Consider the following 144179-nt stretch of genomic DNA (forward strand, 5'->3'; position numbering starts at 1 on the left):
AGCCTGTATAGCCAGCAAAAACCAAAAATTTACTATCTGTTCCTTTAAGAAAAAGTTGGTGAATCCCCGATCTAAGCAACTAGAAGAGGTGAAATCTTTTTCTTCTGCTTGTATAGGTGAACAAACAGAAGTTCAGAGAGTTTGGGTAAATTGCTCAAAGTCACACAGCTAATAAGGGACCCAGTAGAAATTTGAAGCTGGGTCTATGTGATTCCAAAATCTGTAGGCTTTTCATTTGACCACGGGATATAGTTGGCTATTGCTAATATTTGTTGATAGCGAGGTTGTCATCTACATCCTATCCCTTGTATTTTTTTTTTTTTTTTTTTACATTTTTGCAGGAAGTAATCCAGTGGCTAGAATTAACTGAGATTTTCCCAGCACATGTCAAATCCCTCTGAATGACCATGTTGCTATAATTTTAGAAGACATTCTGTGTAACGTCACTCCACAGCAGTTATGACATGCTACACTAATGACCTCCAGAAGGGCATGGCTACCTTGAGAGCAAGTGCTCTGTCTAGTATTCTCTTATACCCCTGAGCCTCCAGCATAGTCCTGGCATATAATAAACCTCCAACATATATATGTGCAGAATACTAGTTGTGGGAATGACTGTTATTTTGAGAGAGAGAAATTATTTTCACGACTACCAGATTTCAGTAGGAATTAAATGGGAAAGTTCCCACTATGGAGTCACAGACCACCTGGATTAAAATGCTGGTAGCATCACTTACCAGGGATGTTATCTCAGGCAAGTTGCCTAATTTGTACACACTTTGCTGTTTTTTCCATAAAACAGGAATAATGTTGTTATTTTGATATAATGAAATAAGACAAGTAAAGCACTTACAGCAATTCCTGGTACACAGTAAACAATCAACAAACGTAAGTTATTATTGGCTTAAGTAATTGCATCAAAGCTTAGAAAGGTGAGTTCATTTTCAAGAGCCATAAAATCACATAAAGTGGGAAAAGCAGAAAAACAAACAATAAGCAAGCAGAGGAAGAAGGAGACAACAGAAAGAGGATGAAGAAGGCAAGAAAGTCCCTCCTTTGCTTCATCTCTGCAAAAGCTTTCCAGAAAACATTCTTTATCAATAAATAAATGCACTTGTGTTCTCAGGAATACATCCTGCTCTACCAATGAAAACGAGAGGAAGGAAACTTTGACCAACAACAGTTTCAGAAGACAAGCCCCAAATATTAGTAGAGAGAGGGGAATAAAAGAGCATGGAAAGCAGCACACTTAATCATATTAATTAATGCACATAATAGTCAGCAAATCCAAAATTGGCCCCTCACCGAGATTCGCATCATTACCCTAAAGTAATTAAACTGCTGCCAAGATCCCACATCACGCAAATCTGTTCTACCTGAAATAGCTATTAAAGTTGTAATCATGCCCCATTTGAAGTCTTGACTTCATGAATATGATTGAGAGCTTGTTGAATGAGGTAAAATTTGTCTAAGCCTTCGAGGGAGGAAAGAAAGAGACGTGCTGCTGATGGCAGGCATCAATCACTGGATTACAAGCTCCAGTCCTTTCAGAAATCCAATACAGAATGAGTCCCTTATGGATTCCTGGACTATTTTAGAAAAGCTTGCATTAAGATGTGATTCCCATTGATTTCCTGTTCTCTTTCTGCTTTGTTTAGGTTCAACTATAGAAGTTCATACTCTACCTAAAGTGTTGTTTAAAAGATGAAAAGAAAGGATGGTGGGGACAACTTCTCTGACTCTGGATTTCTTTTTCCTATAGGTTTTCTTTTTCCCCTGGAATATCAAATTAACCTTTCTGCTCATGTTTTACCCATTAGTAACTTGGTTTTATATATATTTGAAATGATTTCCAATGACTTAAAAACAGAAGTTCATGTTTTATCCAGTTTTATAAAATTCAACTCTTAGAGTTGGGAAGCTCATTTATTCTCTAAAATGGATCAGGAATATTTTGGAGAAGGCTACCAGCAAAAGGAAATGAGATTTGCCAATATGGCCGCTACTCTGCTGGTGTGATATGAGTCTGCACAACAGATCTCGGGGAGCCCCAGAGGGAGGGCAGAGGTGTGGTGCCTGGCTGCCCACGTGCTCTTCCTCAGAAATTGCTCCCACGGGTTTCTTCTAGATAAGTCACTGTCTTTGTATAGTGAGACTCTACTTCCCTAAGCACCCCAGATTGGACCTAGTATGGGTGCTTCAGTCAAAGACAGACAGAAGCAGGTTAGACCTAAGGAAGGCTTGTGGCCCATGAGGTACCTGTCCTTAGAACTCTTATCAGTAATAAGGGTGTTCCATGTTGGATGTTGGATGTCAACCAATAGATGTTAGGAAGAAAAGCAAAAACACTACGGCTCAGAAACATAGATTCAGAATTAACAGACACCTTGGCATGAGCAAGGATAGCTCCCTCAGAGACAGATAGGAGTCAATGTAAAGAATGCAAGAGTCCCTGGAGTCAAGAGGAATGGTTCTCATGAGATCATGTTCTTTACTGTAACTATTGTTTGAAATATACTTCAAAATGCCTCCCTGCTCCCTGGAGTAGTTTTCTTAGTAGGTTGTGGGGGTGTTTGATGGTAGTGGTGAGAGGCTGTGCACTTTACTAAGAATTAAAGCAATTTCTGTGAAAGTGCCTGGTACTTGTTCTGGTCAACTGTCCATAACCAATGTACAAAGACAAGTTCATAGAATTTGAAGGAACCACAGCACTTCCCTTTCATTTCTGATCAGCTTGGCTAGTCTCTTAGCGTAATCCTGAAGAAATGGTGCCAAATTGGTGGACAGTTTGAAGGGACAACCATGTTGAAAAGTCCTGTGCATCAATTTCAGTAAGGAAAATCAGGAAAGGTGGGACATAGTGGGTTTCCCGGGCAGCATGTCCTTGGAACCTGGGGGGTAAGATGATGTTATAGACTGAATGTGCTCTAACCTCATGCAGTTTAGAATGTGACTATATTTAAAGGCAGGGCCTTTAAAGTGGTGATTAAGTTAAAATGAAGCCATTAAAGAGGGTCCTAATCCAATATGTGTCCTTCTAAGGAGAGGAAATTTGGACAAAGAGAAACAAGGAATGCACACACACAGAGGATATGGCAGCTACTTGCAAGCCAAGGAGAGAGGTCTCAGAAGAAACCAAACCTTGGACTTCCAACCTCCAGAATTATAAGAAATAAACTTCTGTTGTTTAAGCCACCCAGTGTGTGGTATTTTGTTACAGCAGCCCTGGCTGACTAATACAGATGGCATACAGAAAGACTCATTCTCTAAGGAGTTTGGTGTGTATAAGATCCAACTGCAGTGAACTTGTGTCATTTAGACACATGTTAGGGCATGGTGGGAGGGGAGGGTGTTTGCATTTGAGTACCTAGTGCCTGCAGGCGGTGAGGTGGACACTATATACACTCAAATTCAACCCTCACAACAGGCTGGTGAAGTGACTTACCCTCCCTTTGTAGATGAAGAAACTGAGGCTTAGCAGGGAATCGTGCCTGAGTTTGCCAGAGAGTGGTCAGGAGTTTCTGGCTCCAAGGCAGACACCAAGTAGTCTTTCAGGAGTCCCCTGACAGGAAGGAAGAGTCTGGTCAAAGTCAGATTCCAGATGGCTGGTGCAGAGGCCTATGCAGAATTACCAAGGCCAAGAAATATCAAAGGCTGGTTAGTGCAACAAAGCAAAATGGTTTGGTCCCTGAACTTTGGAATATAATCATGGCTCTGCCACCTACCAGCTGGAAGACCTTGGGTGCCATATCTCATTAAGCCTCTATTCCTTTACCTGTGAAATAGTAACACCTCTTAAAGTACCATGTTCGGACTTCATAGGATTGTTGAGAAAATTAGATGTATCAATACATTTAAAATACTCCTCGCACTGTGTATTTAGTCAGTGTTCTTCAGAGATACAGAACCAATAGGCTGCATATCTGTATAGAAAGAGATTTATTTTAAGGAATTGGCTCATGTGATTGTGGATGCCTGGTAAGTACAAAATCTCATAGACGAAGCCAGCAGGCTGGAGACTCGAGAAAGAGCTGTAGTCAAGTCCAGGAACAGTTTACTGCAGAACCAGGAAGAGCTGATGCTGCGGATGAAGTCTGAAGGCAGTCTGTTGGAGAATCCTTCTTGCTCAAGAAAGATCTGCTTTTTGTTCTTTTCAGGCTTTCAACTGATTGGATGAGGACACCCACATTATGGAGAATGATCTGCTTTATTCAAAATCGAAAGATTTAAGTGTAAATTTCATCCAAGAGCCCCCTCACAAAAACATCCAGAATAATGTTTGACCATATATTTGTGGACAGTGGCCCAGCCAAAGTAACACATAAAATTAACCATCACACAATGTGTGGCACTTAGTAAGATCTCAGTAAATGCTCACTTCATCATTTCTATCAAAGTATCAAATGATTACATTATCATTCTTTTTTTTTTTTACTTTAAGTTCTGGGATACATGTGCAGAACTTGCAGGTTTGTTACATAGGTATACATGTGCCGTGGTTTGCAGCACTGATCAACCCATCACTTAGGTTTTAAGCCCTGCATGCATTAGGTGTTTGTCCTAACGCTCTCCCTCTCCTTACCCCCCAACCCCTGATAGGCTCCAGTGTATGATGTTCCCCTCTCCGTGCCCATGTGTTCTCATTGTTCAGCTCCCGCTTATGAGTGAGAACATGTGGTGTTTGGTTTTCAGCTCCTGTGTTAGTTTGCTGAGAATGATGGCATCCTGCTTCATCCATGTCCCTCCAGAGGACATGAACTCTTCTTTTTTATGGCTGCATAGTATTCCATGGTGTATAGGTACCACATTTTCTTTATCCAGTCTATCATTGATGGGCATTTGAGTTGGTTGCAAGTCTTTGCTATTGTAAATAGTGCTGCAATAAACATATGTGTGCATGTGTCTTTATAGTGGAATGATTTATAATCCTTTTGGTATATACCCAGTAATAGGATTGCTGGGTCAAATGGTATTTCTGGTTCTAGATCCTTGAGGAATCACCACACTGTCTTTCACAATGGTTGAACTAATTTATACTCCCACCAACAATGTAAAAGAGTTTCTATTTCTCCACATCCTTGCCAGCATCTGCTGTTTCCTGACTTTTTAATGATTACCATTCTAACTGTTGTGAGATGGTATCTCATTGTGGTTTTGATTTGCATTTCTCTAATGACCAGTGATGATGAGCTTTTTTTCATGTGTTTGTTGTCCTCATAAATGTCTTCTTTAGAGAAGTGTCTGTTCATATCCTTTGCCCACTTTTTGATGGGGTTTTTTTTTTCTTGTAAATTTGTTTAAGTTCCTTGTAGATTCTGGATATTAGATCTTTGTCAGATAGGTAGATTGCAAAAATTTTCTCCCATTCTGTAGGTTGCCTGTTCACTCTGATAGTTTCTTTTGCTGTGCAGAAGCTATTTAGCTTGATTAGATCCCATTTTCAATTCTGGCCTTTGTTGCAATTGCTTTTTGTGTTTTAGTCATGAAGTCTTTGCCCATGCCTATGTCCTGAGTGGTATTGCCTAGGTTTTCTTCTAGGGTTTTTATGGTTTTGGGTTTTACATGTCAGTCTTTAATCCATCTTGAGTTAATTTTTACATAAGATGTAAGGAAGGGGTCAAGTTTCTGTTTTCTGCATATGGCTAGCCAGTTTTCCCAGCACCATTTATTAGATAGGGAATCCTTTCCCTATTGCTTGTTTTTGTCAGTTTTGTCGACGACTAGATGGTTGTAGATGTGTGGTGTTATTTCTGAGGCCTCTATTCTGTTCCATTGGTCTATATATCTGTTTTGGTACCAGTACCATGCTGTTTTGGTTACTGTAGCCTTGTAGTATAGTTTGAAGTCAGGTAGCATGATGCCTCCAGCTTTGTTCTGTTTGCTTAGTATTGTCTTGGATATTCAGGCTCATTTTTGGTTCCAAATGAAATTTAAAGTAGTTTTTTTCTAATTCTGCAAAGAAAGTCAATGGTAGCTTGATGGGGATAGCCTTGAATCTATAAATTACTTTGGGCAGTATGGCCATTTTCACAATATTGATTCTTCCTATCCATGAGCATGGAATTTTTTCCCATTTGTTTGTGTCCTCTCTTATTTCCTTGAGCAGTGGTTTGTAGTTATCCTTGAAGGCGTCCTTCACGTTCCTTGCAAGTTGTATTCTTAGGTATTTTATTCTCTTTGTGGCAAGTGTGAATGGGAGCTCACTCATGATTTGGCTCTATGCTTGTCTATTGTTGGTGTATAGGAACACTTGTGATTTTTGCACATTGATTTTGTATCCGGAGGTTTTGCTGAAGTTGCTTATCAGCTTAAGGAGTTTTTGGGCTGAGATGATGGGGTTTTCTAAATATACAATCATGTTGTCTGCAAACAGAGACAATTTGACTTCTTCTCCTCCTATTTGAATATACTTTATTTTTTCCTCTTGCCTGATTGCCCTGGCCAGAACTTCCAATCCAATGTTGAATAGGAGTGGTGAGAAAGGCATACTTGTCATATGCTGGTTTTCAAAGGGAATGCTTCTAGCTTTTGCCCATTCAATATGATATTGGCTATGGGTTTGTCATAAATAGCTCTTATTATTCTGAGATATGTTCCATCAATACCTAGTTTATTAAGAGTTTTTAGCATGAAGGGATGTTGAATTTTATTGAAGGCCTTTTCTGTATCTATTGAGATAATCAGGTGGTTTTTGTCATTGGTTCTGTTTATGTGATGGATTACGTTTATTGATTTGTGTATATTGAACCAGCCTTGCATCCCAGGGATGAAACCAACTGGATCGTGGTGGATAAGCTTTTTGATGTGCTGCTGTATTCAGTTTGCCAGTATTTTATTGAGGATTTTTGCATTGATGTTCATGAGGGATATTGGCCTGAAATTTTCTTTCTTTGTTGTGCCTCTGCCAGGCTTTGGTATCAGGAGGATGCTGGCCTCATAAAATGAGTTAGGGAGGATTCCTTCTTTTTCTATTGTTTGGAATAGTTTCAGAAGGAATGGAACCAGCTCCAATTTGTACCTCTGGTAGAATTCGGCTGTGAATCCATCTGGTCCTGGGCTTTTTTTGGTTGGTAGGCTATTAATTACTGCCTCAATGTCAGAACTTCTTATTTGTCTATTTGGGGGTTCAATTTCTTCCTGGTTTAGTCTTGGAAGGGTGTATGTGTCCAGGAATTTATCCATTTCTTCTAGATTTTCTAGTGTATTTGTGTAGAGGTGTTTATAGTATTATCTGGTGGTAGTTTGTATTTCTGTGGCATCAGTGGTGATATCCCCTTTATCATTTTTTATTGTGTCTATTTGATTCTTCTCTCTTTTCTTCTTTATTAGTCTAGCTAGCGGTCTACCTATTTTGTTAATCTTTTCAAAAAACCAGCTCCTGGATTCATTGAGTTTTTGAAGGTTTTTCATGCCTCTATCTCCTTCATTTCTGCTCTGATCTTAGTTATTTCTTGTCTTCTGCTGGCTTTTGATTGAATTTGTTTGCTCTTGCTTCTCTAGTTATTTTAACTGTGATGTTAGGGCGTTGATTTTAGATCTTTCTAGCTTTCTGATGTGGGCATTTAGTGTCATAAATTTCCCTTTGCACACTGATTTAGCTGTGTCCCAGAGATTCTGGTACATCATCTCTTTGTTCTCATTGGTTTCAAACAACTTCTTTATTTCTGCCTTAATTTCATTATTTACCCAGTAGTCACTCAGGAGCAGGTTGTTCAATTTCCATGTAGTTGTGCAGTTTTGAGTGAGTTTCTTAATCCTGAGCTCTAATTTGATTGCACTGTGGTCTGAGAGACTGTTTGTTATGATTTCTGTTCTTTTGCATTTGCTGAGGAGTGTTTTACTTCCAATTATGTGGTTGATTTTAGAATGATTGCTATGTGGCACTGAGAAGAATGTACATTCTCTTGATTTGGGATGGAGAGTTCTGTAGATGTCTATTAGGTCCGCTTGGTCCAGAGCTGAGTTCAAGTCCTGAATACCCTTGTTAATATTCTGTCTCATTGATCCGTCTAACATTGACAGTGAGGTGTTAAAGTCTCCCACTATTATTGAGTGGGAGTCTAAGTGTCTTTGTAGGTCTCTAATAACTTGTTTTATGAATCTGGGTGCTCCTGTATTGGGTGCATATATATTTAAGATAGTTAGCTCTTCTTGTTGCGTGGATCCCTTTACCATTATGTAATGCCCTTCTTTTTTTTTTTTTTGATCATTGTTGGTTTAAAGTCTGTCTTATCAGAGACTAGGATTGCAATCCCTGATTATTTTTCTTTCCATTTGCTTGATAAATATTCCTCCATCCCTTTATTTTGAGGCTATGTGTGTCTTTGCACATGAGATGGGTCTCCTGAAAACAGCACACCAATGGGTCTTGACTCTTTATCCAATTTGCAAGTCTGTGTTCTTTAATTGGGGCATTGAATCCATTTACATTTAAGGTTAATATTGTTATGTGTGAATTTGATCCTGTCATCATGATGCTGGCTGGTTATTTTGCACATTAGTTGATGCAGTTTCTTCACAGTGTCATTGGTCTTTATATTTTGGTGTGTTTTTTCAGTGGCTGGTACCAGTTGTTCCTTTCTATATTTAGTATTTCCTTCAGGAGCCCTTGTAAGGCAGATCTGGTGGTGACAAAATCCCTCAATATTTGCTTGTCTGTAAAGAATTTTATTTCTTCTTCACTTATGAAGCTTAGTTTGCCTGGATATGAAATTCTGGGTCGAAAATTCTTTTCTTTAAGAATGTTGAATATTGGCACCTCACTCTCTTTTGGCTTGTAGAGTTTCTGCAGAGAGATCCACTGTTAGTCTGATGGGTTTCCCTTTGTAGGTAACCTGACCTTTCTCTCTGGCTGCCCTTAACATTTTTTCCTTCATTTCAACCTTGGAGAATCTGATGATTATGTGTCTTGGGGTTGCTTTTCTCAAGGAGTATCTTAGTGGTGTTCTCTATATTTCCTGAATTTGAATATTGGCCTGTCTTGCTAGGTTGAAGAAGTTCTCCTGGATAATATCCTAAAGTGTGTTTTCCAGCTTGGTTCCATTCTCCCTGTCACTTTCAGGTACACCAATCAATCACAGGTTAGGTCTTTTTACATAGTTCCATATTTCTTGGAGGCTTTTTTCATGCCTTTTCATTCTTTTTTCTCTAATCTTGTCTTCACGGCTTATTTCAGTAAGTTGATCTTCAATTTCTGATAACCTTTCTTCCACTTGATCAATTCAGCTATTGATACTTTTATATGCTTCGTGAAGTTCTCATGCTGTGTTTTTCAGCTCTATCAGGTCATTTATGTTCTTCTCTAAACTGGTTATTCTAGTTAGCAGTTCCTGTAACTTTTTATCGGCGTTCTTAGCTTCCTTGCTTTGGGTTAGAACATGCTCCTTTAGTTCAGAGGAGTTTATTATTACCCACCTTCTGAAGTCTATTTCTGTCAATTCATCAATCTCATTCTCTGTCCAGTTTTGTGTCCTTGCTGGAGAGGAGTTGCGATCATTTGGAGGAGAAAAGGCATTCTGGGTTTTGAAATTTTCAGCATTTTTGCACTAGTTTTTCCTTATCTTCATGGATTTATCTATCTTTGATATTTGAGGCTGATGACTTTTGGATGGGGTTTTTGTGGGGGGGGTCCTTTATATTGATGTTGATGTTGTTGCTTTCTGTTTGTTAGTTTTTCTTCTAATGGTCAGACCCCTCTTCTGCATGTCTGCTGCAATTTTCTGGAGGTCCACTCCAGATACTGTTCACCTGGGTATCACTGTGGAGGCAGTAGAACAGCAAAGATTGCACCTTCTTCTTCCTCTGGAAGCTTCATCGCAGAGGGCCACTGGCCTGATGTCACCCAGAGCTCTCCTACATGAGGTGTCTGTCAACCCCTGTTGGGAGGTTTCCCCCAGTCAAAAGGCACGGGGGTCAGGGACCCACTTGAGGAGGCAGTCTGTCCATTAGCAGAGCTGGTGTGCTGTGCTGGGAGAATCTCTCTTGTCAGGATCAGCTGCTCCCTTCAGAGCCAGCAGGCAGGAAGGATGAAATCCTCTGAAGCTACGCCCACAGCCACCCTTTCCCACAGGTGCTCTGTCCCAACAAGATGGGGGTTTTCTCTGTAAGCCCCTGACGGGAGCTGTTACCTTTCCTTCAGAGATGCCTTGACCAGTGAGGAGGAATCTAGAGAAAGAGTCTGGCCACAGTGGCTTTGCTGCACTGTGGTGGGTTCCGCCCAGTCCAGACCTTCTGGCATCCTTAGCACTGACAGGAGAAAACCACCTACTAAAGCCTCAGTAATGGTGGACACCCCTCCCCCCACCAAGCTCGATCATCCCAGGTTGACTTCAGACTGTTGTGCTAGTAGCAGGAATTTCAAGCCAGTGGTTCTTAGCTTGCTGGGCTCCATGGGAGAGGGATATGCTGGGTGAGACCACTTGGCTGCCTGGCTTTAGCCCCCTTTCCAGGGGAGTGAATGGTTCTGTCTTGCCGGGGTTCCAGGCACCACTGTGGTATGAAAAAAACTCCTGCAGCTAGCTCAGTGACTGCCCAAACAGCTGCCCAGTTTTATGCTTGAAACCCAGGTCCCTGGTGGTGTAGGCACACGAGGGAATCTCCTGATCTGCAGATTGCAAACACCGTGGAAAAAGCATAGTAACCTGCTGAGTAGCACAGTCCCTCATGGCTTCCCTTGGCTAGGGGAGGGAGGTCCTTAGGCTCCTTGCACTTTCTGGGTGAAGTGACGCCCCACCCTGCTTCTGCTTGCCCTCCATTGGTCAGGCTCACTTCCTAACCAGTCTTAATGAGATGAACTGGGTATCTCAGTTGGAAATGCAGAAGTCACCTGCCTTCTGCATTGGTCTCACTGGGAGCTGCAGACTGGAACTGTTCCTATTCAGCCATCTTGGCCCCTCCTCTGATTGAAATGTTTCTATCATTCTTATGTATATGAAAAAAACAGCATGGCTTCTCCTGTTGCCTCAAGTGTGGTCAAACACAGTTGGGATGCTAAGGGTTAAAGGGAGGGAAAAAAATACATGGAGACAGAAAGACCAAATTGTTATTAAACCAAACCATTATTTAAAACCCTTTCTTTCTCAAAAAGTGAAAAGGAAAATGGGCTGGTATGTTTGTATAAATAGTAGCTGTGTTATACTCCATCTGGGAAAAAGATTATCAATGTTATAATTACATATTTCAGTTGAAAAGAACCTAACTTCCCTTTTTATTGCAAATGCGTCCACTTTTTCTCAGATGACTAAGATGTGGTCAAACCTTCACCTCAACTCCTGGCTCTAATGGGATCATTTGGGCAAAAACTTCCTATTCATAGCCCTCAATTATTCCCACTGCAACTAAAAGTTTATAGAATTTCAGAGTTGGAACAAGTAAGAGTCATCTACCCAAGAAAATGTGGGTGGGGACACGACAGTAGGTCTAAGATGGAGCCAAGTATGTAGGATCTGAGCCCCAACTTTTTTCAAACAAGGAACTGCCTCATTTTTCTTCTCTATGTATTTGTCTTCCACCTAAGATTTCATTCATTTGTAGAAAGAGTTTTATGGGTTAAAAAAGACAAAAGCAAATAAACAAGTTTGAAAGCCACTGATTTGGTCCAACATCTCATCCAATGCTACCGTATCCCTGCCAAGCATTTATTTAGTCTATGCTGCAGGATCCCTGGGAAGGAGACCTCCCTATCTTATGAAACAGATTATTCTATTGAATCTTTAGAGAACAGAAACTGTCAGAAAGCCCTTTCTTCTATTGAGGCCAGGGGCATCTTATACACTCTTATACATGGTGGTACCAAACTATTATCACCTATTCTTAGAGAAAATAGAGGAGGATAAAAAAGAAAGAGGTGCAAGAAAAAGAGAATAAGAAAGAAGGTTGTGAAAATTATAAGAAATAGAACAATTTCATGATGTGTTTGCAAAATTTAGTCATTCCACCCTCATAATTTTTGCCATATTAAGCTATATTCATATTTTCTTAACAGCTTCATTGAGGTATAATTGATATTCAGTAAGCTGAACATGTTTAAAGTATAGAGGTTGATGAGTTTTGACATGCATATACACTCATTACCACAATCAAAATGCTGAACATATTAACCAATCCAAAAAATTTATTTGTACCACTCTGTAGTCTCTCCCACACACTTCTCTCTGACTTTCATCTACAGACAATAACGGATCTTCTTTCTATCATTACAGATTAGTTTGCATTTTCCAGATTTTTATATTAATGGACACATTCAATATACACTCCATTTTCATCTTTTTTTATTCTTCTGGTTTCATTAACTCAGTATGATTATTTTGAAATCCATCCATGTTGTTGTGTGTATCAGTAATGTATTTCCTTTTGTGACTGAGAAGTTTGCCATTGTATGGGTATATCACAATTTGTTTATCCATTTGCCTTGATGGACATTTGAGTTGTTTTCAATATTTGGCTGTTATACATAAAGCTTATATGAATATCTGTACCAGTCTTTATATGAACACATGCTTTCATTTCTCCTGCATATCTAACAGTGAAAGGGCTGAATCATTGCATAGTTGTATATTTAACTTTTTAGGAAACTGGAAAACTGTTTTTCAAGTGGACTTACCATAGTTTCTTCCTACATGCAATGTGTGAGAGTTCCAGTTGCTCCATACACTTGTCAACGCTTGCTATGGTGAGTCTTTTTAATTTTAGCCATTCTAAATGGTGTTTAGTGTTATCTCATTAGGGTTTCAATATCATTTCTCTAATAACTAATGGTGTTGAGCATATTTTCATAAGTTTATTTACTAACCACAAATCTTTTTTGGTAAAATGTCTCCTCAAATCTTTTGTCCAGTATTGAGTTGTTGGTTTTCTTAGTGGTGAGTTTTTTATTTATTGTGAAGACAAGTCATTTAGCAGATAAGAGATTTTCAACTATTTTACCCAGTTTGTGACTTAAAAAGAAATTCTTCTAAGAGCATCTTTCTAAGAGCAAAAGTTCTTTTGATAAAGCTCAATTTATTTTTTATCTTTTATGAGTTGTGCTTTTTGTGTTGTGTCTAAAAAGTCTTTGTCTAACCCAGAGCTACAAAGGAGAATCACTTGAATGTATGTTTTCTTCTAGAAATTTTACAGTTTTATGTTTTACATTTAGGTCTTTGATCCATTCTGGATGAACTTTTGTATCTAGGATGAGATCTAGATCAAAGGGTTTGTACGTTTGTGCTCACAGATAGTAGGGTTTCCAGCACCATTTGTTGAAAAAAAAAAACAAAACTATAGTTTCCAGGGCGTGTTCCCTCTAATCTTTTCAGCTGCTCCTTTCTCAGCCTGTGATCATTTCCTCCCATGAATCACTGGTCAGGCTCCTCTCTATACAGTCAGTTATCTGGAACACTGTCTGTGTGGGTCTTTTCTCTCTTAGTCTGCCCTGTGAACTCCAGCTATCTTGGCTTCCCTGGGCTCCCAAATGTGGATCTGGAATCAGGAAAACTACCACTCAGCTCTGCCTGAATTCCCCAACACTGCATCATGATCTAGAAATGTTCTCCAGGTAATAAGAGCTCAGGGGTTACAGGGTTCACATCATTCGTTTCTCATCAATTAGGGATCCTTATTCTTCATTGCCTGGTACCCAAAATCTTGAGTACTGTTGCTTCATATGTATATTCACATTTTTGACTCTTTCAGGTAGGAGGCTAAATTTGGACCTTGTTACTCAATCTTGACTGGAAGGTGAAGTCCCCTATAGTCATTTAACCTAACATTTCCATTTTTAAAAGACTAATGTTTCCTTTACTCACCCTAAGCATTTATAATAATGTTATAATAATAATCACAGATTTGAGACATTGGTATTAAATTTTTATTCTTTTTTTTCTCTTACAATTGTGTATTTATTCACACATTCATTATTTATTTATTTATTTTATTATACTTTAAGTTTTAGGGTACATGTGCACAACGTGCAGGTTTGTTACATATGTATACATGTGCCATGTTGGTGTGCTGCATCCATTAACTCTTCATTTAACATTAGGTATATCTCCTAATGCTATCCCTTCCCCCTCCCCCCACCCCACAACAGGCCCAGGTGTGTGATGTTCCCCTTCCTGTGTCCGTGTGTTCTCATTGTTCAATTCTCACCTATGAGTGAGAAGATGCAGTGTTTGGTTTTTTCTCCTTGCAATAGTTTGCTGAGAATGATGGTTTCCAGCTTCATCCATGTCCCTACAAAGGACATGAACTCATCATTTTTTATGGCTGCATAGTATTCCATGGTGTATATGTGCGACATTTTCTTAATCCAGTCTATCATTGTTGGACATTTGGGTTGGTTCCAAGTCTTTGCTGTTGTGAATAGTGCCGCAATAAACATACATGTGCATGTGTCTTTATAGCAGCATGTTTTATAATCTTTTGGGTATATACCCAGTAATGGGTTGGCTGGGTCAAATGGTGTTTCTAGTTCTAGATCCCTGAGGAATCGCCACACTGACTTCCACAATGGTTGAACTAGTTTACAGTCCCACCAACAGTGTAAAAGTGTTCCTATTTCTCCACATCCTCTCCAGCACCTGTTGTTTCCTGACATTTTAATGATTGCCATTCTAACTGGTGTGAGATGGTATCTCATTGTGGTTTTGATTTGCATTTCTCTGATGGCCAGTGATGATGAGCATTTTTTCCTGTGTCTTTTGGCTGTATAAATATCTTCTTTTGAGAAGTGTCTGTTCATATCCTTCACCCACTTTTGATGGGGTTGTTTGTTTTTTTCTTGTAAATTTGTTTGAGTTCTTTGTAGATTCTGGATATTAGCCCTTTGTCAGATGAGTAGATTGCAAAAATTTTCTCCCATTCTGTAGGTTCCCTGTTCACTCTGATGGTAGTTTCTTTGCTGTGCAGAAGCTCTTTAGTTTCATTATATCCCATTTGTCAATTTTGGCTTTTATTGCCATTGCTTTTGGTATTTTAGACCTGAAGTCCTTGCCCATGCCTACGTCCTGAATGGTATTGCCTAGGTTTTCTTCTAGGGTTTTTATGGTTTTAGGTCTAACATTTAAGTCTTTAAGTCTTTAATCCATCTTGAATTAATTTTTGTATAAGGTGTAAGGAAGGGATCCAGTTTCAGCTTTCTACATATGGCTAGCCAGTTTTCCCAGCACCATTTATTAAATAGGGAATCCTTTCCACATTTCTTGTTTTTGTCAGGTTTGTCAAAGATCAGATAGTTGTAGATATGCGGCATTATTTCTGAGGGCTCTGCTCTGTTCCATTGGTCTATATCTCTGTTTTGGTACCAGTACCATGCTGTTTTGGTTACTGTAGCCTTGTAGTATAGTTTGAAGTCAGGTAGCATGATGCCTCCAGCTTTGTTTTTTTGGCTTAGGACTGAGTTGGCAATGCAGGCTCTTTTTTGGTTCCATATGAACTTTAAAGTAGTTTTTTCCAATTCTGTGAAGAAAGCCATTGGTAGCTTGATGGGGATAGCCTTGAATCTATAAATTACCTTGGGCAGTGTGGCCGTTTTCATGATCTTGATTCTTCCTATCCATGAGCATGGAATTTTTTTCCATTTGTTTGTGTCCTCTCTTATTTCCTTGAGCAGTGGTTTGTAGTTCTCCTTGAAGGGGTCCTTCACGTTCCTTGCAAGTTGTATTCCTAGGTATTTTATTCTCTTTGTAGCAAGTGTGAATGGGAGCTCACTCATGATTTGGCTCTATGCTTGTCTATTGTTGGTGTATAGGAATGCTTGTGATTTTTGCACATTGATTTTGTATCCTGAGACTTTGCTGAAGTTGCTTATCAGCTTAAGGAGATTTTGGGCTGAGGCAATGGGGTTTTCTAGATATACAATCATGTCATCTGCAAACAGGAACAATTTGACTTCCTCTTTTCCTAATTGAATACCCTTGATTTCCTTCTCCTGCCTGATTGCCCTGGCCAGAACTTCCAACACTATGTTGAATAGGAGTGGTGAGAGAGGACATCCCTGTCTTGTGCCAGTTTTCAAAGGGAATGCTTCCAGTTTTTGCCCATTCAGTATGATATTGGCTGTGGGTTTGTCATAGATAGCTCTTATTATTTTGAGATACGTCCCATCAATACCTAATTTATTGAGATTTTTTAGCATGAAGGGCTGTTGAATTTTGTCAAAGGCCTTTTCTGCATCTATTGAGATAATCATGTGGTTTTTGTCATTGGTTCTGTTTATATGCTGGATTACGTTTATTGATTTGAGTATGTTGAACCAGCCTTGCATCCCAGGGATGCAGCCCACTTGATCATGGTGGAGAAGCTTTTTGATGTGTTGCTGGATTCAGTTTGCCAGTATTTTATTAAGGATTTTTACATTGATGTTCATCAGGGATATTGGTCTAAAATTCTCTTTTTTGGTTGTGTCTCTGCCAGGCTTTGGTATCAGGATGATGTTGGCCTCATAAAATGAGTTAGGGAGGATTCCATCTTTCTTCCTTGATTGAAATAGTTTCAGAAGGAATGGTACCAGCTCCTCCTTGTACCTCTGGTAGAATTCAGCTGTGAATCCGTCTGGTCCTGGATTTTTTTTGGTTGGTAAGCTATTAATTATTGCCTCAATTTCAGAGCCTGTTATTGGTCTATTCAGAGATTCAACTTCTTCCTGGTTTAGTCTTGGGAGGGTGTATGTGTCAAGGAATTTATGCATTTCTTCTAGATTTTCTAGTTTATTTGTGTAGAGGTGTTTATAGTATTCTCTGATGGTAGTTTGTATTTCTGTGGGATCGGTGGTGATATCCCCTTTATCGTTTTTTATTGCTTCTATTTGATTCTTCTCTCTTTTCTTCTTTATTAGTCTTGCTAGCGGTCTATCAATTTTGTTGATCGTTTCAAAAAACCAGCTCCTAGATTCATTGATTTTTTGAAGGGTTTTTTGTGTCTCTGTTTCTTTCAGTTCTGCTCTGATCTTAGTTATTTCTTGCCTTCTGCTAGCTTTTGAATGTGTTTGCTCTTACTTCTCTAGTTCTTTTAATTGTGATGTTAGAGTGTCAGTTTTAGATCTTTCCTGCTTTCTCTTGTGGGCATTTAGTGCTATAAATTTCCCTCTACACACTGCTTTGAATGTGTCCCAGAGATTCTGGTATGTTGTGTCTTTGTTCTCACTGGTTTCAAAGAACATCTTTATTTCTGCCTTCATTTCGTTATGTACCCAGTAGTCATTCAGGAGCAGGTTGTTCAGTTTCCATGTAGTTGAGCAGTTTTGAGTGAGTTTCTTAATCCTGAGTTCTAGTTTGATTGCACTGTGGTCTGAGAGACAGTTTGTTATAATTTCTGTCCTTTTACGTTTGCTGAGGAGAGCTTTACTTCCAACTGTGTGGTCAATTTTGGAATAGGTGTGTTGTGGTGCTGAAAAGAATGTATATTCTGTTGATTTGAAGTGGAGAGTTCTGTAGATGTCTATTAGGTCCGCTTGGTGCAGAGCTGAGTTCAGTTCCTGGATATCCTTGTTAGCTTTCTGTCTCGTTGATCTGTCTAATGTTGACAGTGGGGTGTTGAAGTCTCCCATTATTATTGTGTGGGAGTCTAAGTCTCTTTGTAGGTCTCTAAGGACTTGCTTTATGAATCTGGGTGCTCCTGTATTGGGTGCATATATATTTAGGATAGTTATTTCTTCTTGTTGAATTGACCCCTTTACCATTATGTAATGGTCTTCTTTGTCTCTTTTGATCTTTGTTGGTTTAAAGTCTGTTTTATCAGAGACTAGGATTGCAACCCCTGCCTTTTTTTGTTTTCCATTTGCTTGGTAGATCTTCCTCCATCTCTTTATTTTGAGCCTATGTGTGTCTCTGCATGTGAGATGGGTTTCCTGAATACAGCACACTGATGGGTCTTGAGTCTTTATCCAATTTGCCAGTCTGTGTCTTTTAATTGGAGCATTTAGCCCATTTACATTTAAGGTTAATATTGTCATGTGTGAATTTGATCCTGTCATTCTGATGTTAGCTGGTTATTTTGCTCGTCAGTTGATGCAGTTTCTTTCTAGCTTCAATGGTCTTTACAATTTGGCATGTTTTTGCAGTGGCTGGTACCGGTTGTTCCTTCCCATGTTGAGTGCTTCCTTCAGGAGCTCTTTTAGGGCAGGCCTGGTGGTCGCAAAATCTCTCAGCATTTGCTTGTCTGAAAAGTATTTTATTTCTCCTTCACTTATGAAGCTTAATTTGGCTGGATATGAAATTCTGGGTTGAAAATTCTTTTCTTTAAGAATGTTGAATATTGGCCCCCACTCTCTTCTGGCTTGTAGAGTTTCTGCTGAGATATCAGCTGTTAGTCTGATGGGCTTCCCTTTGTGGGTAACCCGACCTTTCTTTTTGGCTGCCCTTAACATTTTTTTCTTCATTTCAGCTTTGGTGAATCTGACAGTTACGTGTCTTGGAGTTGCTCTTCTCGAGGAGTATCTTTGTGGCATTCTCTGTATTTCCTGAATTTGCATGTTGGCCTGCCTTGCTAGATTGGGGAAGTTCTCCTGGATCATATCCTGCAGAGTGTTTTCCAACTTGGTTCCATTCTCCCCGTCACTTTCAGGTACACCAATCAGACGTAGATTTGGTCTTTTCACATAGTCCTATATTTCTTGGAGGCTTTGTTCATTTCTTTTTATTCTTTTTTCTCTAAACATCTCTTCTCACTTCATTTCAATCATTTGATCTTCCATCACTGATACCCTTTCTTCCAGTTGATCGAATCGGCTACTGAGGCTTCTGCATTCATCATGTAGTTCTTGTGTGGTGGTTTTCAGCTCCATCAGGTTCTTTAAGGACTTCTCTGTGTTGGTCATTCTAGTTAGCCATTCATCTAATCTTTTTTCAAGGTTTTTAACTTCTTTGCAATGGTTTCGAACTTCCTCCTTTAGCTCAGAGTAGTTTGATCATCTGAAGCCTTCTTCTCTCAACTCGTCAAAGTCATTCTCCATCCAGCTTTGTTCCCTTGCTGGTGAGGAGCTGCGTTCCTTTGGAGGAGGAGAGGCGCTCTGATTTTTAGAGTTTCCAGTTTTTCTGCTCTGTTTTTTCTCCATCTTTGTGGTTTTATCTTCCTTTGGTCTTTGATGATGGTGACGTGTAGATGGGGTTTTGGTGTGGATGTCCTTTCTGTTTGTTAGTTTTCCTTCTAACAGTCAGGAACCTCAACTGCAGGTCTGTTGGATTTTGCTGGAGGTCCACTCCAGACCCTGTTTGCCTGGGTATCAGCAGCAGAGGCTGCAGGACAGTGGATATTGGTGAATAGCAAATGTTGCTGCCTGATCGTTCCTCTGGAAGTTTTGTCTCAGAGGAGTACCTGGCCGTATGAGGTGTCAGTCTGCCCCTACTGGGGGGTGCCTCCCAGTTAGGCTACTCGGGGGTCAGGAACCCACTTGAGGAGGCAGTCTGTCCATTCTCAGGTCTCCAGTTGCATGCTGGGAGAACCACTACTCTCTTCAAAGCTGTCAGACAGGGATATTAAAGTCTGCAGAGTTTTCTGCTGCCTTTTGTTTGGCTATGCCCTGCTCCCAGAGATGGAGTCTACAGAGGCTGGCAGGCCTCCTTGAGCTGTGGTGGGCTCCACCCAGTTCGAGCTTCCTGGCTGCTTTGTTTACCTACTCAAGCCTCAGCAATGGCGGGCACCCCTCCCCCAGCCTTGCTGCCACCTTGCAGTTTGATCTCAGACTGCTGTGCTAGCAATGAGTGAGGCTCCATGGGCACAGGACCCTCTGAGCCAGGCGCGGGATATAATCTCCTGGTGTGCCATTTGCTAAGACCATTGGAAAAGTGCAGTATTAGGGTGGGAGTGACCCGATTTTCCAGGTGCCGTCTGTCACTCCTTTCTTTGACTAGAAAAGGGAATTCCCTGACCCCTTGCACTTCCCAAGTGAGGCGATGCCTCACCCTGCTTCAGCTCATGCTCGGTGCACTGCACTCACTGTCCTGCACCCACTGTCTGACACTCCCCAGTGAGATGAACCTGGTACCTCAGTTGAAAATGCAGAAATCACCCGTCTTCTGCGCCACTCACGCTGGGAGCTGTAGACTGGAGCTGTTCCTACTAGACCATCTTGGCTCCACCCCCCTTAAATTTTTATTCTAATGCACATTAACGTAAATATCACACTATTTTTTATGTCTATTTATATTCACATATTTTGGCATGAAAGGTAAAATTACATTGAAAAATATCTTTTTTTTTTCTCTTTTAGTATTAAACTTTTAAGTTCAGGGGTACATGTGCAGGTTTGTTTCAATAAACTTGTGTCATGGGGGTTTGTTGTACAGATTTTTTTTTTTTTTTCTTTTTTGGAGATGGAGCCTCACTCTGTCACCCAGGCTGGAGTGCAGTGGTGTGATCTCAGCTCACTGCAACCTCCACCTCCCAGGTTCATGCAATTCTCTCCTGCCTCAACCTCCTGAGTAGCTGGGATTACAGGCACATGCCACCACACCTGGCTAATTTTTGTATTTTTACTAGAGACGGGGTTTTGCCATGTTGGCCAGGCTGGTCTCAAACTCCTGACTTCAAGTGATCTGCCTGCCTCAGTGTCCCAAAGTGCTGGGATTCCAGGCATGAGCCACCATGCCTGGCCTGTTGTGCAGATTATTTTATCGCCCAGATGTTAAGCCTAGTGTACATTAATTATGTTTCCCAATCCTCTCCCTCCTTGACCTTCCACCCTCTGCTGGGCCCCAGTGTCTGTTGTTCCCCTCTATGTTTCCATGTGTAAACATCACACTATTAACATTTGTAAATGTATATCTGTGTATCACCTCCAAATTATCATGCTTACTTTGAGTACCCATACCACCGATTGGGCAAAACCAGCTTTAAGTACTCAGCTCGGCTGCCCTGCCTCAGTCACCTCCCTCCACCAGTGCATACCATGAGCATAAAAAAGTTTCTGGGAGGTCAGTGATTCACTTGGTATTTACTTGTTTTCTAGACTTTAGAAAAAAGGAAATCTTTCTATATGAAAATCATGCACACATCTACAGAAAACCTCATCTTTGTTGTGTTCCAGAGCTTTAAAAGCAAGCAGCACATCTGCTGCAACATCCTCTCATGCCTGCATCAGAGCCTGGAGCCCACTTGGACTGGCGCCCACACCTGGCAGGAAAGGTGCCTCCTCCTCCTCTGCTCTGCTGGTCACCAGCTGGTGGGTGAGTCAGCTGGACCTGCACAACATTGAGGAGGCTGGTGGTGACCACTGCAGCTCTGCGTAGTTGGGGATTTGGGGATGTGGAAGGAAATTGTTTAACTCTCTGGTGGAATCAAACCAATCAATATCGCTATTTGGGCTTTCAATTAAAAACAGAACAATAAATCCTATCCTCCTTTTTCACAAAGCTTCACTTATGTCCTACATTTGTGTTACTGACAGGAAGTTGGGGGCTGCAGAGAGTAAATTTTTGTATGCTAGGTATATGCCCCTACAAGGAAGATCAGTGCTCAATAATAATGGGAAGACTTCCTGGCTCTTCTTGCCAACTCCCAGGAAGGGTTTACTGCCTTGCAAAGAGTTCTAACTTCTTCAAAACAAGCTCTCAGGAAAGGACCGGAAAGTAGCTCTTTGTTAATCATTGATTTTACCGCAGTGATTCCAGGGCCACAGGTGCAAATAGCCTGTAGGACCAGCTTTAGAAAAGGCCATGTCACAAAGACACATGGTATTTGGTGTGCACATCAGCATTAGAGATCAAAAGGGACTCTGGGTCTGTAGGACTGGAGAAGGTATGACCTGTCTAAGGCAGACCCCCTAGTGCCAGGTGTTGGTTTGTTTGTGTGTGTGTTTGTTTGTTTGTTTGTTTTGAGATGGAGTCTGGCTCTGTTACCCAGGCTGGAGTGCAGTGGCACGATTGCAGCTCACTGAAACCTTGGCCTCCAGGGTTCAAGTGATTCTTCTGCCTCAGCCTCCTGAGTAGCTGGGACTACAGGCATGCGCCACCAAGCCCAGCTAATTTTTGTATTTTTAGCAACAGGGTTTCGCCATGTTGACCAGGCTGGTCTCGAACTCCTGACCTCAGGTGATCCACCCACCTTGGCCTCCCAAAGTGCTGGTATTACAGACATAAGCCACTGTGCTGGGCCGCCAGCTGGTTTTGATATACATGTTCTAGTCTTCTGATTTGTAAAATAATCCGAAGATACAGATTTTTTTTTCCCATGAGAAATTTCCTAGTAGTTTGTAACTTTAGAAACAGATAAAAGAAGGACACTGAAGAATCTAAAAACCAAAAATCAGTGGACTGAACCATAAGTCACCATTGGACAAACTTTTGGCATTACCTTTTATCACAGGACTCCATATTGTAGAACTTCTCTGCCATTGTTGTATAAAACAGTTGATTCCTCTTTATCAGTTGGATAGGGTTATGGAGAAGTCAAGAGAGTGAGAGATGGAAGAAATAGATTAGATTGTGTTAAAGTTCTGCTTTTTTAGTAAAAATAAAACTGGTTCAATATCTGCAGTTTCAAAAAGTTTAGCCTAGGTTCCTCGAAAAATTAAAAATAGAATTGCCATATGATCCAGCAATTCTACTTCTGAGTATACAACAAAAAGAATGGAAAACAGGATCTCAAATAAATATTTGTACATCCATGTTTATGGCAGCATAGTTCATTGTATTAGGCTGTTCTTGCATTGCTATAAAGAAATACCTAAGACTCAGTAATTTGTAAGAAAAGAGGTTTAATCGGATCATGGTTCTGTAGGCTGTGCAGGAAGCATAGCAGCATCTGCTTCCAGGGAGGTCTCAAGAAGCTTCCAGTCATGGTGGAAGGCAAACAGGGAGCAGCCACATTTCATGGCAAAAAAATAGGAGCAAGGAGCGGGGGAGGTGCCAAACACTTTTAAATGATCAGATCTCACAAAAACGTACTCACTATCACAAGGACAGTACCAAGGGGGATGGTGATAAATCATCCATGAGAAATCCACCCCCATGATCCAATCACCTCCCACCAAGCCCCACTTCCAATATTGAGGATTACATTTCCGTATGAGATTTGGGTGGGGACACACACCCAAACTCTATCATTCATAATAGCTAACATATAGAAGCAACCCAAGTGTCCACTGATGAATGAACGGATAAGCAAAATGTGGTACACACATACAATAGAATATTATTCAGCTGTAAAAAGTAAGGAAATTCTGACACATGGATGAACCTTGAGGACAGTATTCTAAGTGAAATAAGCCAACAACAAAAAAAGACAAATAGTGCATGATTCCACTTATATGAGGTACTTAGAATAATCAAAACCATAGAAACAGAAAGTAGAGTGGTGGTTGCCAGAGGCTGGTGCGGAGGAGGGAATGGAGTTACTGTTTAATGGGCACAGAGTTTCAGTTTTACAAGATGAAAAGAGTTCTGGAGGTGGATGGTGGTGATGAACATATAGCACTACAAATGTATGTAATACCACTGAACTGTATACTTAACATGGGTAAGACGGTAAATTTTATGTTATGTGTATTTTACCACAATTTTAAATAACTGAGGAATAAAAAGTTCAGCCTGTTAGAGTTGTTGACAAACATAATGACTATTCACATAGTCCTGTGATCTAAAGTTACAATTCTTGCTATTTAGTAGCAGGGGATAAAGAGCATTAAGTAAGGAAAGCTAACTGCTGTTACATGTAAAATGGCTCAAGCATAGCAAGAGTTTATGTCTCACTCACTTACACAGTCCAGGGCAGTTCCAGATTACCACGGGATCTGTTCAACATGTTGTTCAGGGACCAAGGCTGAAAGACAGGTTCTGCCATCTTCAATACTCAGCTTTCAAAGTCATCCCCTGTGTCAACATCCAGCAGCAGCAGAAGAAAGAATATGGGAGGTTTCTATGGGCCGGTCTGGGAGTGGCTGGCATCATTTTTGCTCACATTTCACTTGAAGGGAAGCTAGAAAATGTATTTTCATGATGTGCTAAGAAGGAAAGAAAATGGTTTGGTGACCAGCTGGGAATCTCTGACACATAAAGGAGGGCCCAAAGTAAACTGGCTATGAGGTTAAAATTTGGGAGATTATGCACACCAATTTCAGGAAATGTCGCTGGCTCTGATACTTCAGAATTCAAGGAAAGATTTAGGAAACACAGTTTTCTAGGGGACTCATCAAATTCAGATTTGGGGGAAATTTTCAGGCCATTTTGTAAATTAGCTTTACCAGTGGTCGGTAGAAAGAACCTGGACCCTGCTACTAACTGGGTCTGTGATCCTGGAGAAGTTTTAACTGGTCTAAGATTAATATTTCCTTTCTATCAAATGGAAATTAAAATATATAATTATCAGCATTGTTCTAAGAATTTGAGGCAATTTATGTAACATACCTGTATGACACACAGTTGTTACAAATCCAGCCAAATGATTATCCAGGCTCTGTTAAAAGCATCTCCATGAGCAGAGAACTCAGTGCCTCCAATGTCTATGCAGACCTGACAGCCAGAAATCTTTCTCTTCAGCAAAATCAGTTTTCCCATTGAACCATACTTCTATCTACTGAAACTACACAGAACAAAGTGAATCATTCTTTCACAGGCCAGTTCCTCAGACATTTGAAAGTGGCACTCCTACTTACTCTAAATCTGCTCTTCCAGTTTCTTCAACTTTGAATTTCTCACCAATCACGTTGCTCTTATCTGAACACCTCTACTTTGTCTTTAGGCCCCTTGAAATGTGATTCGCCGATGAGAATACTACACCCCAAGTAAGACTGGACCAGCACAGAGTATGATAGTAGCATTCCTCCTTTTGTTTAAGAAATGTATTTGTCAGGGCTAGCATATCAGTTATGCTGCTGTAACAAAAAGACTTGAAAATGCAATTGTTCAAATAAGAGAGAAATCTCTTTTTCTCTCATGTAACAGTTCAGCGATAGGCAGGTGGTCCAGGACAAATGTGTGGTTTATTCAAACACAAAAGTTTCTTTTACTTTTAAGCTTTTCTGTCCTGTAGGATATTGTTGTCTGTATGGTGACATCTGGTCTGCCAATGCCACATCCAAGTTCCAGCCTACCCTATAGGGAGGAAGAAGGAGAGAAAGTGGAATGACGTTCTTTTATGGCAGTGAACACAAGCTATGCCCATCACTCTTCAATTCTGCTGACCTTCTGTTAGTGAGAGCTTAGTCACATGGTCATAGCCAGCTGCAAGGGAGACTAAGGGGTGTCAATTCTATTTCAGAGGTTAGGAGGACAGTGGAACAATGTATTTTGCTAAAACTGGCAGTGGGTTCTGTTTCTAGGGACAAGTGGAAAATGGACACAGGACAATTGATTAAGCATCTCTGCCATGAGAAACTATGCAAAACAAAGGAAAGAAGTCCCTCCAATTAAAAGGCATTAGGAATAATTAGCAAGGATAGGAAAAACTGCTAAGATGAAATGAGGGAAAAGAATAAGTAGGATATCTATAGCTTGGCTACATAGCAAGCTAGAAGGTAACATGACACATGATTAAACCAATTCAATTGCTATAGTTGTTGCCCGGAAAATAAATGACTAAATTTGGTGGATGATTTAACAAGAAATTGTAGTTACAAGTTGTAATTGTTTAAAGTACTATGTATTACAATGATGACCCAATATAGTGGAAATAGCCTTTCCTAGAAAAAAAAAAAAAGTGAGAAACCTCTGTGAAATGAGAAGTATTACTCTCTTTCCTGTTCTGCGAGGAAGAGTGGGATTGACTGAACTAAACAGGACTTTCCAAGCTCTAGGTTCAGTTATCCTATCCTCAGAGGAACAGGCAATTTAATGTGGCCAATAAATGAAATAAATGCCAATAAATGAAAAAGCAAACAAATCGGGGAAAACAAACATTTTCAACATGGAGTGGGGTAGAAATAATTACCGTGAAATACGCTAAATGCCTAGCTTGGTTTCTGGTGGTTTCTTGGGGTTTTAAGATTTCATTTGCATGATTCATTGGCCACAAATCATTGAAAATACCAAGAAGTAAAATATGCTTTTGACTAAATGCATACATGCCCCTCAGCTTTTAGTACGACTCAAATATTGACATTTGGAAGGAGGAATTTTTTTTCCTACATGCTAACAACAATCATCCCCAATATCACTGTTGAAAAACACAACCATACGCCCTGCGGAATATTAGTCAATTAGGCAGCACTGTCATTTCATTAAAAAGAATGCTATGCTCACTTATTTCATTGCTATTATAGAAGAGAAATCAATGCTAAAGTGACCGCATTTTACCTTCTCTATTGTGAAATGATAGTTGATGGTTAGTACACTCTCAAGAAGCGATGTCTGAGAATGTGGAGTGTGCTAGGCTGAAAGACAGAGCTAAAATGGGTTCTACCAAGCAGCCTAACATGCTGCTAAAATTTCCCTGGGTCAACTTTCTGTTAGAATCACTGTCAGCAAAGAATAGAGGTTTTTCGAATGTGAAATCATACTGTGGAATGGGAAAGTCCCCATTCTTGAGCAAGAAGATCTCAAGAAAAAGATTTTGAAATTTTAAAATGAATGCAAAGGCAACCGCTCAAGGAGAGTTTAGTTTGCTTCTCTCGGCATCTGTTTTGTGGGATTTCTTTCTTTCTTCCCCAGAGGTAATTCTCAATAACCTCCTTCTAGAACGAGGCTTTGAAGTCCTCTGCACACCTGTGTAGATTATAAAGCAGAGAGGCCGGTCTTCCACACCCAAACTCTAAATTCACAATGCAACATGACAGTTAAAACATGCCCTCTAGCATCTAGTTTAAAAGTTAAACCCAAGCTTGATATAATCTCCTGAAGTGGTTAACCCTTGCCCAGATTGAGCACATACTTCCCATGCTGAAGAAAGAGAATAGACTCTCTTTATGTATAACTCTTTCTTCAGAAGTTTACACATCATCTGGGTAAATAGGCTGATGTCTCAGAACACTAGAGAGATTTTTTTGGCTGTCCCTTGCTCTTTGCTCAGGGGCTAAAAGTGACAAAATCTGTACCTCTGATAGGTTTCTCCACCTCTTTGGCTTCTTAGATTTTGAATTAACATGTTATTGACACTACTAGGGAATGAATGAAGGGGTGACTTCTTTTTCTAACATTGCCTGAGTCATGGCCTTGATCCCATTCTCTTCCTTCAGCATTGGAGACTGGCCATGTTTCCTGATGTGGGGATGGGACTGCAGGGTTACAGGGAGAGTGCAAGAGGCTGGCACTGGAGAAGTCAAGACAAAATGTGAGGGCCTGGACTGGGTTGGGGTCAGGAGTATGAGAAGCAGGTGGTCCAAGAGATGGCCATACTGGCAAGGCACAGACACGAGAAGAATAGCAAGGGGAACTTGATTCTGAGCCACATGTTTGCCCATGGGCAGGAAGCTCCTGCTTGCTTCCAAGTGGGGTGGGACCAAACTCTGAGCCCCGCCAGCCCAGGCTGTGCAGGTGCAGGCAGGGAAGTGGCTGCACCTGGCTCAGGTGGGTGTGTAGGTGGAAACTACAGGCAGGCACCTGGTTTCTGGCTACAGATTTGGGTTCTGATCCAATGCCACTCCCTGACCTCATGAATGATGAACTCCCTGGCTCCCTCCTTGGAGTCCAAGGATCCTTCTTCCCAGCCCACTTTTCAGTCTGACCTTGACCTTGTGGCTTCAGCTTGGCCAAGGTTCCTAGACTGGTTCTAACTTCACCCTGTGTCTAAGATCAATCCTCCTGGTCCTGATAGGGCTATTAAGGACCCTATCCCCTTCTTGGCTACAGAAGAAGTAGAGTTCTTTCCTCTTTGGGACCCAGTCCTGCTATTTTCAACCTCTAGTTGAAATGAATCTCTAGGCAACCAATATTACGTTGTTACTAAGAATTTTATTTTATTTTTTAAAAATCTTTCTTCCAGTCCATTCTTTCAATCCCTGGTTCTGGCCTTGATGCATAGGAAGAAATCATGATATGCAGGAGATTTGGTCAGGATCCTCAATCTTGGAATCTCCAATTAACTCAGACCACAAAAGATCCCCAGGGGACACCTTTCTCTTTGTCCCTTGTACTTCTCTGGCCTCCTCCCTGTTAGTTGGATTGGACACAGATAAGCCTGCTGACTCTCACATGGAGGCAGCCTAAGAGGCTTCTCTAAGTTTCCTTCTTCCTGATTCCCAGGTTGAAGGAGCAAATCCCCTCCCCCACACCAGGCCGCTCACCAAGTGGGAGGTTGCTGCCAGCCTGTCTCACTGCATCTACCCCAAGACATGGACTCAAACAAGAACAAGTGAGGAGACAACCAAATTATGTCACATACTATTTTTGCTTATAAATTCTATTCCCTCTAACCATTATATGTTTTTTCCCTAAATACTAAAATCTTACAGAATCCATTCTTTCTCATGCTCATTTCAGAGCTTCCCAACTTTGTGAGCACAATTTCTCTTCCCAGAAAAAAAAATGCATATACACAAACAACTTGCAAACAGTTTCAGCATGCTCATGGAGCCCTGACGCCCCTCCATGAACTCCACTCTGCCCCTGAGGTTAGTTGTGCCTTCTGACTTTGAGGAATTGACTTTCAGACACTTTCACCAGGCCTTTTTGGATCATTTATTTTGATTCAAAACAATTTTCCAACACGTTCTCTTGGCTGTGTGCAGCTCCTCTTTCCATTCTCTCTCCATCCAGTCACACCTACGTTATCATCATCAAGATTATCCTCATTATTAACATCACCCCTCCTCGGCTCCATCTTCTACCCTAGACTTTTCCTAGGAGACACAGTAGTAGGGGAAATCCCAGTTTTATTGTGTGAAAATATCTTACAAGTACTAATACTACATATATAGTATTAGTAACTAATACTATATATGTAGTATTAGTTCATTCTCACACTGCTATCAAGATACTGCCCAAGACTGGGTAATTTGTAAAGGAAAGAGTTTTAATTGACTCACAGTTCCACATGGCTGGGGAGGCCTCAGGAAACTTACGATCATGGCAGAAGGCAAAGGGGAAACAAGGACCTTTTTTATTTGGTGGCAAGAGAGAAAAGTGCAAGCAGAGGATATGCCAGATGCTTATAAAACCATCAGATCTTGTGAGAACTCACTCACTATCACGAGAACAGCATGGGGGAACCACCCCCATGATCTAATCACCTCCCTCCCTCAACACGTGGAGATTACAGGTCCCTCCTTCAACATGTGGGGATTACAATTCAAGATGAAATTTGGGTGGGGACACAGAACCAAACCATATCATACATATATGATCAAATGTGCCTGGAAGACCCCTACCACAGCCTTGGAAAGACCTAAATAAGTGAGGGGCCCAAAGCTCCAGCTTCATTCACTCCACGACAAGCCCATCTCTGTATGTGAGCCTGGAAGAGGTAATCCCAACTGGCCCACCAGAAGGATTTCCTGCTCAGAGATTCACCATCTATTTAGATATATTTTTGCACACAGCTCAGAGCTCCTTAGCTTCTTTTTCTCAGAAAACCTGCACCTTGCTGGTGAGTACAACAGCAAAAGCTTATGATTAATTAGATTTTTAATTAATGCCTCACCACATAATTAAGAAGAAGCCCTTGGAGTAAAACCCTAACTAAATATTCTTCCTTTCATTAATTCCCTCTGCCTAATAGCAGAGGAAAAGATGAAACAAGGAGTGTGGTATGTGTTAGTTTTTATTCTCCCAAGAAGTTATAAAGAAAATGTCAGAATGGCGGAATTGGTTACAGTGTCTCCCTATAAAAAGTTCTCTTTTTGGTTCCCTTTCTCTGGGATTCTTTCTCATTTTAATTATTCAATTCATTTTAATCCAGCAACATTTACTGAGCAGCTACTATATGCTGGGCACTGTTATAGGCACTCTGGAGACTCAGAGGGTAACTACCTGTTTCTGCCCAACAGGGAATCCAAATCTTAGAGGGGCAGCAAGGTGCAAAGATAATTGGTACAAAAAGAGATAATGGAGGATAATGAAGAAATGACCATCAGTGCAGCTTGAAATGGACTCTGGTGACAGTTCCCCAGTAAGGATCCCAAAGCTGATTTGAATACTCACATGTCATCAGGGACCAGGCATGGTGGTAGAGATGTTACATTATCTTTAATTCTCACAATTTAGGGTAGAGGTCAATGAAGAGATGAGGACCTTGTCCATGATGCCTCCATCTAGCTCAATCCCCTCACAACATCCTTTTATAGCACCCATTATTTGCCTGTCATTGTATGCATTCTAGGCATAATAATTGTTCAATGCCTTCCCCAGGGTAGTCTCCATCAGAAAAGGGATTGTGTGTCTGCCTTGTTCACCACTGTATCACAGCACTTAGCACAGACTAGTATGAAGTAGAAATTCACTAACTATTTGGTGAATGAATGGAGGGAGGAGAGAGGGAGAAAGGGAGAAAGGGAGGGAGCAAAAAGGAGAAGGAAGGAAGCAAGGGAAGGAGGGAGGGATTATAAACACATCAAAGCCACGATTCTACCCTAGGTCTGACTCCCTTAAAAGTCCATAAGGTTTCTCCTCTACCACACTAACCTTCAGGATATTAGAGTGTGTGCACAAGCCTCAAGATGACTTCTGGGAAGGAAAATGCTCACCCATGTGTGATCTGTTTGGGAATGTTGAAAACCATTCTTCTTCCATGATTGTTGCCCCTTGTATATGCCAGTGGGAGCAAGCTGTCCAGGCCAGACAGAGCAGCACTCATAGCCTCTAGGGTTCCCACACTATCCATCCAGCCACTCCGATCTCCCAGTGCTAGGGGTGATTCAGTACCCGTCTTCCCCTGCACGTGGCCTCCAGAGAGACACTGAGGCCCTGTATACCCAGCTGAATGTGGAAAAAAATCCTTGTCCTTTTTGTCTGGCCAAATCAAGATTGGCAATCCTCTGAAGAAACTTTTACTAATCAAACTAAGAAAGGAAACAAAAAAACAGTTTCCCAGGAGACTAAATGCTGATGAGCTCACTGAGAATATATGTTGCTAAGCCATACTTACCTGAACTGAGATTAATAGCACACCTTACAAGGTAAACTCCCAAATTTTCTCCCTTTACCCTGCCTATTTGGGATGGATGCTAAGGTAAAATATTCAGGTTTTTTTCCTCCAAAGTAGATGTGGTTTGATACATCTTTCCTATCCGGTGAGAGACCAAGTCTCTCTCAGAACCACTCCCTGGTCCCCCTGTTCACCCTAAACTCTCTTCTCTGGCCCTGAGCTAAGTCCCCTCATTTGCAACCAGGGCCAGCTTCATGGGCATTTGACCAGTGCAGTTGCAGAGAGCCCCATGCTCAGAAGGGCCTGGAGCTTGGGGTTTAATGCTCTATAGTCACTATATGAAAATTCTTAAAAATGCTATCTTTGAATTTTTATTGTGAAACTTAAGTTTAATGGGACAATGAAGAATACAAGAAAGAGGGTGGCTCAGAGGATTTGTTCACAAACCATCCAGCTTCCCAATGCCCCACCACCTCCCAGAGATGGGTGCCCGGCCACCTACTTCCTCTGGTACCCTGGGTCCCACCTGGACCAGAAGAGCAACAGCTGAATCTGGCCTCCGTATGGCTGCACCCACTCAGTGACCACTGTTGTCTTCTGGCCCAGCAGGAGTCTGGGCATTGATGTGGGAATGGTTGGGGGTCTGCCTGTGTGCCCTGCGAAGTCTTGGGGCTGAGCATTGCAGTAGCCATCCCTGCCCCAGGTTGGCAGCATTACAATACATGCGTTGGGCAGGTGATTCTGCAGGATGAGCCTCTCACCTAGCCCTGATCCACGTTCCTACCATACATCTCATGTGGAGGTTGCAATACCCTTGGGGATCAACCTATCCACCGTGGGTGGAGGTGGCAGATCTGTGGGAAGGGGAGATGTCTGCCTCAACCTGCCTGTTCCTGGCCAGGGATGATGTGTTAGTCTGGTGGTGGCTGGGAGGGAGAACCTGGGCCAAGTGTTCCGAGTCAGGGGACAGGTAACTGACATTCAGTAACTGCCCTAATAGAAGTGTCCCTGTGCACAACACAATATTAAATGACAAAAAACAGAAACAAAAACATTACGACAGGTTGACAGAGAGACCTTGGAAGAAAAATGTCTTATATTTTAATACCTTTAACACATCTTTCATCCTGCTCTTTGAACAAGAGCATTTTTAGTTTGCACTGGATCCTACAAATTATGTAGCTGGTCCTGCCTGTAACACCCTTCCTGTCATGATACTTGATCCTTGGGGTGAAAAAACACCGCCCTATCTTGTCTCCAAGAAGTCTTCCCTATTGAGCTCCAGGCCAGTGTTTAGTGACCACGCGGCAGCCTCCATGACCCATCACACTTTGTGAGCTCTATGATGCTAAATTAACTCTAGGCATTGACCTTGTCCATGACAAGTCCACGGCTTGTTTTTCTCTTGTCTGTTGGATTTACCAGAACAAATGTCCTGGCCTGAAATGGTTATTAATTTAATTTCTACTCTTCAGAGAGAGGTAGCTTTTTCCCATATTCTTCTAAGCTGGAATCTTGGTTTGGTCATTCACGTGGCAGCACAGGCTTGTTTTGACTGACATCTATGTTCCGGAACCTGATTGCAATACATCGTCCCCTCTGTCTGCCAGAGGACTTTCCACCTCTTCATTTTTAAAGTCTCCTTTCCAGGATCTGCTCCCTGTCTTTTCTGAAAGAAGCCTCTAATGAGCTGCTCATTGGCAGAGCAGACATGATTGGCATTCCTTCAACCAATGAATGGCCAAGGCCTTCCTGTCTGGCTTAGCAGCTCCACCCCCTTCTCCAGCATCCTTTCCATCACTTCTTATCCTGGATTCCCTTCTCAGATCCCATCACCATAGGATTTAATAGTAAAGACATGGCTGGGCACAGTGGCTCATGCCTGTAACCCCAGCACTTTGGGAGGCCAAGGCAGGTGGATCACCTGAGGTCAGGAGTTTGAGACCAGCCTGATCAACATGGGGAAACCCCGTCTCTACTAAAAATACAAAAATTAGCTGAGTGTGGTGGAGGGTGCCTGTAATCCCAGCTACTCGGGAGGCTGAGGCAGGAGAATCACTTGAACCCGGGAAGCAAGGTTGCAGTGAGCTGAGATCGCACCACTGCACACCAGCCTGGGCCATGGAGCAAGACTCTGTCTCAAAAAAAAAAAAAAAAAAAAAAAAAAAAATAGTAAAGACACTTCAATATGTGTTAACTATTATAGTTCTAATTTTCATGAAGAATAAGGAAATAAGATCACAACTAAATTAGAAGTAAAATTTAATTTCTTACACTGTTCTACAAATTACATGCATGTATATATTATACATATATAAATGTTATATACACATACATATAAAACATTTCTTATGCTATTATTATACCATGTATATACTGATTTAATCATTATAACAATTCTATGAAGTAGGTAGTATAATTCCCATTTTTCATAAGAGAAAAGTGGAGGCACAGAGCAATAAAATCACTTGTTTGAGGTCATAGAACTGGTAAATGGTAGAGCTAGGATTCAAACCCAGATCTAGTCATGCCCTTAATCGATACACTTTGAAGTAGAAGAGTTCAGAGGAGAAACAACAGAGCTAGCACAGGCAGGGAAGATGTCCTGGAAGGGGAGTGACCCAAACAAGACAGGGTAATAGATAGGCTTTAGAAAGAAGAGAGAGAGAATGCACAAGCTACTGAATCAAAAACTCTGGAGGTGGCCCAGCCATCTGTGTTTTAACAAGCCTTGATTCTGATGCATACTCAAGTTTGAGAGCCACTGAATTATTTGATGCCTGGCACATACTAACTGCTCTATCAGTGTTAAATATTATTATTAGCTGTAGGGCCTACAGATCTGCATCTGTGATCTGACCCCACCCAGGTCCTGCCCTGCTCTCCTGAGACCCTTAGGGGTCTCCACCCTGACAGTGTGGACTGTCTGCTCTGAAGCACTTCTCTTCAGGCCTTCTGCAATCTCCCCTGACCAGTTTGCCCTGCACAGGGAGATTCTGACCCAGCTGCCTGCTAGGCCTGAAGTCCGCCCTGAAGCATCGCCTACTGGGTGAGGCCCACACCCTTCTCAGGTCTTGTCTTGGCAGAAGACGCCCTTCCTTGGAGCGAAGCTGGTGCTTGCCTAAGGCTTTGCGTGTGAAAATGCCTCTGGGTGCCTTAAACCATCCTCCCAGCCCTACAGAAGAACTCAGAGCCAGGACCACTGCCCCCAAAACTGTTCCTTCTTTATGCACCCAAAGAGGTTTTGCATAAACTAAATATAATAAGTGGATGTGTATTTTATTCTTTTAGCTATAGTAATCTCTCCTTATCTTTGGGGGATAAGTTCCAAGATTTCCAGTGGTTGCCTGAAACCACAGATAATACTGAACCCTATATATACTGTTTTTTTCCTATACATACATACATACAATAAAGTTAGTTTATAAATTAGGTACAGAAAGAGATTAACAACAATAGCTGATAATAAAATAGAAAAATTACAACATGTCAGCGTCACTACTCTTGTGCTTTGGGGCCATTGTTAAGTTAAATAAGGGTTACTTGAACACAGGCCCTCTCACACCAGGGTAGTTGATCTGATAACTGAGATGGCTGCTAATTGACTAACAGGTGGGTAGCATAGACAGCATGGATATGCTGGACAAAGCAATGACTCATTTCCCAGGCAGGAGGGAGAAGGATGGAGAGATATTTCAACATACTACTCAGAGCAGTGTGCAATTTAAAACTTAAGATGTTTATTTCCAGAATTTTCTATTTAATATTTTTGGACTGTGGTTGGTTGCAGGTAAATGGCCAACTTAATGTCTCCCCAAAACTTAATGTCTTCCCACATCTTCAGAAAACGAAACCACAAATAAAGGAGGACTACTGTATTGGGGAAGAGATTAAGTTGGGCCATTTTATCTACAGAGTCCATTGAGTTAGATATTGCTGACTACTTGAAACAGAAACTTTATTAACTGTTTCCGTTTAAAACGTGTGCAGCATCACTTTTCTGCAGGTGTGATTATGGCAACATTTTTTGGGCCTCATTTTTTGGGCCGCAGGCAACTAGGACCAATAGGAACTTGGCAATATCTAGAGACCCACTTCCTGAACCCTCCTGCTGGGGGCGGGGGGGCATCCCGAATGGGGTTTATTTAGAGCTTTCCAGAGACAAAATGCTGGAAGAACATACTAACCAACTTCAATCAGGGCTAGATGCAAGACCACCTTCACAGTCACCATTTTGAAACATTTAATCATTTTTGAACAAGGAGTGCTGCATTTTTAGCTCACAGGGCTCCACAAGTTACGTAGCTAAGATGGTCCTGCTAAAACATTGAGTTGGAGGTGGGGGAACAAAAGAATAAAGAAACGGAAATCAGAGTTGCTAGTCAAGATCTCCATCAGCTTCTTCTAGGTCCTGAATTCTCAACTTTAACCTCAATGACCTTGCCTGGAGAGCACAGCCTTAATAGACCATGCTGCCATCTTGTAGTAGTTAAGAGTGCAAACTCAGGCTGGTTCGGTTCAAAAAGACTGACTGATCTGGTTCAAAACCTAAGTCTACAATGGATCAGCCCTGGCGACTCTGTCCAAGTTCCCCAACTGCTTTATGCCTCTATTTGCTCATCTATAAAGTGGCAAAACAAATCATGGGCACCTCTTCCCAAGCCCCAGAGGGATACTGTGAAACTTAATGAGGAAATGAGAACGGAGTGCTCAGCAGAGTGCACTCATGTAGTGAGTGCTTGTGAATATCAGCTTTAAATGTAAGGTTACACGTTTTACCATAAGGCCTTTGAATAGAGAGATTATGACAAGAACAGAAAACTTGGGTCACATTGTGAAAAAAGGCAGATGCTGATGACTTTCACTTTTTCATCCCAGAGAAGGACCTATGAGGAGTGACCTACTTCTTCTGACCTCCTATTGTTGCTGCTGGTTTAAATGTTTTGTTGCTGTTGCTGTTTTTTATTGTAAATCTGTAGTAATAGGTTCCTGAGTTTTTTATCTTACATTCAAAGGAAGCAGAATTTATACAAAAAAGGATGAGGATGGGTGGGGCTGTGGGGACAAGCTTTATAAAGGGAGCCAGAGGAGCCAGGCCCTGTCCAGACTTAGCTGTGCTTGTAAACAGGATCTGGTTCTTGCAAATGTGTCAATCTTGATAGTTTGCTTTTTTTTTTTTTTTTTTTCTGTTCTAGAGAGTTGGAGAGAGGTTGGAGTGTTTATCTTTGTTTGCATCGCACATTTTCCAGGGGATAAGGATTTGCCTTCCCTGGACCAAGACGGCTGAGAGATCAGAGGGAGCAGAGCAGTTAGGGAAAATGGTGGGAGATTCTCATCTTCTCTCCCTATCACCACCAACCACCACCACCTCCTCCTCTGCGGCTGAAAGGAGAGAGAGATAGTCAGCCAGAAACGCACCTGAGGTCTTCTCTCTAGGGAGAAATTTCCTTAGCCCATTAAAGAAATATATATATTCACTGCCAGGCATAGTGGCTCACGCCTGTAATCCCAGCACTTTGGGAGGCCAAGGCGGGCAGATCACCTGAGGTCAGGAGTTTGAGACCAGTCTGGCCAACATGGTGAAACCCCACTTTTACTAAAAATACAAAATTAGCAGGGCATGGTGCCACATGCCTGTAATCCCAGCTACCTGGGAGGCTGAGGCAGGAGAATTGCTGGGCCCAGGAGGTGGAGGCTGCAGTGAGCCGAGATCACGCCACTGCACTCCAGCATGGGCAACAGAGGGAGACTCTGTCTCAAAAAAAAGAAAGAAAGAGAGAGAGAAAGAAAGAAAGAAAAAGAAAGAAAGAAAGAAAGAAAGAAAGGAAGGAAGGAAGGAAGGAAGGAAGGAAGAAAGAAAGAAATTCTAAATAAAATTGTAAAATCCTTTAACTGTAGGTGGGAGGGAGGGATGAATTAGCAGATCACAGAGGACATTTAGGGCAGTGGAACTTTCTGTATGATACTGTAATTGTGGGTACATGCTATTACACATTAGTCAAAACCCATAGAATGTACTCCATCAAGAGTGGACCCCTGAAGAAAACTACGAACTGTGGGTGATAATGTGCCAATCTGGACTGATCAAGTGTAACAAATGTACCACTGTGATATGAAATGTCTGTATTTGGGGAGGTGGTTTACATGTGGGAACAAGGGTATATGAGAAATCTCTGTACTTTTTGCTCTACTTTACTGTGAATCTAAAATTGCTCTAAAAAAAGAAATTTTATTAATTAAAAAAATAATAATCTTTCCACTTTCCCCCATATTAGGTCCTACTATTGGCCGAAAAAACACTTGGGTCAAGAGGCCATCTTGAAGGGTGTTGATGCTGCTCTCTCCCAGGAAGTCACCTAAAGAGTCAGGCTGATGAAGCTCCCAATGGGCTGGGCGGCCACACATTATGCTCCTTAATCACGTTATTCACGGTGAGACTCCAAGGATATTCATGTGGATGACATACTTAGTGCTGATACAATCTTGAGTGTTTTGGTGAGAACATTTTAAAAGGCACTGTAAAACTTTTTAGACATAAACATAGCCAGTTTCTTACGGCACCTAAACTGCTAAGTAGTACCTTGATAGTAGAGATTTCAAAAGTATTCACATTAAAACATCCAGGTGAACATTAATTGGTGCTAAAGGGAAAACAACCAGCTAACACCCTGATGCTGACAGCTAGAAATGTTGGTAATGCTGGGTGCTATCTATAGAAGATAAGTGACTCAGCGCCTGCCCGGCCAAATCCTGATTCATGACCCTCCTTCTCCAACTCCACCCTGTGGCCCCCAAAAGAAAAAAACTCAGAATTTCCCTGAGCAGTCCAACCAAGTAGGCCAACCCTTGGGGAAAAAAACATATCAATTCTGTCTCTAGCTGCCATAGCTGAACTTCCACTTCTTGAGGCAACCAGCCCCACTGGAGGTAATGGGTCTCCCCCATGAACCTAGACAGTTCCCTGAAACTGTGTGAAAGAAGGACCCAGCGAACACAAAGTCAGTTGAAGACATCTGAGCCAAGTAGGAGAAAAAATGCATACAGGACCACACAGGCTCAGTTCCATGTTGAGAGTTGCATCTCTCATCAGCTTCCTTGATCCTTAACCCAAATCAGTGAACCTTACCAGGTTCATATTTTTTGCCTTATTTCATATTTTAATAACCACCATTGTATGAATACAGCACATACCTTATATATATGTCACAAACTTTATTTTCCATTTCTCAGCAATTAAAATCTCTGGCCTATGGCATTATATTGAGTGATGGACTTGGTAGCTTAGATGGTCATGGTATATGACAGACCTGAGTTCAAAACGTGGCTCTGCCATTTACCACCTATAATGACATTGGACAAACTCTTTATTTCTCTGACCTAAATTTGTACATCTTCCACTAACCAATGCCTCATATTGATTTTGTGGAAATTACATGAGGAAATGAATAAAAAGTGATGAACCCACTTAATATAGAGCATCAAAATACACAAAGCAAGAACTGATAGAACTAAAGATAAAGTAGACAAACCTGCTATTAGAGTTGGAAACTTCAACATTCCTCTGTCAGTAATTGATGATCCAGCCTGCAGAAAATCAGTAAGGACAGAATTGACCTGAACAGTACTATCAATCAACTTGATCTAATTAACATTTACAGAATATTCTGTCCAACAGCAGCAGGATACATATTCTTCTCAAGCTTACATGGAGCATGCAGTAAGATAGACCACATTCTGGGCCATAAAGAGATGAACATGATGCCCATCACATAGTAAGTGCTTGAAAACTTTTGGCTCGAAACATACTCACTCAAATTAGAAATGATACTAACCATTTCTCAAAATCCATTGAGACTGTTCTTGGCACTTGACTTGCATTAGCTCTGATCAGTGCTTACAAGGTAAATATTATTGTACCCATTTTCCCAAATTCAATGTTAATGAGTTAGCAATATCTATAAAGTAGTAGACTGTGGCACTGTTTCAATAAGCTTTATTTGGTAATGATAATATTAATAAGATTATTATTAAAATAAATACCTAAGACTTATTTACCATTTATCATGTGCCAGCCACTATTTTAAAGATACACAAATTAGTCATTTAATCTTCACAATAACTTTATAAATTTGGTGCTATTTTTATCCCTGATCTTACCAATGAGGAAACTGAGGCTCAGAGGGATTAATTAGCTAGTAATTGGCAGTGCTGGATTCCATTCCAGGCAATCTGGCTCCGGAGTCTGTGCACTTAATCTGACTAGAGGAAAACCAGAAGCATTATTTTGTTTCCTTTCATCACAGTACTGCTTTACTGGATGAAGATTTTATTCACAGGTTGGGGAAGAACAGATCTTTCCCTGGCCTTTTTGCTTCTGAAAGCCAAGATTCCTCAAGGACAGTTTCTCTTTATTTATTCTCAGACAGCTTTCTAACGTTTTCATTATTGCTTTTGAGCCAGTGTGTGGGTGTGTGTGTGTGTGTACTGCTATAGTGTGTGTGTGTACTGCTATAGAAAAAGTGGAAACTTAGAAAAATATAAAGAATAAGCCTATTACTTTATATCCCACTCATAATCACCTAATACTTTGGTGTGTCTCCTCCTTCTATGCATGTTTTTTTTTTCCAAAAGCGGGGGTCACGTACAGTATCACGTACTTTTAAAGCCAGACCTGCAATCCTGTGCCCATTCCTGATATACGTCCATATTCACAGCATTTTGCTTACAGACACTTGCTTAGTTGGCATGGAGAACATTAGGAGTGAGTGAGGTTCCATTAGACCAACCCAAATTTTCCTACTCGTCTCCCTCCCTTTTCAACTGAGAGTGATTTCTATTTTTGCTCACTGTTAGCAGTGACATGTTTAATGGGAGCTGAATGACTGTGTCTTACAATCCAGAGGCAGAGCAAGCAGAATCCATCTAGAAAGTAACAGCAAAAAGGAAATCTGTTTAAGTCCAACCTCCCAACACTCATGGTACCCTCCTCCCCACCGCCTCTCCTTCAGAGCTTGGCACACATTGTGAACCTGTTTGCTAAAGTCTCACACTCCATTTCCTCTGATTTCCTACTTTGCCCCAGGTCCTTGGCTACACTAGAGCAAAGTTTACATTTACCAAGAGACAGGTTATAAAATGAAGAGCTCTTATATTTCATTTTGGGCATTTGTTTGGCATGGGATTACCTCCAAACCTTGTTTTTCCACAAACACCTAATGGAATCACTAATTAATTACCCCACTGAAGCAAGAACAATGTAAGAAAGGTGTATTTAGATTCAGCAGATAATCAAATCAGATCAGATTAATTTTGCTTAGATTTCTTTTCATATAGCACTTAAGAGTCTAATTCTGGCCTCAAAGCAAGCCATAAAATAGGTCACTTCAACAAAGCTAAAAAAAAAACAACTAGGTTGTTACACACCACTTGTGTGACGTGATGTGAGTAGTAAAACACTGATCCAATTTCAAGCAGATTAGCGTCACGATTTTCAGCAAAATCAAACATTTCAGCACTTGGTCTACCATGGAAGGGCTTTGGCCACAACTCACTGCTGGCGGTGATGGTGGGCAGGTAGTCGCCTTCCTAGAAAATGCTAACTGATGACCCTAAGACCCACTCTTGTAAAATGGCAGCTAATTGCCAGGCATCCTGTTTGTGGTTCCCAGACTGTTTCACTTTGCTTAAAGTCGAGTCACCTAGCCAGAGTAATTGCATGGGGTACAGCCAAGCCAATGGAAAGGCTTGCATTTAAGAGACTGCCGCCACTCTGGCCAGCCCCAGCCCAGCCCCAGCCCTAGGACAGGGTTGGCCCCAGCCCCACCTTATGAAGCTACTAATTGTCTTCAGGGAGGGATCCACAGAATGCTATACTAAAATGTCCTGTTAGGGCTTGTCACTCCTGAGACTAAGCTGGCCACTGCTGGGGCTTGTCTCTTGAGGCTATAAGGGTGAAACTAATTGCAACAGCTGTGGCCTAATGTGTCCCTAAGCACCTTTTTCATCTGATGGTAATGACAACAATGGAGAAAATAATATTAATATATCTAAAATGCTCAAGGATGTTTCCCCAAGGTTCAGCTGGGTGTGGTTTTGACCTAATCATGCCAGGATCACATGAAAACCATGCTGGTTAATTTTTAAACATTAACAATGACAGTTGACGGGCACATAATGACGGTCAAGAATTATATGTGTTTCTGAGCATTTATTTACTTAATCTTGTAAAAATTAAGCCATGACTTCTGCAACTCCTGGTCAAAGCAGGTAACTCCTTAAACACAAGTTATCTGCTTTGACCTTAACATGGTACACTGAAGTGTTTCTGTGAGTTGTGTGTGTTTCTAGGGTTTTATTTAATGAATCCAATAATTTCATGTTTGTTTTAATGTTTGATCACTTATTGCAAAGTTTAAGAGTTTTATATTACATAAAAATAACTGTAAGAACTCTATGAAACACAGAAAAAAAAATCCGCTGAGGCATTGGAGGAGACATTGAATGCATTCTGACTGAAATGCAAGTCTGCAAAATAGAAGGCAGAGAATTTTGAAAAGAGAATGGAATAACCAGAAATAATAAGAGCAAAAATGAGAGGATTCTGAATAAACAGAAATATGAAATATTAATAATTCCCAAGATGTAATCAGTGAGAAAGAATATAGCATAAGCAAAGTCTTTTATAAACAGGAGCCAGCTATCACACAGGTGCCAAACAAAAACATTAAAATTTGACATAATGAAAATGTTTCACTTGTTAAGTTTAACCTAAAGTGGCCGCTTTGTAAATTTGGCCTAAAGATGTCTCTGTACATAGTGAACTGTAACCTAACTGGATGTGTAGACAGATTATAACCTACTCTTGTGCCAACCACTGAATTTCAGCCAATCAAAGGTGGCCAACTGTTCAAATTGTGTTCAAGTAAGGCAAATGCCGACCTGTAACTAATCTGGCTGTTTCTGTACCTCACTTCCATTTTCTGTACATCACTGTCCTTTTTCTGTTCATAAATCTTCAACCACAAGGTAGCACTGGAATCTCTATGAACTTATTCTGGTTTGGGGGCTGCCCAATTCATGAATCATTCTTTGCTCAATTAAATTCTTTAAATTTGATTTGTCTGAGGTTTTTCTTTTAACACACTCAATCCATTGTGTGTAAGAGACAAGCCAGGCACCCACCAATCCCTTTTCCTTTTCCTCCTGGACACACAACTAGACTACATTTCCCAGACTTCCTTGCAGTTAGCTTTAGCCTTGTGCCTAAGTTCTGGTAATGGGATGTGAGTCAGAAGCCATGTTCACCAACTCCACGCCTGGCCAGGTGCCTCTCATGCAATCCGCCATGTCTTTTCTCTCTTTTCTCATCTACTAGCTAAATGCTGAGAATCCAGCACAGGACATCGAGGCTTAAGAGTATGGTGGAGGCCAGGTGCAGTGGCTCACACCTGTTAATCCCAGCACTTAGGGAGGCCGAGGCGGGCGGATCACCTGAGGTCAGGAGTTTAAAACCAGCCTGGCCAACGTGGTGAAAACTTGTCTCTACTAAAAATACAAAAATTTAGCCGACCATGTTGATGGGTCCCTGTAATCCCAGCTACTCGGGAGGCTGAGGTGGGAGAATCACCTGAACCCGGGAGACAGAGGTTGCAGTGAGCCGAGATCACTCCCAATCCAGCCTGGGCAACAAGAGCAAAACTCTGTCTCAAAAAAGTGGAGCTGCTAGGTAAAGGAGAAGACCCTCTGCCATGTTGGGCTGCAAGGTGAACAAGAGATAACTACTGGGCCAAGCCACTGAGATATGGGGCTAATACACACTGAGGAGTGATCTCTTAGATTGAAAGTACAAAACACATCCAAAGCAAATTGATAGGCTATGTACACCAGAGCAGAACTCTGTTACCATTGATGGTACAAGATTGCTTCACCTCTTATATTTATTCAGGGACAAATTTAAGTTGTTCTTTCAAAGATTTCATTATTAGACCCTCTAACATCTTGGACTTGAAAAGTAAAAGAGTCTTTATGATGTTTAGAATAAACTATTATAAACAAACATGTCATCATATTATGAATAACAGTTACATATAGTAAACACAGTTATAGTGTTTATTAAAGTCCAAAGAAAACATTTTATCTAATATCATGTAAGACAAAAGCACTAAATTTTATTGTACATCATCTCCTCTCAAACCTCTACACTTTCCCCTATGGGAATTTTCTGACTATCCATGACTTCAAGTACAATCTATGTGTTGGCGACACTCAGATCTACATCTGCAGTCCAGATCTGTATCTCTAACCCAGATTTTTCTCAAGATGTGAACCATGTATCCAGTTGCTTCCTGGGAATTTTCACTTGGGTGCCCAACATAACAGGAATCCAAATGCATAAGTCATTGAGCTACAAAGGACTAGTAGAAATTACCTTTATTGGATACTGCAGATTATCTCCTTAGTATTAATTTCCCTTCACTTTTGCATTTTCTTCCTTCCAAAGAGAACACAGTTTTAGTTCATGTACGTATGCCTGTCCAGCCAACAATGTCCCTAGGGGAAGCTGACCCCACTCTCAACTCCAGGGGTGATCTGTTTAGGCTAAGGATAGTGTATTTGGTTCAGGACTGAACCAAATGTGCCAATGACAGTTGTAGAGGTGTCTGCTGGAAGGGCTCTGGGAAAAGTTTCCTTACTCCTTAGAAAGAACTGCAAGAAAAGACAGGAAAGAGGGACCCGTGAAAGTGGGGAGGGGAAGCAACAAGGAAAAGCAGGCATAGAGTACAGCCCAGAGATTCAGTGCACGTGTTCTTATGCTAGATTGCCTGGGTTTGAGTCTACCACTTACAAATTATGTACCTTCAGCAAATTACTTAGTTTTTCAATGTCTCAGTTTTTTTCATTTGTAAAATGAGTTTTGAGGGAGAAAGCAAATGAGTTAATGTATGCAATGTAAACTCACTTTGTAAGCACCATATGACTCTTGCTAATTATTATGTTGCTCTGAATGTTATTTGCTTACAACTGCTAGCATCATCTTGCTATAAGCCTGAGGATTACATAAACTCCAAGGATGCAAGAAAATTTGAAGCAACGTTCTTAAAAAATCCACTGAAGCAAAAAAAAGACAAAAAGAAAAGAAAGAACCTGAGTCTTCAGTGACGTGGCTGTCAGGATCATTCAACCCTCTACCCTGCTATGCAGCCTATCATATAGGATTAGAAACTCCCTTACTGTTCAAGCCTTATTGTTTGGATTAAGTTTTCTGTTACTTGCAGCCAAATGCATCAACTTGACACATTAAAACTAGTATAGGGCTGTCAAACTTTCTGAAACCATGGAATCTTTTTTTTAAAAATTATTAATAACATGAGTACAAAACTGAATTTTTCCTATTAAAGAATGAAAACATTTTAGATAAGGTTAAAGTCCTTTCTGATTAACCATCTCCAATTCTCTTCCACTTCTTTTCCCATCCCCAGAGGTAACCACAGTGTACATCTTTTGTATGTGTTCTTTTATAATTTTTAATTTACTTATATAGATACCTGTATCCAAGGAAAATACATAGCATTGTTTGTATGTGTTAATGTAAGTGGTTTTATATTGTTGTCAAGTTGCTTCTTCAGTCAACAATGCATTTTACAGAGGTAGCTATATTAGTGTATTGATCAACTTTGTTTTTTTGTAACTGTTACAAAGTATTTCAAAGTGTTAATGTTCAACAGCTTATTTAGCCAACCACCAACTGATGGGCTATTATGTTTTTTCAGTTTTATCTTATCTTTTTGTTTGTTTGTTTTTGTTTTGTTTTGTTTTGTTTGAGATGGAGTCTCGCTCTGCTGCCCAGGTTGGAGTGCAATAGCACAATCTCGGCTCACTGCAACCACTGCCTCCCAGATTCAAGCAATTTTCCTATCTCAGGTGTCCCACCTGTAGCTGGGACTACAGGTGTGCACCACCATGCCTGGCTAATTTTTTGTATTTTTGGTAGAGACAAGGTTTCACCATGTTGGCCAGGCTGGTCTTGAACTTCTGACCTCAAGTGATCCTCCCCACTTGGCCTCCCAAAGTGCTGGGATTACAGGCATGAGCCACCATGCTCAGCCATATCTTTATGTTTTTTAATCCAATCTGACTGTATCTGATTTTCAATGCAGTTGTGTATCTTTTTTAAAATATATTTTCTCCCAATTATATGGCCTTGGTATGAGAAGAGGAGAGATACAGCAGGCACTCAATTCACCATCTTGAAACCAGAAGTTGTGTCAACCATGAAATCTTTGTATATTTAAATGTTTTAAGTTGTAATAATACGTGTGTGTATTAAAATGGTGCTAGAATATGCCAAAGTAAATGAATTATTCATGAAGCTATCCAGATAAGAACATTGGGGTGATAGCCTTGGAGGTTATAATAAGCTTTTCTCTTTTTTACAAAGATTTAATTTAAGGGTTAATAAAACAAACTGCTAATTTCATTGACCATTAATGAAATTAAACCACTAATGAAGTAAAACTATTCATCTAATTTACTAAACTTCATTCAAGTAAACTTACTAAAGTTGAAAAAAGTTTATTAAATTCAAACTGATGACATTAGGTTATTTCTGAACTCAGGTTCTATTTTCTTGTGTACTGTCAAATAGCATTCTTATATTCATTTGTTACTAAGTATACCCAAGTATAAGAAAAGCAATGATTAACATTTGTTTATCTTTTCATAAATTCATTTATCTAATTTACTATTTATTAGTAAATGATGAATAGTAAATTATTCATCTAATTTACTGAATTCAAGTTTAGTAAATTACTTCATTCAAGTTTAGTAAATTACTTCAATTTAGTAAATTCAGTAAATTCATCTAATTTACTAAACTTCATTCAAGTTTAGTAAATTTACTTGAATGAAGTTTAGTAAATTAGATGAATAGTTTACTGTTCATCATTTACTAATGAATAGTAAATTAGATAAATGAATTTACCAAAAGATAAATAAATGTTAATCATTGCTTTTCCTATACTTGGATAGACTTAGTAACAAATCTACTAATAATGAATATAAGAGTGCTATTTGACAATACTCAAGAAAATAGAACCTAAGTTCGGAGATAACCTAATCTCATCAATTTGAACCATGAAAATAATTCAGCAATTCTACAAAATTTTCAAGGCCTAGATGTAATTTGGTAAAAACCTCCAAGCACCCACAGCTTGTACAAAACAGTTACGAAACTCACTCTCAGTTTTAATGATTTTCAAACTATTTTTAACAGGGTCTCTGTGGCTCCTACAGTGACTTTGGATCCACTTGGGAAGATAAGGAATGGAAAAGAGAAGAAATGTGGCTTCAGCCATGCCCTCACCTCAACCAAACAACCTCACTTTTCATGAGTTCTATATAAGGTTTCACTTGAAAAACTAATTCAGCTACCAAAAAAAAAAAAAAAGAGAGAGATGATCTCTTCTACCATTTCTATCTCCAGTAAAGCTAATCCTAAATCCTTCACAGGCATGTAACATGTATCCTCTTTCAAATGGCTTCAGAAAAGGGAATTTCTTTCACATCCCAGAGATGCCCATATCTTGATTAGGAAATTCTTCAGTGTTTCCAGCCCAGTTCCTTTAAACTCAGCTTTCTCCGGTCATGCATCAATTTCATAGCAACCCTCATGTATTCGAGGATGATTATTTGGCTGCCCCTCAGCCTTCCCTGCTTCAGGCCAAATCAATCCTACTTCTTTTAATCCCTCTGTACAGATTCTACTTCCCAGCATTTTTTGATCATCTCTGTAGGGTCCTTTTCTCTCTGAAACTTCTCCAAATTTCTTATATCTCTCTCCAATTACTGAAGCAAAAACCACATACCATAAAGTTGAGCACAATGGAAAAGAAAAGCCATCCTTCCACATAGCTCCTTTAGGCTTTAATTTGATTCTTCTCCTGCCCTTCAAGATCACTTTGATGATGGTGGTGAATTCAAGATGGCAACAAACTCTTTGACACTTCCCATCAAGAGATATGGTTAATTTCACCTGCTCTTGAATCATGGCTGGCCTGTGACCAACACAGAATGGCAGAAGTAATACTATGCAAGGTTTGGCCTTCACCTTTAACAGGACCGGCAACTTCCACTTTGACTTCTTAGAACACTTGCTCTGGCAGAGGCCAGCCAGCATGTAAAAAATCAGACCACCCTGAGATCTCCATGCTGTAAGAAAGCCCAAGCTAGCCATGTGGAGAGGCCACTATGAAAAGTGATGATCCACCAGCTCTCAGGTCTTCCAGCCATGTCAATCTTCAGAATCATGGGAGAATACTGAATGCTATGTTATACCACTATGTTTTCAGGTGGTTTATTATACAAAATAACCAGAATGATGCGCCTTTTTGTTTTTCAGCTTTATGATTTGTTTCCTTTCCCCCTTCCAGAGATCTTCCTGGACATTGGCCTTAAGGGCCTTAAAACTAAATGGGCGCAGCCTAAGGGTTCTACCATGAATTAACCCTATCTTATCTACCAACAAAAGTGATGATTTCCCCTGCTTGCCTTCTAGTTTTTTTGCTTTGTGTCTTTTAAAAAATCATTTTACAAGAATATCTCAACAAATAGTGCCCATCAATGAGAATTTCTCTTGTATATATATATTCTGCTTTCCTTAAAACAGTGTTTCTAAGATGGCCAAATAGGAACAGCTCCAGTCTACAGCTCGCAGCATGAGTGATGCAGAAGATGGGTGATTTCTGCATTTCCAACTGAGGTACCGGGTTCATCTCACTGGAGCTTGTCAGACAGTGGGTGCAGGACAGTGGGTGCAGCGCACCAAGCATGAGCTGAAGCAGGGCAAGGCATTGCCTCACCCAGGAAGCACAAGGGATCAGGGAAATCCCTTTCACAGCCAAGCAAAGCTGTGACAGATGGCAGCTGGAAAATTGGGTCTCTCCCACCATAATACTGTGCTTTTCCAATGGTCTTAGCAAACAGCACACCAGGAGATTATATCCCGCGCCTGGCTCAGAGGGTCCTGTGCCCATGGAGCCTCACTCATTGCTAGCACAGCAGTCTGAGATCAAACTGCAGGGCGGCAGCCAGGCTGGGGGAGGGGCGCCCACCATTGCTGAGGCTTGAGTAGGTAAACAAAGCAGCCAGGAAGCTCGAACTGGGTGGAGCCCACCACAGATCAAGGAGGCCTGCCTGCCTCTGTAGACTCCACCTCTGGGGCAGGGCATAGCCCAGCAAAAGGCAGCAGAAACCTCTGCAGACTTAAATGTCCCTGTCTGACAGCTTTGAAGAGAGTAGTGGTTCTCCCAGCATGGAGTTTGAGATCTGAGAACAGACAGACTGCCCCCTCAAGTGGGTCTCTGACCCCTGAGTAGCCTATCTGGGAGGCACCCCCTAGTAGGGGCAGACTGACACCTCACATGGCCAGGTACCCCTCTGAGATGAAACCTCCAGAGGAACAATCAGACAGCAACATTTGCTGTTCAGCAATATTCGCTGTTCTGCAGCCTCCGCTGCTGATACCCAGGCAAACAGGGTCTGGAGTGGACCTCCAGCAAACGCCAACAGACCTGCAGCTGAGGGTCCTGACTGTTAGAAGGAAAACTAACAAACAGAAAGGACATCCACACCAAAACCCCATCTGTACGTCACCATCACCAAAGACCAAAGGTAGGTAAAACCACAAAGATGGAGAAAATACAGAACAGAAAAACTGAAAATTCTAAAAATCAGAGCACCTCTCCTCTTCCAAAGGAACACAGCTCCTCACCAGCAACAGAACAAAGCTGGACAGAGAATGACTTTGAAGAGTTGAGAGAAGAAGGCTTCAGACAATAAAACTTCTACGAGCTAAAGGGGAAAGTTTGAACCCATTGCAAAGATGGGTTAAAAACCTTGAAAAAAGATTAGACGAAAGGCTAACTAGAATAACCAATGCAGAGAAGTCCTTAAAGGTCCTGATGCAGCTGAAAACCACCGCACAAGAACTACGTGACGAATGAACAAGCTTCAGTAGCCGATTTGATCAACTGGAAGAGAGGGTATCAGTGATGGAAGATCAAATGAATGAAATTAAGCGAAAAGAGAAGTTTAGATTAAAAAGAATAAAAAGAAATGAACAAAGCCTCCAAGAAATATGGGACTATGTGAAAAGACCAAATCTACGTCTGATTGGTGTACCTGAAAGTGACGGGGAGAATGGAACCAAGTTGGAAAACACTCTGCAAGATATTATCCAGGAGAACTTCCCCAATCTAGCAAGGCAAGCCAACATTCAAATTTGGGAAATACAGGGAACACCACAAAGATACTCCTCGAGAAGAGCAACTCCAAGACACATAATTGTCAGATTCACCAAAGTTGAAACGAAGGAAAAAATGTTAAGGGCAGCCAGAGAGAAAGCTTGGGTTACCCACAAAGGGAAGCCCATCAGACTAACAGCTGATCTCTCAGCAGAAACTCTACAAGCCAGAAGAGAGTGGGGGCCAATATTCAACATTCTTAAAGAAAAGAATTTTCAACCCAGAATTTCATATCCAGCCAAATTAAGCTTCATAAGTGAAGGAGAAATAAAATACTTTTCAGACAAGCAAATGCTGAGATTTTGCGACCACCAGGCCTGCCCTACAAGAGCTCCTGAAGGAAGCACTGAACATGGAAAGGAACAACCGGTATCAGCCACTGCAAAAACATGCCAAATTGTAAAGACCATCGAGGCTAGGAAGAAACTGCATCAACTGACAAGCAAAATAAAAAGCTAACATCATAATGACAGGATCAAATTCACACATGACAATATTAACCTTAAATGTAAATGGGCTAAATGCTCCAATTAAAAGACACAGACTGGCAAATTGGATAAAGACTCAAGACCCATCAGTGTGCTGTATTCAGGAAACCCATCTCACATGCAGAGACACACATAGGCTCAAAATAAAGGGATGGAGGAAGATCTACCAAGCAAACGGAAAACAAAAAAAGGCAGGGGTTGCAATCCTAGCCTCTGATAAAACAGACTTTAAACCAACAAAGATCAAAAGAGACAAAGAAGGCCATTACATAATGGTAAAGGGATCAATTCAACAAAAAGAGCTAACTATCCTAAATATATATGCACCCAATACAGGAGCACCCAGATTCATAAAGCAAGTCCTTAGAGACCTACAAAGAGACTTAGACTCCCACACAATAATAATGGGAGACTTTAAAACCCCACTGTCAACATTAGACAGATCAACGAGACAGAAAGTTAACAAGGATATCCAGGAATGGAACTCAGCTCTGCACCAAGCAGAACTAATAGACATCTACAGAACTCTCCACTTCAAATCAACAGAATGTACATTCTTCTCAGCACCACACCACACGTATTCCAAAATTGACCACATAGTTGTAAGTAAAGCGCTCCTCAGCAAACATAAAAGAATGGAAATTATAACAAACTGTCTCTCAGACCACAGTGCAATCAAACTAGAACTCAGGATTAAGAAACTCCCTCAAAACCGCTCAACTACATGGAAACTGAACAACCTGCTCCTGAATGACTACTGGGTACATAACGAAATGAAGGCAGAAATAAAGATGTTCTTTGAAACCAACAAGAACAAAGACACAACATACCAAAATCTCTGGGACACATTCAAAGCAGTGTGTAGAGGGAAATTTATAGCACTAAATGCCCACAAGAGAAAGCAGGAAAGATCTAAAACTGACACTCTAACATCACAATTAAAAGAACTAGAGAAGTAAGAGCAAACACATTCAAAAGCTAGCAGAAGGCAAGAAATAACTAAGATCAGAGCAAAACTGAAGGAAATAGAGACACAAAAAACCCTTCAAAAAATCAATGAATCCAGGAGCTGGTTTTTTGAAAAGATCAACAAAATTGATAGACCGCTAGCAAGACTAATAAAGAAGAAAAGAGAGAAGAATCAAATAGAAGCAATAAAAAACAATAAAGGGGATATCACCACCGATCCCACAGAAATACAAACTACCATCAGAGAATACTATAAACACCTCTACACAAATAAACTAGAAAATCTAGAAGAAATGGATAAATTCCTTGACACATACACCCTCCCAAGACTAAACCAGGAAGAAGTTGAATCTCTGAATAGACCAATAACAGGCTCTGAAATTGAGGCAATAATTAATAGCTTACCAACCAAAAAAAATCCAGGACCAGATGGATTCACAGCCGAATTCTACCAGAGGTACAAGGAGGAGCTGGTACCATTCCTTCTGAAACTATACCAATCAATAGAAAAAGAGGGAATCCTCCCTAACTCATTTCATGAGGCCAGCATCATCCTGATACCAAAACCTGGCAGAGACACAACCAAAAAAGAGAATTTTAGACCAATATCCCTGATGAACAACAACGCAAAAATCCTCAATAAAATACTGGCAAACCGAATCCAGCAGCACATCAAAAAGCTTATCCACCATGATCAAGTGGGCTGCATCCCTGGGATGCAAGGCTGGTTCAACATATGCAAATCAATAAACGTAATCCAGCATATAAACCACATGATTATCTCAATAGATGCAGAAAAGGCCTTCAACAAACTTCAACAGCCCTTCATGCTAAAAGCTCTCAATAAATTAGGTATTGATGGGATGTATCTCAAAATAATAAGAGCTATCTATGACAAACCCACAGCCAATATCATACTGAACGGGCAAAAACTGGAAGCATTCCCTTTGAAAACTGGCACAAGACAGGGATGCCCTCTCTCACCACTCCTATTCAACATAATGTTGGAAGTTCTGGCCAGGGCAATCAGGCAGGAGAAAGAAATAAAGGGTATTCAATTAGGAAAAGAGGAAGCCAAATTGTCCCCGTTTGCAGATGACATGATGGCATATTTAGAAAACCCCTTCATCTCGGGCCAAAATCTCCTTAAGCTGATAAGCACCTTCAGCAAAGTCTCAGGATACAAAATCAATGTGCAAAAATCACAAGCATTCCTATACTCCAATAACAGACAGAAAGCCAAATCATGAGTGAACTCCCATTCACAATTGCTTCAAAGAGAATAAAATACCTAGGAATCCAACTTACAAGGGATGTGAAGGACCTCTTCAAGGAGAACTACAAACCACTGCTCAAGGAAATAAAAGAGGACACAAACAAATGGAAGAACATTCCATGCTCATGGATACGAAGAATCAATATTGTGAAAATGGTCATACTGCCCAAGGTAATTTATAGATTCAATGCCATCCCCACCAAGCTACCAATGGCTTTCTTCACAGAATTGGAAAAAACTACTTTAAAGTTCATATGGAACCAAAAAAGAGCCCGCATTGCCAAGTCAGTCCTAAGCCAAAAGAACAAAGCTGGAGGCATCATGCTACCTGACTTCAAACTATACTACAAGGCTACAGTAACCAAAACAGCATGGTACTGTTACCAAAACAGAGATATAGACCAATGGAACAGAACAGAGCCCTCAGAAATAATACCACACATCTACAACCATCTGATCTTTGACAAACCTGACTAAAACAAGAAATGGGGAAAGGATTCCCTATTTAATAAATGGTGCTGGGAAAACTGGCTAGCCATATGTAGAAAGCTGAAACTGGATCCCTTCCTTACACCTTATACAAAAATTAATTCAAGATGGATTAAAGACTTAAATGTTATACCTAAAACCATAAAAACCCTAGAAGAAAACCTAGGCAATACCATTCAGGACATAGGCATGGGCAAGGACTTCAGGTCTAAGACACCAAAAGCAATGGCAACAAAAGCCAAAATTGACAAATGGGATCTAATTAAACTAAAGAGTTTCTGCACAGCAAAAGAAACTATCATCAGAGTGAACAGGCAACCTACAGAATGGGAGAAAATTTTTGCAATCTACTCATCTGACAAAGGGCTAATATCCAGAATCTACAAAGAACTCAAACAAATTTACAAGGAAAAAAAACGAACAACCTCATCAAAAAGTGGGCAAAGGATATGAACAGACACTTCTCAAAAGAAGACATTTATGCAGCCAAAAGACACAGGAAAAAATGCTCATCATCACTGGCCATCAGAGAAATGCAAATCAAAACCACAATGAGATACCATCTCACACCAGTTAGAATGGCAATCATTAAAAAGTCAGGAAACAACAGGTGCTGGAGAGGATGTGGAGAAATAGGAACACTTTTACACTGTTGGTGGGACTGTAAACTAGTTCAACCATTGTGGAAGTCAGTGTGGCGATTCCTCAGGGATCTAGAACTAGAAATACCATTTGACCCAGCCATCCCATTACTGGGCATATACCCAAAGGAATATAAATCATGCTGCTATAAAGACACATGCACAGGTATGTTTACTGTGGCACTACTCACAATAGCAAAGACTTGGAACCAACCCAAATGTCCAACAATGATAGACTGGATTAAGAAAATGTGGCACATATACACCATGGAATACCATGCAGCCATAAAAAAGGATGAGTTCATGTTCTTTGTAGGGACATGGATGAAGCTGGAAACCATCATTCTCAGCAAACTATTGCAAGGACAAAAAACCAAACACCGCATGTTCTCACTCATGGGTGGGAATTGAACAATGAGAACACTTGGACACAGGAAGGGGAATATCACACACCAGGGCCTGTTGTGGGGTGGGGGGAGGGGGGAGGGATAGCATTAGGAGATATACCTAATGTAAATGACGAGTTAATGGGTACAGCACACCAACATGGCACATACATACATATGTAACAAACCCACACGCTGTGCACATGTACCCTAGAACTTAAAGTATAATACAAAATATATACATATATAAAATTAAAAAAGAACAGTGAGAGAAAGGGTAAATAAACATGATACATCCACAAGATAACATATTTAAAAAAAAAAAACAGAAAAACAGTGTTTCTGTCTTCCAATTATAGCTTATTTCCCAAAGCTGACCAAGTTCTCTGATGTAGATGAAGTTACAAAGTCTAGCACATTTTTTAAGTAGAGCAACATGCTTGTACTGTTCGATATTCACAAGGATTTTTAATTCTATGAAGTAGATCTATAACTTAAGGGCTTTCCTGAGTCATAAAGGAAATTATAGCTGGGGAATGATGTTGCCAGTTTAAAACCCAGGTGTTTTAATTAATTCACAGGTTAGAAGATAGTATCAACAACAGGGAATGTGGGCAGTTTCTTTGAACTGAGTTCCTTTAAACTACACATTTGTAGAGAATCATTCATTTGTGCAAGAAGGTATAATCATCCTTCCAACGGTGTGACCGGGAGCCGGGGACACACAGGAGATGAGGTCATCCTTCCCCACCAGGCAGTGGAGTTTTGTTGTTGTGCCCCAAGAATCACAAACAATAGAAAACAAATTTATGTTTCAAAGTTCCCCTCACTATACATTACCTGAGAGTCCAGTTTGACAATAACATATCATAGAAATAAGAAAAAGTTCAAAAACCAAGCACTTAATCTCCCCCAGCAGTCTTAAATCAGTCTAAATCAGCAGTCTAAAACAGACTGATTTAGGGGGTTGGTTGCTCAGATGGAGTAGGACATAAGACCCATGGGTTAATTGGTACCCTGTCACCTCATGGAAAAGGTTGTTTGGATCTGTCTACCTGAATAAAGTAACCGCAGAAAGAAAATAAATAAATGAGACATAGTGTTAGTATCAGCTATAGTGAGCAGCATCAAAAATATCTATTGTAAGTAATTGTTAAAAAAATTGTAACTTTTATTTTAGGTTCAGGGGTACATATGTAGGTTTGTTATATAGGTAAACTCATGACTCAGGGGTTTGCTGTATAGATTAATTTGTCACTTGGTTACTAAGCATAGTACCCAACAGGGTTTTTTTTTGTTTTGTTTTTTGTTTTTTGTTTTGTCTAAACCTCTCCCTCCTCCCACCTCCTACCCTCAAGGAGGACCCAGCGTCTGTTATTCCCCTCTTTCTGTTCATGTGTTCTCATCATTTAGCTTCCACTTATAAGTGAGGACATGTGCTATTTGGTTTTCTGTTCATGCATTAGTTTACTAAGGATAATGGCCTCCAGTTCCATCCAGGTTCCTGCAGAGGACATGATCTTATTCTTTTTTATGGCTGCATAGTATTCCGTGGTATATATGCACCACATTTTCTTTATCCAGTCTACTGTTGTAGGGCATTTAGGTTAATTCCATGTTTATGCTACTGTCAATAGTGCTGCAGTGAATATATGCATGCATGTGTCTTTATGGTAGAATCATTTCTATTGTTTTGGATATATATGCAGTAGTGGGATTGCTGGGTCAAATGGTAGTTCTGGTTTTAGTTCTTTGAGGAATCACCACACTGCTTTCCACAATGGTTGAACTAATTTACACTCCCACTAGCAGTGAATAAGCGTTCCCTTTTCTCTGCAACCTCACCAGCATCTGTTATTTTTTGACTTTTTTGACAATAGCCATTCTGACTGGTGTGAGATGGTATCTCATTGCGGTTTTTATTTGCATTTCTGTAATGATTAGTGATATTGAGCATTTTTCATATTTTTGTTGGCCACATGTATGTCTTCTTTTGAAAAGTGTCTGTTTGTGTCCTTTGCCCATTTTTTAATGGGGTTGTTTGGTTTTTGCTTCTACGTTTAAGTTTCTTGTAGATTCTGGATATTAGACCTTCATCAGATGTATATTTTACAAATATCTTCTCCCATTCTGTAGGTTGCCTTTTTTACTCTGTTGAAAGTTACTCTTACTGTGCAGAAGCACTTTAGTTTAATTTGTCAATTTTTTCTTTTGTTGCAATTGCTTTTGCCATTTTCATCATGAAATCTTTGCCAGTTTCTATGTCCAAAATGGTATTTCCTAGGTTATCTTCCAGGTTTTTATAGTCTTAGGTTTTACATTTAGGTCTTTAATCCATCTTGAGTTGATTTTTGTATACTGTGAAAGGAAGAGGTCCAGCTTCAATCTTCTGCATATGGCCAGCCAGTTATCCCAGCACCATTTGCTGAATAGAGAGTCCTTTCCGCATGCTTGTTTTCGTCAGTTTTGTCAAAGATCAGATTGTTGTAGGTGTGTGGCTTTATTTCTGGGCTCTCACAGAATGAGAAAAAACTATTTTAAAATTCATATGGAACCAAAAAAGTGCCCAAACAGCCAAGGCAATCCTAAGCAAAAAGAACCAAGCTGGGGGAATCACACTGCCCAACTTCAAACTGTACTGCAAGGCTACTGTAACAAAAACAGCATGGCACTGATACAAAAACAGACATGTAGACCAATGTAAGCACTTTTTAAAGCTTATCATTTGCCTTATAAGTTAGTTATTATACTATATTTATTTATATATTGTATATTATTTATTATATGGTATATTAATATGTACATATATTTATATTTACAATTATTTTTTAACTTATGGAAGTTTTATTTATTCAGACACATAGATCCATCTTCTCCTTTAGGGTTTCCATCTTTGATATTGTTTAGACAGACAGTCACCAAATAAAAAGCCACCTTCCATAAAGTGCTTGTAGCCATGGTCTCTCTTCCTGGAGCAAGTCCATCTTTAAGGTGAGTAGATCTCACCCTAGGCTTCTGGGTTGACATTATCTGGGGCAGTGGGGACTACATTAAAACCTCACTTATTTTATTGGCCAAGACAGGTATACACTCTCCTTTAATTTGGTTGCCTTTGGCAGACATGCCTTGTGTTTGTCCCTGGGCCCTCCCAGCCCCATTATTATTGTTATTATTATTATTTTATTTTATTTTATTTTTGAGACGGAATCTCGCTCTGTCGCCCAGGCTGGAGTGCAGTGGTGTGATCTCGGCTCACTGCAAGTTCCGTCTTCCGGGTTCACGCCATTCTCCTGCCTCAGCCTCCCGAGTAGCTGGGACTACAGGCGCCTGCCACCACGCCCGGCTAATTTTTTTTGCATTTTTAGTAGAGACGGGGTTTCACCGTGTTAGCCAGGATGGTCTGGATCTCCTGACCTCCTGATCCACCTGCCTCGGCCTCCCAAAGTGCTGGGATTACAGGCGTGAGCCACCGCGCCCGGCCCCCGGCCCCATTATTTTTGCACCTGGTCACTTCCCACTGAAGTTACCCACCTGGCCCTTGCAGGTATGTGCATAGGAAGCCTGGCTGCACAGGACCTCCTGACCGGAGAAGAAACAGAACTCAATCAGAAAAATCCGAGGGAAGTACTCTGACCCAGCTTAGGTAGCTATGGCTAGAAGGTTGGGGTCTGTTTCCAGAAGAAAGGGGAGAGAGAGAGGAAAAGGAGTGAGGCAAAGGAGAGCTATCATATTGCTCCTGTAATACGACAGTATCAGTATTGCTCCTGCTGCTGGACTCTCCAAGTATGTCATCAGTCCAGCTCTGTAAGAGAGGACCTAATTGAGTGGGCTAGCCACTATTATTCCAGAGAGGCAGAGACAAGTATAACTACATAAGCTATTGACCAACTAAAGAATGAATATTCTTAGGTCCAATGCCCTCCCTCAGTCTAATCCTCAGAAGTCAACAGGGCAGGGCCTTGGAATACAGGCATGATGGCCTACACATGAGGAAGTGCTCAGAAGGGGCTGTGGGTATGGTAAGCATCCTTTGGCTTTGTCTGAGTGAGCATTGTAACTGGCATGCACCTGCTTAACAGGTCCAATATGTCACTTACAAACTGCCAAGAACTATACTAATCATACTGTTTTGCTTAATTTTCTTAATAGCTTTTGAGGCAAGGCTCGTTGTTCTCATTTTCTAAGACACATGAGAGCAAATATATATTTTAAACTATTAGGACAAGACTTTAGAATCTGGCTGGTATTGTAAGATCACAATAAGTATTGTTATCAACTCAATTCAGTGAGACACAGTGATCTTAACTTTCCAGCAATGCACAATATTTTAACACTCAACCAACCCTAAACAAGGTCATGGCTAACAGCAGCACAAACACCCAGCAGATTCAGCACCAAAAGCAACATTGTGAGATTAAGTATCAAAGAGTTCCTAAGGGTGTCCTCTTAGTCCGTTCAGGCTGCTATAACAAAACGCCATAAACTAGGTGGCTTACAAACAACAGAAATTCATTTCTCACAGTTCTGGAAGCTGAGAAGTCCAAGATCGAGGTGCTACCAGATTCAGTAAAGGTCAATTTCTCACTGTGTCGTCAAATGATGGAAAGGAAGAACTCTGGTCTCTTCAGCCCTTTATAATATAAAGGTCCATCCTCATGACCTAATCATGTTCAAAAGGCCCCACCTCCTAATACCATCACCTGAGGAGTTAGGATTTCAACATATGAATTTTTGTGAGGGAGACACAAACATTTAGACCATAACAGATTTTATGTTTAAAAATTCAAAAATTTGCAGAAGGAAGTATGGATTTTATTTTGAGGTAGTAGATCACCTTCATTAAGCAAAAATCTTTGTAAAATAATTAATTCACTACCAAGTCCCCTACATTTGTCTCATCAGTAAGAATGAGAATAATCAGTTATCACCTCCCATAAACCCATCGTCTCATAAACCCTACAGCTTGGCCAGCCCCATGATTTAGCAAACTAAGGAGTCCATTTAATTTTGATAGTGTTATGGTTCATAACTAGTTCTAAAACTAGAAGACTGGAGAAAGACACATGACTAGAAGGAGGTTCCATGAAGCTACAAAATATGGTAGAAATTGGTTATACCCTAAGGAGAACACAGAAACACAGTGGCCAAAAAGCTGCTGTCTCTGAAAACATCTCATAGGCTTTTAGAAAAGCAGAGTCAGGGAGATTCATAGACAGTCTGAATTTCTTTTCTTTTTTAAGAGACAGGGTCTCACTCTGTCACCAAGACTGGAGTGCAGTGGTGTGATCATGGCTCACTGCAGCCTCAAACTCCTAGGCTCAAATGACTTTTCCGTTTCAGCCTCTGGAGTAGCTGGGGCTATACGAGTGTACCACCACGGCTGGCTATTTTTAATTTTTTTTTTTTTTTTTGTAGAGATGTGGGTCTCACTGTGTTGCCCAGGCTAGTCTCGAACTCTTGGGCTCAAGTGATTCTCCTGCCTCGGTCTCCCAAATCCCTGGGATTACAGGCATAAGCCACCATGACTGACCACAGTCTGAATCTCATAGAGGAAATATTTCTATCCAGAATAGGGCCTTGGGACCTCTAACAACTTATGCAGCAAAACGTAGCCTCTCTAGACTGCAAGCCCACCCACACTAGTCAAAAAGTTAGCATCTGTCAGTTCTCTGCGGTCCATTCTGGGGAAGAATTATGCCACAGCAAATTCTTTTTTTAGTGTGTTCACCTTTTACATTATGAAAATGGTTCAAGTTAATGTAAGAAAATTTAGAAAATAATAGTAGAGAGAAGAATAAAAGAAATCACCTATAGTCCCACTACCCAGATAACCACTTTTTTTTTTTTTTTTTTTTTTTTTTAGAGAAGGAGTTTTACCATGTTGCCCAGGCTGGTCTCGAACTCCTGAGCTCAGGCAATGTGCCTGCCTCAGCCTCTCAAAATTCTAGGATTACAGGCGTGAGCCACCTCGCCTGGCCTCCACTACTCAGATAACTACTGTTAAATTTTTTAATACAGGTTAAACATCCAAAATTCAAAAACCCAAAATGCAAATGCTCCAAAATCTGAAACTTTTGAAGCACTGATGTGACACTCAAAGGAAATTCTCATTCTGAGTTTTTTGGATTTTGTATTTTTCAGTGATGCTCAGCGGGTAAGTATAATGCAAATATTCCAAAATTTAAAAAAAAAATCCAAACACCAAAACAGTTCTGATCCAAGCATTTGGATAAGGGTATTCAATCTGTAATAGGGTCCTTTCTGATCTTTCTTCCACATATATAAAGTTTTGGTTTATTGGTTTTGTTTGTTTTATACATTGCAGTAGCTAGCCAAAATATTCACTTAGCATGCTTCTTTATTTTTTTACTTGAAATCATATCACACGTGTCCCCCTATGTGGTTATGTAAGCTTCCTAAACATTGTCTTGAATGGCTGCATAAATTCCTAATCCTGCGTCAACTCCTCCCTGCAACCCCAGCCTTCCCAGGCCAGCTCCACCCAGAGTCAGCTGGTATGTGCTTAGAAAAGGCAAGCTCATTTTATCATAAAACAGCCCTGTCTGGTAAGGGAAATCTGCTGCCCCCAAAATCCTAATGCATTTCATTACCTTTGAATTATCAGTTTGGAATTATTCACATCACTGCCCTTAATTATCCACCTCACTGCCTTCTTCATTAGCATGGAGGGTGGATCCCTGGCTGGGCTGTATTCTCTTTAGAGCGTCAGTCACTTCTGATTAGTGAGTTGCTTAGAAAATGGCCTTAGCTCCAGCAGGCCACTGCCAGTTAGTGTCCTGCACCGGCAAAGTGTTTCATTTATATTCTGTCTCTGGGTCAGCGAGGATTCGATGGGTTAGTGGGGTGGGGGATGGGGGCAGTAAGTGATGGCCAGGCCTAGGGCTGCTCCAGTCCTTACCTTCCGCCTCTCCTTCTTCTACTCCATTCTTCTTCCCTCTCCTCCCTGCCCCCAGAGCTAGTTCCTGCTTACGCGTTCTCTCTCTCTCTCTCTCTCTCTCTCTCTCTCTCTCTGTCTCTGTCCTCTCTCCCTCTCCAGCTTTCCTCTCAACCGAAGAAAATAGTTGGGCTCTGGAAGCTTAGAGTGTGAGACAAAAGCAACCTACAATCCTATAATACTTGTCATTCCTCCACCTCCATCGCCCTCCTGCCACTCAAGATGGCCCTGAACAAAAGGCCCCAATCTGACCCCCAAGACAGGCCAAAGCAGATTCAAAGCAAGGATTTGAATCCATTTAAGCTAAGCAAACCCAATGACCACAAACCGGCCACACTCAATTTACTAACCTCTAAGTCAAGCAGAAACCTGAGTTTTCTTTTCCTTCTTTTTTTTAATGGGAGTCAAGTAAACTGGTTTCTTAGATGTATAGACAGTATTTCTAAAGGCTTGAAGCAGGACATAAACACAGCCTCCAAAGTAAAACAGTACCATAACAACACTCTACCATCATTCAGCATGAGTTCCTGTCAAAAGCACTTTATTTAGAAATGATACACCTTTGCAAACTCTCTACCACTTAAAAGGAATCCCTGGTAGATAGACAATGTTTTATTTTCTTAAACATTAGCCTGTAAATGCTATTGCTGAGTGTTGCTTTTTAAAAGGCTGGCAATCTCATAACCGATTGGTTTGGTTCCCATCTATTGCTCAAAAATGTGTACGTGAAATATCCTGTCCCAGGACCAGCACTTGTTGCTCACCAGCTGGGACAGTCAGAGGCTGTTTGCTCCCCAGTCCCAAGGCAAACAGAGGCTCCTTGTCTGGAAGGAGCCAGCCAGGAAGTGCCTGCTGCTCTAGTGTAAACGTGGACGTTCACTTAAGAAGTCAGGCTGTCTAGAGGATGAACGCTGATCAGACAGGATGGAATAATTAGGACAGAGAGCTGTGACAGTGACAAATAGGAAAGTTTGGGTCATATCTGAGCTGTAGGCTGCTTCTGGGGCCACCATTTGCCTAAAACTTCAGCAGGATTGTTTTAGGGAATTTAAAGAAGTGACTGATTTGTACAATAGAATATTTGATCTTCAGGAAAAATGTTCTCAACTTTTCTGAGTCACCCCCTACTAATAGAAACTACTGAAAACCTGCTCAGTGGTCATTTCATAGACTAGCTTGCATTGATCCCACCAGTCAATGCACTTTTCCAATTGTCTTATTTATATATTTACATACTTGCTTATTCATTTTTGTAATAAGATATTTATTAAGCATGAACTACATGCTGGGCATCTTAAGTGGGAAATAACTTGGGAAGATGCCCACTGGTCCTGGCAGAGCCTTGGCATTCTCTTATCCTCTCTCTCTCCCTCCCTTTCTCTCTCTCACACATGCACACACACAAACACACACACACACACTCTATGTTCCATCACTTTATCAAGCACTTACTAGGTAGCATACATGCTGCCAAGTACTTTATATACATTATCCTTTTATATACATTATCTTTTTTAATCCCCATGGCAACAATATGCAGTAGAAATTGTTTTCCTAATTTTCCCGTTGAGAAAATTCAAGTTCCGAGAGGTTACATAGTTTGCCCAAGATTACACAACTCACAGGTGGCAAAGTTAGGATGCAAAACAAAGTCTGACTGATTCCAAAGTCTGTGCTTTTTGATCCACTGCATGATAATGGCCTCTCTGTGCTCAGTAAACACAAGGTTGACCCCAGCAGCCAAAGATCTGGCTTCCAGTAATCTCCCACATGCTCACAAGGTGTGCCTTGAAAAAGTGGACACCAGAGACAGTGGGAAAGGCCAAAGGTGTTGATACAAAACTTCTTCAGAAAAATCATATTTTCATGCCAGATCCTAGAACGTTCAAACTGGAGGGGACCTTGAAATTTCTCTATCCTGAACAACCTCAGATTCACCAACAGAAGAACGGACTACATCAAATGGTATATTCATTTAATGGAACATTATACAGAACAAACCAGAGCCACATGCATCAACATGAATTAACCTCAAAAACATGATAGGAAATTTTTAAAAGGGAAATTGAAGAACAATGTGAATAGTCATAACACTCATTTCAAGTGTAAAAACCAGTAAAATGATTCTATACATTGTTTGTAAACAGGTATAGATATAACATAAAATATACATGGGAATGATAAACTCCAGTAATGATTAATGGATAATGATTATTTCTAGGGGTGAAGGAAAGAGAATAAGGTTAGGGAGGGGGTTCAGAAGAGGCCTCAAAATTATCTTCAAACATATAAAGAAGCAATCATGGAAAAGTAATAGGATTTATTAGAGTGAGTGGTAGGTACAAATGTAATTGTTATATTATTCGCTATGATTTTTTTGGCTGGAAATATTTCATAATTTTTAAACTAGTTTTACAAGAAAAGAAACAGAGGTCCAGAGAGGTAAACTACCGGCCCAAGGTCACACAGCTAATGATGGAGGTAGCATTAAAACACAGGCCTCCCATGTTCTCCATGGCTTCTGCTCTGCCTTTCAGTACCTAGTGCACTCCCTGGGGTTCCTGATCAAGCTCCACAATTTAAGAATTGCGAAGCCACTGCGTGTCAAGTGGACTGGCCTGCTCTCTTCTCCATGATTCATGTTTCTGGGCTCCCAGTTCCAAGAACTACAGACATTTTAATACCTGGCGACCTTGAAACTGGAAGTTCAGAGAACCAAAAAGCCACCAGCCAAATGGGTAGAAGGATCATGAACCACAATTCTAACAGTTTTGTTAGCTGCTTCCCTAGACATTATAAACATCATTAGACATTTCCAACTAGAATACAGGAGAGGAGGAGAGAGGACAAACAGCTCCCAGAGACAAGACAGCTGATAGGGACAACAGAGAAAGAAAAAATTTAAATAACACATAAAAGCCTTATAGTCCTGGCTGTTCAGAAGTGGCAATCAATTCATTAAAAATAACTTAAATTTAAAATGTTTGGGGGCTGCGGATCTCAAACCTGGGTGTGCAGGAGAATCACCTGAGACGCTTTTTCCAAAAACATTCCTATCTGAGTCCCATTCTACCAAATTTCACTCAATTGTTGAGATTGAGCTGAAGGAAAGTTCCAGCAATGTATACTCTTTTTTTTTAAGTCATTTATTTGACAAATAAGTTAACTGTAATGACTCCAAGTTATCTTGATCAACAGCATTATTAGACATTAAGAATGACCAATTTAAGATTTGTGAATGATATACAAAATGGATTGGCCAGCCCTCTTATCCACAACCCATGAGTCTTGGCTTCTGGTTTTCAATCCTCTTGGCATAAAATCTACACACATTTCAATGTCTGAAGTCCTGAAACGGAAGTTAACAGGCATGAAGATTCACTAGCCAAATAGCAAAAATCAAAAGCTATAGAACTTCTAAAACTATGAATGTGGACTATGAATTTCATAAACTTTTTCCTGAGCCTATTAAGTTAAAAAGCATAATAATAATAATAATTGTTATTATAATCAAAGTTGCCATTTATTGAGCACCTCCTCTGTGTGCTAGTACCAAATACTGTGCTAAACAGATAAGATTACACCCATGTTACAGGAGAGAAAGCTGAGGTCATCTAACTTGCACCAAAACACTTACTTAATAATGCTGGAGTTAGAATTTTAGCTGTGCCTACCTGATTCACAAGTCTATATTTTGCCTGTTATGTAGCAGCAATGCTCATTCATCACATCTAAACAATTACACACACACACACACACACACACACACACACACACGCAGAGAGAGAAAGAGAGAGACAGAGACAGAGACATAGACTGCTATCTTTCTTCTTGATCATCTTTTCCAGGTCAATTTCACTGAATTTTTAAAATCCCAGAAAACAAGAGGTTCATTAAAGCTAGAAGAATAATACAAGGACACCTACCTTACTTTAAAAGGAAAAAAAAAAGCTCCTGAAAAAACTGTAAAATCAATTTCTGCAAAACAAGTTAAATTTTTCCATTTGTGATTCCAGAGATGTATGCTTACAAAATGTTTTGACCTCAAGAAAAACAATGTAGTTTAAAATTGAAACTTCCTTCGTCTCTGATAGGGAGTGAGAAGCTTGCCCCCTGTCATCAAGAGACCATGCTCAGCCTGCCAAAATCTGAAGCATTCTTAATATCCTATGTCCCACCCAAGCCACCCCAGCTCCGCCCAGATCTGAAGGAGTCCCGGCACCTAAATCCATTTCTTCAACCAAGGTGATTACCTGTAGCCCTTTCTGGTTTACTCTAAGGAATAAAACAGCAGATCTGTCAAAGATGGAGGATATTTATGTTTCCAGTCCTTCAGGGTGTTGGAGTCACACTCTAGCCCAGACCCCTTTCTTGCTGGAGTGATATCTTTGTGCAGTTCTAGCACTCGCAGATCAATCCAGCATCCGGTTGACTGACAGAAAGTCAACTGCATGGATGCTCTAATACAAATCACTTTCAGGACCTCAGGGGTTCTTAAGTCAGGGACTCTTCTCCCTGAGAAGAAAAGCAAATGAATCAGACTCTTCTCCTTATGTTCAAATCCTTTTAAGTCAGCCTTGTACAGTGGGACTTTCTCTACCAAATAAAATATGAAATCTATAGACATGCTTTTGGGTTTTTAACATAAACTAGTAAGAAACAATTCCAAGGCTGGGCGCAGTGGCTCATGCCTGTAATCCCAACACTTTGGGAGGCCGAGGCGGGCAGATCACGAGATCAGGAGTTCGAGACCAGCCTGGCCAACACGGTGAAATCCCATCTCTACTGAAAAATACAAAAATTAGCCGGGTGTGGTGGCGCGCGCCTGTAGTCCCAAGCTGGGCAACAGAGCAAGACTCCATCTCAAAAAAAAAAAAAAAAAGAAAGAAAGAAAAAGAAACACATCCTTACACAAATAAAGGATCCTAATTAGGTACTCTTATGTCATCTGAATAAAGTCGCCCTCTGATAAACAAAATTTTGAGTCTTCATTAAGTTGTAAAGTTGTATTAAAAGAAAATGTTCCCTGTACTCCTCCATTGACCTTCCCTCAGCCCTGGAAGCACGTTGTGTCTGTCCAATCATAAGTATAGATGATAAATAAAATGCAACAGGGACCATAGAGATCTAGAACATGATAGGTATTTAATAAATGCTTTGTGATTGATTGATTGATTATTTGAATTCCACATTCTGCCTTCTTTGATTCTGCCTGTATGTTGGGTTTTTATGGCATTTACATTTCCCACAACTGTGCACATCCCCAAGACACCCACTGTCCCTATCTCCTCGGTTATTGTGACTTGTCTGGATGCGATTTGGAGGGTTTTTTGTTTTTTGTTTTTGAGACAGAGTCTCACTCTGGAGTGCAGTGGCACGATCTCAGCTCACTGCAGCCTCTGCCTCCCAGGTTCAAGCAATTCTTCTGCCTCAGCCTCCTGAGTAGCTGGGACCACAGGCACATGCCACCATGCCCAGCTAATTTTTGTATTTTTAGTAGAGACAGGGTTTCACCATGTTGGCCAGGCTGGTCTCGAACTCCTGACCTCAAGTGATTTGCCCACCTCGGCCTCCCACTAAATGCAGTTTTGGTGAACCTGTTCATTTCTGAACCAGATAATGAAGCAGTTAAAGACCAAAAAAAGCATTAAAAAAAAATAAATAAAAGCAACAATAACAAAAGACTCCAGGAATAAGCAAGACTTCAACAAAACAGTCCACTAACAATTGAAAGAGACAAGCAGGGTCTAACTCCACTTCCTCCCACTCCAGAATCACTGCAGCTTACAGTAGTCATTCAAAAGGACCACATGATCACTAACATTGAACTGCAATGGTCTCTGGCTTTGTATACCCACCTCCTGTGGGTATAACAACATCCTCTTTGAACCAGCGAGATACCAGTGTGGGTTTACTTCTGAGGCGTACCCCTGGAAAAGTGCCTCCAGTTCAGCCCTTGTGGTGGCCAGAGGGGAGAATCATTGCCTCCTCCACACTAAAGTTGGGTGAAGCCTCAGAAAAATGTGGAAACAGTTGCCAGATACCTGGAGCTGCGTGGTGACTGACAGCTAGGGAATTGCCAGGCTTTCATGGAAAGAGCCCCTTTGTTTTCATCAGCATGATTGGAATTCTAACCTAGTGCAGACCTAGCCCCACAGACTCCGGATTTTAGTTAGAGGAGCAGAACCCAACCTGGTTCCTCCCCACTGGAATGTGTTTTGTAATCTGAGCAATTTGAGCACATGCACCCGTTTTAAATTTTTCTGATGTTATTAAACAGAAAACTGAAAGATAATGTATATTTTTTAATTTTCTGGAAAATGTGGAATAACAGAATAGAGCAGGGGTTGGCAAACTGTGGCCTGAGGTCAAAATCTGGCCTATGATGTGTTTTTATATGACCCATAAGCTATAAATGTTTTCACATTTTTAAATAGTGGGGAAAAAAGTAAAAAAAAAAAAAATTTCACAATATGTGAAATTGTATAATATTCAAATTTGTATTAATAAATAAAATTGTATTGGAACACAATGCCCATTCATTATGTATGATCTAACTACTTTTGCATTGCAATGGCAGAGAGGAATTGTTGCAACAGTCATTGTACGAACCACAAAGCACAAAATACTTAGCCCTTTACAGAAAAAGTTTGCTGACCTCTGGAATAAAGAAAGGAAAATAAATAATAAAACCCAAAATTTGACTTTCCTAAAGCAACATTATTTTCTACTTTTTTCCGGTTTGATGTCTACTGATAGAGAAGGCCTTGCATTATTTTAATTTGTGTTTTTTAAAAATAATATATTTCTCTTAAAAAGAATATAACCTAATCACTGTAGAAATGGAAAGTAGCATAAAAGAATAAAGAATGTAAGCATTGCCAACAATTAATCTCAACATGCAGAGAAACAAATGCTCACATTCTAGTATCTATCCTTTCAATCTTTTTATATGTATTTTTCCTAGCTTTTATAACATTTGGCTCATGATATTTTGTATTGTGCTTTTATTTGAATTTAAATTATGAGCATTTCTTGCAAACTTTTTGATATTAAAATCAATTAAAGTAAAATGTTTCTTCCCATTCCTTGAATGATGCTGCTTTACTATTATTATTATTTTACCACATCATATGGTCTTCTTTTTTTCAGAATTACAAAGAAAATAGTTAAAGCTAATTTCTGTGAGCTTAGAAATTTTGCAGTTTTTTCAAGTTACCAGAACCTTTATGTTCTGCTCTGTACTTCTTTAAAGAAATATGACATTTTTTCTTAATAAGCAAACAATTAAAAATACATAGTGCCATAGTTCTCTAGGCTTTTGTTTTTCTCAATCTAACAGGAGAATGAGAAGCTTTCCAACTGGGGCTTTACTGGTTTCTATGTTATTAAGTATAATATTTCTGCATGTCTTGTTATTAAGTATATTTCTGCATGTCTATAATATCTTCCTTGTATCTATGAACAAATACTAATATGAAACATAATCACACTTGCAAAATTACACCAATTTCTTCTGCGAGAGCAATTGTTGAAAAGCATTACTAATTACTAGAGGGGTCATTTTATTCTATTATCAAAGGGCGTATATCGGAAATAAAAACTGTTTTGAAACCCCACCTAGCAACAGGCTATGGTAACGCATAACTATTATATTTAACCCAATTTATTTCCTTAGGTTTCAGTGGCAAAGATTCAACATAAAAAGATTAAAGGACTTAAATGGTTGGCAGGGGAACCTATGCTTCCTTGTGCTAACTTTTCTTGCTATCACAAAAGGAGACTCCCAAAGCTGTTGTTGGAAACAAGCTACATTGAAAACTAATGCCTTCAGTTCCACACATGGCTCTTGTTCTATGCAGAAACTGGAGTTGTCTTTGTTTTACATTACAACTTCTACTCTCCAGATGGAATTGAGGGACATTGAATCAATTTGAAAAACCAAAGTTTTTACTGTAAGTGATGCATGTCAAGGCACAGGACCTCATCGTGGATAACCAGAGTGTGGAGTTGAATTCATTTTGGTTCCCTTAACTGCGCAGAGGGCAACAAGTAAGTTTATTCTAGTAAGGACAAACTAGTGATTAGCTGTTATCTGTAAATCTTAGTTCACTGAAACCCTAAAACCTTTAGGCTGTTTATTGCGATCACAGTGGTTTACATCATCCAAAGAAAGAAGGGAAGCAAAGAAAAATGGGGAGAAGGAAGGAAGGGAGGGAGGGAAGGAGGGAGGGAAGAAGCAAGGGAGGAAGGTAGGGAGGGAGAGAGGGAGAGAGGGAGGGAAGAAGGAAGGGAGGGAGCGAAGGAGGGAGGCAACAAAGTAGAAAGGGAAAACGAAGGAAAGAAAGAAGGAGATAAGAGAAAGCTATTGGCACATAAGAGCTTTTATTAGCATCTTTCTGTGTTAATAATGGAACCCTTGCAGCTGAGGAATTCTTTGATGATTTACAGCCAAGAAGAAGAGTATCAAACTCCTGTTGATTTAAAATATATGCCTGTTTTCAACTACCATGGGCTCTCTCTTTTTGCTGCCAGATATAGTGATGAAGTTACAGAGATAATTCTTTCCATGAGGAGGAATCAGGGCAAGAAAATACATCTTGAAATGCAGAAAGAATTACCGCAGAACTCTGAGGTTGAACTGTGCTATATGTCAGTTTGCTCATCCACAAAGCAGGCAGATAATGCCACTCTGAGAAGGTGGGAGAGCTAAGGGGTTTGGCACACAGTAGGCCTTCAACAAACGATTTCTGACTTTGAGCAGATGGTATTCAGCAAATCTGTGGCTCCCTGAAACAAAAGAATGTCTTTCAGGCCACACATAAGGAAAGAGCTGGTATTTTATAAGCCACAGCATGAATTACCTCTCAGAGAGGCTAAGGTAACATCGATATTTTACAGGGTCTTTTAAAACAGATTGGCCACTTTATAGTGCGAATACATTCTTAACAAGTTTCTGAGACCTATGTACTTCTGAAGGAAGAAGCATCTTCTCATCTGACTTAGCACCTGCATTATTACCCAGCATCTGAAAACAAATTCAGCAAAAAGAAAACAGGGCAATTGTAAAAATTATTTTCTAATAATCATTCATTGCTAACTTCCATCTAAATGTGACTGGCTCCCGGGGTGGACTGGACAGGGGCCAGGCTGTGGAGAATGGAAACAAAGGCACCAGTGAGGAGCTGGCATACTTCAGCCTGAAACTGGAGCGCTGGGTTTTGGAGATGAAAGGTAAGCCTTGGGCATACCTGGGCAGCAAGAGATAAAGGCAAACTCTGCTCCTCATCTTCATCTGCCACCTCTATCCTTCATGAGCTGGTGGCTGGGGAAAGAAGTCATAGCCACTGCTAACTCTTTTTCTCTTGGGGACTATGTGGAATGGATCTTTTGCTTTCCGTTATTGGTAGGTAATTTTTTGGTCGCTAAATCCTAACCACAAAGGCCTTTAGAGCAAGCTTGTCCAACCCGTGGCCTGTGGGCCACATGCGACGGAGGACGGCTTTGAATGCGGCCCAACACAAATTTGTAAGCTTTCTTAAAACATTATAAGATATTTTTACAACTTGTTTTTTAGCTCATCAGCTATCATTAGTGTATTTTATGTGTGGCCCAAGACAATTTTTCTTCTTCCAATGTGCCCCAAGGAAGCCAAAATATTGGACACCTCTGCTTGAGAAGATTCAAACATGAGCCTACATAGAAAAGGAGTGACAAGCTTAGGGTCCTGGCATGCTGGGTAGATGGTTCTGGAAATGCTCCCAACCTCAATAAACCAATAATGATCACAGCTATCTCTGCTGAGTGTTTAGTAAGTACTTTGAATATTTTCCTCTTTAATCATCACACCAACTCTATGAGGTAGACTTTTATTATTCCATGTTACGGGGGCAGAAACTGAGACACAGAAGTTAATTAACTAACCCAAAGTCACTCATCAGATCCCACAGTGACAGAATGTCTGATTTTGGATTAGACACAAGGCCCCTCGGAATAAAGACTACATTTCCCAGCTTCCCTTGCAGCCAGGTACAGACATGAGTCTAAGATCTGGCCAATGGGATATGAACTGAAATGGTAAGGTATGGGTAACTTCCTGGACTTGCCTTTAAGTAGAAAGTGCTCCCCCACCACCACTTTCCCCTCTTCCATACCGCCACTTGGAATGTTGATGAAGAAATGAGGCATCTTGAACCTTACATTTGAAAACCTCGTCCTATGGACAGTGCAACAAGATTAAGTTCCTGGACAGCCACGCAGTGTAGAGCAGCTCTCTCAGTCCTAGACCACCTATCTCAGACTGTTAAGTAAAAAAAAAAACAGTTTTCTATCTTGTTCAAACCTCCATTATTTCAGGTTTCTTTTATATAGCAACCTATATCCTAACCTGCTTCATAGCTGAGCTGGAGTTTAACCCAGTTTTGTCTAATTCCAAAGCCATGCTCTTATCTACCACATAGTTATAGTTCTAGGTGCTATCATCAGAAGAACAGTATACATTCACAATGGAAGAAGTATTCGTAATTCCTTCTTCCAAACATAAGACCACTCTTGACCACTTTATTCTGAAGGATAATGGTGTCCCAATTAAAGGACCCTCTCAGTATGAAGCTCCCTATACAATAAAGTTTGCATGGCATTCACAGGTATCGGTAGGGCTGGCTGATGGTCTTCTTGAACTGTTCATATTCATGGCTTCCATTAAACAAAAGGATCTGAACACCTTGCTTTTTTTTTTTCTTTTTTGATACAGTTGAAAGGAAGTAGAGTGAGACACAGAAGTTACTTAACTAACTCAAAGTCACTTATCAGATCCCATAGTGATAGAACCTCTGATTTTGGATTAGGCACATGGCCCCTAGGAATAAAGACTACATTTCCCGGCTTCCTTTGCAGCCAGGTACAGACATGTGGCTAAGATCTGGCCAATGGGATATGAAGTGAAATGGTAGAAAACTTTACATAGATTATTTGCAGTTAGCATTAGGTGGCTTGCCAACTGCTACACCCTCCTATCCCTCCTAGAGGTAATCTCTCCCCTTGTCCTGGCACCTTGGCCCTTTCCTACTGACTCATCTTCTGCCAAAATAGAAAAGAATCTGACATCTGGAAACCATCATTATCTATGACATCCCAGCTTTCTTTTTCCTATACCCTTTTTGCCTAGTCTGACTGTGCCAAGGAAGGTCCTCCTATTCCTAGGAGGTGCCTCGGGCGGAAGTACCAATTTTCATTCCCTCCTGAGGTATGCAGTAAAATCCAGGCTCTGCCACTTAATTAGCAGTGCTTACCAGCTGTGTAACCGCAGTCGAGTCTGTAAAAAACTAAAATACGAATAATAACAGATATCACAGAGCTGTTGGTTGAATAACACAAGATGACACCTGCAAATTGATCTGGCTTATAATGGACATTCAATAAATGGTCCTTCTCTGCATTTAATTGACTCTCCCCTTCCTTTTTTGCCCTTTTTCTTCTGAACACATAAAGCACCATCTCCACATTCTAAGTCATAATTCCTCTTATTTCCCTACCCTCAACAACCTAGATAGGTTTTAGACAATACCTTATGTCCCATAATTGTATCTTACATTTTAAATATCTTAGCACATTAGTAATTCATTGGCCTGAAGGGATGTGGGGAATAGTGGTTATAGGCACCCAGAAAGTATTGTAACTATTGTTGTAGGAGAGACTGCCTCCAGAATTATAGGTCAGGGATGCTTGGCCTGTCAATGGAATACTACAGCATCCTCAGCTTTTTGTAGCTGTCTGGTGCAGATGGAACAGTAAACACTCCATAAATATGTATTGAATAAGTAAATAAACTAAATAATAAATTGTACCCTTTTCCTACATTGATCACCATCACCGCCTGTAATTGCATCCAAAAATAAGTAGCCTAGTTCCGATTGTAGACTACAAAAACATACACAGTTCAGATACCCTTAACTTCCCCATTCTTTAACGATTCCCAAATAGTCTGAATCATCACGTTGCTTAAACATTGGAGGTGCCAGATTCTCTTCCCTGTGTCTTACCCTTGACCACTTCTTTCAGGGAGTCCCTGGAATTCCATATTCCACAGGCCTGTCCTGGTTGATGTTTGTCCCTTTGAGTGGCAAACAGGGTAGACATCCCTGTCTACCCTGGTATAAATCATTTAAAAGGGAATCACAATGTTGGGAACATGGACTTTGGCATCAGACAACTTAGGTTTGAAAGTGCATTTCATATTCCTGTGTCTCAGTCTTCTCATCAACAAGATAGGAATACCGCATCATAGAGCCATTTGAGGAGTCTATGAATGCACATTGGTAAGGCCCTTAGAAGGGTGCCTGGCACCTGATGAGCACCACCTAAACGCTAGTCACCCTTATTGTTGGTATCTGGGCCTGCCAAGTAGTCCCACAAAGTAGCCCCTCCCCAACCAGTCTGTACCAAAAATAGATCACAGGCTCATCAGAAAGGCAGAAAGTACTTCTCAATCCTCCACAGGGCAGCTTTTTAGGTTGCAAAAAGTTAAGATCTTCTCCCCATCAGGCACCCTACTCTATCATAAAAACAAGAACACAGTTCAAGAGGCTTACTGATTTTAGTGAATGATTAACACTTAGAGAATTTTAAAGAAAAAAAAATTTAGAGAATTTTAAAAGAATAAAGGAAGACATTGGCCATCCGGCAACACTACTTCCCTTGATGTGTCTATCAAAACCACTGTCCTTGACTCAGCTGAAGTGTAGCAATGATTAGCAAATCATAGACTGAGTCCATGTAGATATTAGGGTTTTCATGCTTTAGCTTATTTATTTAACTAATGACTCTCCTTCAGAGCAACTGAGAGAACATTAAAAGGGCAATTGTTGATCATGATAAAGTTTGCCAACATTTGTTCTATTCTTCCTGAGTCGAATTCATATAAGGTTTACTTTTTTCTTAGTGGCTTTTAGAAAACAGCACCCTTTTCAATAGGCAAACTATGATTGCAAACAGACATGTCAATGGGCGTAATCCCTTATAATACCAAAAACCAACTCACGTTGGGCAGTTTATGGATGTACACTATCATACCTCCACCCAACTGCAACAAGCAGAGCATTGTACCATTAACATGGCATAGTGCACTAAAATAAAAGCTTTCACTGAGTTGAAAGCAAAGATGAACTTTGAAACTAGGACAGAAAACTAGTAGAAAACTACCTGTTTTATTAGAATTTTGTTGAGTATTTTGTATGGAAAGAGAACAAGCTTGGATTGAGAATCATTTGTTAAAATGTGTCTGGTCTGGGCAATATAGTAAGACCTCATCTTTAAAAAAAAAAAAAAAAAAAAAATAGCCCGGCGTAGTGGCATGTGCCTGTGGTCCCAGCTACTCCGGAGGCTGAGGTGGGAGAATTGCTTGAGCCCAGGAGTTCCAGGCTGCAGTGAGCCACGATCACACCACTGCACTCCAGCCTGGGCAACACAGTGAGCCCTCATCTCAATAAAAAGAAAATGTATATGGTCACATCCTGTTTAGTTCAGAGAAAATAATACGAAATTAACACATATATTCCAATAGCTAATAAAATGTTATCCTTTCAAGGAGCAAGTCACTGTTAGCATTATTTTTTGTACCTCCAGAATCTTCAAACATTGTATCACTGTTTGATATTGACAGAAAAACTTTTTTTTTTTTTTGAGGTGGATTTCCATTCTTGTTGCCCAGGCTGGAGTGCAATGGCATGATCTCAGCTTACCACAACCTCTGCCTCCCGGGTTCAAGCGATTCTCCTGCCTCAGCTTTCCTAGTAGCTGGGATTACAGGCATGTGCCACCATGCCCAGCTAATTTATTTTTATCTTTATTTTTAGTAGAGACGGGGTTTCTCCATGTTGGTCAGGCTGGTCTCAAACTCCTGACCTCAGGTGATCCACCTGTCTTGGCCTCCCAAAGTGCTGGGATTACAGGCTTGAGCCACCATGCCCAGCTGACAGAAAAACTTTCTATCCCTGCACTTGTCAATTATGTGACACATCTTCCAGGGGGAAGCCAGCCAAATAAAATCCAAGCTGAAGATGTCACATGGAGACACACAAATCATGCCTGATTCACTCCATTGCTAGGTGTGAGGATCTCGATGCCTGGGTCTTCAAGAACTTTTAGCACAATGAATTTCAAAATGGACACTCCCAAGTTAATATAGTCACTAAAGATTTCACATTTAGTCAATTTCCCTTTGCTCTTAAAACCATATTTCCTCTCTGTACTTTTTTGTTATGTTACTCAAATCAGGAAGTATTCAGGTCACACCAAAACTTCCCCATCATTTCACTAAGAGAATAGGGTAGTAAGGAGAAATTGAAAGTAGGGAGGGGGAAATTGCCCCCGTTATGGTGGGGGCACCTCACCTGTCCCCTGGGGGGACAACCACAATTTCAGTTTTTTATTTGCTATTTTACTTCTAGGAAGTCTCCATCTATAAATACCTCCTCTTTAATCACCCAAATTCCAATATCTCTGAACAGTTTCCTTCTTTCTTTCTTTCTCTCTCTCATCTTCTTCTTTGCTTTTAATGAATTTGTTACTTGTAAAACAAAATTATTCAAAGACAGTTTCTACAATTACTTTTTTTTTCCTTAAGAAACAGCAGTAGCTGTCAGCAAACCAAATTGGCTTGATCTTCCAAGCAGACCTGAGACGAAATGGTAGTTCCGTTTCTCTTACTAAGATTAGGAACCGAGGTGTCAAGGGTAGCAAGCAGTGATGTTCCCTCTGAAAGCATTTCAGCTCTTCTTAGACCACCTCACCATCTAATGCAAATTTGAACAGTCTTCATTAGGAAGTATTAGTTCCCTTTTTAACCTCAAGCATCAATGCCATTTTTCATAGGCAATTGCTATAACTGGATCCTAGGCTGACAATACACCAATAAAGTAGGCGGTTGTTTCATGGGTGTGGTTATAAGGGTATCCACCTCCTGAAAATCCCACTGATGAGGTACTTTCCTTGAATTAAGACACAGTTTCTCTTTAAATATGCAAATATGTATGTCAGAAAGCTTTATTAACCCATTATTTATCTACTGGATCTTCTTCAGTTCCTTTAACTAATTATGACAGAAATGAAGACACTTGAAGCTTCTATCTCCAACTCCCATTGCCCCAGTGAGGCCTCATCATCCCTCACCACCACAGTGGATACCTCAATGATCTGCCAGCACTCAGGTCCTCAGGTCCTACTTGGTTTTTTTTTTTTTTTTTTAGACAGAGTCTCACTCTGTCACCTGTCACCCAGGCTAAAGGGCAGTGGCACAATCTCTGCTCACTGCAACCTCCAGCTCTAGGTTCAAGCAATTCTCCTGCCTCAGCCTCCCGAGTAGCTGGGACTACAAGTGTGCATCACCACACCCGGCTAATTTTTTGTATTTTCAGTAGAGACAGCATTTCACCACATTGGCCAGGCTGGTCTCGAACTCCTGGCCTCAAGTTATCTGCCCACCTCAGCCTCCCAAAGTGCTGGGATTACAGGCCTGAGCCACTGCACCTGGCCTAGGTTCTACTTCCTAAAGTTAGAGTTATTGCTCAAAGTAAAAAATGTGATCGTATCACTGCAGGATAATACCCAGGTTCCATATGTTTCCATTTAAGGCCTTCGTAACCTGCCCCTTACCTTTGTAGCCTTTACCCCCAACACACGTACCTACACTGGGATTATAGAAAACCATTTAACCCAAATCCCTTTGCTTCCATTTGCTTATGTGATTTCTTTCACCAAGAATTTCCTTCAAACACTACAGCCAATCTTCCACTAATCAAAATCCAACTGATTCTTCAGGACCAAGTCAAAACGTCATTTCCTTCATAAATCTGTCAGAGCCCCTTTTTTCCCCTCTCTCCCCATCATTTACTGATGAAACTGTTTTTAATCCAATAATACTGGACGATGTCCCCCTCCAAAGGACATTCAGCAATGTCTAGGGACCTGTCTGGCTATTACAACTGGGGATGGGAGTTACTGGCAGCTAGTGAGTAGAGTTCCAGATGCTGCTAAATATCCTACAATGCACAGAACAGCACCCCTTGACCCCCCAACAAAGAACCATCATCCCAAAATGTCAACAGTATCACAGGTGAGAAACTCTGGGTTAAACAAATGCATTTACTACTGCTCCATCTCCAAGGCCCACTAAACTGAAAGGTATTAAAAAGGATCAAAATTTGAAAAAAACCAAAGTATAGGAGAAGAGACATCAGTGAGCCAGAGATGCACAAATTTTTGCATATGGAAAGTGATAGTGAAATTGATAACTGACTTAGAGTGAAGAAACCATTTAACCTAAATCACTTTGATTCCTATCTGCTCATGCTGTTTCTTTGACCTAGAATTTCCCTCTACATTCTAATATTCCAGCCAATCTTTCAATAATCAAAATCCAAGGGGGTTCTTCAAGACCAGTCAAAATGTCAATTCCCTTGTAAATCTTTCAAAGCCCCCTTTTCTCCATTCTTTCTATCATCCACTGATAAATTTATTTTTCTAGACATCCAATAAAAAATGATGAAGAAAATGAAAGTGAAAAGATAAAGAAAGTGGGATCTTAGGGCAAGGAGAAGGTGTCAAAAAAGCAAGCCAACTCAGATGGCAGCACCCTGGAAAGGCTCCGAAACTGGAAGCCCCCCCTTGGCAATTATGTAGTGAGGGTAGGACTGAATATCAGGATTGGTTCAAATTGTAATGAACAGTAGTCAGATCCTCAGATGCCTACCTTCACCCTAAAGGTCAGGAAGCTCCCCCACTGGGTTTATTCTCCAGAGTAGGCAAACCAGAGGGTTCTGTGGAGGACAGAAGAAGGGAAGCAGGAGCACCTTGTTGAAGTCAAAAGGGTACCAAGTGCATTCTGAACAATGAGACCCACAACTGCCTTCCCCCTCTTTATAGAACTTACCATTTAAAAAAGTAAATGTAGAAATACTGGCACTCAGGGTCCCATCTAGCTACCTTTTGGTCCATCCCACAAATCAATAAATCCTGTGCAGATAGATACACAGAGCTTGTTTAGCTTTTTAGTGCCTCACTTTTAACTCTAAAAGGACAACCAAGGATCATCAGACATTTATTTGAGAAACAAACATGAAAGATAGAGACCAAAAACCAAGGAAACAAAGAAATGGAAAAGGAACTCAGAAGAAATAGACAATGTAGGTAGAAGAGACAAAAGAAAACTTGAAAATGACTCCAAGTTATATTCTCAAAGAGAATTTGTTTCCATTAAGCAAAAAAAGGTTTATGTTTTTAAAGGAAGGAAGAAAAATGGAGAACAGCCAAAAAGAACTCCTAGAAATTCTATACATATATATGAACATTTAAAATGTAGGTGATTGGAAAATAACATTGAAAAAATCTTCCAAGAAAGTAGAATAAAAAGATATAGGTGGAAGGCAGAAAAGCTAAGAGACCCAGAGGATCAAGAAAGGAGGTTCAACACCCAAGTAATATGAGTTCTAGCAAAAAAAGTATAGCAAAAAGGTTGGGAAGAAAATTATTAAGGCAATACTACAAGAATATTTTGCAGAACTGATATATTTAAAGAGGCTACTCAGTGCCTAACACAATAAATAACAACAACAACAAAAAACCCTACCAACATACATATCATTGTGAAATTTCAGAGTTCTGTGGGTAGAAAAAAGATGTTAGAAATTATCAGAAAGGAAAACTTGGTCACATATAAAAGATAAAAAATTATTTCAGGGAGTTCCACTTCCTGTTAGAATGTAGTAAGTGGCAAGACATGGTTACTCTTATACTAACAATGAGAAAAAGCCAGGAAAACTACAAGATGATCATTTACTAGACCCACCCTAGAGCTGAGAATGCAAAGAAACCTAACTGAACTAAATTCCAGAAAGCACTAAGATTTCATAATTTGCTTACATCCCAGGAGATCTGCCTTAGTCTGTTTGGGCTGCCGTGACAAAATATCTTAGACTGGGTAATTTGTGAACAACAGAATTTTTTTGTTTACAATTCTGAAGGCTGGAAAGTTCAAGATCAAGACGCCAGCAGATACGGTGTCTGGTGAGGGCACCATCTGTTCCTCACATGATGGAAGGGCAAGAAGGGGCTAACATGCTCCTTCCAGTCTCTTTTATAAGGGCGCTAATGCCATTAGTGGAGCTCTGTGTTCATTACTTAATCACCTCCCAAAAACCTACCTCTTAATACATTGCCTTGGGAGTTAGGATTCAATATACGAATTCTGAGGGGTTACAGGCATTCAGACCATCGTGGGATTGGTGGGAGGAGGAAGAATGTGCCATAGGCAGGAATGTGAAGAAATTAGCTGAATTGTCAACAAACCTTGAACAGCTGCATTTGGACTGTCAAGACAGCAGCATCCCCAGGATCTCAGCCTTACAGCAGAGCTGCACCTACCTGCCAGCTCCTTCCACATCAGGTGCATGGGGTTAGCACATCGACGTCTGGGGACAGGGCAGGAGAGCTGAGAGAGATTGTTCCTGTGGAGAAGCAGGGCAGGTGAACTGAGATAGACCTCTCCAAAGCCCTCTGAGCCTTCACCAATCTCTAAGCCTTCACCATCCTGTCTGCAGCAGGCTGAGATGGGACCAAAGAAATCTTTTCAGTGCATTGCTATACTCTCCCAAGTGCACCACAGCAACCCTCAGGGGCTGGGACAAGACAAAAGGTCTGAGAGAGAGAGGTGTTTGAAGGCATGAACATCCAGGGGTAAGACTGACCAGCAAAGAGAATTCCCCAGCAGCCTCAAAAGCTGGCAGTCAGGTTATAAAGCAGAAAGAGGTCACTTGCAGTTTAGAAAGCTGACCAGTTAACTACAGAGCATAAAGGGATCCCTAGAGTCTCATTGGCACTTAGAGATCTGCTGAAGTGGAAGTCCTTGTATTGTCTTAATGATATCGGAGGCCAGTGGTGACTTATATCTAACTGAAGTTACAAACGAGCCCAGACCCAGAACAACTACACATGAGATTGACCTCACCCCAAAACACACACACACACACACACACACACACACGATCAGCATGACAGAAGGTGGTGCCCTTCATAGGAGAGGTGCTAAATGGAAGTACATGATTGTAAAATCCGTGCATTGTTTGAGAAGTAACAGAATATTTGAATGTAGACCATAACAACTTAAAGATGGATGTCTAAATCCTAGAGCAACCACCAAAAAATAGCACAAAGATATGACTAAAACAAAAATATAATAAAGGAAAGGAAATGACCAGTTAAAAAATAGTTGGTTCACTCAAAAGAAGGCAGGAAATAAAGAGAACAAAGAACAAAGGAGACAAATATTAGGATGACAGACTGAAACCCAAACCATCAATAATTAGGTTAAATGTAAATAGATTAAACAATTCAAGTAAAAGGCAGAAATATTCAATCTGGATAACACAGCAGAGCCCACCTGTATATTGTTTACAAGATAAATATTTTAAGTATAAAGACTCAGACTTGTCACATATAAAGTAAAAGAGCACATGCAAACGATAGTTATAAGAAAGCTGGCTTGCTATATTCATATCAAGGTAGACTCCAAGGCAAAGAGTAATACCAGAGATGAAGAGAGACATTTCAAAATAATCAAATAATTCATTCACCAAGAAGGTCTAAGATCTTAAACATGTATGCGACCTAATCACAAAGCGTCAAAATACGTGGAGAAATCGTTGACGAGTCCCATTCATCCACAAAGGCAGAAATTGATTAATCACACTCATAGTTGGAGATTTTAACACTTCTAGATAAAACTGGTAGACAATGAAAAATCGGAAAGGCTATAGAAGATTTGAACAGCACTACCAACCAATTTGACCTTATTAACATGCATGAAATACTAACTAACTACATTAAACATCTGCAGACCACACATGTTCTGAGAAAGGGTTCAGAAAGCAGAAGGAACGCTGGAGGAGGGAAGACCAAGCAGGTGATGGTTGAAGAAGAAATTTAATTGGCAGGAGGTGTGGAAAACCAAAGTGTTGAATAGAGAGTGCGATGTAAGCCCTTTTCTCCTTCTCCTCATTAAATATCTACATTACTCGATGCGCTTTACGAGGTGGATTTTGTTTTGGAGATATGAAAAGGTATTGACTCCTATTTTGTGGTTGTTGTGGGGTGAAACTAGAGGCTTCCTGTGAGAAGTCAACCATATTGGGCTATGGTTCTGAGTCCCACCCAGGATGTTTAAGGCAGAGGAGCCACCTTCAGCTCAGACGCAAGACAGGTGAATGCCTTCATCATGACTGCCAGAGAGGGAAGAGGCCAACCTGGCGCCACCATGGAGGTCCTCAAATCTACCACCCTGGCAGAGGCAAGCTGTGAGATGGCCCTGGCTTTGGTGGGACCACCTTTTGAAGGTTGTCTGGAACTGGATGAGAAGTGCTCATGGATAAAGTTTAGGAGCAGTTTCTCCAAGAAACTCCCTCATAAAACCACAGAAGGATGGCGTTTGAGCTAGTTTTGATGGAGACACTTAAGCTCTTGAGAAATCGGATTATTTCCTGGAAGGGGAAACAGGACCACTGCAGAGATGCTTGGGTGAATTTCACTCCCTGGCTCCAGCCTCATCTGCTGCTGCAGGTTGACCTGGAGCCTGGAGTCCTTCTGTGGGGCTTACAGTGCAGCCAGCACTGCCCGAAGCTGTAGACACTTAGGGAAGGGGTGGGTACTACCAAGGTGAGGACTACTTAGGCGGCCTTGTGTTGTGAGTAGACTAAGCAGCAGAAATGCTACAGAATGGGCCAGCCCCAGGGGTGAAGAAGCAACAAATCAGTGGAATGTTTGCAATGTTTTGGTCTTAGGAATTATACCAGGCCTCAAAGTCACAAAGCCTCTCTGTGGTCGAATGCCAGCCAGCCCTCACACAGGCATATGGCAGTGTGGGGAGATGCTGGGATCCATGTGGCAAGCTCCTGACCACACATCAACAGAGGGGTCAAAGACCCTCTGTGTCAGACTTGAGGAACTTGTAGAGAGTCATAAGCTGGGTAAATACAATTTTGAAAATCAGGCCTAGGGGAGTGTTTACAGCAAAATAGCAAGAAGAAAAATTTAGGCTTCACCAGCAACCGGGAAGGCTCCCAGATTCTCCTTGACTGTGGAGGAAAAGGTTAAAAGAAAGATCAAGGTAAGGAGACCCAAAGGGAACAGAAATCTTTAAGGGTTATTGGTTAAGTTGCTCACTGTCTGGTACATGGTGGAGCCACCCTGTGCCATCTCCCTCTTACAAGCCTCAGGAAAGTCTAGAAGTTTCCTTTGGCTGGAGGAGAAAATGGGAGGCTGAGCCCTGTGGGCTTCAAGTCTGCCACAGTGGAGCTACACATGGATTACACAGATCACAGGGATCCACCTTGTGGAAGGAAATCCACTTTCTCCATTTTTTAACATTGACAGAATCCTAAAAATTAAATAGGTCAATCTATGAAGTATGCGGCTCATTTGGAGCTCATGACAGACAAATGAAAATGCAAGGGCAAAGAAAATACACCAAATGCTGTCAGAAGCTGAGCCGACCCTATTCTCTTGTCCTGTGTGTTCATTTGCTAACGTTGCCTCGTAACTAAGTACCACAGACTGGGTGGCTCAAACCATAGAAATTTATTCTTCTCACAATTCTAGAGGCTGGAAGTGCAAGATTAAGATGTCAGGAGGGCTGATTTCTTCTGACACCCCTCTCTTTGGCTTACAGATCGCTGTCTTCTCCCTGTGTCCTCACATGGTCTTCCTTCTGCGTGGAATGAAGACATGTCTGTGTCTGTGCCCAAATTTCCTCTTCTTATAAGGACACTACCCTAATGATCTCATTTTCACTTAATTACTTCTTTTCTTTTCTTTTTAGACAGAGTCTAGTTCTGTCGCCAGGCTGGAGTGCAGTAGCGCAATCTCAGCTCACTGCAACCTCCACCTCCTGAGTTCAAGTGATTTTCCTGCCTCAGCCTTCCAAATAGCTGGGATTACAGGCACATGCCGCCACACCCAGCTAATTTTTGTATTTTTAGCAGAGATGAGATTTCACTATGTTGGCCAGGATGGTCTCGATCTGCTGATCCTGTGATCTACCCACCTCAGCCTCCCAAAGTGCTGGGATTACAGGCATGAGCCACCGCGCCCAGCCACTCAATTACTTCTTTAAAGGTTCCATCTCCAAATTCCAAGGTACTGGGAGCTAGGGCTTCGGCATTTGAATTCTGGGGAGACACAGTTCAACCCATAACATCCTCCATGCACAGCGTCTTCTTTCCGCTAAGTTCCTGGAAAACACGGTTGTTGTTCTCTAGATCATAAACACTGCATCTGTTTTCATTCCTGATATTTTTTCCAGGTATTTTCTCCCTTGTATCCTCTGTTTCTATGAATGTAAAAAACACGTTCTTCTAAATTTTATCTGACCTCTCCAGACTGTCTTTTCAGAGACAGACTTCCTGAGAAATGCATGCCTCCCCTACATGCTACAGGTTGTTTTATTGTGATTTCATTTAGTCCTCTAGAAAAAGCCAGGAAACCTGAAACCTATATCGGCAAAAAAAAAGGACTGTCTTTTACTTCTTTCAGACATTCGAATCTGTCATGACCCTCTCTCAGCCCCCGCCTCACCTCCAATCCAGCCCATCCAGTAAGACTTTGGGAACTTATCTGAGAACACCCTGGAAGGGTTAGAACACACAACTGTGTAGCACCATGTCCAGCACATGGCATAAAGAAGGATGAAGATGGCAAGGCGCGGTGGCTCATGCCTGTAATCCCAGCATTTGGGAGGCAGAGGCAGGCGGATCACTTGAGATCGGGAGTTCGAGACCAGCCTGACCAGCATGGAGAAACCCCATCTCTACTAAAAATACAAAATTAGCTGGGCATGGTGGCCTATGCCTGTAATCCCAGCTACTTGGGAGGCTGAGGCAGGGGAATCACTTGAACCCGGGAGGCAGAGGTCACAGTGAGCCGAGATTGCGCCATTGCACTCCAGCCTGGGCAACAAGAGCGAAACTCTGTCTCAAAAAAAAAAAAAAAAAAGAAGGATGAAGATGAGAGAGCAATTCACAAGGCTGAGAAGAGTAGCCCCAGGAAATAGTAAGTCGATGTGAGAGCCCAGAATAGAGAAGACAGCCAGAGCAGCCCCTATGGAGCAAAGGTTGGAGGAAAGCCTTCTAGAAACATCACCTGAGTTGTGAGGATCTTGCTTCTTTTCAGCCGTATCTCCACCAATCTCCTTACAAAAAAAACCCTACACTCTAACCAATAGTAGTTATCATTCCCCAAACTCACTGTGCTTTCCTCTTTGCCTCAGCTGAAATCCTGACCTCTGTGTGGAATATTTTTTCTGCCCCAACCTCAACCTATTGAAATTCTATCCTTTCATGAAGATTAAGTTCTAGTGTTGCATGAGGCCTTTAGTCACCATCGCAGTTGGGAAGTCTTCCCCCAGTCAGAGCTCTCAATGTATTTCACTGATGCCTCTTTCCCTGAAAGATTTGCATAGAAATGGAAGAGGCCACCTGCTAAAGGGGAACTACAATGGGTTTTGGTGTGATGGCAATGATGAGGAGTATTTGCTGAGCATTTACTACACATCAAGCACTTACTCAATGCATTTCTCATTTATCCTTCATAATCCTCGAAAGTGGCTATTATTATTTGTCCCATTTTACAGAGGAGGAAATAGCAGCTCACGGACACTTGTCACATAACAAGACAGTGGAACAGTCAGGATTCAAACACAAATTTGCATGACTCCAGAGCCCATGTTGTCAGCCACTACAGACTTGGGTCCTAAGATCAATTATAGCAGTTACTTGCTTTGCAACTTTATATAACTCAATCTCTCTGAATCTCACTTTCGTCATCTGTAAAATGGAATGATAGTACCTTGTTGGGGTTAGCATGAGGATTAAATGAGATTACTTGTCTAAAATACCTTGCAGAGTGTGAGCTGTCTTGATAATTCATGGTGCATATAACTGGTGGTCTCCCTTTCTAGAATGTAAGCTTCTACAGAACTGAAAATGAGTCTTATTCATCTGGTATTTCCCTCAGCCCGTAGCAGAGTGATTGGTGCACAATACTTACCAATGGAACACATTATTTATTTTCTTCCCTAATAGGCTTTAAAAACAGAGTCTTTCTGAGATGGATTTCAGGCCATCCTGGGCTAGGTTGAAGCATGGCACACAAAATCTCTTCTAACCTAAGATTTTTTTTTTTTTTTTTTTTTTTCTTGGGATGGAGTCTCACTCTGTCACCCAGGCTGGAGTGCAGTGGCACGATCTCGGCTCACTGCAACCTTTGCCTCCCGGGTTCAAGCAGTTCTCTACCTCAGCCTCCCGAGTAGCTGGGATTACAGACACCTGCCACCATGCCTGCCTAATTTTTGTATTTTTTGTAGAGACCGGATTTCACCATCTTGGCCAAGCTGGTCTTGAACTCCCGACCACTCACCTCAGCCTCCCAAAGTGGCCTTTGACATTCTAATCTAGAAACTATTCATGGAGAATTTTCTCTCTTCCAATTACTTCCTAAATCCCAAGAGAATTTCGTGCAATAGTGTTAATATTTTGTCTTGCCTAGAGCTAGAGTCAAATAGGGTAACCAACCACCTTGGTTGGCCTGGGTCTGTCTCAGTTTTAGAACTGAAAATCGTCAGCTGGGTGTGGTTGCTCATGCCTGTAATCCCAGCACTTTGCGAGGCTGAGGCAGGCAGATCACCTGAGGTCAAGAGTTCGAGACCAGCCTGGCCAACATGGTGAAACCCTGTCTCTACTAAAAATAGAAAAAAAAAAATTAGCCGGGCATGGTGGCACATGCCTTTAATACCAGCTAGTTGGGAGGCTCAGGCAGGAGAATCACCTGAACCCAGGAAGTGGAGGCTGCAGTGAGCCAAGATCTTGTCACTGTACTCCAGCTTGGGCTCTGCCTCAAAAAAAAAAAAAAAAAAAAAAAAAAAAAAAAAAAAATTCAGCCCAGGAAACCCCTGAGATGGATTTCAGGCTCTGGCAAATTGGGAGACAGTTGGTCACCCTACAGTTGAACAAAAAGATTCATGATCATATAATGATAATTGATTGAATACTTACTGCATATCAAGTATGATGCATATACTTTATAGGTGGACTTTCAACCCAATTCTGCCTGCAACTCTAGAAGCTGATGATTCTGTGGAAGCAGATGTAACAATTCACAGCACAGACCTTAAGGAAATTCTTAGGAGAGGATTAACCTTCAGAAAGAATTGAAATAGTTTTCCATAGGTTCCTCTCACATGTGGCTTTGGAGGGGCGCAGGTGTTCATATTTGCTTTCCCCAGAAGTGGCAGAGGGAGGAGCCAAGCTTCCTGTTGACTGTTTTTAATCTCACTTACTCAACTACAGGTTCTCCTTTATACATCTTCATAAATCCTACATCACCCTTCATATAGGCAGTCCTTGATTTGCACAGCAGCACAGGACCATCATAATGACCGTGCAAGCTGAAACCACGCTAAGCAGTCTTACTCATCAATGAGAAAAGTTACATTTCTTTTATGATATTTAAACTTTTTTTTTCAGACTGGACATGGTAGCTTATGCCTTTCCTTTGGGAGGCCAAGGCAGGAGGATCGTTTGAGCCAGGAGTTTGAGGCCAGCCTAGGCAACATAGCGAGACCCTGTCTTTACAAAATAATTTAAAAATTAGCCAGATGTGGTGGCATGCACCTGTCATCCGCTGTTTGGGAGGCTGAGGCAGGAGAATCTTTTGAGCCCAGGAGTCTGAGGCTGCAGTGAGCCATGATCGTGCCACTGCTCTCTAAGCTGGGTGACAAAGCAAAATCCATTCTCTAAAATAATGAAAATTAAGAGTTTTCTTTCTAAATGTTAAAAACTCTCTTACTGTCAATTATAAATGTATAGGGAAATGAAAAAAAGAGTAAAACTAATACTTATATAGTAGATGGTAATTTAAAACATTAGAAACATGGAGAACTGAAGTATTTTATTTCCTTGTAAAAAATGCATCATGAGTGGTGTGAATAATGCTTGCTTCTCATCATACAACTTATGATATAGAGCAAGCATTTTTTCTACATCTTGGCAAATTGTCATGCTCCTTTCTAAGTTTGGATCAGCTTCCAACATTTTCTCCTTTGCATTTTCAATGTTGTAAAATATATCCAAGAATACCTTTGATGTGAAGTTTTTTGCCAGTATTATTTTCTCTAGGGCATCTTCATTCATCTTTTTAATCACAACCACTTTCCTCATTTTTGTCAATAATTTTACCTTCATTAAGTTTCACTGGCTTCCTAGCCAGAAACTCTCACACTCAGGTTTTTCTTCTACTGACATTCAATTAGAAATCACTTCTAGGGCTGGGTACAGTGGCCCATGCCTGTAATCCCAGCACTTTTGGGAAGCTGAGGCTGGAGGATCAATTGAGGCCAGGAGTTCAAGGCCAGCCTTGGCAACATAGTGAGACACCCCTCCCCAACCACCTCCCCCGCCCCACACACACAAAGTGAAAGCCTATAGTCCTAGCTACTCAAGAGACTGAGGTGGAAGAACTGGTAGTCTGAGGCCACAGTGAGGTATGATTGCACCACTGTACTCCAGCCTGGGTTACAGAATGAGACCCTGTCTCTAAAAAATTAAAAATTTGTTTACAGAAAAAAATCACGTTTAATATTCTCCCTTTTTGTTTTCTTGCTTCACTTTTATTTTTATTGGCCAATTCCTTCTTTTGATTTTCTATTTATGTAAAATGTCACATGGATTTATCATCAGGAGACAAGGAAGCAACACAACTACAGGCTTTCCAGTCTGCGCATGAACTTAACAACAGATGCACAGGACAGACATTGAAAGAAGTGACGTGATTAGTCATGGTCGTATTGCACATCTATTATTTGTGTAGGGATTTGTGGACTGAAGAGCTAGCAGCAATGTCTGTGATTGGTTGTATTTATCCAATTGCTCACAATTAATATATCATGATAACTGGAATATAAACTGTGATCCCAATTGTTCCTTAAGGTTTTATCAACATCTTAGAAGGAACCTGTTACAATATTTCCAAAATATCAGAGAAGAGATTACAATTAAAATCTACTATAATATTTCCCAGCATTTCTTTAGATTTGCCTTTAGATTTGAGGTCAAGTGCAATAGAAGTCTAGTGCTAATTAATCAAATTGTGCCAAACAAAAATTTGTACATATAAGAACCAGACAAAAGGAGGACTGATGGTAGTATAAATGTTTCACCTCTACCTGGTCTCCTCTGCTAAGTTCCTCCTTAAAAAGTATCCATTTCCTGTCCCATGGATATTTTACCTCTCTTAAAGTTGTGGAATGCAAATAAGGGGAAATCAATATTTGAATTCTGTGTATACAGCCAACAGCCGGGTAATGGATTATTTTCCATCTTTGACATGGAAAGATCAGATAGCATTTGCTGAATGCCTACTAGGTGCCAACAACTGTTAGGTGCTTTAAATAAAAATGTCAACAATCAACAGAACATACATATGAGGTAAGCAATATTATGCTCGTTTCACATTACAGATGAGGAAACAGCCTTAAAAAGATGAAGTAATTTGACCAAGGTATAGATAAAACGGTGGAGCCAATGTTTGAACACGAGTCTGTCTAAAGGTAAGCCCCTGGCTTTCACCCTTCACTCTTTTACCCCTGTATGTCCTAAAGCATCGACCCTTTATTTCCTATATGAGCTGAGCACCTGGAATTTCATACCTCAGTGCTACTTTAGCCCCTGGTATTGTCACCAACACAGCATCTACAAGATAGTTCTATGGACTTGTCACAGAGTTCTGCAAAACAAATCTCTTTTGATAAATAAGTTTTAAACATAAAGTTTTAAATTAGAAAAATAAATGTTTTACGCCTCCACAGGGATTCCAATTGTTCCCTAAGGTTGTATTGACTGCTCAAAGGAACCTGTTACAGTATTTCCAAAATATCACAGAAGAGATTACAATAAAAAGCTACAGTAGTACTTCCCAGCTTTTCTCCTTGACAGTGGCCATATATGAAAAGCAGGTTCCCCTGATCTACTTGGGCAGTTTCATCCCTGCAGAGCTGGGATGAATGACAAATTCAAAACCTCTCTTTACATGTGGATATGAACAAGAAATCTCCAGGAAGCAGGTTTGAAGAGATGGGATCCAGACACCTCCTAAGCCTCTTGTTTTCAAATTTGCCCATATTTTGGAATCACCTGGCCATCTTTTTAAAACTGCTGATGCCTGTATGTGCTGTCTCCTCCCAAGATTCTGATTTCATTGGCTCCGGGTGAAGCCTCAGCATCATAATTTTTTTTTTTAATAGAGTCTTGCCCTGTTGCCCAGGCTGGAGTGCAGTGGTGCAATCTCGGCTCACTGCAACCTCCGCCTCCCAGATTCAGGCAATTCTCATGCCCCAGCCTCCTGAGTAGCTTGAAATGTAGGCACACACCACCACACCCAGCTAATTTTTTGTATTTTTAGTGGCGATGGGGTTTCACCATGTTGACCACGCTGATCTCAAACTCCTGAGCTCAGGCAATCCACCTGCCTCAGCCTCCCAAAGTGCTGGGATTACAGGCATAGCCACCACGCCCGGCCAGCATCATAATTTTTAAAGGCTTCACAGATGAGTCTGATATGTGGCAAAGTCTGAGAACCACCGACCTAGGCAATCTAATCAGAAAAGATTTCCACAGATGTACTAATGATATTAACTATTAGTACTTGGGGTATGTTTTAATTAAGTTATAGCTAGGAATGATAGTGGCTAACATGTGAATCACTTAAATCACTAAGAAAGATATTTTTTAAACAAAGACTATAGACTGAAAAATAAAAAGGTATGCAAATTATGCAAAAACAAACACAAAACAATGTTATGGTGTGTGTGTGTGTGTGTGTGTGCACATGTGCACGTGACTGTAATTGCACACTATAAGCACTCTGAGATTGGGCTGGTTGTCAATGAAGACTTCAGCATTACATGTAAGAGAATATATTGATGTGTTACTTTGTAATTATATATAAAGTAGATTTTATAATTCATTGTTTTGGGTTTGTTTCTAAAAGAGATTATTCCTTTTGGGTTATAGCCTCCAGGGGGAGAAAGGAGGCTGCACTAAGAATGGGCCGAGTCATCAGACAGCTGAAGATAATATAGGAAAATGGAAATAAACAAGGAGTAACTTAATTTTATCCCAGACTTTGGCATACGCCCAAAACAAGAAGTCATTCTCTCTCCTAAAAGAAAGGGCACTATTTGTACCTTTAGAGACTGTCTTGTTCTGAATCATTTTTCCCATCTGTTTTCTGGGAGAGACACAAGCTGATTTTTCCCCCAACCATCATGGAGATTTTATTTTAATTCAGGCACAATTGAAGTGACTAAACAAAGTGCAGGAAAACTTCTTGAGGTTGCAAGAGTGAGCAAAAATATGGCAAAGGGACCTTAATATATATATACAGGTAAGATCATAAATTATAAGGAAGTTTTCTAAAATGATTGCACAGAATGATGGGTTCTGGGATATTCGTTATTGCCAAGAAAGAGTACCTTGAAGACATTGTAGACTACAGAACTGAAAGTGGTCCAAAGATGCATAAGAAAAATAATAATAACAACAAAATCACTTATTGAGTGGTTATAATATTCCAGCTTACCATTTTAAGCACCTTGCTTTACTTATTTTATTTTATCCTTATAAGGCAATATACTATATCAGCCTGATTTTACAAATGAATATGAGATTAAGTAATTTATCCAAGGTCACATGTCTCATAAGAGACAGTGAGGTGCCCTATCAAGGCAGCACTTAACCTCTGGGCTAACCACTGCTCTTAGCAGTAAGGGTGATGTTTCCCAAAGTAGGCACTAGAAACAACAGGCATGATACCAGCAACAATGGCAAAAAGATTCCATGGTCAGATTTACAGGGTAAAACTCTTACTAAGGATATGTCTGTAACATGCTATAATGTAAATTGAGAAAATAAAAGAGATGGCGATCACATGATTTGACTTTAGAGTCTTATTTTTACAGATGACGGTGTGAAGCATGCTGTGGAAAATACCGTTTCAGGTTGGTTTCCTTATGGAGATGATAAAATGAATTTTCATGGGGAGGAGTAATGATTGCGAGGATCTGGTGGTGATGGACCTGCATGCCCCTAAACAGATTCAGCTGGAGGGAGGTCTGAGGCTGAATTTGGGGAGCGTGAGCAGCTGACAAAGAAAGACAGCACAGAAATGGGGAACAGAGAGGAGGCCAAACTGGAAAAATCAAAGCAGAACTGTGACCAACACAAGGAAGTGGCTCAGCAGTCAGTAGATGGGATGTAAGTAGATACAAGGAGGGAATTAAGGACTAAGGCAGAACTGAGTTTCTTGAACAATGACAAAAGGTGGGGCAGGGGCATCAGGAACAGGTTCAAAGTTTACACATAAAAATTGGGCTCAGAGTCAGGACTGATAAGAGGCAAGCTTGGCATCTCAGAGTTCCAGAAAGAAAGGAAGTACTAAAAACAAAAAACAAAAAAACCCTACATTGACAGTGACATGTCAAAAGGCCACAGGAACCAACTGAAAGAGCTCCCAATGGCCAAAGCTGGAACAATTTGAGCAACAAAACAAAGTAGTACTGAATTATAACCCAAAGTATAAAATAAATATCCATATATCCACACTGATATTAATAAGTGATTAGATAAATTAATAAATGGGGAGGAGAGACAAATCTCCCATGTAGAAGAATTCTGAAGAATGTATGTAGATACTCCACGCTCAAGGTAGGAGAACATAAATCCTCACTCCTTTAGTGTAAGTTGCACATAGTAAATTCCCTGCAAAGAGTACAGTAGGGAAAGGGTCTGGGGAGAGTCAATTTACAATCAAGAAACCTGACAAACATACTTCAGCAGGGTGATTGATATGGTTTTGCTGTTTCCTTACCCAAATCTCATCTTGAATTCCCACGTGTTGTGGGAGGGACCCGGTGGGAAGTAATTGAATCATGGGAGCAGGTCTTTCCCATGCCATCCTCGTGAGAGTGAACAAGTTTCATGAGATCTGATAGTTTTAAAAAGGGGAGTTTCCCTGCACATGCTCTCTTCTCTTGTCTGCCAACCTGTGAGACATGCCTTTCACCTACCGCCACGATTGTGAGGCCTCCCCAGCCACATGGAACTGAGAGTTCATTAAAGCTCTTTCTTTTGTAAATTGCCCAGTCTCAGGTATGTCTTTATTAGCAGCATGAAAACGGACTAATACAGTGATTAAAGCCAATATCAACAGTGATGAATTATGTTGAGAACACAAACCCTCAATACACAGTAACAGGAATGGTACTTTATCACTGTGATCTTCCTTCCAAAGACCCATAACCCCAGTCTAATCATGAGAAAACCAACAGATAAATTCCAGTAGGGGGGTATCCTACAAAATGCTTGATCAGTACTCCTCAAAACTGTCAAAGTCACCAAGAACAAGAAAAGTCTGAGAAACAGTCACAGCCAACCAGGAGCCTAAGGAGACATGGCAAATAAGTGCCATGTGGAACCCTGGATGAGATCCAGAGAGAGAAAAAGGACTAAGTAGAAACTAAGGAAATCTGAGCAAACTATGCACTTTGGTTAACAATAATGTATCAATACTGGTTTATTTGTCATAACAAACCCACCATAAGGAAGGTGATATTAGCAGTGGGGAAAACTGGGTGACAGAGTGTACTGTACAGGGGAACGCTATACTATCTTCTCAATTTTCCTGTGAATCTAGCACTGTTCTAAAAAGTAAAGTTTATTAAAAAAACAAAAAACAAGTTTGAGCTTTCGCTTTCCCTCCCCCCCACCTTATGTTTAGGGCCTGTTATGGGTTGAATTATTTACCCCCAAAATGGATATGTTCAAGTCCTAACACCTAGGACCTCAGTATGACTTTATCTGGAGGTGAGGTCGTTACAGAGGTAATCAAGTGAAAGTGGGGTCGTTAGAGTGAGCCCTAATCCATTATGACTAGTGTCTTATAAAAAAGAGCTATGCATAGAGGGAAGACACAGAGAGAAGATGGGCATCTACAAGGCCAAAGAGGGAGGCCTAGAACAAATCTTTCCTTCACAATCTGCAGAAGGACTCTGACAACATTTTGATCTGGTCTTCCAGACACCAGAACTGGGAGATGAAAAATTTCTGTTGTTTAAGCCACCTGGTTCGTGGTATTTTGTTACGGCAGTCTTTGCACACTAATAAAGGGGCCAAAGAGGAGGGGTTCAACTCGATTGCCCCAGAGCAGAAGGATATAGGAGCTGGTGCTTTGAGTTGGAAGGGGCAAAGACCTAAACCCTGTAAGTTGATTTCTCAGTGTTACGAAGCAGGGTGGAGGCTTGGAGTTTCTTTGAAATCCTTGCCCCACTTACACAGGGCTTCCCAGACATTGGGTTGTTATCATGGTTAGATTCTGCAAGCCACAGCCTCAAACCCTGGAAGAATGTCTGTGACAAAGCTTGCAGATAGTAACTCAGGCCACCAGCAAAGGAGATCCCCTGGATTTCGGTGTCCCAAAGGCACCAAGAAGGATGATGACCACAAGTGATGGAGAAAGGGCCAGCCAGACACGGTGGCTCACGCCTGTAATCCCAGCACTTTAGGAGGCCGAGGTGGGCAGATCACGAGGTCAGGAGATTGAGACCATCCTGGCTACACGGTGAAACCCTATCTCTACTAAAAATACAAAAAATTAGCCAGGCGTGGTGGTGGGAGCCTGTGGTACCAGCTACTTGGGAGGCTGAGGCAGGAGAATGGCGTGAACCTGGGAGGCGGAGCTTGCAGTGAGCTGAGATTGCCCCGCACACTCCAGCCTGGGCGACAGAGTGAGATTCTGTCTCAAAAAAAAAAAAAAAAAAAAAAAAGTGCCACCTCTCTCATTTTTTAAGCACCACATAAGCCCCAAGGATCGTGTTATTATAACCTTATGAAAGAGAATGGTTTCCCTAAAATGTAATTTTGATAAGATTTTTCAACCCTTAAAAGCAAAGGCTCAGATCCACAGTTAATTGAGAAATGTAACTTTTTTTTTTTTTTTTAATAGAGACGGGGACTTGTTATGTTGCCCAAGCTGGTCTTGAACTCCTGGCCTCAAGCAATCTTCCCACCTTGGCCTTTCAAAATGTTGGGATTATAGGAGTGAGCCAACACATCTGGCCAGAAATGTGACATTTTTGATCCAATGGTTGGGGTTCAAATTCAAGCTTGTTAAACAAATTAAGAAAATCAAAATCACCTATAACTCATCATCTTATATCCATAACTTTCCAGAATACAGGTTGGCTCCTACAGATAATTTTACAATAGGCAGAATGCTAGCAACATTTTATGAGCTGCGGTATGCTTTCTCTAGGCTCTCAGTGATAGGTTGCCTTCATGGAGAGCCCAAAATCAAGACTGGGACGAGGGGTCTGTTGCTGAAGGCTTGAGCCAGATGTTGGATCTCCCCAGCAAAAGCATAGGTCATTTCTGGGACCTTCCCTTTTATCCTCACCAGAGTTCAACATCCACTCTGACAGGGAAAATGTAGAGGACCTACCATGAGCACATGAAATTCTGAAGCGTAACCCATCAGACTTCTCCTCAGCCTGGCCCTCAAGATAACTGGGTCATCACTGATTCCAGATTCTCCTTATTCCAGACTCCACCCCCTGCAGTGTTCTACGTCTTCTGAAAGGGCCGGTGCAGAGCGCCCATGACTTGTCATTTTTCCTAGGTCAGCACATCCTTGTTCTCACCACTGGAAGTCAAGGCTGAAAAATCTGATTTGGTTACACCTGGCTTACTGGCACTATTTACTGGTGTGCACAGCAGATTTGATTTATGATAAGTCTGTTGAAAATGTCACTTTGGGGCTTTGAGGGGTGGTGGGGGTCAGGGGGTGGATGCTGCATTTTGTTTTGGAAAAGAGGGTAGGACTTTTGCCTATGCTTTTCAAATAGGAGGAAATATTAAGTTCACGGTTTGATTTCTAAAGAATCAAAAAGTGGAGCTAGATAAAAATCATACCAATAGGCATTTGGGAGATCCCAAGCCTTTTTCTTTTCCAGGAGAAACTTGAGTTTGAGTTTTCAAAATGAACAAAATATTTCCAAGGAAGTAAAAGTGGGCCTCCTTTGCCGGCCATCCCTCTTTCCCCATACCCTCTTCCTCTTTTCTCCTCCCTTCCTTCCCCTTTTCTTTTTTCATCTGCCCTTCAGTCACCATCTGTACTACTGTAGGAAATGGGAAAAAGACCTAGGCTAAATCAGCATCCTACTCTACCTCTTACAAAGTCAGGAAAATATCTTTTTTAAAAAATGTTTGAAATTAATGCGCACCTATCCAGATCTCTGTTTGAACAAGGACTGTCATTTCTGATAAAGGCACGGTTTTCCGAGATCGTGGAGAGCCCAAGTGTGGAGCTTTAAAAACCCTCACAACCACCAGTCTTGTTTCGGGTCATGAGTGCACCATTGGTTACCCTGATGTTGAGTCAGCATTCTCCAGACCACATAAAGGTCAGGTCTATCTTCACAAAGTGAAAGTGCTGAATTATATCGAAACCATAGAAAAAAAAATAAGCCAACCCTGCCTCGAGTCTCTAAGTCTCTGCTCCGACAGTTTTGTTTTTATCTGGAATTACAGTAAACTCATTTCGGCATGGTTGCGGCATCTGCTATTCTGAGTAACTGACTCTTCTACCTAATTGCAAGTTGCCACATACTCTCTACAGCCCTTCTTCCTTTCCCTGCGCCAGCTCCTCTAACAGTTTCACCCGCTTGCCCGGGTCCAGACTTGTCTCCTTTTCTGGGTGGGGCAATAGATCAGTGGCCTGGGATACACCATGGTAGGCGGGACTTCAGAATTCAGGCACAGGCCGGGCGCAGTGGCTTACATCTGTAATTCCCGCACTTTGGGAGGCCAAGGCTGGCAGATCACTTGAGGTCAGGAGTTCGAGACCAGCCTGGCCAACATGGTGATACCTCATCTTACTAAAAATTCAAAAATTAGCCAGGCATGGTGGCGGGTGCCTGTAATCCCAGCTACTCGAAAGGCTGAGGCAGGAGAATCGCTTGACTCCAGGAGGCGGTGGTTGCAGTAAGCCAAGATCATGCCACTGCACTACAGCCTGGGCGACAAGTCGACTCTGTCTCAAAAAAAAAAAAAAAAAGGAGTTTAGGCACAAAGTCAACCAGACTTAGACTGCGTGCATCCTGGGAGTCCTGGGGCCCCTTGGGGAACTCCTGCCCACCCTGTGTTGGGGGTGAAGAGTCAGGAATGTTTGTGCTCAGATTCTGCCTCTGCTACGGCCTCTGATTACTCTATGACTGCTGGCAAATTGTGACCTTACCTGTAAAGTGGGGACACTAATACCCCCTCACAGGACTGTTGAAAGAACTGGAGATGATGCATGTAAAATCATTTGGCACAGAGTAGGAGATCAGTGAATGTTGGTTCTTTTCTTGTGTCCTCATGCCCCACATCACAACCTGCTCAATAATCCAGAGCCATGTCCCAATCTCTCTTCCTCCTTCTAGGATGGTCTCTCCCTGCCTTGGTGCCTATCTCCTCTGCAGGAGGGTGAGTTTCTCCTCCCACTGGGCTGTACAGCTCACCTGGCTGCACTGGCTGCTGAGCTTGGGGCCACAGATTAGTATCCTGGCTGGTTCCCAATGGCTGAATTACACTCACTAATGCCAATTGGTGCCGATGCTGGTCTTAACTTTGCCTGAGTATGCACTGTCCTTTGACCACTACGCCTCAGGCCACCAGGCCTCCTTCCCCAGCCTGGCCTCTGCAGCCAGAGCAGAGCCTCAGGTCACTCCCCATGCTCAGAGGAGCCCCACATCTCATCTCCCTCCCTCCCTACCCACCCACCTCCCTGCTGCAGTTCCTGCATTTATGCCAAGACCTGCTCCCATTATGTCACATGCCCTCCATGGATGGCTAATTTGCAAAGAATCAAAACTCAAAAAACTCATTTATAAATTAACCATATTGAGTCTAACTGTCTCTTTGATCATTTCAAAGGCAACTCAAGACCTTAAAAAGCCTCAGAATTGGCTTCCTAAGCACCAAGCCTTCTGGAAAATGGAAAATACAGGTGTAGGGTTAGGAGAATAATCTGAATGGTACTGGTCCCAAGACACCCCTGAAAATTGGGTGATTTAAGCAAATTGCTTAATGTCTCTAAGCCTCAGTTTTCTTATCTGAAAGGAAGACAATTATACTTGACTCATGAGGTCTAAGGATCATGTAAATAAAAGGACTTGGTTAATTTTGAAATTTCTGATCTCAGCTTGAGGTTTCTGTTTTCATAAAAGCAGGGATTTGGGCTTCTTTAGCTGTTTAGACCTTGAGGTGGGGAAAAAGGGTTACCTAATTATAATTTCACTATAATATTCCATTCATGGTCCGGATCTCTGAATAGACTATTAGCTTCTTGAGGCCAGGTATTGTGCTGGCTACTCTATAACCAGCTAGCACCAGCTGAATGTCCAGCTCAAAGCAGGCACTCAATGAACATTCACTGGATACATGACTTCACCATGTACGTCACTGTCCTGGCCAAGCCTGGTGATCATGTCTCTATCATATTCTATCTGCAGGAATAAGCCTGCCAGCCTGGCAGAAGGTACATCAAATGAGGAGAATTACTCCCCTCCCCTACTTCCTACTGCCAATCCCACCAAGACACGGTGAGGACATCCCAGCAAATGCACAGGAGGTCAATAAAATCCAAGGAGCTCCCTGATGCCTTCTGGTGCTACTGCCCACAGGGCACTGTGAACTGGGCCAGCTGGGCTCAGGCCATGCAGAATGGCCAGCTGAGGGCAGAGATAGCCTTTCTCCCACCAGTCAGGCAGCTTCTATCACTTGACCTTCCTTATTCCCCCAGGAGGCTTTCTAAAAGACAACTGGTGAAAACGAGGCCTTCATTCACTCCTTCCTTGCTTCATTCATTCTACAAACATGAATTGGACACCTATTATGTCCCAGTGACTGTGTTAGATGTTGAAGAGGCAGAGTCCAGGCCCACAAAGAACCCTGGGACTCCTGAGGGAAACAAACAAGGAAATAGACGATGACAATACAGTGTGATGAGAGCCAGGACAGAAGCAAGCACGTGATGTGGGAGACACAGGGGTCTACGGCACGATCTGAGAATGTGGGGTGGAGGGTGCCGCTCCAGAGAGCTTTGGGTAGGGTGGAATTTAACCTCTTGAAGGATGAGAGGCATTAGGTAGGGAAATCGAGGAAGTGTGGAAAGTGAAGGGAGAGGGTTCAGTAGGACACGCAGACAAAGATAACAGCATGTACAAGAAAGAATGCGTTCAGGAGGCCGGGCACAGTGGCTCACACCTGTAATCCCAGCACTTTGGGAGGCCGAGGCGGGCAGATCATGAGGTCAGCAGATCGAGACCATCCTGGCTAACATGGTGAAACCCCATCTCTTCTAAAAAAAATACAAAAAAATTAGCCGGGCATGGTGGCGGGCACCTGCAGTCCCAGCTACTTGGGAGGCTGAGGCAGGAGAATGGCGTGAGCCTGGGAGGCGGAGCTTGCAGTGAGCCAAGATCATGCCACTGCACTCCAGCCTGGGCGACAGAACGAGACTGTGTTTCAAAAATAATAATAATAATAATGGCTTCAGGAAGTGGCAAATGGGGACTTGGTGAGGATAAATCCAGAGGAAGAGATCAGGATGTGGGTTCCACACGCCCAGGAACAAGGAAAGACATGTCCTTTGGTGGAGACTTGGGTACTCGAAAGACAGGTGGGAGGTGATATATAAAGCCTTTATCTACCCTGTTTTATGGATGAGAAAGCTAAGAGCTGAAGAGAGTAATCACACAGCAAGTGATCAGCGTACATAGATCATCATAGTTGGAGGAGCTGGTCCTCTTGACCCATACGAATGAGAAATAAATCAGCTTCTCAAATGGTATAGAGGCTCTGGGCCCAGTTGTGTTGGAATTTACCTTCCCACCCTCCCCGGTGCAATGAGCCGCCTTCTTCACAGTCTGTCAAAGAAGGTAAAGACAACCATTGCTTCCTGCTAGAGATGGTAGTGGTGGCTCAGAGAAATCCTTAAAAAATTATTAGATGACCCCTGCTGTGATCTAAATGTTTGTGTCCCTCCAAAATTCACATGTTGAAATCCTAACCCCGCCCACCCCACCCCCACCCCACAGTGATGGTATTAGAAGGTGAGGTCTTCGGGGGGTGATTAAGTCATGGGGTGGAACTGTCATGAATAGAGCTAATGCCCTTAGAAAAGAGGCCTGAGGAAGTTCCATCACTCCTTCTACCACATAAGGACACGGTGAGAAGGCACCATCTGTGAGGAGATCGGCCCTCACCAATCACCAAATCTGCTAGTGCCTTAGTTTTGGACTTCCCAGCCTCCAGAACTGTGAGAAGCAAATTTCTACCATTTTAAAGTCTATGGTACTTTGTTACAGCAGCTTCAACTAACTAAGACACTCCTTGGCTGCCTTCACAATGCTTACCAGGAGGTTCTCTGCAGGCCTTAAAAGTTCAAAGCCCAGAAATGGCCTCTCTTGAATGACATCCTTGTGTTTGTGAATGGAATAGCCATATCTTGCATCTTTCTCCTTTGAGATTCATTCTTTTCTAATATTGCATTTACTACCCAAACAGATATTTCTGCTGATATTCATTCAGTCCTACAGAGATAGACATCTAGGTAACATTATTTGCAAAATTTTTCCTGCTTCTTTTTCTTTCTTAAGAAGTTGTACCTTTCTTTCCAGTTATAATGAATAAGACAAAGCAAGTCATTCTAGACTTCTTTTTTCTCTTTTTAAAATTCATAATGGTTGTAGTTGAATAAAATATAATTTTTAATGGATATACATCTCACAGAACAGACAATACAAAGCTTTCAGGTAAAGCTTCTCTTTTCTCATATGAACAAATAGTATGTGAAAAATAGCAAAATAGATCATAAAGGCATCTGCATAATACATTGCAACTTTTCCTAAATTATTCTATCTTGTTCAAAATGAGACCTTCAGAAGCTTTAATTTCCTTGGCTCAATATATTGTAAGGATTAATACATATCCATTGATTTATTTATTCATCCATGTAGTATTAGTTTCATAATATGTGAGGCTCAGTGCAAAATGAAAATATGGGGCCTCGTGTTCAAAAATTAAGACTTTTCTAGATGGCAGACAGGCACAGTGGCTCACGCCACTAATCTGAGCACTTTGGAAGGCTGAGGTGCGCAGATCACTTGAGGTCAGGAGTTTAAGACCAGCCTGGCCAACATAGTGAAACCCCGTCTCTACTAAAAATACAAAAAATTAGCCAGGCCTGGTGGTGGGCAACTGTAATCCCAGCTACTCGAGAGACTGAGGCAAGAGAATCACTTGAACCCGGGAGGCAGATGTTGCAGTGAGCCGAGATCGTGCCACTGCACTCCAGACTGGATGACAGAGCTAGACCCTGTCTCAAAAAAAAAAAAAAAAAAAGAAAAAGAAAAAGGAACTTTCTAGATGACAGCAGCATTAAGCTGAGCATTAAAGCCACCTGTCTAAGCATGAGTCCCTGTGTGACTTCACAGGTCCCCCACCCAGGAACCTGGACCTGAATCCACCAAATTATAGGCCAGGCCCTGGAAATACAAGGGTGAGCCAGTCAGATGTGGTCTGTGCCCTCCCCTGCAGCTTGGAGAAGAAAGGTCACCATGAGGTTTAATGAGGACTCAGATAAGGGAAGTGCTGGGTCATCTAGGAGCTACCTCATCGTAGAGGTCAGCAAAGACCTTCCTGAGGAAATGACATGCACGCTGAGGCCTGAAGCTTGACGAGGCTTCAGCATGCCAAGAGTAGGAGGGAAATTATTTTCTGCCAAAGGAAGAGCGTGTAAAAGAGATTGGAGAAAAGGCTGAAGAGTGTGGCATGTCTGAGGAACCACAAGGAGTGTGGCATGGCTGCAGCACAGAGAACATAATGGGGCCTGGCTGAGGGCAAGACGGAGAGGTGGATGAGACCCAGCCCTGAAGGGAGGTTACATGGTATCCTGAACGCAGCGGGAAGCTCTTATTGAGTTTCTTGGGCCTCTCTCAGCTGCACAATGGGCCAAAGAAGAGAAGAAATCAATGGTGGTGTCAGTGGAAGAAAACCAAGCTCCCCTGCCTGGTTCCTGATGAAAAAAGAAAAACAGCAAAAACAAAAACAGGAAGTTAGCCTGCAGAGTTGCATTGGCAGGAAGTCCTGGTTTGACAAGTCATTCAGCCTGTGCTCTGGGCCATGGACCTACCACCTTGAAGCTGGTACTACTCCACACCTGATCAGCAAATCAGAAGAGCAGGATAGGCAGATCCTTCCTCTTCTACTGCCAGAGCTCAGTCAGTGGGAAATGTGCTCCGGGCTTCCTGGTTTGTCGCTTAGCAACACCACGTACTTGGTGCATAGGTGACCAGCACTCTCCATGAAGCCTTCCTGAGTGACTCTGCACCCACTGTGCCTGCTGGCAGTCATGTGTTTACCGGTTTGCCTCACCTACCAGACTATGTGTTGCTTGCGAGCAGGAGATAGGTCTTACTCACTTTTGAATTCTAGTTTCTCACAAAGTAAACCATAAATGTATTGGTAAATTGAATTAACTAACTTATACTAAATCTAGTTATATCTGAGGTATAGTATACATTCAGTCATTTTGGGGAGACAACTTATATTAAAGATATAAAATGTTTATAAGAGAAAAGTCTTTTGAGTTCTGTGCCACTGGCTTTAAGATATGCTTTTGACATCCAATATTTTTCTAATTTGGGACTTTTCAGAAATGAGCAAGGCAATGTCCATTTGATACAGTATCCCTGGCAGACAAGGATTATGAGTTTTTAGCATTGAGTTTTCACGTGGCATGGTGTATAGTAAGTGGTTCATTATTTAATGAATGTATAGATCACATACCTCCATGTACACCAATTCACACATACACTTTGCATTACTAAAGGGTTTCACAGGTACATATTCAGGTAGTTTGTTTAAATGTATAAGAAAAGTATAAATAGGAAAGTGTACTGTAGTGTATATGATACATATCTAAGATGTGAAGATTATGTTATTATGCATCAAAAATCATAAAGATGGATGATTATTTTGATTATTCAGCAGAAGCATTTCTCCATGCAATGTTTAATAGAAAAATATATAAGGAAGACAAAGGCTTAAAATGCAATCTATCTTCAAACTTTTAAAAGAAATAGGCCTGGCGCAGTGGCTCACACCTGTAATCTCAGCACTTTGAGAGGCCAAGGCAGGAGGATCACTTGAGGCCAGGAGTTTGAGTCCAGCCTAGGCAACATAGAGAGGCCCTTCTCTACAAAAAAATTTTAAAAAGCAGCTGGGCATGGTGGTGCATGCCTGCAGTCCCAGCTACTTGGGAGGCTGAGGCAGGAGGATCACTTAAGCCCAGGGGTTAGAGGCTGCAGTGAGTATGATTGTGCCACTGCACTCCAGCTATAGCCTGGTTGACAGAGAGAGACCCTGTCTCTAAAAAAAGAAAGAAAGAAAGACATGTAAAATGATTTAGATAAAATGCTGTAACTGTAAAATCAATTCAGAGAGGAAATGTGCAAGAATAAGTGATTTTCAAGAAGTATAATTTTATGATCTGACATCCGAGAAATAGTTGAACAAATGGAAGAATTGTCTTACTCCAGAGTATTAGAAACAAGCCAATGGGAGGGTGTTCAGTGAGCCACTTGTAACTAGAGAGCCTTCCGGAAAAAGAGGGGGTGGAGTTTCTGAGGAACCAGACAGAGCTGGGATTTTCTCAGCTGTGTTTGCAGTTTCACTTAGATACCGTTCAAAGTCATTTCTAACATCTAATAAAAACAGATGCACTTTTTCTTACAGCCCCCGAGCGTCTGGAATACAAATTTCCCATCTTGTCACTAACCAGCTTCTCTGTCCTTGGAATCCCTCTACCTCTGTTCCTTTGTCCCCGGAATTCATGGTTGTGACCAGACTGCAGACCCTTGCTACCTGATAACCCGGCCCTGTCTCTCCATCTCCTATGAACAACCTGCTCCACTTGAAAACAAACACATCCATCTCTTTTTTTTTTTTTAATTTATAACTGAAAGAGGTTTAATTGCCTCACAGTTCTGTAGACTATACAGGAAGCATAGTGGCTTCTGGCTTCTGTTTCTGGGAAAGCATCAGGAAGCTTCCAATCATGGCAGAAGGAAAACAGGGAGTGAGGCATCTCCACACAGTGGGAGCAGGAGCACGAGAGAGGGTGAGAGGTGCTACACACTTTTTTTTATTGTTTTACTTTAAGTTCTGGTATACATGTGCAGAACGTGCAGGTTTGTTACATAGGTATACATGTGCCATGGTGGTTTGCTGTACCTATCAACCCGTCATCTAGGTTTTAAGTCCCTCATGTATTAGGTATTTGCCCTAATGCTGTCCCTTCTCTTGCTCCCCACCCCCCAACAGGACCCGGTGTATGATGTTCCCCTCCCTGTGAGTGAGAACATGCAGAAACATACCCATTTCTTTACATTGAAAGAGACCTTAGAGATCATCTGACAAAAGGGGCCAGGAGAGTTAGTGTGACTTCCACGAGATCACAGAGCTATTTTAGTCACAAAGCCAGCACAAGAATCTTACTCCATCCCCTGATGCTTCCTCTACCACTTCTCAATGTCCATCCAAGCAGCCTCAGTTACAATTGGCTTCCTGAAGGTTTTCAAAAACATTATGTATTAGTCATTGAACCCTAGACTATGCTAAAAGGTAACTTGTAAATCTACCTGATGCATTGATCTCCCTGGTGGAAATAATTTGAATGCTTCCTTCCCTTGACTCAACTTTATGTATGCATGTATGTAATTTGTATGTTGGTACATGTGCTGCCTTTCATGCTACTTTTTGCTTCATGTGAACAGCAGCCAGGTGTAAACACTTTCCCAGCTTTCTAGAGCAGGGCTATCCAATAGAACTTTCTGCGATAATGAAAATGCTCGTTACCTATGACAGTAGTCACATGCTGCTTTTGAGCACTTGAAATAAGGCTAGTGTAACTGAGAAACTGAAACTTTTATTTTATTTCATTGTAATTCATTCAAAAGCAAATTTCAATGCCACTTGGCCAATACAGTTCTAGAGAGTCATTGTGTTTCTTACAATGGATACATAAAATTTCAATTGTATTGATATTTTGGTTTATTTATTGTTCCTCTGTCCTCATTCAAAATACTTTTTGCTTTTGCTATTATAGCAAATACAATATTATGTATAGATATATATACACTCCCATAAAAAAAAATTGCTTGTATGGTTTTCTTCTTTTGATTTATTTGCTTAACTTCCTGCAAATGAAACTCCAACTGTGTAGTGTTTTGAATGAAATATTCCTTAAAATCTTCAAAAAGCCTCCATCTGTCTCTCTTCCCCTTTTATTCTCCCATTATATACCCTCTGGAGCAGGAACTCTGTCGAGAATCCGGGCCTTCTGTTGCTATCCTCCGCTGGGGCCGCTCTCAGCCCTTTTCCTGTGCTTCCTCATCCTCCCTGAGTCATGTTTTAGAGCTCCTTTCCCCAAGCCAACTTTATCCTTTTGTATTGTCCTTTGGAAGCAAAGACACCGGTCATTTTGATTTAAGGGATTTACTACTAATCCAGACAAAATAGAAAGCACAGGAATGTTCTAAAAGTTCAGAATCTGGACATAATCTACAGCTCCGTTCCCAACTCCTCACTCCTGGCTGAGGATGTAGAGGGACTGCAAACACAGTGTTTGAAGCCAAAGAGATCTGGTGTTACTTGTTCCCCTGAGCAACATCGGCTCACTCTGGTGCTTTCCTTATTTCCCTACACCTCAGCCTCACACATCACAGTCATCTCCACAAAGAGGATGCCCAAGAAATGCTGCCGAGGCAAGATAAACTCAACCCCGTCCATCAGAAAAGATAAACAGGCCACTCTCCAGATCACTTGGATGGTGAATGCAGTTTTGATCAAATCCACTCAAGTTTTCAGGTTAGACAATGTGATGGTTACTACGGTCAACTTGATTGGTTTGAAGGATGCAAAGTATTGTTCCTGCGTGTGTCCATGAGGGCGTTGCCAAAGGACATTAACATTTGAGTCAGTGGACTGGGAGAGGCAGACCTACCCTGAGTCTGGGTGGGCACCATCCAATCAGCTGCCAGTAGCTAGAATAAAGCAGGCAGAAGAAAGTGGAATGAACAGACTCTCTGGGTCTTCCAGCCTCCATCTTTCTCCCGTGCTGGATGCTTCCTGCCCTTGAACATCAGACTCCAACTTCTTCAGCTTTTGGACTCTTGGACTTAAACCAATGATTTGCCAGGGCTCTCGGGCCTTCGGCCACAGACTGAAGGCTGCACTGTCGGCTTCCCCACTTTTGAGATTTTGGGACTCGGACTGGCTTCCTTGCTCCTCAGCTTGCAGATGGCCTATTGTGGGACCTCACCTTGTGATTGTGTGAGTCAGTACTCCTTAATAAGCCTCCCCTTCATAAATATACATCAGTCCTATTAGTTCTGTCCCTCTAGGAAACCCTGACTAATACAGACAAGGTCAAAAATTAAGCCAGCCCTGAAGGGGCATAACATGGAACTCAGAATCACACAGCAGTAGGAAGAAACACTTCAGGTTATGGTTCCCCAGAAAAAACAGATGGGGAAAAATCAGGAAATTTATCACTAGATCACATGAGATAATTCAGTTAGAGAGATACTTTTGAAACTGTGAATAACCACGGGTAAGACAAAGAGAATATTAGGCAGGCAACAAGAACCCATGACAGTTGTCCTTAGAAACAAAGACGGCTTGCTGTAGTTATCAGTTCATAGATATGCCAGTCAGAACAAAGGTCAGGATTATTTCAGGATTTCAGGATTCCCATGCTTGTCCCCACAGGCAACTAGGGAAACCGATATGAGTTAGCCTATGGAAGAGAACAGAGCTTACAGAATAAGAACCCTGAACAAGCCAAACCTGAAGTCCATCTATGTCTGGAATTTTCATTTGTATTATGTCTTTTTCTCGTGGCTGTGGCTTAAAGCCCTGTGGCATTTCTACTGTGAGGCTCCTGGATGGTGAGCTATTCCAGAGAAATCTAGTCTTATAGAGATGAACATTTGACAGGAACTCCCTCTCTCATTATCTGTAAAAACTGAGCATTCATTGTTAGGTATAATAACAATATAGTGGGAACAGGAAGGGAGGTACTGGGAACTAAGTTGAGTCTGCCACTTAATCATTTGCTCACTTGAATTTTGCTGGGTGTCAGCTTCCTTATTTATAAAATAAGGATATTAGAACAGACACATGGTTTTAAAATTTAATTTTGACTTAACAACAAATTTTGAATTTAATTTGACAACATAAACCTCCCCATGGTTTTCTCCTGAATTAATTGTTACAAGTGTGTATCAGTCTGTTCTCATGCTGCTAATAAAGACATACCCAAGACTGGGTAATTTATAAAGGAAAGAGGTTTAATGAACTCCCAGTTTCATATGACTGGGGAAGACTCACAATCATGGTGGAAGGCAAAGGAGAAGCAAAGGCACATCTTACATGGCTGCAGGCAAGAGAGCTTGTGCAGGGGAACTCCTATTTATAAAACCATCAGATCTCATGAGGCTTATTCACTACCATGAGAACAGTAAGGGGGAGCCACCCCCATGATTCAATTATCTCCACCTGGCCCCACCCTTGACACCTGGGGATTATTACAATTTAAGGTGAGATTTGGGTGGGGACACAGCCAAACCATGTCAAAGAGTGAGAAGCTCAGTAGAGAGTGCAGATAAAAGTGGAGGTATTCTGGTTGAACAGGGGTGGGGCTGGAGCCCATCCACTCAGCTTTCCTGCAGCCCCCTAGGGCAGCCTAAAAACACCTCTAGGGAGGTCCAAGGCACCGAGTAACACAGTCTGAGAACCTCTGAACTAGAAGCTCCCTGAGTTCCTAGCTTGGGTGGTTAGGAATAGTTAGTGCTGGATATACAGGTTTGTCCTTCAAATTGTTCTCAGTCTTCTAGCCCATTGATCCGCCACTTCCATTTGACCTTTAAGCTGTATTAATACATGTTTGAGAAAAAGAAAATTAAGTAATTTTAACCACAAAAACATTAATTTGCCTTAGACATCAGAATATGTTGAGCAAAATATTTGTCTCCAAAAGAATATTTCAAAAATTAAGTATAGCACCTGATAATGAAAATGTAATATTCCTAGGTTCTGATACACCACAAGGATCACACACTTTGGGGATCTTTGGGACACTGGTCCAAGTCCCGTCTGGGCTCTCCATGATGTCATCAGGGAAAATGTCGTCAGGGATCCAAGCGCTTTCCAGCTCTGCTTCATGTTATTGGCAGGAGGCCTCTCCTTCTCATCCTTATATCAGCTGCCTTCTCATCACAAGATGACTATGTCCCTCTGGGCCCCATCTTCCCCTCCCCACCCACCGCCCCCCCAGGCTTGAAGAGGAAAGAAGAGCGCAGGACCAAAAAAACTTTGTCCTTTAGAAAGGATCTACCTTTTAGGCTGAGAATGGCACTCTCTCCAGAAACATCCACTTACATCTCAGTATCCTAGACCAAAAATGCCCACAGCCCCCTCTCAGGGAAAGGCAGTCAGGGAGAATGGTGGTACCAAGATTCTGATAATCTGACTGCAGGGACAGTCACGAGATGATATATGGAAGGCAAAAGAGGGTACTTCAGCCTCAAGGAAGCCTTTTCCTCTACCAGAGGAGCAGGAGGTTGGTGAAGCGAAAAGCTGGAAAGACCAAAAGTTGAGTTTCTCTGCAGATCAGGGGGAGCTTACTCTGATGTTTCTGGTCTTATCTCTTTGGGGGCAGAGACTGGTCAGGGGAGGACACGATGGCTCACTCCTGAGGTCTCCTTCCACGGGAAGGCACGGCCCTCAGTTTAGCCTCAGCTTTCCCCTAGGAAATTTCTCTCAGTCCTTCCCTCCTCCCTTTTCAACCACTGCTTGGTTCCCCCATCCCCCAGGTTTTACCGGGGCAGGCCCCGTGTTGACCACCTGCAATGGACTGAATGTTTGTGCCCCCCAAAATTGATATGCTGACATCTAACCCCAAATGTGATGGTATCAGGAGGTGGAATCTTTGGGGTGTGGTTAGATCATGAGGGTGGAACCCTCATGAATGGGATTAGTGCCCTAATAAAAGGGACCCCAGAGAGCTCTCTTGCCATCTTTCTATCATGTGAGGATACAGCAAGAAGCCTGCAAACCAGAAGATGGCCCTCACCAGACCCCAACCATGCTGCCACCCTAATCTCAGACTTCCAGCCTCCAGAACTGTAAGAAATAAATTTCTGTGGTTTATAAGCCACCCAGTCTATGGCACCTTGTGATAGCATCCCAACTGACAACAACCTATGGTCATTAACGCTGCCTGAGGCTGAATGAGAGGCTTGCCAAACTCAAGCCTTCAGTATTAGGAAGCCCACTGTGCCCCACACCCAAGCCATGCCCTCACACAACCGGTATCAGAAATAAAGATACTTTTCCTTTATCATCTGCCCCCCTCCTTTATTTTATCTGTGAATTGATTCTGAACTTGGGCAGTGAAAAGAGAGATGTTGTTTATTGGATCTCTCCTCTCCACATCTAAACAGTGCCTAAAATAGTGAGAGCTCGATACTTTGTCAAATGAAAAATATACCTGATCCTTCCTCTAGGACTTCTGTGATTATGTAAATGTATATTCCCAGAGATGAGAATCAAAGCAGATGGCAGGCATATGAAACCTTTGACCAGTAAACAAGAACAGTGAATTATCTTAGTATTCGTGTTACTAATGAGACGCCTAGCACAGTACCTGGAATTTGTAATTGAATGATAAGCACTCCAGCTCAGATTTTGGCACAGTATAAAGAAGAGAAGTCAGCAGCTAGAGAAGTTTTTCTCTCATGGTTTCTGGTCAAAACAGTGAGGTAGGAAAATAATTACCAAGAACATAAAAGCCTGGCTGTGAGAATATTCCTCAATGGCAGAAGCCCCTTCTTGTGTTCATATTAAAAGGCAGGACTGACCCTTTTGCAGTAGACAAATGATAATGTCAAGCTTTTGTTTTGCATAATGTTTGATTTGGGGCTCCAATTTGTCTCATGAAATGTCTGAATGTACAATAATACACAACATCTTAATGAAGTTCTAAGTTGATTTTATAAAGCAATGGTAAGAATATTATTGGATGCAAAAATATAAAATTCTTGTATTCAGACATATATACAAAAGTAGTTGAAAACAGAACATCAGCAGAAACTGCTATTTATACCATTCAGTGCCAGGAGAATGTCACACTGGCTCTGGACAGATTCTCTCCAGACCCCTTGAACACAAAGGAAATGGATAAACTAACCCACTGCAAGTTTGAGGTTCTCTGTTACTTGCATCTGATCTTAATGCATATATAGGAGAGTCTTTATAGCCACATTTAATCTACATGGGCTCTGGACTCCTACAAATCTAGGTTTGAATGCAGGCTGTACATCAATTAATTAATAGTTATAAAAGTGGGCAAATTACTCAGGCTCTCCACATCTCAGGTATCTCATTTGTAAAATAGAATAAAAGTGTATATTTCTTATGGTAGGATTAAATGTAATAATGCAACCAAAGCACTTGGTACAGTGGAATGAGTGAATGCTAAATAAATGTTAGCTATTAGAATTAATGTTGATAAGGATGAATAATAGTAACTACTGTAATTGGCCAAAGCGAAGGCACTTTCAACCTTATCATTGCATTGGGTGATTTTTGTATTTGTCCTAAACCATCTTAAATTTAATTTATGGGTCAACTAAAGTCTCAAGACAAAACAGCTACCCTTTCCACAGCAATAATGCAATTTACATTTCTTTTATAATATTTAATGGATTTTAAGGTGCTTTGAAAATAGGTAGAGGTTTCAATGATGTTAGGCTGTTCTGACTGACAGCTAAGGCCCATGGAACTCTGTTACAAATTCTCTTAACAATTGCACTTGAATTACCTGAGTAGGAAATTTGCTTGCTTGGTTATGGGGAAATGGTTGAACTTAAACATAAAAGGTTAAATGAAAACCCACATAATAAACTATAATCACTGACTTTCAGATTGATAAGGCCAGGAAATTAAGGTGGTTAGCAAAAGGAGGCATTGTTCCACATGCCAGGAAAATCTGTACCTGCCAAATGAAATGCCACTGTGTCAGCTTCAAGATCTCCTGGGCTTTCTCTGTAAATGACAGAGACAGCTCCCAAAACAGGAGTGCTTGACAATGCTCAAAACCAGACAAAAATAACATTACTCTGGAACAACTAAGAGATGCAAAGACACCAACGGAAGAATGTAGGTTCAGGAACCAAATTTACAGTTACATGTAGATTTTAAAATACATAAAAAGAGGCCAGGCCCAGTGGCTCACGCCTCTAATCCTAGCACTTTGAAAGGCAGAGGTGGGTGGATCATTTGAGGTCAGGAGTTTGAGACCAGCCTGGCCAACATGATGAAACCCCGATCTCTACTAAAAACACAAACATTAGCCAGGCATGGTGGTGGGAGCCTGTAATCCCAGCTACTTGGGAGGCTGAGGCAGGAGAATTGCATGAAACTGGGAGGTGGAGGTTGCAGTGTGCCGAGATCATGCCACTGCACTCCAGCCTGGGCAACAGAGTGAGACTCTGTCTTAAAATTAATTAATTAATTAATTAAAATATATAAAAAGAAAGCTCAGTAATTTCTCATGATTCACATTCATAGTAGTTTTGACAAACTGACCATGCAATCATCTGCAAGAATCCACAAGGAAGAAATTCCCATAAGATTGAGTTAACGTCCAAGCAAATTGACTCTTTCTGGACAAATGCATCACACTCTTTAGGTATTAATTCCAGAGTGGAAAATGTACAAACAACCTCAAATCAATGACAGTGACTCCCTGAAGCTCTATGTTAAGAAGAACAAGGTTGCAATGGCTTCTCCTGATTCTGGAGGAAAAAATGGTGTGATAGACCAACGATATCTTCTGCAAGTTCAGGATAGGGATGATTGGTTTATGCTCTGACTGTACTTCATGTTCTCAACCTCCAATACTGCACTTCTGGTCCTACCGGACCCTATGTCCCAGATATCACAGCTGAATATCTGCTTTCCTTCTCTGGACCTGGTCACACCAGTATTTGAATGAAGAGACAGCGTATTCACCATTTGCCAGTGATACAAACCCAATTCCAACCAGCCGAAGTACAAAAAATAGGAACTGTTGGTTCACTTAACTATGAAGTCCGGGGGTGCCACTGGTGTCCAGCACAGCAAGATTCAGAAGCCGCATCATATTGCCAGGGATCCATTTCTCTCTCTTTCTTTCTTAGTCTCTTAGAAAGGCTTTCTGACCGTTTGCGGTGGCTCATGCCTGTAATCCCAGAACTTTAGGAGGCCGAGGCAGGCAGATCACTTGAGGTCAGAAGTTCGTGACCAGACTGGCCAACATCATGAAACTCCGTCTCTACTAAAAAATACAAAAATTAGCTGGGCTTGGTGTCACGCACCTGTAATCCCAGCTACTGGGGAGGCTGAGGCAGGAGAATAGCTTGAACCCAGGAAGCAGAGGTTTCAGTGAGCCGAGATTGCGCCACTGCACTCCAGCCTGGGCAAGAGAATGAGACTCTGTCTGAAAAAAAAAAAAAAAAAAAAGAAAGACTTTCTATAGAGAAGGCAGGATGGCCACCAGCAATGCCAGACTCACATCCCCCCACCTCAGCAACCACAGTGGAAGGTAGACATTTTTTTCTAATAGCCCTTGAGAAATAAAAAATCCCAGGTAGGATTCTAATTGTCCCTGACTCCCTTACATGTAAATACTGAAACTGATCACTAAAGCCAGGAGGGCTGTGTACTCCGATTGGCAGTATTTAGTTTTCATGTCCACCCAGGTAGCTAAGAGAGGAAGGCCAGAATAAGTACCCTCTGATAACTGATGCACATGGAATGCATTCTCCACAGTGAGAGGGGTCTATTTCCAGAAGGAAGGGGGAACCAGTCTCCCCACATTCTAGCCAGCTCTAGCCAAATGTTATCATTAGTATCTAGTATCCTGTCCCATATCCCCAGGCAAGTATATGGGGGCCTAATGTGCTGATAGATTTCTCTGTTCCTGTCTGCCTGCCTTGGTTTCTCAACTCTGTGAATAGAACACCCATAACTTCTTGTAAGATTTCCCTCCCCTAACAAAAGTTCAAGTGTTCTGTGTCCTACCTCCTATGCCATAGGTTTGATGCTAGGTCCTGCCTGCTGTTCTGGCTTCCTCCCAGTGACTACATTTGAATTTTAAGAGGGTGACAGGCCCCACCCCATGCCAGAGAAAGGGAATAAGCATAGTAAAGTGGGGAAAACTTTGACTTAGAGCCAGCTATATCTGGGTTCAAATTTTGATACTTCTACTTTCTAGCCATGTGACCTTGGACAAATTATAGGCATACCTTGGAGTGATTGCAGTTTTGGTTCCAGACCACCTCAATAAGGCAAATTTTTTTTTTTTTTTTGGTTTCCCAGTGCATAACAAAGTTATGTTTACACTATATTGTACCCTATTAGGTGCAATGATTATGTCAAAAAATTGTACATACCTTAATTAAAAATACTTTATTGCTAAAAAATGCTACAAATCATGTGAACCTTCAGCAAATTGTAATCTTTTTGCTGGTGGAGGGTCTTGCTTGTTGATGGCTGCTACTGATGAGGGTGGTGGCTGCTGAAGGATGAGGCGGCTGTGGCAATTTGTTAAAATAAGACAACAATGAAGTTCGTCACATTGATCAACTCTTCCTTTCACAAATGATTTCTCTGTAGCATGCAATGCTGTTTGATAGCATTTTACTCACAGTAGAACTTCTTTCAAAATCGAAGTTAATCCTCTCAAACCCTTCACTGCTTTATCAATTAAGTAATGTTCTAAATCCTTTGTTGTCATTTCAACAATGTTCACAACATCTTCACCAGGAGTAGATTCCATCCCAAGAAAGCAGTTTCTGTGCTCATCCATAAGAAGCAACTTCTCAGCCATTCAAGTTTTATCATCAGACTATAGCAATTCGGTCTCATCTTCAGGCTCCACTTCTAATGCTAATTCTCTTGCTATTTCCACCACATCTGCAGTGACTTCTTCCACTGAAGTCTTGAACCCCTCCAAGGCATCCGTGAGAGTTGAAGTCAACTTATTCCAAACTCCTGTTAAGGGTGATATTTTGACCTCTTCTCATGAATCACAGATGTTCTCAATGGCATTGAGAAGGGTGAATCCTTTCCAGAAGATTTTTAATTTACTTTGCCCAGATCCATCAAAACAGTCACTATTTATGGCAGCTATAGCCTTACAAAATATATTTTTAAAGAATAAGATTTGAAAGTTGAAATTCCTTGATCCATGGGCTGCAGAATAGCTGTTGTTTCCATAAGCATAAAAACAGCATTAATCTCCTTGTATCTCCATCAGAGTTCTTGGGCAACTAGAGGCATTGTCCATGAACAGTAATATTTTGAAGCGAATCTTTTTTTTGAGCAGTATGTCTCAACAGTGGGCTTAAAATATTCAGTAGACTTGTAATCCCAGCACTTTAGGAGGCCAAGGCGGGCAGATCACCTGAGGTCAGGAGTTCGAGACCAGCCTGGACACATGGCAAAACCCCATCTCTACTAAAAATACAAAATTAGCCAGGCGTGGTGGCAGGTGCCTGTAATCCCAGCTGCTTGGGAGGCTGAGGCAGGAGAATTGCTTGAACCTGGGAGACGGAGGTGGCAGTGAGCTGAGATCACATCATTGCACTCCAGCCTGGGTGACAAGAGCGGAACTCTGTCTCAAAAAACAAAACAAACCAAAACAAAACAAAAATACTCAGTAGACCATGCTGTAAACAGATGTACTGTTATCCAGCCTTTGTTTTTTCATGTATAGAGCACAGATGGAGTAAATTTAGCATAATTCTTAAGGGCTCTAGAAATTTCAGAATGGTAAATGAGCACTGGCATCAACTTAAAGCCACCAGCTGCATTAGCCCCTAACAAGAGAAAGAGTCAGCCTCTTCTTTGAAGCTTTCAAGCCAGGCATTGACTTCTCCACTTTAACTGTGAAAGTCCTAGATGTCATCTTCTTCCAATAGAAGGCTGTTTGATCTACATTGGAAATCTGCTGTTTAGCCACCTTTATCAGTGATCTTAATTGGATTTTCTGGATAACTTGCTGCAGCTTCTACATCAGCATTTGCTGCTTCTCCTTGCACTTTTATGTTATGGAGGTGGCTTCTTTCCTTAAACCTCCTGAACCAACCTCTACTGTCATCATACTTTTCTTCTGCCACTTCCTCGCTTCTCTCAGCCCTCACAGAATTGAAGAGAGTTAGGGCCTTACTCTGGATTAGGCCTTGGCTTAAGGACATATTGTGGCTGGTTTGATCTTCTATCCAGACCACTAAGACTTTCTCCATGTCAGCAGTAAGGCTGTTTTGCTTTTTTATCATGTGTGTGTTCATTGGAGCGGCACTCTTAATTTCCTTCAAGAACTTTTCCTTTGCATTCACAACATCACTGTTTGGTACAAGAGGCCTACCTTTCGATCTGTCTCAACTTTCAACGTGCGTTCCTCACTAAACATAACCATTTCTAGCTGTTGATTTAAAGTGAGAGACGTGTGACTGCTCCTTTCACTTGAACACTGAGAGGCCATTGTAAAGTTATTAATTGGCCTAATTTCAATATTGTTGTGTCTCAGGGAATAGGGAGGCCCGAGGAGAAGGAGGGAGATGGGGAATAACCAGTCTGTGGAGCAGTCAAAGTATATAACATTCATTCACTAAGTTCACTGTCTTATATGAGCACAGTTGGTAGCACCCCAAAACAATTATAATAATAACTTCAAAGATCACAGATCACCATAACAGATATAATAACAATAAAAGAGTTTAAGATATTGCTTGAACTACCAAAGTGTAACACAGAGACATGAAGTAAGCACGTACTGTTGGGAAAATGGCGCCAATAGACTTTCTCCACGCAGGATGGCCACAAACCTTCAATTTGCGAAAAACAAACTATGTGCGGAGCATACCAAAGCACAACACGATAAAACAAGGTATGTCTGTATTTAACATCTCTGAACATATGCATTTCTTCATTCACAAAATGGGATTAAGCAAGTTAGGGTAGGGACACCCCAAGCGTCAGCTCTGTCCCCTGTCCCTAAGCCCTTCAGCCTTCTAGGATCATCCTTCCTTTTAATATTAAAGGGAAAAAAATCTGCCAAATATATAATGTCCTCGTTTGTTCAAGAAAAAAGATACATTTACATATCATGTTTTTTCCCTTTCCCTATTCTTCATATTGTCTGAATTTTTTTTTTTTTTTTTTTTTTTATGAGACGGAGTCTCTCTCTGTCGCCCAGGCTGGAGTGCAGTGGCGCAATCTCGGCTCACTGCAAGCTCCGCCTCCCAGGTTCACGCCATTCTCCTGCCTCAGCCTCCGGAGTAGCTGGGACTACAGGCGCCCGCCAACATGCCCGGCTAATTTTTTTGTATTTTTAATAGAGACGGGGTTTCACCGTGTTAACCAGGATGGTCTCGATCTCCTGACCTCGTGATCTGCCCGTCTCGGCCTCTCAAAGTGCTGGGATTACAGGCATGGCGTCTCAATTTTTTTTACTTTGTGTGTTACCTTTAAAATAAAAATAAAAGAATAAAAATTCAATATCATTCTACAGCTGGCTGACCCCTTCATTTCACATACTGCAGCTCAAGGCAGGTGGTCACCCTTTATCTTCATGGATTCTCAAGGACATGTGCTTGTTCCGGTCAAGGCTTGCGCGGATTTCCCACCTCCACCGAATTCTCAGAACTGCCTTGGGTCTCACCACCTGTGGCAGTTCTATTCTCCCAACCCCAGGTCACCTGAAACATACCATGCTGCCAGTTTCTTCTTTAATTCTCTTTCCTCAAAGTACAACTAACACAAGCGTGTGTTGCAGAATCCACTGAAAACTGGAGGTAATGGGATATGGGCACATCACAATGCAGCCAACAGTTTTAAATGAATATGAGGTGCACAGGATGCTAGAGCCACGCAGACACTGCCACTTCAGCACACGCTCACTGGTCATCCTTGCTTATCAGACCCTGGGCTTCCTCCACGTTCTCAGGTTCTTGCCCACATCCCCTCATCTGGCCATCTCCAACCTCCCTGAAAATTGTTCCTATTCATTTTTCAGGGAAAGCCCATCCCACAGGGATAATTTATTTATTTTTGATTTTTTTGATTTTTAATTTTAATTTTTGTAGGTACATAGTAAGTGTATACATTTATGGATGCATGAGATGTTTTGATACAGGCATGCAATGCATTGTAATCACATCATGTAAAGTGGGGTATCCATCCCCTCAAGCATTTATCCTTTGTGTCACAAACAATCCAATTATACTCTTATTGTTATTTTTAAATGTACAATTAAATTATTACTGAATATAGTCACCCTGTTGCGCTATCAAATATGAGGTCTTATTCATTCTTTCTATTTTTTTTTAATACCCATTAACCATCCCCACTTCCCCCTACCCCACTCTCCCACTACCCTTCCCAGCTTCTGGTAACCAACCTTGTATTCTCTATGCTCATGAGTTCAATTGTTTTGATTTTTAGATCTCACGAATAAGTGAGAACATGCAATGTTTGTCCTTCTGTGCCTGGCTTATTTCGCTTAACATAATGATCTTCAGTTCCATCCACGTTGTTGGAAAGGACAGGATCTCATTCCTTTTATGGCTGAATAGTACTCCATTGTGTATAAATAGCATATTTTCCTTATCCTTTCATCTGCTGAGGGACACTTACGTTGCTTCCAAATTTTGGCCATTGTGAACAGTGCTGCAACAAACATGGAGTGCTGATATCTCTTTGATATACTGATGTCCTTTCTTTGGGGTGTATACCCAGCAGTGGCGTTGCTGCATCATATGGTAACTTCATTTTTAGTTTTTTGAGGAACCTCCAAACTGTTCTCCATGGTGGTTGTACTAATTTACATTCCCACCAAGGTGTATGAGGGTTCCCTTTCCTCCACATCCTAGCCAGCATTTGCTATTGCCTGTCTTTTGGATAAAATCCATTTTAACTGGAGTGAGATGATATCCCGATATCCCAGGAGCACATCGTAAGAGAAGGCACCACACCCAGAAGAGGGGAGCAAGACCAACTTCTTGCAACCAAGTCAGGGGCTTCATACACTTTTTAATTTGCATTTCTCTGACAATCAATGATGTTGAGCAACTTTTCATATGCCTGCTTGCCATTTGTATGTCTTCTGTTGAGAACTGTGTATTCAAATCTTTTACCTATTTTTAAATCGGATTATTAGATTTTTTTTCCTATAAAATTGTTTGAGCTCCTTATGTACTCTGGTTATTAATCCCATGTTAATGTTAATGTTTGCAATATTTTCTCCCATTCTGTGGGTTGTCTGTTCACTTTGTTGATTGCTACCTTTGCTGTGCAGAAGCTTTTTAACTTGATGTGATCTCGTTTGTCCATTTTTGCCTTGGTTGCCTGTGTTTGTGAGGTATTACTCAAGAAACTCTTGCCAAGACCAATGCCCTGGAGAGTTTTCCCAATGTTTTCTTGAAGCAGTTGTATAGTTTGAAGTCTTAGATTTAAGTGTTTAATCCATTTTGATTTGATTTTTGTGTATGGTGAGAGATAAGGATCTAGTTTCATTCTTCTGCATATGGATATCAAGTTTTCCCAGCACCATTTATTGAAGATACTGTCTTTTCCTCAATGTAGGTTCTTGGCAGCTTTGTAGAAGGGGATGGTTCATTGTTGTCCTACTGCCTGGTAACAACTCAAGTGACAGAGCCTGGAAATGGCACCCAGAAGTACACTGTAAGAGAAGACACTGCACCCAGAAGAGGGGGGCAACCCCAACTTCTTGTACTCCAGTTGGGGGATTTGAACTTTTTGCATTCATGCAATGCAGAGAAGCATCTTATTTATCACCTTTGAAATTGCCATTTGGAGAAAGCATCTTAAAAGACCACCTGAGCAGTTTTTTAGAGTCAGTGTATTAGTCCATCCTCACACTGCTAATAAAGACATACCTAAGACTGGGTAATTTATAAAGGCAAGAGGTTTAATTGACTCATGGTTCCACATTGTTGTGGAGGCCTCAGAAAACTTACAATCACTGCAGAAGGCACCTCTTCACAGGGTGGCAGGAGAGAGAATGAGTGCCCAGTGAAGGAGGAAGACTCTTATAAAACCATCAGATCTTATGAGAACTCACTATCACGAGAAGAGGATGGGGAAAACAACCCCCATGATTCCATTATCTCCACCTGGTCCCTCTCATGACACATGGGGATTATGGGAACTACAATTCAAGATGAGATTTGGGTGGGGACACAGCCAAACCATATCAGTCAGATACTTTGGGAAGGAATCCAAATGAATTTGCTGAATGATGATTTGGTGAAGTAGTTTAATTATGTGCAACCTTTAATATCGCAGGGAGTTTTTTAAAACCTCAATTTCAAGTTACTAAAAATGGATGAGACAAGATTGTAAGGAGTTTAAATAAAAGCAGTGGAGAAGCAGTGTCATCACCACACCCACCTAAATCAAAAGAAAGCCAGGTTCCTAATCAGGTTGGCCATTAGAATCCCCAGGGGAAGATTTAAATATGCAAATTCAGGGGCCCTAACCCAGACCTGCTGGGTTTCAGTCTCCTGGACACTGGTCTTCAATTTCTCTGCCCCTAAACTCCCTAAAACAATTATATTAAACTATGTCAACCCTCAACACATTTTAAATTTGGCATCTAAACTTTTTCAACATTAGTTAAATTCACTACAGAAAACATAATTTCTGGTATATTATTAACATTAACACTTTAAAATAAAATTATTACAATAGTCTCTTAAATGTGTCTAATGGTTTACAAATGCCATATCAAGGTCACATCTGCCATCATCCATTGTTAAAAATACATAAAGACATTTTGAACATGAGAAAATTTACGTTGGTCTTGTTTCTCCTTGAACTTGTATTTCCATTCCATGTCCCTTGTAAAAATTTTATCTAAATATTATATATATTTATGCTTGTATATCTTTCTCTTTTCTTCTTTTTTTTTTTTTTTTTTTGAGACAGAGTCTTGCTCTGTCTCCAGGCTGAAGTGCAGTGGTGTGATCTTGGCTCGCTGCAACCTCAGCCAGCTAATTTTTGTATTCTTTAGTAGAGATAGGGTTTCACCATGTTGGCCAGGCTGGTTTTGAACTCCTGGCCTCAAGTGATCCAACTGCTTTAGCCTCCCAAAGTGCTGGGATTACAGGAGTGAGCCACCACGCTCAGCCATTTGTACATCTTTCATTGATTACCTTATAATATAATTCTACCACAAAAATTGTATATAAATTGTTATTTTAATTTTTAAACTTTCCTATAAATGGGGATCTAAGTGTTAAAAAAATCTCTTTTTGACTGAATTACCATCACTATTAGTGAACAGATTATCTAAAAAATAAATATATCACAAGTGTTGCAAAATGCCAAGAATAAAAAGTAAAATACTACCAGAAACCTCTTAGGGAAATGAATAGCGCATATTTTAAAAAAATAATGTTAGTATTTCTAGTAATAATTAATTGCATCATTAAATAGATTCAATAACTGATTTATTTAAATAAATAAAATTTAAATAATTTATTTAAACAAATAATTATGTAGTTAAACATGGCATTAGTAATTATGCTAATTAGTATTTATGGATGAAATAAGGTTCCTCACTGTATTTCTTTTTTCTTTCTTTAAGGGTTTAAAAAAATTTATGATTGACACATAATTGTATATATTTATGGGGTACAACATGATGTTTCAATGCATGTATAAATTGCGTAATGAGCAAATTATAGTAATTATACATGCAAACTCTAAAAAACTTTGTTCTCATATATAAGTACATGGAGAACAATGGAGGTTTTTTTAAGGCAATATCTCTCCATTCTTTGAATTCCTTTGAGTTAAAAACCAAAGATCACTTAGCTGTTATCTGCGCTTTCAAAGTGATCAGTTCTTCTGTTTTGTTGGAAGAGAATTGGAAACTACCTGACTTGCAATGAAGTTTTTAACCCTTTCATTAGATCCATGCTCTACAATAACTATACCAATATTTTAAATCACTCTGTTTGGTGTCCAAGAGGTTTTTGGACCCTGTAAATTTGGTTCCTGAACCTACATTCATCCATTGTACCAGGTAAGAGCCTGTACAGGAGAAAAGTCTGCCTTTCTTATGTTAGGAAGAAAAGGGTTATATGAGACAGGATACCTTCACCACAAGCAGTTTCTTAGAAAAGGGTACCCATAGACATCAGGGATCTGGAAATTACCTTCAAACCATTAGTGGCCACAGATTCTTAACGGGTCTCCCTTTACCAAGGTCCACATATCCCAGGGTTGGGCCATTTGAAAGCTCCCCCAAGTGATTCTGCTAATCAGCCAAGTTGAAGAACCCCTGTTTAAGGTGAAAAGGGAGTCCATATTTCAGAGGAGATTTTATTCTTTTATTTTTCTTTTTTTTTTGCAGAAAGTAGTTGTTTTCAGTTTACAAAGAGAGACTTCTAGTTTTAGGGCCAGGATCCAGAAGAAGACGTGAATCCAGAGAAATGAGCTGGCACTAAGGACTGCTTTTGTAGAGGGGACATTTGCCAATCTGGAAAAAAAGGCTGAGTGGCTGAGTGTGCTGCTGATAACCTCTCAGGGATAAGATATTTTTTAAAAATCAAAGACAGGGTCAGTCCAGTGCTCTGATAAAATATATTCCCAATCCTACTTTGAGTAGAGATCCTGAGGAACTGCACTCTAAGTGTAAAGGTAAATGGAAGTAAGTTGGTCCTCACCCAGAATGCAGCCTCATTTTATATTATCCAGAGGGCTCCAAAGTTTCAATGAATATATACTTTGAAGGTCTGCTCTATTATTTTCTATCATCCAATGTTCCCAGATTGTTAAGTCCATGCATGTGATACAGAAACAAACAAAACTTGTCTCAGGAGAAACATAACATCCTCCCAGGCTTCAAATTATTTCTATAATTTTTAAAAATAAGATGTTTAGGACACAAGAATGACTGGGCACATGAAAAAGATAAAACACCATGGGCAAGAACCAGCAGAAATTAGAGACTACAGAAACAGACTCAGAGAGACTCCAGATTCAAACAGATAAAAGACACAGACTATAAAGCAGCTATGTTTATTATGTTCAAAGAGATGAAAGAAAAGCTTCAAATTTTTGGCAAAGATCTATAAGCTATAAAAGTGACATCGCAGATTTGAAAAACAACCAAATAGAAATTATAAAACTGAAAATACAATGGCCCAATTAAGAACTCAATGGCCAAGTTTAACAGCAGTTTAGACAAAGCAGCAAAGAATTTGTGAACTAAAAATATGTACAAGAATAAAATGTCCAGAATGCAGCATGGAGAGGCAAAAGGTTGAAAATAGAAGAGACAAGATAAGACACACAGGATACAGTGAAAAGTTCTGATAGATACTCAGTGGCAGTCACACAGAGAAAATCAATAAGCCATGAATAGAATAAATAAAGACATATCATAGTGAAACTGGAAATTTTCTTAAGTAGAATAAGAAAATTCCCCAACCTGAAGATAGTCACAATTTGTCAAATTTTAAAAGCCTATCAATTATAATTTTTTAAAAAATTCTAGAAGTTTCCAAATGTCACCTCATTTTTAGGAGCTGCGTACCCAGTCCATTGTTTATCTATTACTGCAACATGTTCCTTCCTTTCTTTTCATTTTCTTTAGTTATTTTGTTTATTCATTTGTTTATTGTCTTGTCTTTCTCGGTTCCAATCCTCAAATTTAACCTCCAAATAGGCAGAGACCATGCCTACCATGTTTTCCATGTGATGTGGTTTGGCTGAGTCCCCACCTAAATCTCACCTTGAATTGTACTCCCATAATTCCCACGTATTGTGGGAGGGACCTGGTGGGAGATAATTGAATCATGGGGTCGGTTTCTCCTGTACTGTTCTCGCAGTAGTGAATAAGTCTCACAAGATCTGACGGTTTGTTAAGGGAAAACTGTTTCGCTTGGTTCTCATTCTCTCTCTTGCCTGCTGCCGTGTAAAACATACCTTTCACCTTCTGCCATTATTGTGAGGTCTCCCTAGCCACGTGGAACTATAAGTCCAATTAAACCCTTTTTCCTGTATAAATTACCCAGTCTCAGGTATGTCTTTATCAGCAGCGTGAAAACAGACTAATACGCCATGGTATTTCTAGAGAATATACAGTGCCTGGCTTCAGGCTGGGCCTGGGCTGAGCCAGTATCTGGTGACACCTGGGGTGGAGACACAAGGGGGTCCTCACTCTCAGAGTCATGCAGTCACATAATAAGAATATAGCCTAAATAATTACAGAGAGAGGAAAGTCACCTATTTCCTATAAACCTGGGAATTTGATTGGCAAGAATTTTCTAATCAGCAATATTGGACAACAGAAGATAATAAAGCAAATTTTAAAATTATAAGGTGAAAGAATGTTCACCTTATCCTATACCCAGCCAGCGTTTAAATAGGAGGATAAAATACTTTCTTGAACATGAAAGGATTCAGGAAGTTTTTATCATCCTCAGCTCCTTTCCAAAAGAATTACCTGAGAACATATTTCAGCAAAATGAAAGTGTGCTGTAGGGAAGAAAAAACAAACAAACAACAAAAAAGATAGGCACAAAAATCCTTAGGCAGAAAGATGGCTAATTATGTCTAAATGAAATACACTGTAAAAATTCCTGAATCTGGAATTGAAACCCAGATGATTTCCATATGATAGGAGATAGGAGGAAGGGGGAAATAAAAATTTTCTAAGGCTTCTATCTTATTATTTGGGAAGGTATAGCTATAGCTTAACTCTAGACATTGAGAGGAGAATGTGTTCAAATAAGTGTACTATATATTTAGCAGTAACTATTAAAGCAATAAAAATATTATGTATAATTTTCAAAGCACAAATAGAAAAAAGAAACAGAAAAATTAATCCAACAGAAGTTGTTCGTGTCTATATGTAATATTAATTCATATGAATTTTCTTAAAACCTAATATGATAGGCACTAAATATTTTACCTTTGGAGTGGAGAAGACAATTGAAAGAGGGGAGGGGAATGTAACAATGAAAGGAGACTTTAAATTTTTGCTTCTCCATATACTTCCGATTTGTTTTTCAAGTAATCATGTATTCATTTATTATATATGTAATTTCTAAGTAATATAGGATTTTTTAATTCAATAAAAATCCTAATGGAAATTCTTTTGTTTTCTTTTTCTTTCCGTCTTCCCTTTTGCTTTCTTTGTATTTAGTAAAATTATTTTGAAGTTCATTTGAAAAAATAATAGGAAAGCATGAGAGGATAAAATATCATGTACTGTTTATCAAATTAGTAAAGATGAAAACAGCTCTAGGCCGGGCACAGTGGCTCATGCCTGTAATCCCAGCACTTTGGGAGGCTGAGGCGGGCAGATCTCTTGAGGTCAGGAGTTCAAGACCAGCCTGGCCAACATGGCAAAACCCCATCTCTACTAAAGAAGCAAAATAAAAAATTAGTCAGGCATTGTGGCGCATGCCTGTAATCCCAGCTACTTGGGAGGCAGGAGAATCGTTTGAACCCAGGAGGTGGAGGTTGCAGTGAGCCAAGAGCATGCCACTGCACTCTAGCCTGGGCAACAGAGTGAGACTCTGTCTCCAAACAAACAAACAAAACAAAAACAAACAGTTCCAATAATGTTACAAAGGAGAGATTAAATGGAGACTCCTACATTGCTGGGTATGGGGAAGAAAGCCATATGTGGACAGAAATTCTTTGCAAATAATTTTGGCAATATGTATCAGTGGTCATTTTTTAGATCAAGTTCTTTCATTATAATTCCACACTTTACAACCCATCCTAAAGAAACAAAATTAATATTGAGACTAAATATTAAAAGACACTTCTCCCAGTAAATATGCTTAATATCAAGTTAAAATGCTCTAAATGTAAACATTCAGAAGTTGTAAATTATAGCATACATATAAGATACAATATCATGTAAGCATGAATAATTTTTATTGCAAGCAGTTTTTAATAAAATTAAAAATATGTAAATTCTATATAGATTTTTAAAAACTCAGAAGGTGCAAAGTTGGATACATATTGCTTGATTAAAATGGACTGAAAAAGCATGAGGGTATTGAGTCAAAATGGCTAAGCACTAATGAATATTTTTTCTGTTCCAACCAATATCTCTAAAAATAACAGGAAACAATTTTTTTTATTGTTGGTATATTAGTCCGTTTTCACACTGCTATAAAGATACTACCAGAGACTAGGTAATTTAGAAAGGAAAGAGGTTTCATTGACTCACAGTTCTGCATGGCTGGGGAGGCCTCAGGAAACTTATTACGATGAAGTCAACAGAGAAGCAAGGCATGTCTTCCCACTGCAGCAGGAGAGAGAGAGAGAGAGACAGAGAGAGAGGGCACACACTGGGCATGGTGGCTCACGCCGGTAATCCCAGCACTTTGGGAAACCGAGGCAGGCAGATCACCTAAGGCCAGGAGTTCGAGACAAGCCTGCCCAACATGGTGAAACCCCATCTCTACTAAAAATACAAAAATTAGCTGGGCGTGGTGGCTCATTCCTGTAATCCCCACTACTCTGGAGGCTAAGGCAGGAGAATTGCTTGAACCAAGGAGTCAGAGGTTGCAGTGAGCTGAGATCACGTCACTGCACTCCAGCTTAGGCAACAGAGTGAGACTCTATCTCAAAAAAAAAAAAAAAAGGAGAGAGAGAGAGCACACAAATGAAACTGCTGCTTATAAAACCATCAGATCTTGTGAGAACTCACTATCACAGAACAGCATGGGGGGGAAACTGCCCCCATAATCCAGTCACCTCCCACCAGGTCCCTCCCTCAACACATGGAGATTATAATTCGAGATGAGATTTGGGTGGGGACCCTGAGCCAAACCATATCAGTTGGTAAGATGGAATTCATAACACAATGAAAAGGGGAGTATGCTATCATCAGATCAGATATTTTAAGTCATCCTTAAAATAGAGAAAGCAGAGAAGACCACATTGACAAAAGAAATTACATTCTAAAGCATGTTCAGAGATACATTGTGCCAATGTAGAAGTGGCTCCTGGTGTCCCCCAAACACACAGGTGGCAGATACAAAGAGCTGGAGGGAGTCATGGATAGCCATGGGGCCATTGTAATAACCCATTCCTGGTTGCCAAGCTGGTAGGTTCCTCCTCTCTGCCTCCGTGCACCAAGAAGTAGGCCTGTAGGCTTGTTCACCTCAGGCTGGAACAGGGACTGTAGCACTTGGGGGTACACAGAAGGGAAGCGCCTGGGGCTTTGGCAACATCCAGAAGAAACAGGGAGCCCCTAACCCTCCAGGTTAAGCTCCTGGCATTCCCTGCCCCTTGCCAGGACTCTGACTCACCCACAATTCCAGAGGTTAAAAACAAAGAACATCCAGAAGCAGGCAAAACCAGCTTTTTCTGTCTTTTTTTCTACATAGGAAAATTTCAAACATATGCAAATTAAAGATAATATTATGAAGCAACTAATCTTCATCCAGTAACTTCAACAACTATCAGTATTCTGCCATTCTTGTTTTATATATACCACCATTACAACCTTTCATTTTCTCCAGAGTATTTTGTTTGTCTGTTTTTTTTTATTTTCATTCATTTTTTAAATTATTTCAATAGGTTTTGGGGGAACAGGTGGTATTTGGTTACATGAATAAGTTATTTAGTGACTTGTGAGATTTTGGTGAACCCATCACCCAAGCAGTGTACACTGTACCCTATGTGTAGTCTTTTATCCCTCACTCCCCTCCCAGTCCTCCCTTCAGTCCCCAGAGTCCATTATATCACTCTATGCCTTTGCGTTCTCATAGCTTAGCTCCCACTTATAAGTGACAACATACAATATTTGATTTTCTATTCCTGAGTTACTTCACTTAGAATAAAGGTCTCCAACTCCATCCAGGTTGCTATAAATGCCATTATTTCATTCCTTTTTATAGCTAAGTAGTATTCTATGGTATATCTATGTCTATATCTATATATATCTCACATATCCTTTATCCATTCGTTTGTTGATGGGCATTTAGGCTGCTTCCATATTTTTGCAATTGTGAATTGTGCTGCTATAAACATGCATGTGCAAGTGTCATTTTCATATAATGACTTCTTTTCCTCTGGGTAGATACCCAGTAGTGGGATTGCTGGATCAAATGGTGGTTCTACTTTTGGTTCTTTAAGGAATGTCTATACTGTTTTCCATAGTGGTTGTACTAGTTTACATTTTCACCAGCAGTGTAAAAGTGTTCCCTTTTCGTCACATCCATGCCAACATCTATTATTCTTTGATTTTTAAATTATGGCCATTCTTGCAGGAGTAAGGTGGTATCAAATTGTGGTTTTGATTTGCTTTCCCTGATAATTAGTGATGTTGAGCATTTTTTCATATGTTTGTTGGCCATTTGTATATCATCTTTTGAAAATTGTCTATTCGTGTCCTTAGCCCACTTTTTGATGGGATTATATGGTTTTTTTTCTTGATGATTTGTTTGAGTTCCTTGTAGATTCTGGATATTAGTCCTTTGTCAGATGTATAGCTTGTGAAGATTTTTCTCCCACTCTGTGGGTTGTCTGTTTACTCTGCTGATTATTTCTTTTGCTGTGCAGAAGTTTTTTAGTTTAGTTAAGCCCCATCTATTTATCTTTGTTCTTGTTGCATTTGCTTTTGGGTTCTTGCTCACAAAATCTTTGCCTAAGCCAATGTCTAGAAGACTTTTTCCTATGTTATCTTCCAGAATATTTATGGTTTCATTTAAGTCTTTGATCCACCTTGAATTGATTTTTGTATAAGGTGAGAAATGAGGATCCAGATTTACTCTTATATATGTGATTTGTCAATTATCCCAGCAGCATTTGTTGAATAGGGTGTCCTTTCCCCACTTTAAGTTCTTTTGTGCTTTGTCAAAGATCAGTTGGCTGTAAGTATTTGGCTTTATTTCTGGGTTCTCTATTTACTCCATTGGTCTATGTGCCTGTTTTTATACCAGTACCATGCTGTTTTGGTAACTACAGCCTTGTAGTATAGTTTGAAGTTGGGTAATGTGATACCTCCATATTTGTTCTTTTGGCTTAGTCTCACTTTGGCTATGTTGGCTTTTTGTTTGTTTGTTTTATATGAATTGTAGGATTGGATTGGTTTTTCTAGTTCTGGGAAGAATGATGATGGTATTTTGAAGAGAATTGCTTTGAATTTATAGATTGCTTTTGGCAGTATGGTCATTTTCACAATATTGATTTTACCCATCCATTAGCATGGGATGTGTCTCCATTTGTTTGTGTTCTTTATGATTTCTTTCAGCAGTATTTTGTAGTTTTCCTTGTAGAGATCTTTCACCTCTTTGGTTAGGTATATTCCTAGGTTTTGTTTTGTTTTGTTTTGCAGTTTTTGTAAAAGGGGTTGAGTTCTTGATTTGATTCTCAGTTTGGTTGCTTTTGGTGCATAGCAGTGCTACTGATTTGTGTACATTGATTTTGTATCCTGAAACTTTATTGAATTCATTTATCAGATCTAGGAGCTTTTTGGATGAGTCTTTAGGGTTTTCTAGATATACAATCATATCATTGGCAAACAGCAGCAATTTGACTTCCTCTTTACCAATTTGGATGTCCTTGATTTCTTTCTCATCTGATTGCTCTGGCTAGAACTTCCAGTGCTATGTTGAATAGAAGTGGTGAAAGTGGTCATCCTCATCTTATTCCAGTTCTCAAGGGGAATGCTTTCAACTTTTCCCTGTTCAGTATAATGTTGGCTGTAGGTTTGTCATAGATGTCTTTTATTACCTTAAAGTATGTCCCTCCTATGCCGATTTTGCTAACGGTTTTAATCATAAAGGGATGCTGGATTTTATCAAATGCTTTTTCTGTGTCTATTGAGATTATGATATGATTTTTGTTTTTAATTCTTTTTTTTGGTGTATCATATTTATTGACTTGCATATGTTAAACCATCCCTGCATCCCTGGTATGAAACTCACTTGATCATGGTGTATTATCTTTTTGATATGCTGTTGGATTCGGTCAGCTAGTATTTTGTGGAGGATTTTTACATCTATGTTCATCAGGGATATTGGTTTGTAGTTTCCTTTTTTTTTGTTGTGTCCTTTCCTGGTTTTGGTATGAGGGTGAGACTGGCTTCATAGAATGATTTAGGGAGAATTCCCTCTTTCTCTATCTTTTAGAATAGTTTCAGTAGGATTGGGAAATCTCAGATATCATTTTATTTTACTCATACTTAGTGTGACTCTCTAACACAAAAAGAAATTTTAAAAAATAATCTCTCTGTCTATCTCTCTCTTTCATACACACACACATGCACACACACTCCGAATTATAACCCAATCCTGTTGCCAAGCTGGTAGGTCACTCCTCTCCACTGATCTGTGCCAAAAAGTAGGCCTGTAGGATGTTGAAAATTATCACACAAACTTCCCTCCAATGGTGAGTTATCAATATCATCTAATAAGCAGTTGTGGCAGATTGTACCTTCCAAAAATGTTTGCAGCAGCATCTCCTATCTTCTGCAAGTGAACTTGCCACTCTGAGATAAGAAGGTGAGGTCTAACTCCCCTCCTCTTGACTTCTGGTGGGCTTAGTCACTGGCCAGAACAATAGAATGTGAGACTTGAGGTGCTGTCTGATTTCCAAGGGGAGGTCAGGAAGCCACCTAACCTCCACTGAGTTTCTCGGGATGTTTACCCTCCAGAAGTCTCCTCTCAAGATGGTTTCTCTCAGAATCCAGGTGGCATGCTGTGAGAAGCCCAGTCACATGGAGAGGCCACATGTAGGTGTCCAATCAGCATTCCCAGCAGAGCTGAGCCATTTAAGTCTCCCAGTTGAGGCTCCCAATATTATGGAGCAGGGAAGGCATCTCCATGTGGCCTGTCCAAATTCCTGACTCACAGGACCTGTGAGCATAATGGCTGTTATTTTATGCTACTAGGTTGTAATGTGGTTTCATACCCATAAATATTAGAAACACCAGTTCATATTCAATTTATTCTCATTGTTTCAAAAATTTGCCTTTGTAGTTGACCTGTTTAAATTAGGATCCAAGCAAAGGTCACACATTGATTTTGGCTGATGTTTCTATTAAATATGTCTTAATCCACATGAATTTCTGTTTTTTTGTTTTTTATTTTGATGCCATATATTCATGAAGAAGCTAAGTCTTTTGTTTTATAGAATATCTCCTATTCTCTTCTAACTGATGTATCAATCAGCCAAGCGGTATTTACCATCTTCCTCTGTGAGTTGTTTCCTGTAAGAAAATGGTTGGTTAGATCCAGGCAGGTTGGCAAACTTTTTCTGTAAGGGGCAGACAGTCAATATTTTAGGCTTTACAGTTCATTCAGCTCTGCCATGGTAGCACAGTTGGAGACACGGGAATATGTGAATGAGTGTGACTGTGTTCCAAAAAAACTTTATTTCCAAAACAGGCAGCAGCCATGGGCTACAGTTTGCTGGCCCTGATGCAGATGAAAACAAAATAATCAATCACGAAAATGAGTACAAAATCTAGAACCACCAAATATTTCCAGAAAACCAACATCATGAAAGGAAAATAAAACTAAACAAATCTCAGAACCAACACCTGAAGAAACAGTAAATAAAACAAACAGATGAAAACTTTGAGGGTATACCAAATATTGAACATTCTAGAGAATTAAAAGATGCTATCATATTCCTGAAGCAAGAACAGGCTGTTATGATGACAAGCATTTAGATATCTTAGAAATTAAAAACACAATCATCAAACTGAAAATCTTAATAGATGTGTTGAGTAATAGAATAGACGTAACTGAAGAATATAGAATATAACTGCAGAGTGTGCTGAGAAATTGTTCCAGAGCACTATATTAAAGGAAAAAGAAATGGAAATACTATAGCAAATGTTTGGAGACATATCAGACCCAGAAATGCCAACATTCATCTAATAGAAGTCACAGTCAAAGAGACTAGAGAGACAGAGGAGAAGAAATAAGCAAAGAAATAATAATAATAAATATTTTCCTGAGCCAAAAAAAAAAATCCCAAATGTGATATGTATTTTTTTTTTGAAACAGGGTCTCACTTTGTCACTTAGGCTGGAATGCAGTGGTGCCATCATGGCTCACTGTAGCCTCGAAGTCCTGAGTTCAAGCAATCCTCTTACTTCAGCCTTCTCAGTAGCTAGGTCTACAGTTGCACACCATCACACTGACTAAATTTTTTAAAATTTTTTTGTAGAGACAGAGTCTCACCATGTTGACCTCTACAATTTTTTTGTAGAGGCTGGTCTTGAACACCTGCCCTCAAGCAATTCACCAGCCTCGGCCTCCCAAAGTGTTCAGATTACAGGTATGAGCCAGTAATCCCTGCCAAAATGTGATTTTTTTAAAATAGAAATGGCCCACTGGGTAACAACCAGCATTAATTAGGGGTGAGAGGATGATACATGGACACATAATGATAGAGTTTCAGAGCTCCTGGTATAAAGAGTTCTGAAATCCCCTCCACACATATCCAGTCTCATAAAGTAATTCTGGGTTGGAACTTGGAAATCTGACATTCACCTGTTCATTTGGTTTCAAAAACAAATCCAATATGCAGACAAAATTCGCAACTGCTGTTCTCTAGAGCAACGATCTGGGACTCAGCACCTAGCCACCCTTTCCTGCAGTCTGATGCTGATTGTAGAGCGCGGTGCTTCTGGGCTTCTCTTATGCTAACTGGTTCCTTCTTCCTTGTGCATGAGCCACTGCCTTGAGGGGACTCTTGTTAACTTCCGTCCCCTCCCCCACCACCCACCACCATATAGGATCCTCCTTTGTCCTTTGACCAGGGTTTTGCTACCACTCCCCCAACGCACTTAGCTCTGTAACATTTCCTGAACTGCTGCTCTCTGGGCCGGCCAACCCCTGTGCTGGGTCCCCTGGCCCCAGACTGCTCCCGTCCCTACCAAGGCCTCAAGATACGGCTCTGCTGTGATTCATTTTCCCACGTAATCAACACAATAGGACAGCTTGGTATGTGCGGAGCTGTGCTAGGTCCTGGGAAAACAAAGCTGAACACGGCCTGATGCTCACCCTTAAGCAGTTCTAGGTGGAGGCAAACGTGAAAGGAAAAAAGTGGACTACATTGTGATGAGGGGGATCACCCAAAGTTTCTCCAAAGACGGTCCAAGGACCACCTGCACTGACTTTGCCAACGTTCTTAAGAAATTTCAGATTTCCAGCCTTGACATGCTGGATCATACTCTTGTGAGGATGTGGCTGAGGAATCTGCATTTTAAACAAGCTCAAGTCATTTTTATGATCACAAAAATGTCATAACCATCAACCTCACAGACCTCTGTGCCAAGTCTATGATTTGATTTGGAAGGTGCATGGGGAGTATGTGCAGGGGTGATGGCAGATGGGCTGGGTCGGTGGCTAATGGGGGTCAGATCCCACAGGACTTGTCATGCTAAGGAGTCTGGGCTCTATAGGATGAGCTGTAGGGAACCAGTGAAATGTTTTATGGTAGGGAGAGGGGACAGGACAACATAGTGTAATTCTAAGAGACGACTAGTATTAACAGGGTTGAGGGTAAATAGAGGCAAAGTGAGGAGGCTGAGGCTGGAGGCAGAGAGGCTAGAACAGGTGATCTGTAATGGGGACCTGACCTGGCTAAGTGGCAAGACAGAGAAGGAGAGATGGGAAGTCTGCTTGGGAGGTAGAATAACAGTGCTTGGTGGGAAGGATCACCACACCCCCGGGCCTGCTCCAGCCCCAGTCATCCTCTGTCTGTCCTGATCTGCCGCAGTTAGCAAGCCCATACCCAGCCTAATACACCTGGCCTAATATGCACCGATGACTAGAAGAGAAACACATACTGCATACTTCTGCAGTGTTTTTAGACCTTATCTAATCAGGCTGGATAAATTAATTACTCTTAATAATTTGTTATTATAGTGAGATATTTGCCTTTTTAAAAAGCTAAACATTATATGCTATTTTCCTGATGGTGCTTAGTTGTCTACTCTTTGAAAGATTCTTGCCTAAACCACTCTCCCAGGTCACCAAACCACCCCAGGGCAGCAACCTCAACAAGAGGCAAGGGCAGAACTGACCAGCTGGTCCTTTCTGGACACGCCTGAACTTTCACGACGTGAGAGGAAAGTCACACACTCACTTTCACAGGCTGCTCCAGATGGCAGCGAAAACCACACATTTTACAAGTGAGTTATGAGTGATCACACAAAGGGTTACTCAATCTTTTTCCACTTGACTAAGAGTTTTGAGGTAAATCCTTTGAAGCTTGCATAGTCACCTGGGACTTCAAAAGTAAATTATTTAGAGCTGTACAGAGTGAAATAGTGGTTATTGCTGATTAATCTTGATAAACACGACACAGCAATGAAGTAGGTATTATAGAAGTGCATGCTTGATAAAATGAATTATTTCTATATAGAAGAGACATAAAAATGCATTAACAATGGAAATAAGTTATATGTGTGATCCTAAGATTGAAATTGCTGCTTATAATTTACAAAGCATCATCTCATTTATTACTTCAGCTGATCTTCACAAAATGTTCTAAGGTACATTATCTTACTATTCCCATTTTATAGATGAGGAAATTGAGGATCAGAAAGGTGAAGTGGCTGACGGATATAGTTTGTATATTTGTCCCCACCCACATCTCATGTTGAGATGTAATCCCCAATGTTGGAGGTGGAGACTGGTGGGAGATATTTGCATCATGGGGGCAGATCCCTCGTGGCTTGGCGCTGTCTTCCCAATTGTAAGTGAGTTCTCATGATATCTGGTTGTTTAAAAGTGTGTAGTACCTCCCCACCCACACTCTCTCTCTTGCTCCTGCTTTCTTTTTTTTTTTTAAGGCTGATCATCTTGCTGCCACTTTTGCCATGTGAATTGCCTGCTCCTGCTTCACCTTCCACCATGATGGTAAGCTTCCTGAGGCCCCTCCAGAAGCTGATGCCAGAGCTATGCTTCCCATACAGCCTGCAGAAGTGTGAGCCAATTAAATCTCTTTTCCTTACAAATTATCCAGTCTCCAGTTTTTCTTTATAACTGTGCAAGAACAGACTACCAGGACCCAAGGACACACAGCCAGTAAAGTGACATCGTTGCATATTTGTTGCAAGTAACAGAAACTCCAAATCAAACCATGTTTTCTAAACAGTAATGGGAATGTATAAACATATGTTACAGAAAAAGTCCAGTGGTATCGTGGGCTTCAGACATAGCTTGATCAGAAATTCAGCTCTGTTTTATTTCAATTGTCTTGGATTTACCCTTCTTTTTGTGCCAGTTTTATTCTCATCCTCTCTATTACTAGCAAAATACTGAAGCAGTCTCAGGACCCACCACACCGTCCAGAAGGAGAAAGGATGTTTCTTTCTCCAATTATCAAACAAGAGTCATAGACTTCCCTTTTCTTGCACCAGTGGCCAGGGAATGCCAAAACAGGCCTAGGGTATATATCCATGCATGAGCCGATGCCCATGGCAGTTAAGGCTACAACCTAGAGGCCTAAAGGTTGGACCAGTAGCATCCAAGCCTTGCAGCTGCTATACTAAGTGGGAGGGGTAGAACGGATGCTGCAGAGTAAACCACAATCCACCACAAGCCAGGACCTGAATTCATAGCTTATGACTCTAAATCCTAGGGGGTTTTTTCCTATACATTACAGGTTGCTGTCCTTCACTTGTAGACCTTATGGCTCCAAGTAAAGCTGCTATTTTTGCATATAAATGTGCCCAAAAAGGCCCTCAGGTGACCAGACGTCTTTTCCAGCTGCTGCACACCAACACTGGACATTTCTTTTTGTGTGCTGCCATGATCTGTGAAGTCTTCCGCTTTTTTGGTTATTTCTCTAACTCATGTTCCTTTAGATTCTTTTGCCCCATTCATTTTTGTTTCAATTACATTTTTGTCTCTTTGTGTCAGAGCCCAACCAGGAAGACAGAAATCATTCCGAATATTTAAAACAGAGGAAAGTTAATGCAATGAGATGAAAGAAACTTAGAAGCCAAACAAGGGATGGTGAGGCAATCCAGAGGCCAGCAGCAGCAGGAAGTTGCCGCCACTCCTAGGCTGGAGGGACAAAGGGAGGAGGTGATGCTAGCAGAGCCCAGGGACTGGGATTACCCAGAGGAAGCTGGAACCATGACAGGCTTCCTGTGCAAACTGGAGTCGTGGAAGACAGGGAGCAGCTGCCAGAGATACCACCCCAGGACAGAGGGAGAGGGAAAAATACCCTGACGTCTTCCTTCCTCCTGCTCGTCAAACTCCCACCAGAGCCTCCCATTAGCCAAACTCAGCTAGAAGCCAGCTAACACAGGGGCCTGAGAACTGCAGCCGGGAGGGGTCAAGCCCTCCCCGACAATACAGAACAGGGGAAGGAAGGGTGAGGATCTCACATCACACAGTCCAGAACCAGCTATATTTGCATGACAAATGTCATACATGTTCACTGTGGAAGTTTCAGAAAATACAGATATGCAAAAATAAAAAGGTAAAAATCATGATTCTATTAGTTCTGAAGAGGTAAGTTTCAATCAGCCAGTCCCAGGGTACTGCTGAATGCTACCTGTTTCTCATTAATGATTGAGCAAGCCATGTTCTAGTCTTCTCCCTATCAATAGGCCAAGCACTCTAGCAGTTTGACATTTTGTTATACACACTCTGAGAAATTCAATTTCTCCCTTCTATTAAGTCAAAAGTAAAAAAAAAAAAAAAAAAAAAAAAAACCCAGATTTTAGAAAGGTTGTTAAGAAAAACTTTATTTCTTCTAGGAACCTGTTTTTGCTTTTTTTTCCCAGGTAACATGTGCCATACAATTTATCAGGTTTTCTCTTTTTGTCCAGGCTACTAGGAAACTCAAACATACATCTCATGCTCAAGACCAGCAGCTTTAACCCTTTGGGTAGGCGTGTGCTTCTTCCCTCTTCTCCTTGTTCCAAATTTTATTTTATCATATCAGCTCTATTATGCATGTGTGTGTGTGTGTGAAGAAGACAGGGATGAATATAGCCACAGAAGGGAGAAGACCTTGAGTTATTGCCCCAGAGAGTTGCTGGGCATCACTTGCCCTGTCCAACTTCGTCCACTCTACGCCAGCTGGCCAGCACTGGGAGAGTCATCTGCCACAGTAGAACAGACTCTGTCTGTCACCCTCCTCAACAGCAGATGGCCGCTCCGCACTCATCCATGTCATACATCATTGCTGAGTGAGACACCACCATCCACTGTGCAAATCACTAAGTGTCTTTGCCTCAAACTCTGTTGTAGGCTGGGAATTATGCCTGTGCACTCAAATTGACTCTGGTTCAATAATTTTGCAGCTAAGGGGGCTCAACTGAGCATTTTGACGATGGTAAGGGGTGGAGCTAGGGGCTGTCAGTGGGATTATGGTTAGATTTTTAATTAGATGGGGCATTTTAATTAGGTTGGGCAAAAGCTTTTTCAAGGAGGTGAAAGCATTGTCTCCTCCGGCGAGCACATCTCTGGCTTATTTAGCTTCCTTGATTCACAAGTTAGTCCCCCTTGAAGTGTTTTTCTTGTACTTTGTTTATTTGAGGCTGATAGTCTGGGCATGGGGCCCAGTTTAATATAATTTTTACTGTTGCTACCACATCCCAAATTCTATTGAGATGGTTGTTATCATTGTTGTTAAGACGCCTTACAGTGACAATTACCAAGGCCAGGTGTACTTCCATACTCACCCCGCCCCAGTGCACCCCTTTTCTTTTCTTTTTTCTTTTTTTTTTTTTTTTTTTTGAGATGCAATCTTGCTCTGTTGCCCAGGCTGGAGTGCAGTGGCGCGATCTCAGCTCACTGCAAGCTCCGCCTCCTGGGTTCATGCCATTCTCCTGCCTCAGCCTCCTGAGTAGCTGGGACTACAGGCATCTGCCACCATGCTCAGCTCATTTTTTGTATTTTTAGTAGAGATGGGGTTTCACTGTGTTAGCCAGGATGGTCTCTATCTCCTGACCTCGTGATCCTCCCGCCTTGGCCTCCCAAAGTGCAGGGATTACAGGCGTGAGCCACTGCGCCTGGCCCCCTTTTCTACTTCACTTGTTAGAAATGAAGCTGATGCTTACTCCCATGCCATTGAGACAATGCGCCTTTGTGACTCTGTAGCATAGCAAAGTAGGTATTTGGTAATTATCTAGATAACTTGATTGGGATAGGGAAATAGTTCCAATCACTTAGGTCCTAGAGTTTATCTGTGAGTCTAAAGAACATGAAATCTCCCCCCACATTGCTTATAATTTCCTCTGAGTTCTATAAATACATAGGCTGCTTTTACAGCAAATTTGCCTCCCTAATTATGTTTTACGTAATCTAATACATTCATATTAGTTTGCCTCCTCTAAGCATATAGCAGCCAAAAGATACCTTGGCTGGAAGGCTAGAGAGGGAAACTGACCACCGTGCATCATCAGTGTAGAGTTGACAGTTGATAATAATAATATAGATTCAGCACTGACAAAAGAAAGGAAATAGTGCAACATTTGGTTTGAAAAATGTGTGTGTGTGTGTGTGTGTGCGTGCGCATGTGCCTGTGTGTGTTCCAGTGTTCCATTTGGGTCAGATCCTTAGCATGATTTTAGAATGCAGGCGTTTAAGGTGAGGGATTGTAATAATAACCCACTTCAGGAGTGTGGACATTAGCCAATAGACATTCACTTCTGGCTTCCCACCAAGACCTGAGGTGAAGCCCAGGCCTGGGCTTGTCCACAAGGTTCATGTCTTCAGCAGATACAGTCTTGCTGCAGAATTGTACTGCACTAACAATGAGACTCACTGGAAAAACAAATAAAATGCTTTAAATGTTTAAATGCATTTCCAAGTATTCATCTTCCAAATATTTAGACTCTGAGCCGATTTGGGCCAAGAGCCCAAGCTTCCTGTACATGCAGGATGGTTCCAGCAATCTCCTGAAGATCAGCAAATATGTAACAACTTAAAATATCATCCTTTCAGAGCCAAAAGAATAATTCCCTAGGTATTGCTCCAGGAAATCAACTAGGTGTCTCTGTCCGAAGTCCTCCTTCATAATGTCTATAGGAGCACATTAGTTTTAGTAACTTAAATAAGTTCTTACAAAGGCCTCCATGGGACCGTGGTCTGTGTCCACTATGAGACTCCAATATAAACAGGAGTGGGAAAGGAGATTTGAGAGTAGAGACGTGTAGGATGAAAAGGGAAAAGGGAAGGGAGAGAGGTGCAGAAAGAACAAACAGCCTATTGAGGATATTGGTAGCCATAGAAGGTTTTGATGCCTGCACCAAGCCTTGAAGGGTAAGTTTGAGTAAATCAAGGTTGTTTTGTTTTGTTTTGTTTTGTTTGCTTTTTTAACAGAGGGGAGGGGTGTTGGAGAATGACTTCCTTCTGCATTTAAATTTCTCTAAATTGAGTAGTCAGGTAATTCTCGTTTTTCCAGCCATATCCATACCTAAACATTTTTTTTCCTTTTTCTTTCTAAGCCACCACAGCAAAAAGAAAAATAAATCATAGCACTGCCAAGGAATTTATCTACTTCTAAAGTTCAGCAATCATATCTTTATCTAGGAAGCTCCACAAAATAAAATAAATACCTTCCATGTAGATTTTGATTCTAGGGTACCTGTATTAGTGTTTTGTTCAGTCTTCCTCATGGACTAAGTAGAACAGTGAAGTTGAATCTTACATGCACTCAACTTTTGTAAGTTCAATTATATATGAGACAGAGAGAGAGAGAGAGAATGAATGTTGGTCTTAAAAAGCATGTGTCCCAGAGTGAACATGAGAAATGAATCTATTGTGTCTGACCTGACTCCATGCTCATAGATAACTCACCGTGCAGTCTCTTGCTTAAAACACACATTTCTCATATACATGACCCCAAAATTCAAGCAAACTGCTTCACTGATACTCAAACAAGAAAACAGCCCTGCTTTCCAATGATGGAGGGAAAACTGGCTGAGAAACAGTGTGCCAGTCTCTGACATGACACCTCCCTAAGAAAGTTGCAAAGGTAGTTTTGATAACCTGTGATTTTCATCTTGGGGGTGACTTTATTTAGAACCTGGCCCTCTCATCAGCCACATCTCTGCTGAATTAATCCCCCTTGGCAAATGCAAAAGTAAAAAGAAGGGGGATCATTTTTCCGATATCTCTGAATTTGTGCCAAGACTAGAAACTTTGCTTTCTCAAACTCCATGGCCAACTACAAAGCACATTGCAATCTCTTTAGCCTTTTCACCAATTTGGAGTACAAAAATGGTCCACAGACAAAAGGCACAAGAGACAGGGAGCCATTTGTTCTTTTATTCACCAAATATTTATGGAGTGCTAATGATGTAACAGGCACAGGATTTAGTAGGGAGCTACTGCTGAATGAAAAAAGGAGTCAAAAGCCCTGCTTTGACTTGGCAATTATCAAGCTAGCTTGGTAACCTACTGTTGACTTGGCAATTACCAAGCTTGTTAGCTTGCTGTGTGACACTGGAAGAATTGCTCGACCTCCCTGAGTTTCCTTTGCCTACTTGGCCAAAAAACGTGAAACAATATGGCACATAAGTCCTAAGGTTTCTCTCAGTTATATATTATGTGAAATTGGCTTAGAAATATTTTTTAAAATTTGAAAGAAATATAATAAACTTCCTTATAGCAACGTTTGTCTGTTACTAACAAGCACTTTGCCGTTGGTGGCCTTTATCCTCAACTTCACTCCCCAATGTTACGGTCAATTTCACCAACTATCTCTCTTCCACATGCATCGCCATTAGCTGCTCCCCGTCTCCCACTCCTGGAGCTTCCAGTAGACACCTAAACGAAATGAAGGGGTTTCTTCCTAGGTTTTGCTCCCTGTCATAGTTGCTGTTGTTCAAGCCCTACCAGAGTGATTCAGGCTTCAGTGTTTTGATTAAAAGTAGTGATAGCCATGTTGTGGACAAAAGATATGGAAATAGATCACTTGTATGATTAATCATACTTTCGGTTGTGTAAATGTTTCATTTTCAATGACTACATCATTGGTAATATGACTTTTGTGTTATATCATCAGGCATATGGGCCTGTTCACACTTAGTTACTGAATTTGGCATAATAATGGCTTAAGCACCAATTATCTTTATCCCATCTAACTGAAGGAGTAATAATAGTAAACATTTGGTTACTCTGGGGGGAAAAATTACTTCTATAAAATGCTTAAATGTTTGTGATATTATATCAAGGAATGTTAGCCAAATATTACTTTATGCAATACCCACTTCTTAGTTGTTCTATTCAATCAATAAATGAATATTGGAAGAAGGCCTACTCAATCAAGAGTTGTGCTTAATTCACCCCCCGACCCCGAGCATTCAGGAGAAGACCAAGTAGAAGTGTACAATTTCCTGAAATAAGAGGAGATATGGTGGCAAGCCAGGGATGCCTCAATTTGAATGCCACTTTTGTAGGTAACTAAATGTTCGATCCCAAAGTAGCTACTCTTGTCATTTTGAGCTTTACATTCTCCACAAGGACTTTAATAACTCCTGCTTTATCTTCTTCACAAAAATTTTGTGAGGATAAACTTACGGTGTAAAAAAAAGAGAAAGAAGTATTACACGTTCATAATGCTTACTTGCCAAGCATTTCATATATATTCACTTATTTAATTCTTATAACAACCCTGTCTTATAAGAGACCAGTCATTGAGAGGTTAAGTGGCTTATTAATAAAAGGTGGAGTTGGCATTCAAATTGAGACAGCATTCATACTTTTATCCCCATATGATAATAAATTATACAGAGGTAGCTACTAAAATATATTTAATGCATAGAAGGGAAGAAATAAACTTTTTTTCACCCTCTCCCACTTTTAATGGAAACGTGGAGGTGGGAGAAGATAAATATCTGCAATAGTTTTAATGCACATTACATTATTAAGATGAGTTTGCTGGGTTAATAACAAGATGTTTCGCATTCTGTAGTTTTTCTCACAAAGTTACAATGCTTTTGATCTATTAGGTTTAAAAATATCATGCATTTATGCAAAAATTCCCTATTTTCCTCCTGAATTTGCATGCTAATGAATTAAAATATTTTTTTAATATCACAACACTACGAATTGCTGGACTCAAGGGAATCTAGTATCTCTCGCATTCTGCCTGCTTCTATAAAGCAGGCTGAAACTTGAAAACCAAAGACACCAGCAACCTTCCAGCAAACAAAGGCAGTCATTATGTTTTCTGCACTTAGGAGCTTTTACTCTGCCAGGCAGATACAGAGAGCACTCATCTCTTTCCAACTCCCAAATCTCTTGACTTCCTCTTTCTCCTTCTTTCTGGCCAGGGCCTTTTGAGAGAGATGGCCAATAAGCCCCTTGTTTCAAATCTTTGCAGGAACAAGTAGATGCTACTCTCAGTGTCCACTAAACCATAAGTCCTTTGAGGATACAGGAAGACATCCACCAATCTCAAGATCAAAATGTGATAAGAGGAAGTCTGCAAGCAAAGAAGATGTTACCCACCACCACCTCTTACAGAAATGGCAGAATCTCTGGGAATAGTAAGCAGTTTATTCTTGCATGTTATATATACTAACCAAAGGTTCAGGAAAAATGCTCTCCACTTAGTTTAACCTTTAAAAATATTCCTATTGTACAACAAAGTACACTATCAAGAATCGGATATTGGCCAGGCGTGGTGGCTCACGCCTGTAATCCCAGCACTTTGGGAGGCCGAGGTGGGCAGATCACTTGAGGTCGGGAGTTCAAAACCAGCCTGGCCAACATGGTGAAACCCCGTCTCTGCTAAATATAAAAAAAAAAAATAGCCAGGTGTGGTGGTGGGCACCTGTAATCCCAGCTACTTGGGAGGCTGAGGCAGGAGAATCACTTGAACCTGGGAGATGGAGGTTGCAGTGAGCCAAGATCGTGTCATTGCACTCCAGCCTGGGCAACAGAGTGAGACTCTGTCTCAAAAAAAAAAAAAAAAAAAAAAGAATAGGATATTATAATACATATTCTCTCTGAACCTCATAATAGCCTCATTCTATTCTACACTTGAGAAAGATCCAGTGATAGGATTTGAACCCAGGTCCAACAGATTCCAAAGCTGCCCTTTACTTAACAACATACTGTCCCTGCATGGATTCCAGGGATCAGAAAATAGTCACGTATGATCATATTTCTTTTTTTATTCTACGTTCTAAAATATGTATAATTGTACATTATCAGGAAAATAACAAAAAGATCTAAAAAGAATAGGAGGAATGTTATCTGAATTGTTCAGGTTTTAATCACTAAAAGCAACACATCCACACCAAACACATCAATAAACAATCTCCTTTGAGTTTATGACTCTTGTGATGTTTCCCCAGCCTTGACTGCTAGGAAGAAGAAATTGCATAAGCCCAGAAAGCGTTACCAATAGACAACCAAATCAACATAGAAGGTAAACTTGCAAATAAAATGGTTTAAGATGGGATTGACTGCTGGAAAATCAGAGCAGCCATCTCTTTTTAACATGTCAGTACATGTCCCAAACAGTGTCCTCCAACCTATAATTTTCTTGTATAGTCCAGTCAAGAAGGCCTGACTGCCCAAGGGCGTGGAACTGAGTCTTCTCTCTTGCCAACCCCCTTCTTACTCCCACTAACAATCCAGCAGATTTCAGTCTCAAAGACGGGAGTTTAGACTTGATAGCTCTACACTGACCCTATCCCATCCCAACAAACCTAATGTTTGTATCTTCACTTCTCTGCAGATGGTTTTCACAAAGAAAGCATTCCTAATCACTCAGGAGGAACTAGGTCACCACCACAAATTGTCCTCCAGTTAAAAGCATGAACTCTTCTGGACATGAATTCTCTTCTAAGTGTGAGGATGCCATGACTGTGATACAGAGTAAAGTGGGATGGAGTGCTTAATCCCCAAGAAAGTCCATCAGGAAAAGGAGAAGGCCAATTTAAGAGCATTTAATGTTGTCCAACAAGTCCAACTGAAATCGGGAGTGGTTAATCCTCATAAATATAATATCTATCATTAGTTATTCAGGAAATATGGGAAGTCAGTACCAGGTCAGATGGTCCAAAACACGCAAGTCAATTAAGCAGCATGAAAGAGGTGACACGAGGCATGAGTGATGTCCAAAGAAGGTGACACACCCAGTGTAGCTGGTTACAAAGCAAGCCTCCTGATAGCTGGACATGTTGTGAAATACTTATAAAGTCCTTGGGTAAGCATCTCCTATTCTTGTGATAAATAAACACTACCAAGGAAAAAGTACTAAACCACTCAACTGAAGTTTGAATTGATAAAGAACGGTAATGTGCACAATACTGAATGACCTTGGAGCCTCTTTGATCTGTGCGTTTCTATATTCAGCTCAAGGCCCCATTGAAACCAAGGAGTTTATGTTTGGGCCAATAAATAGAGCTAATAAAAGTTTACCCTTGGACTGGGACTCTTTGAATGGCTGGGGAACATGGGTCATTTATGGTGTTTGATGACTGTGAATGCCGACAAAACTACTACTGAGTATATATGGCTTCTTTTACACCCTAGATGAGAAAAGCCTGCCTGTAGCATGTAGGAGAGTAAACAAGAGAATAAGAAACCTGATGCCACATATTGAAATTTCATTTGACAAATATGCATTGAATATATACTATGTGGCAGACAGCCTTGAAGCAGGAGGGATACACAGATGAACCAAATGTAGGCCCTGCCTGTGAGACTCCAGACTGGACAGAACGCACTTAAGTCCACATAGCAGTAATACACATCAGACTGTGAGGATAGCTGAGCAGAAGAAAGAGCAATGAATTCTCCATGGGAAGACTCTGGAAGGCTTTAATAAAGAGGTGCTCTTTAGCTGAACCTTAAAGCATGAGTGAAAAAAAAGAGTAGAAAAAGGTGGTGTTTTGAGCAGAGAACAGACACTGAGCAAGAAGCAGAAGAGCAGAGGAGCCGAGAAAGCTGGACAGAGTTCTAGAAATGTGGCATGGAAGGAATGAAAGGTCTGAGGAGGGAAAGGAGGTCAGGACCAACTACGAATGGTCTGGAATGACTTGCTACACGTGGATTTGACTTTATTTGTAGGCCGGGGGGTTGTAGAGGTTTTATATTTTTATACATTTATTTTTTCATTTTCATATTTCAACAGAGCTTGTTTCAAGTAATTCTTATGTAAAACGTGAATGTATACAACAAAAACAAGTGGGTGATGTTTCATTAGTACAAACATGCTTTTATAATCTTAACTTTATTAAGCTTGCTTATTCTTAAGTTAACCAATGAGAACAATTCTAACCTGATTTCTATTTAAGATTTCAATTCTAATTAAGTTAGAATTCTAACAATTCTAACTTAATTCTTAAGTTAACCAATGAGAACAATTCTAATCGTCTGCACATTAGTCAAGATTTTGCACTCTGTGCAAGTGACTGAAAACTCAATTCAAACTAACTCAGGAAAAAAAAGTGGGGGAGGGGAGAAAGAAGATTTATTACTCATATAAATCCAGGAGGGGTTCTGGGATTCAGGAATCAGTTGACTGTGGGGCTGAAAGAATATTATCAAAGCTTCAGCTCATTTCTCAGCTCCACATCCCCTCTATAGTAGCTGCTTCGTTCTCAACATGAGCATCCTCCCTGTGGTAGTCCCCAGGAATGCTGGGCTTAGAATCATCTTTACAAGCGGCAATCTTCTCTTTCCTTCCAAAGCCCACCACAGTCCCAGAACTAAGCCTCAGAGACCTGGCCCGCCTCACATGTCCATCCCTGAACCTGTGGCCAAGACAATGGTGTATCCCAAATGAGCATGGTGGGTCCTGCATACACCCAGGTCTCGAAGGAAAATCAAGCTGCTGTCACCGGAAGGAGGACGCACAGGGAAAAAAAAACACAGTTTATTCTATTTTGACGAATGTGAAAATTTTAAATTTAGTATAAGGGATTGCAGATTTATATCAGTTTTAACACTCACTTTGTTTCTGTATTTTATTTGCACAGTATTGAGAAAATTCTGATTCATTACTGGTAACTGTTTTTTAAACAGCATACCTGTTTAAATTACACCTGGAACATTCAAAATAGTCTTAAATTAAACTTGTGCCAAAGTGTAAGTAGGTTGAAAGTCTGAGTAATGGGAAGTTTTATTTCAAAGCTTAATTCTATAAACAATCTCCTCTGTTAATTTAAGTGTTCACTGGGAAGATGTTTCTCAAATATATCTATAGTATCTGACAAGAAATTCAACAATGTTACTTATTTTTTAAACTTAAATATCTCAGTAACTATTGTTTAAAGCTTGAGTGTGATAACATTAATGTTTTGCTCTTTGAGTCATAAAGTCAGATTTCAACTTAATTGCTGGCATGCTATCAGCAAATGTAAGCATGGTGATATTGCAACTTCACATTGCCAAACTGAACTCATTCAGTTTCTTGAAAAACATCAGCAAGTTGTTGCAACTCTGTTATATCAGAGAACTATTTGCTAAGTCTCATTTGGGATACAATATTTAGTG

General features: G+C 40.9%; 1 long non-coding RNA gene across 1 annotated transcript; it reads right to left on the bottom strand.

The window, feature by feature from the left end:
• Positions 1-24334: 24334 nt before the first annotated feature.
• LOC129058949 (uncharacterized) lies at positions 24335-60440 on the bottom strand. Its single transcript, XR_008524438.2, has 4 exons — positions 60395-60440; positions 39585-39849; positions 38457-38511; positions 24335-25004 (listed from the first exon to the last, which is right to left on the bottom strand). It is a non-coding gene; the product is annotated as an uncharacterized LOC129058949 (long non-coding RNA).
• Between the last annotated feature and the right edge of the window lie 83739 nt (positions 60441-144179).

Source organism: Pongo abelii, chromosome 3 (genome assembly GCF_028885655.2).
Source record: "Pongo abelii isolate AG06213 chromosome 3, NHGRI_mPonAbe1-v2.0_pri, whole genome shotgun sequence".
Classification (NCBI taxonomy): domain Eukaryota; kingdom Metazoa; phylum Chordata; class Mammalia; order Primates; family Hominidae; genus Pongo; species Pongo abelii.